Source organism: Centropristis striata, chromosome 2 (genome assembly GCF_030273125.1).
Source record: "Centropristis striata isolate RG_2023a ecotype Rhode Island chromosome 2, C.striata_1.0, whole genome shotgun sequence".
NCBI classification, from domain to species: Eukaryota; Metazoa; Chordata; class Actinopteri; order Perciformes; family Serranidae; genus Centropristis; species Centropristis striata.
Genome location: NC_081518.1, coordinates 12,526,070 through 12,645,814, shown reverse-complemented (window position 1 = coordinate 12,645,814; position 119,745 = coordinate 12,526,070). Strand labels below are relative to the sequence as shown.

Sequence of the window (119,745 nt, the reverse complement as noted above, 5' to 3'; positions counted from 1 at the left end):
TAAAATACAACAATTAAGACTTGAGGAATAAAGTTTAACCTCATCTATTGAGAAAGCTCAATTAAAATGCTTCACTTTAAATATGACATATTGGAGTGGAATAACTAATCAATCATCTTTAAGATACATCTTCGTATTGTTTATCATTGTTTATTATTCCTAAAATATTGTTTGTTTATTGTTATTTTGAATGTCTATTTGTCTATTTTTTAATGAAACAGAAGATATTTATTGTTATTTAAATGCCTGGAAGACCTCAGAAATGAAATTGTCAAATCATGTTTTAGTTGATTTTTGTCTATCTATATATATGAATAACGTTTAAATAGATTTCCCCCTGTGTGCACACTAAAAAGAGTTTGTTAGTATCTTAGAGAAACAACCCCAGGCTGTGTTCAGAGCAAAGTAACATTTTTTCTTTTTATGCACCCAGGGCATGGAATGAGCTGCAAAATCTAATTAGCTTAGAGGTACTCCATTCTTTGAATATTTTATACAAGAAAACCACAGGAAAGCATCAGACTAAGGTCCAGACGGTGTCACGGTCTGAATGACTGTGTGGATCAGCAAACAGAGGTTTTTACAGACATCTTTAGCCTCTTTCTATCCTGCATGCTTCAAAACATCTACAATAATCCTGGTCTGATGCATGTGGGACTCACCTCCCTACCTGCCAAATGTCTGGAGAGACTGGTCATGAAGCACATAAGAAGCATCACAGCAGCTCCTTTCAACCAGTACGAGTTTTCCTATAGGGAGAACAGAAAGACAGAATCGCCATTGTGCTTCATACCATGTTGGAACATCTGAAACATAAGAACACATATACAAGGATGAGTCGGCATGTAGGAGGGAAGTACAACAACTGGCAGTGTGGTGTAACAGTCACAACCTGGCTCTGAACATTAAAAAGACCAGAGACGTGATAATGGACCTTCGTAAGTCAGGACAGAACAACCACTCACCATCATACAAGCAACAAGCAAACCATCCGCAGGAGCTCTTGGTGAATGTCCACCACTGTGCCACTGAGAGTGTGCTGACATACTGTGTGTCAGTGTGGTTCACCAGCTGCATGACAGCGGAGCAGCAAGCTCTACAGGGAGTAAGAAAGATCACTGAAGGGAAAATCACTGAAGCCCCGCTGCCAAACATCTCCACCATGTAGCCCTCTCACTGCCTGTGCCGATCCCACAGCATCACTCAGGACCAATCACACCCAGCTCACCACCTGTTTGACCTTCCGCCCTCAGATAGGAGATACAGGTCCATCCATGCAAGGACTACCAGATGGCTGAATCAGAATCAGAATCAGAATTAGATAACCTTATTTATTATAAGGTGGCAATTCATTTGCAGCTTTCATTCCCAGTCTGAACATCCATACATATAAAAGACAAACAATACATTAAGTAAATAATTAAGTTAAAGGAAATATAGTAAGGGTATGGGATGGTAGGAGGGATAAGTTACAATACCATACATTACAAAAACCTCCATAAAGAACCAGTAGGAGGAACGATTCTAAAATAACAGTCACTTAAAATGCGTAAAGTCTGTGTTCAGAAGCTTAATAGCAGAAGGGAGAAAGACTTACAGTAATGATTTAATGATTTTTCCTCTTTAAGGGCACATTGTAATATGAGCCTGAAGGCATGAACAGTTTTTCCCCCAAGCAGTATTGCTGCTAAACTCCCAAGCTGCTCTTTCATACCCTGACCTCTGGACATATCTGTAATCCACACAAATTCCCTGAGCTCTGAACTCTATCATGTTTGCACTACATGCACAAAGTAATTTTGCACATTACTACACTGTGTTTGTTGCATTAGTCTTGTTTTTGTGTGTGCTGTTGACAGTCCTTTAATATATACATCATTTTAGTAAATAATAATGTTTCATTGTTTTAATACAATGACAATAAAGAAACTTGAACTTAAGCGAAACAAAATAAATATAAAAATACAATAAAAAAATATTTGCTAATAATAAAATAAAAAATAAATAAAGGATAAATAAAAAAATAATTAATCTCAACTGCAGTTTCATTTATTTTCTCTGGACTTCAAAAGTGCATAAAAACATCATTGAAGAAAATAAATCAAAACTGTGTGAGTTATCTGTTTTTACAATGAAACTTTCACTTACTGATGTAGAATTGTAGAAAATATGTACTATTATCCCTGCATCACTGGTCCATAGTTCCGTCCTTCTTCCACTAGAGGGGGCGCTAAGCTTTAACAGATGCAGACTAATACCAAAGTAAAACAATGATGAAAAGTTTAATGACCATGTGGATTTCTTATACAAACTTAATTAACTTAACTTTGAGACATTGTTTACATTATCCCAGAAGTTTTTCAGATTAAAAGCTGCTCTGCACAGTTTCCCTACCCACTTTCTGTTTGTTTTGTAACTCTGCACACTGAAGCTCCTGATCTGTCATCATTTCTCTGACTCCAAGTGAACGCAACAATATCGAAGCTCAGTCCTCATGTGACCCTCTGAAAACCCGAAAGACCTCAGCTTTTTGCCAACTGGATTGAAGCGCCGTATCCGATTCCTTGGAGTAGCATTCCCCTTTAAGCCCGCAGTCCTGCTGAAAGATAGCCCATTGTCTTAAGTCCACCCATCTGTGGGGGTGGCTCTGAGAAAGTTTGCAGGGAAAAGTTTTCAAGCTGTCACTGGCTGTTGGTGGGACACTGATGGAGGACAGAGGGGACAGCTACTCGCAAGCAAACGTTAACACCGACAGACAAACAAGTTAAAAAAGAAAAGAAAAGAGAGAGAATGCAGCAGAGACAGTCCGTGGATGCAGACCATGTTCAAGCCTTACTCTGAGGAGTTTGTTGGGACTGTCACAGTTTAAGTGCATGGTCGCAACAAAGCGAAAATTGCACCCAGCCCAGATGGAAATAATTTGACAATCGACACGGTGTCAGAAAGGCGTTAAATGTTTCTTAAATATAAGCTACCGTCCTGACAAAATGACCCGTTTGGACTGCGGGTTTCGACAAGGAGGCTCTCCCATTCACCTCTTCATCGCTCTCCTCACGCTCCTGGAAAACTGCAAGACATTGGGATTAGCTCCAGAGCCAGGTTAGTGAGCCTGCAAACAAAACTTTTTACTACTTTGGATTCATGATATCGCCACGTCCTCTGGCTGCTTTTGTTGTGCACATTTGCTTCAAAGCGCATCTAATTGAGCCCAGGACCAGGCCAGCAGTGCTCACAGTGAAGGGAAAGGCCAGCTGTGCCTTGTGTTTACAAAGTTTTGGGCTGGCCATAGTAATTAAACCCAAGGTTTTGCAGCTTAGTCTTTCCATTGAATCATCAGAGTAAGTAGGAAAGCTTCATGATCAAAAATACAGACTTGGTGCAGCTGGCACTGACCTCTGACCTCACCAGCGAAGGTCAGGAAGCAGGATTTGTCTTTGTGTATCTACAGGATGCATCATTGCTCTCAAAGCGGAGCTGGTTTCCACTCTACATTGTTAAGTGTATTAGCTGTCAGGCCCAGTTGATATCATCACATCAGAAAATGAATCCTCTCTTGTCCTGGAGGAAACACTTCTCCACCTCTGCTCCTTTCAGGTTTCCCTTTTGGTTCGTTGTTCGGATGTTAAAAGTCCCATCTCTCCTGAGATTACAGGGACAAGCAGAGCAAGGTGGTTCGATGCACTCTGTCTCATCCTGTTTGAATCAGCCGGCCCTCTGGAGAGAGACAAAGTAGTGTTAGGCGGTATTGACAAGGATGTGTCACTGAGCAGAGGCACTTCCAAAACAGTAAAGATTTCAGGTGATAAATGTTGGCACAGCAGTCTCACGGTTTATTTGGAAGACTAAGAACCCAAAATAGAAAGCACAGGGACACAAGCTTCCTTCTGATAACATGTTTGAGGAAGTTTTTTATTTCTTTCTTGGCACATAAATTCATCATTGTAGTAAAACAGTAAAAGTGGGGAGAGGAAACGGTGATCAGTATATCAATCCTTTCATCATTTTCAGGGCTGCAACTAATGTTTGTTTTCGTCATTTATTAATCGTTCTTGATTAATGGATTAATTATTGAGCTTAGGTAATGTCTTTAAATGTTTTTTTCATCCAAACCCAAAGATATTCAGTTCAAGTTCAGTAGCTTAAAGCATCTGTAAGGAACTTCTAACTAGTTATGAAACAGTCTCAATTTAATATCCTTGTCTCTATATGACCTACATAAGCAAACATGACTATCAGTGAGGATATAAGCTATTTTTATGTAGTTATTCTTAACGCCTGAAACTGTGCCATCAGGTTAGATTCCAACAAAATTACGCAGGTTCTCCAGAAACTCGTTTAGTTTAGCGTGGGGCCTCTAACAGCGACCAACCCTCCATGGACAGACCTACATCTGGATTTTTTGCTGCTTTCAACCAGCAGTTCGATCCCCAGTGGGAGGCAGAGAGCTCTGTGACTGGTCGCTTCTTTTAGGCCAAGACAGACCACGGTGTTAGAGGTCCACGCCCTTTTTCTGGACCTGCTGGAGGGAAGGAGGCATGGAGGAATCAGAACCAGGACTGATTGCGGCAGACTGTCAGACCATGCTGCAGCAAAATCAGAGGTTTTCCCAAGGGAGTCTGGTGCTAGTTGGTAAAAAAAAAAAAATTGTGTTGCCCATGTTTGCTGCTATCGTCATCCCACACAGCTTACATAACTAACTTTAATTTCAAGTGCGTAAACAGGAGCCTAATCAGTATTGATAATTTAGGACATTCTGGCAGCCGCTTAAGGACCGCTAATGGTCCCAGACCCCGCAGCGAGAACCACCTTCTCCAAATGGAGTTACTCATTTATAGGCATTTTCTTCAGTGCTTAATAGCTGAATTTCACTTCCCATCCTAATTGCATGTAGATTTGCAGTGAAGGGCACAGCTTCTTAATGTCAAGCTGTGATGAAGTCGCTTAAATTAACAATTAAGAACCTTGTGTGCTCAATGAAACTACTACAGATGGAGAAAATCCTGCATGTGTTATGAAACCTTACGTAGAAAGAATCTAACACATGGAGCTACAGTGCAGAAGGCCAAATAAACAGGTTATTCTCTATCTGGATTCACATTTTTATCGAAATACACAAAATGCAAGACAGCTGTACTGGTTGACTGATGACAGCCATGATTTTTGCAATAAATCAAATAGTTTCTAGGAATATTTTGCTTAGTGAAAGGATAAATTGTCCAAAATATAACAATGTCTACAGTTACAGTTACACATGTTAAGCGTCCTCACAGAAGGTAAAAACTTGAAAACATGGGTGGTGTTATTGCTCTTCATTCAGTGAGACATTCCAAGCAGCTGGCTGCCAAACATGTCTACCTCTGATCATTCTCCGCTGATTTATTCATGGAAATATTTGTGCAGATAAGCCTACGGGAGGCTGAATGAAGAGAGACCTTGCTTTACCTCATCATGAAGCTGTGTGAGTTCATTTATAGCATTCTGCTCATTGCTCTTGAATGACATTAAAAACATGATGTCATTATAAGCGTTAAAGAGGAGGTGTGTGTACCACGACAGATGATCTACATGCAAAGGCAGTGTGTCTGCAAATTATGATGCTGCAAGGGTGTAATTTGTACTGTGAGCTGTACAGAATGACTGAGACGTTAAGAAACAGCTGCTGTCGTGACACCAGTTATTATTGTGATTACTTCTGCTGATGCCGATTGACCACATTTGTTGATGGATGTTTCCTTTTTTATAAGTAAATTAAAACAAAAAATGGGATACGTATACAGAAACAAAACAAACTTCCCTCTGCTCTGTAGGAAACGGATCATTCAGGCTGTCTTTTTATCAACTCTGGATTATGCTGATGTTATCTATAGACATGCTTCTGCCTCCACTCTCACCTCACTAGACTCTGTTTATCACTCTGCACTCCCATTCATCACTGGTGACAGTTACTCCACCCATCATTGCATCCTATACAACAAGGTGGGATGGGCATCTTTATCTGTGAGACGAGACATGCATTGGTTCCTCTTCATTTATAAAGTCTTGATAGGCGGAATCTATCAAGGATAAATGGAAAAAAATAAATGTGTGCATATTAGACATGTTACTGATATTGCCTTAAAGGTATAAAATGTAACTTTTCCACATTAAAATGTCTTAAATCAAGTTGTCCTATGTTGTCATTGTTATCTATCAGACGCTCTCATAGACTTTTGAGCCGTTTTTTTGATAGCATTATTAGGTCTTGGTTGGTTTTATTTTAACAGAGTGAAGGATTTCAATACAGATGTATTAGTCTTAAGTTATCAGAGTTCTGAACAAATCATAGCGGCAGCTTTCTGGCCAACAATGTCGGAGAAACACTGATTTTTAACGTGAAACCGCTATATTGGGGTTTTTCTCAGTTTAAATCACTGAGTCTATTTGTGTCAGAGAGGAGGAAACCTTAGGGGATAATTCAGTTCCTGATTAAAAACCTCCTGAATAATGAACACTGAAGGAATCTTAACCAGGAGAAGCTGACTAATGATGGGAGACGACGAGTGCCATGATCTTTTTGTGCCACACTTCATCACCAAACTCTGTCTTTTATTATTGTTTTGACTGAGAGAACACCAGCGGCAGAAAATTACATACTGTGTGTTTAAAATAGTATAACAATATTTACTGTATTATGATGAACACAGAAAATTATTCTCAATTGCAGCAACAGAAAGTGTGTTTCAAATAAACTGTGTTCCTCACCTCTTTTAAATTCCCTCCTTTTATACTCAACTTGGTGAGATAATTTAGTAGTGTTGCTTATTGTTGCTTTCTTCTAAACATCTGGTCACAATCTTTTAAAAACATCAAAGATTTAAATTCTGTTTTTAGATATGTCAGCCCTTTGACACTTCATTTTCAAGCCACAAGCCTCTCCCCATGTGTGTACTGAAAGTGCATACTAAACACAAACATTGGTTATTCAGCATGAGGAACTAAATTAAAAAGATATGCAGTGTTGAGTCAGACTTAATCTTCACTGAACGATAAGCTGGAGACATTTGACTGAGCAGAGCAGATGGCTTTAATCGTTCTTTTCTTAAGGCAGGTTTTCTTTACCTTTACTCACAAATGGAAGATATTTCCCATTGCGGCTACTTCAAATCACAGGAAATGTAGTGTTATTTTTATCAGTAATTTTATCAAACCTTCTGCACATGAGATTAGAAAATAAAAGATAAGAGTTCCTCTATCAGGTTCTGTATACGCTACAGCCGTATGCATGACATAAAAATGACAGATGAGACACCCATATGGGTTTGTTTAGAGCTTCCCTTGGTTTTGTTTACAGTTTTACAGCCACTTCAATTATGTAATTACCCTCCTCGTTCCCATGATTTATGAACCCATCTTCTCTTACATCTTCTCTTCCCACCGCAGCTTTGACAGAGAGATTTCTGCAGGATCTCCCTCAGTATGAAGTGGTTCACCCCACCAGAGTGGATGCCAGAGGTCACTTCCTGTCCAACTTCCTGTCCCACCATGCTCGCCGTGTACAGCGACGGGAAGCCTCAGAGGGAACGGCGGACGCAGATCGAGTCTTCTACCAGTTGTGGCACGGCGGCCACAGTTTGCACTTTAACCTCACCCTCAACCCTCACCTGCTAGCTCCTGGCTTCCTGACGGAGAGGAGGTATGGTGGGCTAGATGGAGCTCAGATCCATCCTCCTGGATCCTCGCGGTGCCACTTCTTAGGTGAAGTGTGGGATGAGGCCATTGGTAAAGGCAGCGCGGCCCTAAGTACCTGTGATGGACTGGTGAGTAACTCTAAAAAGATGTATACAAATGCATTTCAAGGTAAACGCAGAGGTGTCAGCTGAAGTCAGAGCAAGTGCCTGTTACAAGGAATAAATATTAAAACTGCGAATGGATGTTCAGACCTCAACTGCCAACTTCAGGGTCATTTAGACAGCTACACGCCCTCTGATGGATTTTTTTTTTTTTAAAACAGGTGTGTCTGAAGTCATCTGCTATTCAGACTTGTCTTTTACCGCAGCCAAGATGTGCACAGTTGGACAATTTGTTGAAAACCACACATTTTCCCCCTTGAAGGAATAGTTTGGATTTACTGAAGTGGGGTTGTATGAAGTACTTATCCACAGTCGGTGCACTACCTGCAGTAGATGGTTTACAGCACGCCACCAGTTTAGAGAAGCAGGCACGGGAGCTGAGCAGTGTTCTGCTGATGATGGGCTGCAACAAAACATATGTCAGACACATAAATGAAACATTATAAGTTTAAGTGTACACTATGTCTTTAATATTTTCACCACTCTACCATGCCTTCAGACCACTTTTTGATGGGTAACTGAAGCTTTTCTTTGGGCTTGTCAAAGCCACCAAACTCCATCCTCATTTTACCAAGTGGGACACAGGAGCCGTCAGTCTAATAATGCCTCAATTGCACAATAACACAAACGATAATCAAGGCAGTGGTACACCAGCAAATTTTGTTTTCTGTAAGGTAAAATCGCTGTCTTTGACAAGAAGATAGAACAGCTTCAGCTTCAGAAGATAGAACAGCTTCAGTCCCATCAAAAGTACTGTCTTTTTTTATAAATAAGAACAAATAAGAACATCAAACAGTAACCTGAATCAAAGCTTATCCTTTTAAACACCAAAGTCACACAACAACATAAACAATCTAACAGATAAAGGCAGCGGTTGACAAACAACTCCCATGTCGTGCGAAATAAAATGACTGTTTTTGCCAGTGGAGTCTGGTGGCTTTGACAAGAAGAATGGCTGGAAGTTCCCTGTTGGAAAGGGCTCCCTTACATCAAGGTAAATCAAAGGTAAATACGGTAAATATAGCATGGAACTGATAATCATATGTTTTGATGCTGCTCCCGTCCATTACATTGCTTAGCCTCAGTAATCCTGCCTGCTCTTCCAGCCTGGGGGCGTGCAGACCACCATCTACTGTGACGGTGGATTAATACCCCAACCTAACTTCAATAAATCAGAATTATACCTTTTAACATCATGTTTGCAATGGTGGAGCATATTCTGTAACAACTTTTAAACTTTGCAGTAAACACTTATTTCACTTCAGTATTAAAGTACTCACCATGTAACTGAACAAAGCGACACTCCCTTTAGTGCATTAGTCAGCTCACAGCAGGAATCCAGATATAAGCCACAGTGTGCTTTTTCATATTGAAAGGCTGTTCTTTCAAAATGCAGCCAGCCATTCATGTTGTGCTCGGCCTCTGTGATCGCAGATGTGCGCTCATAAAGGAAAGAATTTTTTAGATGTTTGGGATCATCAGTGCATTCAGAGATTTTTTAAATTGACAACAGACCATTTTTAATCTTTGACACAGGATTCTTGCAATGCTGCAAATTGAAATTGTGAAATTGCTCAATATTAGGTCTGGTACATGACTATGAAATAGATTTCAATGTGGTACAAACACACAGTGACACTCACCAGGTCTCTTTTCTTTTCGTCTGAATTGGCTAATTAATGTGATTATCACAGAGATTGACTAATTCATCTGTTATCATCACAATGAATTATTCACCACAGTCATTCTTAATGAATCAAGTGCATTGTTTTTCATGAAAACAGCAGTTCTGTTCTTTTTATGTTACAATCAAACAGAAATGTGTGCTTTATTAATGAACCTGCTTTAACACCTTTTGTTGCACTGTTTCTTTGGGATAAAAGGAATCTGCTTGTTGTAAAGGGAAGCTGCAGACTGTACTTTGTAAACTGCAATGTGTCTGGTTTTTCACGCAAGACATTTTGTCACAGAAGGAAAAGCTCAGGTGTAAATACAATGATTTCTTCAGATGCTTTATTTTTCAGGGTCTTGGTTTTGTGCATGCTGACTCGCTCTGAGACACCTGAATGTTATAAATAACTGTGAGAATATCTGCTGTTAAAAGGCCCAACTCACAGGGGGCTTGTTTCATGCAAAGGATCTTATAAAATAATTGGACACAGACTTCACAAAAGTGAAGCCAAAGCAAAAGTGCCTTGAACCTGCATTCTTTCTAACGGCCAGCAGGGGGAGACGCCACTGGTTGCCAAAATAAGTCTAATGGTATCAAAGTAAAAATGACCCTACTTCTCACTTGATTTATTACCTCAGTAAACAGTTTCCTAATGTGTTTATGATCTCGATCCCTAGTTGTAAGTCTTCTTCAATACAGCATGATGTTGATTTTGTATATTCTTGTCACATTTAGAGTAAAATGGATGATAAAGCAGGGCATGTTTCAGGACGTGGTTACATTGTGATTGAGAGGTTGCTACCAAGATGACCTGTCAACCATAGAGGCGTAGCAAGGCGTATCCATAACACTGTGAACTTGTTTTTGGTTTAACTCCAATTATGGAAGCTAACACTCACTGTAAGCAGCGGAGCCAGCAGCAAGGTGCAGACAGGTTGAGGGTATAGGCAGGCGTGCATAGTCTCCTCAAGTTCTCAGTCAGATTCATCATGTTGTCTAAATTTAGTCACTTCTGCCTCCAAAAATCTAAATGGCAACAGCCTAAATACCACTCAAGGCTTCAAAGCGCCGTGCCTACATCCGCGCCTGCTTGCCATCCCTTCTCTCTCCCTCTGCCTCCTGACTTTAAATGATCTATTAAAAGTAAAATAATAATCTTAATGAGACTGAGAGGAACATGTCTGGCCATGCATGTAAACTGTAACGTGACTAGTTGTCTGAGGTTTACCACTATGAGGCAATTATAATTTTATCTTCAGACATGGAGTCTTAAGACCCAACCAACGCTGCAATTTATCAGGCTTGAAAGGCCAATTACAACTTTTTCACAAATGCAGTAGTACTCCCCCAAGACCTGTAATCAGTGTAGCTCCCCTTTAAGGCTCCTGATTAAAACGATTCACAGGCTTTTTTTTATCGCAAAGGAAGCAGTCACACACAGCATTAATACTTCACAACATGGATAAAATACATCATCGATGTAGTAATCTGTTACATTTTGATTGTGTAGGCTTATATTTCCTTTTAAAAGCAAATTCTCATTTAGGCAACTCCTTTTTAGGTCTCTGTTTATACTCTGTGTGTTAGACCATATCCAGCTGTAACACCAACCCTGGTGGGAACACCAGACTCACACACTCCACTTGAAATAAACAAGCCTTTAGGAAGTACAGAACACAAGGTACCACTTTAGTCCATTATAATTCTTTGAGGGTAAGTTCTGTTTTATCATTTATCAACACCTTTCTCCACAACAGTAAACAAGACTGTGTTGGTCTCTGCTATGAACCTTGGGGAGTTTCCTTTGTGGAATTGAAAGGCATAGCCGTGTATATACAAGTTATATATCAAAGAGCTTCAGGAAGCAATAGTTTTATATTAGTCCGTGCTGTCTCAACAACATCGTGATCAATCTGCCTTGCAAGATCTGCTGCATCTGAGAGCTTCATTATGTTACATAATATGGAGATTGTTGAGGTAGATACAGTTAATATAATGATATGAAACCAGATAGTGTCTTATATTTCAGATATCGTGTTAAGGCATACGTTCTGTCCATTCCTGTTTTTTTTTTAAATATATATAGCATGGAAACCAGATGAATCTGCAGAGCACATTTGTATTATCTCGGGCAGGTGAGTCTGGTTCAGACAGATTTCCACACAGCCTGGACCTCATCAGGTCAATAAGCGGGTTTGACAGGATGACTGACATCCCACACAACTTGTGAGACTCGAATCTAACTATCAAACTAGGCAGCGCTGATCAAATATGAATCAAAAGTCTGTTTCTAGACGGACCAGGGACCACCCCAACCAGCATGTGGCACTCAGTGGTCACATCAGTATGCCACATGTTTCGTTGCTCTGATTGGTTGGTGTGTTTAGAGGGATCTCGTCTGCACACATTGATAACACAAAATCAAAATTGAACTGCCAGGCTTTTAAGGGTTTTTCCTGTAAAGTGATGTAATTGTCTGAACTTAGCAGACCCCCCAAGCTGTTCTATTGTTTGCCTTTATCCACATTACTGATGATTATTTATTAAAAAAGATCTTATGATGTAAATCTTTTGGGAAAGCATCAGAAGCCAACAAACCATACAATATCATCGAAATATGAGGTAAAAAATATTGTAATATGTGAATTTCCCCACATTACCTATCCCTTATCTGATTAGCTGTCAGTGGCATTGACTGACTGGGAATACTAAAATTAAACAGGTGCAGAGATGCAACCATTCTGCAGTGACTTTTCCGTACATCATTGCACTCTACCACCGCTACCACCTTTGACAGCATCTATGGACCTTTGTTGGTCTGTGAACAGTACAGAATCAATGGTTTTCTCACTCTGAATCCATTTATTTTTTGGTGATCTGTCTGCTGTCACGTTTTTCATCTCCACTGGGACGATTTGTCTCGGCCTCCTGCTGCTTTATCCCCTCTGCTTCAAGGTTATATGTGAACAGATTCTCCTCCATTCTCCAATGTTGTGACAGACTTATGCTTTCACAGTTAGCTTTCATGTGTCTGGTCTTTGTTTGTGAACCTCTCACAAAGTAGTTCAAAAAACAAAAGTATCAAGGACCTCATGTTTTTTCTCACTGCACTATTTTATTACTAAGTACCAAAGCTTCTTCTGAGAAGCTGGAATCACAGCCTAGGTGACACACATTTAGGCTTACAGAGTGCAAACTTTAATGTTCAGTTGAATCATAACATCTTGAATTTGTGTGTGTGTGTGTGTGTGTGTGTGTGTGTGTGTGTGTGTGTGTGTGTGTGTGTGTGTGTGTGTGTGTGTGTGTGTGTGTGTGTGTGTGTGTGTGTGTGTGTGTGTGTGTGTGTGTGTGTGTGTGTGTGTGTGTGTGTGTGTGTGTGTGTGTGTGTGTGTGTGTGTGTGTGTGTGTGTGTGTGTGTGTGTGTGTGTGTGTGTGTGTGTGTGTGTGTATCTCACAGTCATCAACCAATGAGCCTCAACCCCCATCCACACCTACACAAATGTGATTTATTTAATTGTGCACAGACTGGTTTTGCAAGCACAACTGAAGGTGCACACTAGAGCTGTCATATCAATAAATATAAAGTAGAAGAGAATAAGTTAAAACGAATTAAAACTTTTAGTAAACACTTATTTTTACAGTCTATAGCCCCTTTCACTGTGGACCGCAAATGTCCAGCTATATTGCCGGTAGGGATGGGTACTTTTCACATTTGAACCGATACCGTACCGATAACCGGTACCTGGGAATCGGTACCGGTACTCAACAGTACCAATTTATATGGTAATAAATGTTAATTTGTTTAATAATAAAATCTAACTTTTTCAATTCAACATATTTATTTCTCAAAATATAAACTTTAAAAAATATATCAAAACAATATAAAATCCAGGATGAGCAGTGCTTTATTGTTGAGCGAACGTGCATTTTGTAACATGGAGATTGCAGCGTTATCAAAGAATGCAGAGGAGCGCTCTTAGGTTGCACGGAGGAGAAGAAAAAAAAAAGGTTGCAAGTGCACGTGTGATTTGTTGTGATGACGTCGTAGCTGTGCGGCGGCTCACCGCGGCTAGTGGCCGCGGTGAGCAGACAGGACCAGACGAGGAGGTAAATAAAAAATAGTGCGATCGTCAGCACGCTTGTTAATCAAAGACGTTAAATGAAAACAGTTTGAAATCAATGATCAGTTTAAAGTTAACGCCGTTAAGGTACCGAAACATGGTACCGTTTGATTTTACATGAATCGGTACTCTGTAGTACCGACAGAATTCTGTCGGTACCTATAAAAGGGCGTTCATAGTGATCCTGCGAAGGCGTGATATTCTGCCCTGTCATAGTGCAGTCCGATGTTGCGGAAGGAGGTGGGAGGATAGTCAGAGCAGCAGCAGTGCTGCGCAGTAGCACAGTGCTAATAGGCTACACAGTTAGCTCTGTAGCAGTACAGTGTGTATGTGCTGAGGCAGCATGTGTTCACTTAGCAACCTCCGTTTGTTTACAACAATCACCGGACACTCTATGCACAGTTAGTGATGCCGGTTTGTTTACGATCAGCGGTGGACACCACATATACATTTAGCAAGCCGGTTTGTTTACAATAAGCAGCGGGCGCTGTGCCAAGCTAGGTGGATATTTTGCATGGGTAGTGAGTTTTGTGCAGAAAATACCATTGTCCACCGTGATGTTAACGGTAGACATTGCCCAACCCCAAACGTTCACTGTGTATTATGTGTGAGAATCAAATGTGGGGATCTGCTCGTGAAAAAAAAACCTGCTCCACAGTGCTGCTAAAGGTCCAAAACTCCACATGGATCCTCTAATGAAGTGGTCTCTTCGTGTACACACTTTAGATTAGAAGATGAGCGCAAGTCCACACTTTATTTTCATCCAGTTTTGCAGGAGATCAGAAGTTGACAAACAAAAATAAACTCGAAAGGCTTTTTTCTTGGCAATTATTTGTTAATCTTCTGCAGACATTCACTTTCTCAGATTCCCACACACATCAGCAGACACATGGTATCCACATTGGTGATGCTCTGCCAGCAGCCAGCTTCACTCCTGGCTTGTTTTTGGTTCTTTTTGGCTCCAGTCTTATTATAAATAGTGTATTGGACGGACGTCAGGTGAAAGACGTGGCCTTATACGACCAGTCTTCTGTTTGGCCATTAAAGGCTCATTGATTGCTTTGTCTTTATATAAGTGATTATTGTCCCAAAGATTATCCAAAGCCTTTTGTCAATTGCATACTGATGACAGCTGAGGAGAGAGAGGCATGCTGATTCTTTACAATACTGTTTGAGGTGTCTTTGTGTCTTTGTGTGGATGATTTAATGTCCTGCTGCTGTTGGAGGAGTTTTTGAATGAATGACATGTCCCAGATTCTCTATTTGGAAAGTATGAATATTTATTTGACTGGGGTTTGTCTGCATCCCTTTCATGCATGAAGAAATGCAGATCGTTGTTGGAGGAGCTGACTGTTGCATAAGCAGGTGTACCTGACAAAGTAGTGTGTGTGTGTGTGTGTGTGTGTATGTGTGTGTCTGTGTGTCTGTGTGTGTGTGTGTGTGCAATCTACTATCTTTTAATTCGTTTTTAAAAAATGTCACTTTCATTTGAAAAGGAGTCTGTTATCTGAAATTAAAGTAAAGGAGCTTTATTGTATAATGACAAATGATACTTGCATATGTATATATATATAAAATATATACGTGTGTGTGTGTGTGTGTGTGTAGCTTCAGACCTGCTTTCCATAAGTATTCAGATTATAAGTAAATTCCAACTCTATGGATTAAATAAAACTTAATATGAGACTATTATTGTTCCTGTAGTTACACTGTGGCAGGAGCTCAGTGGTTTAAAGTAGAGCAAGACAGATATATCGCTTGGCCGATATTATTAGCCGACATTTACCTACCAGAGAAGTATCACTATGAAGTGGTATCGGCAAATATGTTGTCAGATATGCATTGATATGAAAACTCTTTTGACAGAACATATAATATAAAATATAATGATTGAGTTGGTGTCATCACTACCTAGTTTTTCCAGCAGAGCGTGAAAGTGTTATTTCCTCGTTCACCTGAAGAGGGCTGAGAAGCAAAAGCTAATGGGCAGTAATGTGTGCGACTGTAGTAATATGTAGTCAACAATGTAATACATTGTATGTACCATGTTGTACAACAATGTTAAGTGAAAGTTGATGGTTTAAGAAAACCTTCTAGTACCTTTTTATATATTGCAACATTTGTGCACAATCCACATAGTAAAGGTCTAATTTAATTCCAGCTCATGAATTCTGAATCTGTGAAATTTTCCTCTCTAAAAAGGTATTGGTATCACTCTCAATAATCCCATATGGGTCGGGCCTGTTTTGTAGAACTACAAACAAGCCAAAGTGTTTTCCCCCTGTAGCAGAATGATAACGGATGCAGAACGGAGACAGGTCTGGCTCTGGAAGAGTACACACCCCTGTGGATATTGTGCATTTGGTATGCACTCAGTGCAGCAGCACCTCCCATCACAACCTTCTGTGACCTATTACTGAGGAAGTTAGGAATCCATCAACTGTTACATGGGAAGAACACATCTCTATCACAAAGTGTGTGTCGCTGTTATAAGTTTCATACTGTATACTGTTCAAGCTGCAAAGCAACCAGCTGTAAGTCCAATAAATGTTTTGATGAATATATATTCTTAAGTCTCGAATAAAATATTAAATAGAGAGAGAGAGGGGGAGGTGTACAGCGACAACAACAACAACAGCACTGACGCTGTGATGGTGTTTGTGTCTAATGATAGTAATAGTGTTGCTGCTGAATATAATAGAATCAAAATAACAGCAGTAATGATAATAGAAACATGACTATTAATGATTGTAATATCAGCAGAGAATATAATGTGATAATAATAATAATAATTAATAATAGTGGTAGCATTGGTAGTAATAATAATAATAATATGACTAATATTGCTGATAGTAGTGGGTGTCTAGCAGGACCACCGCATGACCAGATATTATACAATGCACTTCAGCTTTAAAGACGTCAGTCTCCGTAATCGGCCCCCTTCAAACACAATGGCCCTCATTTATCAAACGAGCGTCCGTCAGAAAGTGAGTGTAAAGTGGGCGTAAGATCATTTCTACGCAAGGCTCGGCATTTATCAATTTGGATGTGAGCGGACGGTACGATCAGATCTCACGTCTGCTCTCAGCTCGTGTACGCAAATCTGAGTCAGCGTGAAGTCCATACGTCTGAGTTGGAGAATTGATCTTAGAACATTGTATCGATGCCTGGAGGTGATAAAACTCTTTGGTGTTTTGTTTTTTAATGGTGACTAGGCAAAACATATTTAGACTACATCATTTATCATTAAAACGTGATTAAAAATAAATACACCCTGCGATCGTTAAATTCTTTAATCAGAATACTAGCCAAGGCTATTAAATGTTTTGGTAACGCTTTATATTAAGGTCCTTGTAATAACCATTAATTAACAAGTAATAAGTCCCTTTTAAGTCCTTACAAGATGCTTATTAACATTATTGTGTGTTTATAAGCTTATATAAGTGTTAATAATGACATTACAAACACCCATGACCCACCCATTATGTCTTTGCCATGCCTTTATTAATCTTATTTTGTTTGCTTATTGATATTAAAATATACTTTATTGCTCATCTATTGTAAGTTAACTATAAGTTAACTATGTTTTTGCAACTACCAGATCTAAAGAGAGAACAATGCCTTATTACTTATAATTAATTAATAATAATGATATGAATGATAATTAATGGTTATTAAGGACCTTATTATAAAGCGTTACCAATGTTTTTATATTATTTATTATTTTTATTATTATTATTAGGCTTTATATATCACGATGTATTAATGAATTACTCAAACCTCGCCGGGAGTTTAATGGTCCGCTACTCTGCTGACAGCACCACTGATTTCCTTAGTTTTCACTTTTTATGCTGCCAAACAAAAAAAGTTTGTTGTGTTGCAGCTGTTGGACGTCAGCGTTTCACTTTCTGCCTCTGAGTAATTCCTCTTCTTTTTTCAATTAAAACCTACTTTAAAACGTTGTTTACCTCCTTCAACAAAAAAGCTGTAAAAACGTTCAAGTCTGTGCTCCAAATGTAAAATATTCAGTGAACTTGTTTGAGTATATAACTATAATTACTTTTATTTCATAAACCTCCGTTGCTGTGTATTTCTGTAAAATGTGTATTGTGCTCTTGTTGTTATTTGTAACGGTGCACACTGCTAATAAAGTTGACTTTGGGGGGGGGGACTCCTCTTTTTGGCCGTATTGCGCCCTTTGGTGTCGTAAACTCTGAAGGCGAGTCATCTGAATCGGGTATGTATTAGGGCGTGGTATTTAAATGACGCTCGTTTCAAGCCACCACATTTATCAACAACCGATCATTCTTACGCTGTGATTGGAGAGATACGATGGTTTGATAAATCCCACGTGAACCCTGTCGTAAGACGAAATATACGCTCAGATCTGCGCTTGTTTCTATGCTCCTTTGATAAATGAGGGCCAGTGTGTTCAGAACAACAAATGACCAAATCAAGTGTCCTCAACATTAAAGAAAAGTATTCTCCAGATTTCTGATTATTCATTAGAGAGATTATAAATAACCTCCTGTAGTGGACACAGAGCTGCTCTTTTTGGTCCAAACATGCACGTATAAATTGAATACGGTTCTAATGCAGTTTTTATCCTGTTCTTTATAGTATAAAAGCAAATACCACTGTTATTTACAGAGCAGATTGGCAGATAATGGATAGCAGTCTAAACAAATACTGTATGTAGATTAAAGTGACGTATATCTCCTTGTGTGGTTTGACTATAACAACAGGGAATGTCATGTTTATGAGTATTGAGTTGTCTTGATAAATATTGGTAAAAAAAAGACACGTTAAATTTGATGTCATGCAGATATTAAGGGTGTTGTGATTTCAATTATACATTGAAAATCTCTTGAAATTTGCTTTCCATTTTAATTAAAAATCAAAAAGAAAATCTAAAGCAAAATTTATGAAATTGAACGTTTGACCACAAGGCCTTATTGTGGTTCTTTTTTGGAAAGATCTGGCAGTCTTATCTCACTTAGTACCACATAGCTTATTGTTTAAAAGAAAAATCAGCAGATACTGGCCAACACGTTGATATCCACCGATATAATAATCTGATAAAATAATAGTCTGCTGCTTCCTTGTTTAAACCTCAACGCTGAGTTCCTGGCACAAGGAATAAATATTACATAATTCTAAGCTTTGTATTTCATGCCACATTTGCTGGCGGGCAAACAAAATAAGAGTATGCACAATAATACTGTATGTTAATTTGTCTACAGAAGAGACTGATTATCTGTGTGTGTGTTTGCGCGCGTCATATCAGAATTGGTAATCGGCCAAATGAGTTGTAAAATATCAGCATGTCGAATATTGACAAAAATTCCAATATTGTGCATCCCTATTTTGAAAAAAACTGTCAAATAGAGCGATGTGATTCTGACACATTGGACTGAATGTTCAAAGTCCAGTTTAGTTTATATTTTGCATTAAAAGTTTTAGAGTTGAAGGTGTGTTTCATCTTTCATCCTACAGCCTGTTATGCCGTGCAGCTTCTCTTTCAAGCTGCTTTGTTACTGTATGTGCAAGAGACGGAGCAAAGGTCGTCTTGCTCTGCTTAACTTTCCCCCTGTGGAACTGGAAAGATATTGTTGCAGCAGCTCTCCCTGGTGAGCCTCAGTGGGACTCTGTGACAGCTGGAGGAGTCCTAATAGGAGCAGAAGGTGGACAGGAATTAAATATAGGTCGAGGATGGTCAACAGAAAAAGGAGTGGGGCTACCGGAATTTGGTTTTGGCACTGTGCCGATAGGGTTTATGGTGCAGTAAATTATGTGACATCTGATCTCTCTCCTGCTTCAGTCGCACCCTGGATGTCTACAGCAAATTTACAACCCTGGTTCCCCAAAAGTTGTGCTGTTGTGTAAGACATAAATAAAAAGAGAATGCATTAAATTCAGAATTTAGAGAGAAGAGTTACAAAATATATAAAAGTTTATCAGTTTGAACATAAAACATATTGACTTTCTACAACATGTCCATGTGGCTTGCTCTCCACACGGACTGTTTCCTTGCAGTCAACAAAGCCAACTCACGCGTGGTTGGTCAATACCACGCGGGCTACAATCAGAAACCAGAACACTTCCAATACCAAAAGCTTGTAAAATTGCCTACAGATTCTGCATTCGTATGCAGATATTTAGTCACTTTTAGAGCACATGGTGAAGTCTTGTCTTGTTTTTTTTTCCAAATAACAGTCAGCTCACAACCTAAAATCACAAAAACTTTTGTTTTTTTTCTTAACTGATCATTTTTTCTTAACTGATAATAAAACTGATAATGTTCATTTTCTTTTTATCTTTTCAATTAATCGACTAACTGTTGCAGCTCCGCAGGAAGGTGCCCACATATCTTTTACGTATTTTTTAAACAGCTCAGTATAAAGAGATGAAAAGAACTGACTTCTATCCTTTCTCTTTCTTCAGACAGGACTGTTCAAGTTGTCTGATGAGGAGTTTTTCATTCAGCCTCTAGAGAAGTCGATCGATGAGACCTCTGCACCTCAGGCCCACGCCATCTACAAACGCCACGTGTCCCCTCCCTCCTGGAGTCCAGTCATACAGCCCATCTCAGGGAAACAACCTCTAAACGGTACCTGTGGAATCAAAAGTAAGCCACGTTTCTTTTTTTACTCCCCACATGTGCACACACATGCTCTATATGTTGGCACTTTATTTTTTTATAATTACTGTTATTCTTTCCTAGAAATGACTAAGAGCTTCCAGGCACATAGCACATGCAAGAATTAATCATGAAGAGCAGCCTACATTATGCCGACTCGTTGGCTTTGCCACGTGAATCGGTGAGGAAAAAAAAAAGAACCAAACCCCTTTAAAAAAAACCTTTCTGACATTAATGCAGCAGTGTGTCTGACTAAGTGGTAGATGTACCAGTTTTTTTAAAGGACTTATCACGCTCAGATGGGTAATGATGTGCAGGAAACATTCCCAGAAGGAAGTAGAAGGAAAGCAAATCATCTCAATTACCAGTGATAGATGGATATGTAAATAATTGGACAGTTAGAATGATTGATAAATGAATGATGATAACACCCGTGTGCAAAGAGAACTGTTCACACATTCACACAAAAGTGTTCAGTCTTCACTAAGAACGCAGCATTAAAGTGTCATTATGCAGATGGCCTGTAAGTACAGTGGGTTGTACAGGAGGTTTTGACGTCTGTCGGGTGCATTAAAGGCTGCATGAAGATTTTCCTGCTGGACAAAATGCGGAGCATCAGAAACGCATGTTTGTACCAGAGCTTATTTTCTGCAATGATCCAAAATCCAAGGCAAAAATCCGAATTCTCAATAGACCCTGTGGCGATGCCCACTTCCGAGTCGTTCTTCAAAAATATTTAATTTTCTTTCCTCTCTAATTGGAGAGAAAAACAGCTTTAACAATTCCATTTCTTGTAAATAATGGAAAGCATGTTTATTGTTGAGAAGTAAGCCAAATTCAATCTCAAAAGGTTTTTTTGCCATTTGTGAACAGACCACAGTCCAAACACATAGGAATTTTTGTGCAGGGCTCTCTCGTGGTCAACAAAGAAACTTAAATAAGGAGAATAAATGTAAAATATAAAAATATACAAGGGTATCAGCTCAAAATATATATATTGTATATACAACATTATGGAATAAGGCAGTCTAATAATAAGAAAAATATAAACATATAAAATATGGATGCACTTTACAGAAAGTTTGGTATGTGCAGACTCAGAGTAATATATATATATATATATATATATATATATGAATAAATACACTGGTTCTGGGGTTGGGGGGGTGGAGAGAGATAATAATAGTTGAAAATGACACAGGTACAGTGAGGTGGGGTAGTGCTGTACACATACACATATTCAGTAGTATTGTTTTGCCATCAGTCTGACTGTGGCAGGGACGAAGCTGTTGAAAAAGTGAGTTTTATTTGTGATGATACGGTCTGCTCTGCTGCGTCTCAATATGGACTGTAAAAGTATGTTTTTTTTATTTATCCAAATATGGATACAGGTGCTATTCTACAGTAATTGACTGTTAACAGTCAGGGAAAAAAACAACCTAAAAACATCCTCATTATCGTTAATGGAAAAGAATAACAGCAATTTAACAAGGCACCACATCAACTGAAGCGGCCACAGGCAGGTAGAGGAGGAATAATGAGAAATGGTATTACTGTGTGGATTTATTCATTATTCCATGAGACTTCTGTTCATTTAAACAACAACCACTGTGTTAGCGCAGCATGGTAATAGGAAAAAGAAGAATAAAGGCGCAGAGGCCATGAGCAGGTTTTAGCTTCAAAGAGAAACAGGTATATAAACACATTAAAAGTCTACCTGGTGTGCTACGTCGGCACACACTGTGTCTCAGTAAGTACGGTTTAAATGTCTATTTCTGTCTACCTTCTCCAGATTCCCATCAAAGGTTTGAAGACATTGAGAGACAGCGGGAGCGGTGGGAGCACCGGCAGCAGGGAAGAAGGAGGAGAATTCGTCAGCGCTCAGTCAGCAAAGAGAAGTGGGTGGAAACGCTGGTGGTGGCCGACCCGAAAATGGTGGAGCACCATGGGAGCAAAGCTGTGGAAAGCTACGTCCTCGCTGTCATGAACATTGTAAGTTTGTGACACTGACAATAACTTCAACAACAAGCTGTTACCAATGCACACAAAACATTTTGGGAAATGCAATTATTCAGTTCAGTTCAGTTCAGCTTTTATTTCGAACATGTGCGAGTAACACAACAAAGTAAACTCAAAAACAAATACATCCAATGAGAATAATCAAAACAAAAAAAAATATCAATAGTCAAAACAAAAGCTGTAATGTGAACGCAACATGTCCGAAAAGGAGTAGAATGAAGCATATGCTTATTTAAACCTACCCCTTCTCCACTACTCAATTAACACTTTTTCCCCCCGTAAACATACATATTTAAATAATACACATTTACAAAAAATATTATTCACTTTCCTGCTGAAAGTTATCATGTCTGCACACTAAATATCTGTGGTTTGCAGACACATAATGTTGCAATGCCGTCATTTTATACTATTGATTTGGTTAAAAGGTGATATTATCATTATCAGGCTAATGTTTTTGAGCTACAGAGCTGTGAGGGAATAAATTATACCATCATATCATGATAACACCAGCCCTCATTGATCTGAATAAGTCCTCAAATGATGAACGAAGTTTGATGTTGTAGTAACAGGTAAGGTTACGCAGATTTGATATTTAAACTAAAAACATAAAATGAACACAGACAAGTCATTTGAGTTGTCTTTATGTTTGAAGTCAAGTCACGAGGCTTTCACTTCCAGTTCTCAAGACATTTATTTTCTTTCAAGGCAGGTTGCAAGTCATCAAAACAGTTCCAACACAAGTCCAAGTAACAATGACTCAAGTCCACATCTCCATTTATTCTTGCCTTAAATTCAAGCTTTAAATTCAGTCACATTGAATAAATCAGTTTAAGCAGCCTACATTATTCCAACTCTTGCCACTGATTACACTCTCTGACAGGAACAAAGCTGATGAATGATGACATTTTGTTGAGTCTTTCTCGGCTAATAATCTGCAGAGGTCAGGAGGATAAAAACATTGAAGTTTAGTAGCTCATAAATCAGCTCTTTAGAATTCTGAATGAATAAACTGACCCTGAAATAAAAGTTTAGCATTCTGGAGAAATTAACAAAACTTTTAATTGGCTAAATTTTCTAAGGCATTAAATAGTTCACTGACGTGGGCTTTACTAAATTCACTACTTTTCACTGTTTTCACGTAAGTTCTGTTGTTTTAAAAGACTTATAAGACTTATAAATAATGAGGCTATATTATGCAACATAAAAATGAGGATGAAGGCTGAAATACAATTTCACCAGGTTAATCTCCCTGTACAAAAGTATGATATCCTTTACTTTTTATTTTTTTTATTTTACCTTTATTTAACCAGAAAGTCCCAATGAGATTCACATCTCTTTTACATGAGAGACCTGGCCAAGGTAGCAACCATATAAAATCACAGAAACATTAAAAAGATCAATCACAAAATGTATAAAATCAGCTATACAAACACGAAAACACAACCCCATGCCTCTGTCACCAGATTCTTTAAGATCCTCTTGAAGTTGTGAAGCGATATGTGTGTCTAATTTGAGCTCTTTTTTTGAAGATTATTTCAATGCCCGAGGCAATTTATAGGAAAATGCATTTTTTCCCCAGCTGTGTCAAAACCCTTGGGTACAGTAAAGAGCGTAGCTTGCAGAGATAAGACTAAGAGAAGGCTACAGAGGTAACATCACTTTGTAGATTGAAATATACCAGTGCTGCTGTCTGAGTAAAGATTTCCAACCTATCAAATCATAAGGAATGCAATGATGAGTTCAGGACTGCATCTGTGAGGTGGAGAAGTGGATGGGTCGAACAAACGGCGGTCTTTTACCCAGGAGAGTGGGGTTCACATCCCGTGTGTAAAAAAATAAGTAAATGTTTTTTAACATTTTTTTTCAGTTTTTTTCAGTTTTTTAAGTTACTTTTTTGGCTCACGTTTTATGAATAAGGTTTTTTTTTAAACGTAACTTCCGGTAGTCACGTCACTCTCGTAACTACTTCACCACCGGCATAAACGTACATTTCTAACTCTTTAAACTGTCTTTTATAAAGCCTAACCAAGAAACCTAGGTCAGTGGTTTAGTAGCATAAATTCACAGCAGCCTTCAACTGCAGCCTTCTTTACGACGAACCGTACGTGAATGTATAATGATGCGTGTGCTATTTTTAGAACGCCCCACTGTACCACAAGCTGCTTTTTGACAAATGCTCATATGTGTCGTTATTGGTGGTATTGATAAACGGTCTATTCTGTCATTTAGATTGGAGATCTTGTTGCAAAAAATCTTTCAGATATGTTGAATGCAGACTTGGAGGGTGTTTAAACATCTTCCCAGATGTTTAAGACTCTCTTTCCATTTGTCTCCATCCTCGTGTCAGGCACCACAATGGATGGATTAAACTCTTCTCATCCAGGCAGTCACAGTCAATGTTATCACTGCCTCCTAGTTTTGGGGTTAAGCAAACTGACTACTTGTCTGTGATTGATTAGCACATAAGTAGCTTTTTCCAAAATAAAGTCATGTCTGGTCCCGTCGCAGCTTCTGAAAGCACGACCAGAGGACAGAACATCAGGAAAGGGAATTCACAGACAGAGAAGCCTGCGGATTAACATACAATAATACACGGAGGAAGCGTCTATTATTCCCCACATCCTCTAGCGGTTCTTTTTGTTTTTGAGACCTCTACGCTCCAGCTTTGAACTGTAAATCCCCAAACGATTCAGTTTAGTGAAAACAATCTTGCACAGCATCAAGGGAAACAACCTCTTACCCAAACAATAAGTAATGGCATCATCTTCCTCGGCCACCAGCTGCGCCATTGTCTCATCACAGACGCCGGCTTCAAGCTGTCAACTTCACAAGAGGTTCATATTTTTGTTTTCTGCACCCAGTGGGATGATTTACACACAGCCAGGAGAGTCAATCTCTAATAAAAATGATATAATAACTATAAAAATAGCTCCCAGCTTCCTTTCACATGCTGATCTTATGATTATTTATTGTATTTTCTTTGTGATATTCATCAGAGGAAACAAGTGAGGAAACAAAAAATGGATCACATGGACATAAAGAGAGTTGAAGCAGAAATACAGGAATCACTTTTTACTCTTCATGACTGGGTGTTAGTGTGCAGCTTTTGGCTTGAGAGGAAACATGTAAAATCAACAGCCCATTGTTGCTTTAAATAGCTGCAGCACTATATTTATCCACAAAATAAGCAAGAGACAAACATGATTAAAGATAGACTGAAAGCATATGTGTTAAAGTTAACATTGTTGCAACAATACATCTGCAAATATCTGCAACAACAAGTTTTTCCTCTGTTACACAACTTGCACAGAAGGTTTCAGTGTCGGGACGTTTTGCCCGACAACAAGAAAAAAGAAAGGAGCAGTGTTATGAGTGTTGCTTCTACAACTCTGTATCAGGGACTTTGACTTCAACGGAAGACTCAAAAGCAAAAACTCAGAAGCAGGAAGTATAACAAAAAGTCTTTACTTGAATGAAAAGGCAGAACAAAAAACGCTCTCAAGGAGGCTGCAAAAATACAACATAAAGCGCTCACACAGGAGGTTACTACAAAAGGCTCACTAATACGGAAAACAGAAACGAGACCCAAAACCTGGTTTTCCTGGACGTGGAACATGCATGGTAGACACGACGAACTGACACGAGACAAAGGGAGACAGGGTCTATTTATACATGAGGGAGGGGAGCCCAGGTGAGATGAATCAGGTAACGAGGAGACGATCACAGTGGAGGGAAAACTCACACAAAGGGAGGAAGTGAAGTGCCTGAAACAAGATGGGAACAGGTGAGTACAAAATAAAACAGGAAGTGAACGACAAGACTAGACATGAGTGATTTAACTTGACATGAAAGTGCTCAACAGAATTAACAAACTTTGCGTGACATAACAGTACCCCCCCTTCTAAGGACGGCTCCTGACGTCCCAGGCACCTTAGGCTGGTGTCTGTAAAAGTCATCAATTAAGGTCCGATCCAGCACGAAACTGGATGGGATCCAAGACCTCTCCTCCGGGCCATAACCCTCCCAATCCACCAGGAACTGTCTCCCTCGTCCTCTCCTACGGACAGCCAAAAGCTTTTTGACCGTGTATGTTGGGCCACCATCCACAATCCGGGGGGGTGGTGGGGGCTTGGAGGCGGGAACCAAGGTGCTCTCTGTGAGTGGTTTGACCTTGCTCACATGGAATGTGGGATGTACTTTCAGAGACCTAGGGAGTTTTAATCTCACAGACACAGGATTAACCAAGTTGGATACTGAAAATGGACCAATAAACTTGGGCGCTAGCTTACGTGACATGACACGGAGAGGTAAGTCCTTGGTGGCCAGCCAGACTTTCTGACCTGGCCTGTAGCAGGGAGCAGGGCGTCGCTGCCGATCCGCAACCTTCTTCATCCTCGTGGCGCTTCGCTGCAGGGCCTTGCGAGCTGCAGCCCAGATGCGGTGGCAGCGGCGGACCAAGGCATGGGCAGAGGGGACCGTGATTTCGCTCTCCGACTCTGGAAATAATGGGGGCTGATATCCATATGCACATTGAAAAGGTGAGAGGCCTGTAGCAGAGGTAGGAAGAGTGTTGTGGGCATATTCTACCCACGTGAGGTGCTTACTCCAGGAGGCCTGATTCTGGGAGACTAAGCAGCGGAGACAGGTCTCCAGCTCCTGGTTAAGCCTCTCAGTCTGGCCATTAGACTGAGGATGATAACCAGAAGTGAGACTGACAGAGGCTCCTAGGAGATGGCAGAACTCCTTCCAGAACTTGGAAATAAACTGCGGTCCGCGATCTGAGACGATGTCTCTGGGGAACCCATGGAGCCTGAAAACATGGTTCATCATGATGTCTGCTGTTTCTTTGGCCGAGGGGAGCTTGGGTAGAGCAATGAAGTGAGCCATTTTAGAAAATCTGTCCACCACCGTCAGCACAGTGGTGTTACCTTCAGAGTAGGGGAGACCGGTGACAAAGTCCATGGAGATATCTGACCAGGGGCGTTGCGGGACAGGGAGGGGCTGGAGCAGTCCCATCGGGGCCCTGGAGGAAGACTTGTTTTGTGCACAGACCGGACAAGCCCCCACGTACTCCTTGACTGCCTTTTCCATGGCCGGCCACCAAAACCTCTGCTTAATGAAAAACACTGTTCTCCTTACCCCCGGATGACAGGTGAGCACCGACGTGTGAGCCCAGTGGATTACCTGTGGACGGAGGGACACAGGGACAAACAAACGGTTTCGTGGGCAACCACTAGGTGCTGGGCTCACCTCATTAGCGCGCTTCACCTCTGATTCTATTTGCCAGATAACCCCTCCTACCACATGGTTAAGTGGTAGGATAAGTTCAGGTTCCTTGGCAGCAGGCTCAGGGTCATACAGACGGGACAGGGCATCAGGCTTGGAATTCTGAGAACCCGGTCTGTAGGAAAGCGAGAAGTTAAACCGATTGAAAAAGAGGGACCACCTGGCCTGGCGAGAGTTCAGTCTCTTGGCATTCTTTAGGTATTCAAGATTTTTATGGTCTGTCCATACCAAAAAGGGCTGCTCAGCTCCCTCCAGCCAGTGCCTCCACTCTTCTAATGCCACTTTGACTGCTAGAAGTTCTTTGTTGCCTATATCATAATTCTTCTCCGCTGGAGTCAACTTACGTGAGAAGAAGGCACAAGGGTGGAGTTTGTTGTCCTTGGCCGACTTCTGCGACAGGATGGCTCCAAGGCCGACATTTGAAGCATCCACCTCCACCACAAACTGCCGCTGAGGATCAGGAACCGTGAGTATGGGAGCCGTGGTGAACTTCTCCTTCAGCAGCTGAAAAGCTCGCTCAGCCTGAGGATTCCACACAAATGGAACATTGGAAGAGGTGAGAGCATGCATAGGGGCCGCTATGTTACTGAAACTTCTCACAAACCTCCGGTAAAAATTAGCGAACCCTAGGAACTGTTGCAGTTTTTTGCGGCTGGTTGGTGTGGGCCAATTGACAACGGCACTGACCTTGCTAGGGTCCATCTGGATCTGGTTGGCTGAGACAATGAACCCTAGGAATGAGGTAGTATTTACGTGAAATTCGCACTTCTCAGCTTTCACAAACAAGTTGTTCTCCAGAAGCTTCTGGAGGACCTGTCGGACGTGCTGGACATGAGTCTTCTCATCAGGAGAGAAAATTAAAATGTCATCCAGGTATACAAACACAAACCTGTTTAAATAATCTCTGAGCACATCATTGACAAAAGCTTGGAAAACTGCAGGCGCATTAGTTAAACCAAAAGGCATCACCAGATACTCATAATGTCCATGAGGTGTGTTAAAACCAGTCTTCCATTCATCCCCCTCCCTAATTCGAACCAAATGGTAAGCATTACGGAGATCTAGCTTAGTGAAAATCTTGGTATCCTGTAGGAGTTCAAAAGCAGAGGAGATGAGTGGGAGGGGGTACCTGTTTTTAACTGTGATGTCGTTCAATGGGGCATAATCGATACAGGGCCTGAGAGACCCATCTTTCTTCCCTACAAAGAAGAATCCAGCCCCAGCCGGTGAGGAGGAAGGCCGAATCAATCCAGCCTTCAACGAGGAGTTAATGTAGTCCGTCATGGCCTCTCTCTCAGGACCTGAGAGAGAGTACAGTCTGCCTCTGGGAATGGGAGCCCCAGGGATCAAGTCTATGGCACAGTCATAGGGTCTATGTGGGGGAAGTGATGAGGCCTTAGTCTTGTTGAACGCCTCCTTGAGGTCAAGGTAACATGGCGGTACATTGGTCAAGTCTGGGAAGTCAGAGTCCCTGTCATGCTCCACTAGTTCGGTCTTGGTCTGGATATGATTGATAGCGAGACTGGCGTCGGTCGTGTGGATCTGGTCTCTCTTACCAGTACTGGTCTTTTTGAAACACACTTCGCGGCAATCTAATCCCCACTCCTTGATCCTGCCAGATCTCCAGTCTATATGTGGGTTATGTCTGGTCAGCCATGGGAAGCCTAATACGAGTGGGTGCTGTGCAGAGTTGAATAAATGGAATCTTATGCTCTCCGTGTGTTTATCGTCAAATGTAAGTGTGATGGGTTCTGTGGCATGGGTGACGTTGAATAAGATTTTTCCATCTAGCGCCCTGGCAGTAATGGGTTTAGGCAGGATCTCAGTCTTAATGTCAAGTTTTTGAACCATCCCCCAGTCCAGGAGATCTGCATCTGCCCCCGAGTCAACCAACCCCCCCAGAGTAACAGTCTGGTCACGAATAATTACCTGGACCTCAGTCAGGGTACGAGAAGGGAAGTTGAGGACAGAGGGTCGGCTCGCCAGCGCCCTCCTCCTCACTGGCGAGCCTGTCCTTTTGCCGGACAGGATGACAACTGATGACCTGGATGGCCACAGTAGAAACAGCAGCCCTCCTGTTTACGACGCTGTCGCTCCTCGGGTGTGACCTTGGCCCTGCCCAACTGCATGGGCTCCTCGGGAACGGTAGCGAGCGCTGGTCTCTCTGGAGAAGGTTGCGGCTGGGGCTTAGATGTCCAGGCTGTCCTGGGAACCGGGGCAGACGTGCGCAGTCTTTCTCTGCGTCTCTCTTGAAGACGGTGATCTATGCGAGAGGCCATGGAGATTATTGTGTCCAGATCGGTGGGAAGCTCTAGGGGTGCCAACTGGTCTTTGATAGAGTCTGTGAGTCCGTTCATGAAAGCGTCGATTAACGCAGGTGTGTTCCACCCACTGTCTGCTGCCAAAGTCCGGAACTCGATGGCGTAGTCTGTGACTCGGCGATTGTGCTGTTTGATCTGCATAAGCACCCTGGACGCCTCCCTTGCTGGGGAGGAGTGATCAAAAACCCGGCTCATAGTATTGGTGAACATGGGGAGTGTTTGGCAAACGGTTGAGTCTCTGGACCATTCAGCAGTGGCCCAAGCTGCTGCTCTACCCGTCAAATGGGACATAATAAAAGCAATTTTAGCCTGATCAGAAACAAAGGCAGCCGGGTTGTGTTTAAAATGTAAGTCACATAGCACCAAAAATGGCCTACAGTTTCCTGAGTCTCCAGAAAACTTATCTGGGGCGGCCAGCCGAAGTCCAGAAGGTGGAGACTGGGCCTGGTCCAAAGCAGCAGCGTTTCCAGCAGCAGGTGTGTGTGTCGTGGCAGGTGGGGACTCCGAGGGATCAGCCTTGAGGTGGTTGATGAGAAGATTCAGCTGCGTTGTCAGGAGGGTCACTTGGTTGGTGACCGAGGACTGGAAACCCCCCTGTTGCTCAGTGAGATCCCGGAGACCTTGTTGTATGGTGGACAGGTGTCCCTCGTGCTCATGCAGACGAGCACCCTGGGCTCGCAGGGCTGCCTTCACAGCTTCAGAGTCTGCTGAGTCCATCTCTGGTCAGTTCGTTCTATCAGGGACTTTGACTTCAACGGAAGACTCAAAAGCAAAAACTCAGAAGCAGGAAGTATAACAAAAAGTCTTTACTTGAATGAAAAGGCAGAACAAAAAACGCTCTCAAGGAGGCTGCAAAAATACAACATAAAGCGCTCACACAGGAGGTTACTACAAAAGGCTCACTAATACGGAAAACAGAAACGAGACCCAAAACCTGGTTTTCCTGGACGTGGAACATGCATGGTAGACACGACGAACTGACACGAGACAAAGGGAGACAGGGTCTATTTATACATGAGGGAGGGGAGCCCAGGTGAGATGAATCAGGTAACGAGGAGACGATCACAGTGGAGGGAAAACTCACACAAAGGGAGGAAGTGAAGTGCCTGAAACAAGATGGGAACAGGTGAGTACAAAATAAAACAGGAAGTGAACGACAAGACTAGACATGAGTGATTTAACTTGACATGAAAGTGCTCAACAGAATTAACAAACTTTGCGTGACATAACACTCTGTGTAGTAACTGAACTGTCATCAGACTCAAGTGGGTATTTATAATGCAGTTATTTTTATTGCAGAATAAGATCCTCTTTCTTGCTCCTTTGCATCACTTAATGTTAGGTCTTCACCTGTATATTTCAGTAAATCAAACTTTTAAAATAGTGATGTAATGAATAATGGACTAATAGATTAACCATTTTGATAATCAATAAATCACAAGTTTTCATGCAAAAATTGCATTAATTTATGTTTTTACCCTTTCAAGAGGGTGGACTTCCTGTTTTTCCTCTGTTTTATCATATTGAACTGAATATAATTGATTTTTTAAACTGGCAAAAAAAGACTTTTAAAGACAACACCTTGGGACCATATAAACCGCATGATTGAGTGACACTTACTTACACTAATTAATTACTGCATCATGTTTCGCTTTATCCAAAAAGTAAAATACTTATTTTTTGCATTGAAGACATTTGTTGTGTGTGTAAATGCAAAGCTGGAGCTTCGTGTGTTATGAATCATAATGCATGAATGACTGACTCTGAAAATAATAGCCAAGGGACAGCACGTTTTATGTGTTCAAATGGGGATGTTTAAAACAAAAAGTGTTTCTTGGGCAAGCTTGACTTTATGTGAGTGTGGACAGAGGATAAGTGACAGTAATAAAGGAGGAGAGAGAAGTAAAACACATACTTTGTCTGTTCCTAAAATGGTCAATATTGCATCACATATAGAACAATTTAGTTGTGACACTGGTGGATTGGTTGATTACTTTTTGCTATTGTCTTTTGAATCCAGATTAGTTTGCATTGTGCCGTTTCTGAAGCCTTGGTTAAGGTTTTTTTCAAATTAACTACACACATCAATCAGAAAGATTTGTATTGGGTTTCAAACCCTGTTCAACAATTTGACAACATTTTGCTTCAAACATAGTGACCCTTTTTCTAGTAATTAATTTATGTGGTAAATTAACTTTACCCCCCTCTTATGTTGCGGGTCAAATTGACCCATTACAAAGTAAACAAATAAAATAAAATAATCATTTATAGAATTTTTTCATGAAAACAAAAATAATTTAAAATGTGAAATAAAATAAAAAATCAGTGTCATGCAAAAGCCTTGTATTTTATATGTAGGTCTCTTCTCCAATATACATTAAAAAAAAATTTAACGTGCATTTTTTATGAAAAAAGAGTGAATTGTCCTCATTGAACCATGATCTGTGAGAGGTAAATAACACCATTGCACTAAATATTGATTGAAATGGTTGGTAATGGAGTTATTAATGAAATATAAACAATGTTTATTGAATTTTTTTTTGTTTCTGACACTTTTGGATAATTAAACATTTCCTAGATTATTGCTGTTCCTGAAAAAACGAAAATAACAGGAAGGTTAAAAGCCATTTATCAGTTACTTATCTTTTCAGTTTTTTGCTCTGGCTCTTGCTTTTAGCTTCTTTTACTTTGTGCATCTTGACAGACCATTTATTCTAATCTATTCTATTTTAATATAACAACATTTTGAGAACAAATGCTGTCACAGCTGAATAGAAAATGATCTCACTTACTGCTTCTGTCCTCTGGAGTCAAAGCGAAATGGTGTTTTAAAAAAAATCTTTTTACGATTAACTGATATCTGTAAATTGCAGAAATAAAGTCTATGATAGGCACGTTACCTGGAACATGAAGTGTGTTGCATGTTACCAATCTCACACAGCATCTCCTGCAGAACATAATGAGACCTGTGAGGTTTTGTGTCGCTCTGTGAGGAAGCCTTTGTAGAGCCAGGTGACAATCATGCTCACGGTCTTATGTCTCATCAGCGTGAGTTCCTTTAATCTCAGACCTTCGTTTCACGCTTCTCACTTCTTATTTGTCAGTACGTTGACCTTGATCCTGCCCTGTTCTCCAATAATAAACCCCCTGCTGCCTCCTGCCCTTTAAAAAGCAGCGCTCTGAGTTGTCATATGCCACCTCGCCTCAAGACCACAACTCACTGTCAGAGCTATAGGCTTATTTAAATGCAGTCAGTTTTTACACTCAATTTACACAGTTAATCATTCGGTTTGATTATTGCACCAGACTTAGTGGAAAAGAAACCAATGACTTCAGGGTTTAATGGTAACTTTGGTCCTGACAGTTCTGTGTTTCTCATTTTTTGTCCGTTTTTCCTCTTCCTCCACAAAACGACCGACCCAGAGTCACCGCAGTTCAGTAGCTATAATTAATATATTGCTAGCCCCCATTGATCCAGGCTTTTAGATGTTTAATACTTTGTGAGAACATGTGGAATAAATTGCCCTAAAAGCTCTGATGCTAAGAGGTCTGATTGTTGTTAAAAGCCAGATTGCACTGACTCAACTCTGTTTGCATCTTCCAAGAAAGAGATTCTGCTGAATGTCTCAGGTCAACTTCTAAACTGAAGGATTACAAGAATGAATGAAAGAAAATATCTAATAAGTGTTTGGGTTTTCTGATGCATAAAGGAGAAACAATAAATGCCACACAGAAGTGGTGTACACCATCTGAAAACTGGGGATCTGAAGATTAATTTGAAGCTCAGATCTGTGTGTCAAGTTGTTCTAATCAAAAATCTCTATTAAATATGACTCAATGAGTATCAATTAATCCATTAATTATACCTAGTATGTAAGGGTTTAGGACATTAATGTTTCTGAAGTCAATTTCAACTATGTCCCATTAGTTGTTGCAGCAATTCTTTGGTTCATACTGTTTGTTACACACATTTGCTGCTGAATTAGGCTTTTTTTTCATTCGAGCATAGATAAAAATGGTAAAAAAAACCACAACAGAATATTACATCTAAATTGCTGAGTAACACGCTTATTTTAAAAATAGCTGGGAAATACACATTCTGAAATATGTATCTGAAAGCCCTGGTTATCTAGTTTGTGGTTGTAAAGTTTCATGAGGCTGCGATTATCCTAGAGATCACAGCAGATCATTTCATACAGTGATGTGAAGTTTCAAGAAATGCTCTTCCTATGGAAACTTGAATTCACAAGAGTCTCAGCTTTCCAGTCCTGCCCAATGTATGTAATTCAAAGCCTGTTTAGGGACCCTAGGATGCAGAAATATTAAAATACAGTAGGCAAAAATAGCTAGAGGAAAAAAATTGTTGTGGTTTTTGCCTTAAACTGCATGGGATTAACTTTAAGTAACCATAAAATTAAGCCTGTGAACCCGCAAGCGGGCCAGTGAACCCCAACGCAAAAGGGTTTTAATAATGTCACACTGTATATTTATACAGAGCTTAATATATATCAACAGCCTATGTGCTGTATAAATCTTAATATCCTACCTAATGAATCATGTGACGTCCAAAATGTTGAAGCAATTTTTCCTTTTTCAGGTGGCGGGTCTGTTCCGAGATGCCAGTATTGGAAACGCAATCAACATTGTGGTTGTTCGACTCATCCTACTGGAGCAGGATGAGGTAAAAACATGTTTGTTTATGATGATGAAATGTGCTTCTTTGGAAAAAAAAAAACACAGTTGGGCTGTTGCTTACAATATATTACTGACTGTTTAATAATAATGCATTTCCTGCAACTAGCTTGGTTTAAAACAAGCTTTACCTCGTCTGCTGCGGCCACATTTTGGTCTTCAAAAAATTTGGTCTCTGAAGCATTTCAGTTTAATTCCTTACCCAATATGTTAAAATCCACTACAGTTAAGTATGATAGAGGATTATAGATATATCATTTTTTGTTCCTTGCCACCATCATGACAGTGAGGAAGTTGATCCTGTGGGAGCTGAAGTTTTAACGCTGCTGTGTGTGGGAACAAACAGTTAGAATGAGAGGGTAAGCCTTAGATTTGGGTAAAACAATAAACTGGGGGTTGATCCGAGGATTGGATTTACCAGAAGAATAGAGTCAACAAATAAAGTTAAAAAGAAGATTAAAGCAGGTCACTCTCACCGGCATACTGTCGTTCCCCTTTGAGCTGGTGTTCTCTGTTTAAAAACCAAGGGAAATTAACAACGTGGTTCTAGTTACCAAAAAAGATTATCAAAATTAGATTCTGTATCCGTCCAAGCATCTCCTGTAATTCAGCAAACACATAACTACCAAAGAGCATTCACTGCTCTTCTCACCAAACAATTTATTGAGATTCATTCATTCATTCATTCAACCCTGGTGGAGATCTTTATTATTCTACTCTATATATGTGATGTAATGCTGTTTAGTCTATTGCTCGTTTTTGATACTGAATCCTCTATTGTCTTATCCATTAACTGAGTTAGCAGTTGATTTATTAAATGTATTATTAATTTGTAAAACATGTAAAGTTCATTGTAGTTTGATGAGTGAAATCTAGGTATTTTCATTCGTTTTTTAATGATTTGGACTTCTGTGCCACATCCACTTCAGGGTTTGCGGTTTCATTTAAAACCCTTTATGAAAAACAGCTCTCTGTAGATTAAAAATAATTGTCTGTGGAATGACTTCTGAAAGTGCTGTTTTCATAATCACCTTGATAATGACTTGTACTAAGGTTATCTCTATCTGTTCATGCATTATATGTAAAGCGACTTGTGAGTGTTTCTTAAAGAGCTGTATATCAATCAGTATTATTAATATTCTAGTAGTCTCTGCTTTTACATGAAGAAGGAACGTGAATGTGTCCTCTAATGGTCTATGCAGCAGCAGATAATAAGATATAGATGTGAATGGAGCAAAAAAACAAAACGAATAAAGGTGTAACAAATCAGTACAAATTGACAAAGCAGGCTGAAGAGTGTGTTTATGCGCATCACAAGTTCATCATCATGTGCACAAATTAAAAATACAATGCAGCGACATATTGCATGACGCTATTATCTTTTGTCTGAATGGCTGTTATTACTGGCCATTGAAAGGCTGAGTGGAACACCGAAAGCAGAGATGGTGCAATTTAGCAACACTAAAGGACATATGTGGCAGCTTATATTTTGTCAAGTAGACAAATAGATTGGTAGTATTTGTTTCTTTGGTGCACTAGCTGCTAATTTTCCACGTGTCTATGTTTTTCCCTTCATGTTATTGTGACATGTGGATACCAGGATGACTTAAAGATTACACACCATGCTGACAACAGCTTGAACAGCTTCTGTAAGTGGCAGAAGAAGCTCAACATGAAGGGGGAGGAACACCCGCTGCACCACGATGTAGCAGTTCTTCTCACCAGGTAAATAGAAACTCTGTCTCAACGGCACCACACATAATCAAATTGATGATGAGCAATTGATTTCAGAATCAGAAATACTTTATATTTCCCCGCGGGGGAAATTGCTCTTTGATGATTCAGATGGTGGCAGAGAGATGAATCACAGCTGCAAACATCTGCAACACAAACACTCACAAGTGTGAATCAAAGTTGTTATGTCACCAGCTGTACTGAACACTACCATAATAGAACAATAATAATAATAATAATGGTAATAATAACCAGATCACACATGCCTCAGTAGATGAACTGAAGGAACAATAACAGGGAAAATTAGATAAATTGGTCCAGTGATTAACAAAAACAGTAATCATCCAGGTTTTTCCGTTTTAAACAAGTTTAGAACATCATACATACAGTTAGGCTTGGGCAGTATCTGTTTTTCCACTTTTCAAACAAACACTAGCTCTGGTTTGGATGAACTAAATCCTTAATTCACAGAGTATGATGTAAAATATCCTACTGGCATCATGTTGTCTACCCCCCCGCTGTCTTTCTGACGTGCAGCAGCTACAAACTGATCAGCTGTCCGCTGCAGCAGCTCCGTCGTTCTTCACAGGAGTCCATCAAACTTGCAATATAAAATCGGCCAAAAAGAAACTTGGTCTGTGTTGGCTGGCTCAGCTTTGTCATCAGGATTAAACCCAAACAGGCAGGCACAGTCATTGAGTCCCCTCTGCTGCTGGATAGTATTACGATGTTGTTGCTGTATTTCACATTTGCACAGATTGTTTATTTTCACTTTGAGAACATCCAGCTGATCCACTGTTGCTCCCGTTGGTTTTAGGTGTTTTGTGTGTTTGTTTGAATCCTGGCTGCAAACCACTTTCCACATAAAGGACAATAATGATACTTTTAGGGATGGGCATCTATCTATAACGTTATCAATCAATTAATCGATTAATCACCAATCAATCAATCATTTATATCATAATAATATATATATACACACATACACATGATAACGAACACTTTTATTGTCAAAGGACGAAAAGAGACTTCCTGTTGATCGTAAAACAAACTCAATGTTTTATGTTTTAGCCCCTGAAGAGGCATGAGGTTAGTTTTCACAGTAATCTTGCATATTTAGGTGTTTTTGTGTTTAAATAAGTTTTGGATAAAAGGAAACCTAGTTATTCATGCTAGCAAGATTTGATACAGTTAGATAGATCGATTAAAAATTCAATGTGATCGACCAAATTCTTAACGACCATTAATCGGTCATCGATTTATTATCCCCATCCCTACTTTGAACTTTGCAGTAATACAAGTTTTTTAACCAGTGGGCATACATAAATATAGGTGCATCTCAATACATTAGAATATCATGGAAAAGTCCATTTCCAGTGGTTCAAGTCAAATAGCCCATAAAGCATATAGATGGACATACTTTTCAGAGGCCAACATTTCCATATCAAACATACTTTTAATTATATGATATTCAAATTTATTGGGATGCATCAGTATTATTGTAAATTATTGTCCATTTTCAGTAACGCGTTCCATAGCCTGCTAAACCTTCTACTGAATCAGCCGACATCTGACAAACTCTTTTCTTTTCTTTTAACTAAAGGAAGGACATCTGTGCAGCCATCAACATGCCCTGTGAGACTCTGGGTCTGTCCCATGTGGCGGGGATGTGTCAGGCACATCGCAGTTGCAGCATTAGTGAGGACACTGGGCTCCCGTTGGCCTTCACTGTAGCTCACGAGCTGGGACACAAGTAAGGTTTCACTGCGTGCGCACACACACACACACACACACACACACACACACCTAATTACAGAGATAATCAGTCTCTTCTGTAGTCAAATTAACATACAGTATTATTGTGCATACTCTTATTGTGTTTTCCCGCCAGCAAATGTGGCATAAAATACAAAGCTTAGAATTATGAACAAACCCATTGTAATATTGTTTTTTTATGGTTTCAAATAATCAATGCAAAAACTGAAAAACTCTTGTGAACATTTTGCCATGTTTCCATTCAACTCGCCCACATTTTTTGCTGCAACAAAGCTTTTCAGTTGCTTATCTAAAATAAAACAAAAAATCATTTTTTTTCTGACTTAAATGCTGTATTGGTAGGTTGGATAACCAACAGATCCTGCACAGAGAATAGATGTTACTCCAATTCCAATTTAAATTTATGCGCTCTGTATATTGATCAGTCATTTGTAAACAGCATTGTTTAAAAATGTAAAAAAAGAAAAATACATTTGTTTTTTGCCACTATTGTCTTAACTGCTCTCAGCACTAAACCTGTCGCTACAACTGATTGTATTGTTACGTAAGGAGTTCCACAAGCTGTATTCAGCACATATAGAAGTCAAACAAACAAACAAACCATCGACTGAGGAAATGTACTGAGACAATTATCTTACTCTGCACACGCCTGCTTCCTCCCATCCATTGATCCATCTACCACTTCGACATGCAGTTTGCAGTTAAATTCACATTCTCCTCAGACTTATTCAACTTCACAATCAGTGAAGCAGTGTGTGTCTGATTGCGTCATTCTATTTATTCATGTTGATTATTGTGGTTCTGCTGATCTTCACGTACCTTTAGCCTCCTCTATATGTATGCATGGTTGACACTGAGTCCTGTATATATGTTCAGGGTGTTGTGTTGATGAGCATGAGCAATTCCGAGATAGACAGGAGCCCGTTGTAAATGCCAAGCAGTCCTTCCTATACTGAGAAAAATGGATTCCCTGAAGCTCCAACAGTGAACTATTTTCCATCGTGACCCTATGTTTAAAAAAAAAAACCCTGCAAACTCCTGTAGGAGACAAAAAACATGACAAAGTGCCTCCTAGGCTGCCCTTCCACTGGAGGAAACGCAATGAAATGCCCTCTATGGCAGCCTTAAAATTGATAAGCTTTGTTGCAGTGCCCTTTGTGCTGCCCTGCCTGCCAGAAAAATGTCTGCGTTCTGGTGCACCAGTGCATGCAGCTGTTTAGTTTTCACCCATGCCTCTCAGATAGCTTGACTCGGCCACTGTGTGTCAGAGTATTCTAAAGGCTCATATTCATCCATAAACTCAGATTTTTTTTTTTACAATTAAAGGTGGAGGTTGCAGCAGTAGCCAGATGGCTGCCACCCCTTTAAAACACATGTCAGTTGTTTGAGCTGGACAAAGCGACCAGATCTCAACAGCCCAGTTTACACTTGGTTTTAAAATGCATCTTAGGAGATTGGATCACAAGTGGTCAGCACTAAATACAAGTTTAAATACGGTCCAAGATGCATTGTGATCAGATCCACTTGCAGAGGTGATCTAGAACGTATTTAACCATATATATTTTGTCGTGTAAACGTTCCTAAACGTAGTGTAGTGTAAGCATTTCCCCTATATCTCACGATACTAAAAGAAACGTCTATAAGACAGTTGACAGGACACCTCAAACTGCAAAAAAGCTCAATTATGTCACTTTCTATTGAAGATTTTATGTTTTTAAAACTTTTTACAGGGGAGAAAACAAATGTCAAAGTCTGCATGATCATTGCAATGTAAAGTCTCTGTGCAGAGCGGAAACACGTGGGTGGGGCGAGCGGAGAAAACATTATGCATATTCAGCGGGCTGCATGAAACCAAAAGGCAGAAAACGTTTTGTGATAAGTACACTAGGCGAGCAATTCTCAATGGACTGAATAGGCGCCAACTTTGCTCCCGGTATCCAGTTCTTATAATACATTCATGATCTGCACTTCCTTCAGTCGTCAGCAATACAGTCTCCAAGTGCGATCTGATGGACCGTTGAAGGACAAACACACACTCTTTCCATTTTATTTTGATGCCTCTGAAGGCACCAAACCAGCTGCTTGATTCTCACTGCAGCTGTCATTTTTGTGCGTTCTCCCTTGAAAGAGCATGAACAATTTGTTTACATTTGTTTTCCTTTTGTCTCTGCCATGCACACAATTTTTGTTGTTGTTGAAATGCCTTTGTGACTCCCTAATGTTGCACTCACAGCCAGGCAAATACAAATTAAATATTGTCATCTAAGCATTCACAGATGGATGTAATATATATAATATATAATATAATAATATTTGTTGGTTGTACCTTAAGAAAGTGTTACATGTTGTACCCGCTCATTTTAATTGCCCTCTCTGTTGGATGTGCTTCTATGTCACAGCTTTGGGATTCAGCATGATGGCAACGGTAATGACTGTGAACCCATTGGGAAACGACCTTTCGTCATGTCTCCACAGCTCCTGTACGGCACATCCATGCCCAGGTGGTCACGCTGCAGTCGCCAGTATATCACCCGCTTTCTCGAGTGAGTGATGCACACACAAGCTGTACGACCTCACTGTTGTGTTTATGTTCAAGGTCTCCTGTTCCTGCATTTTTTTTTAACCGCATTCAAACTGTATAATGCTCTCAAGGACCACTGGTAACACATGTACATTATTTGTTTATCACAGCTTTCACACTCTGCCGTCTCTATTCATAGTGGACTTTATGTGCGTATAATAACTTGTCTGGCTTGGGGTCAGGGATAATATCTGACATATTGTACGATCCATGCTGCATTGATTCAACTTTTTTCTACTTTTACTCCAAGCAGCAAACCAATATCAGCCCTCTCCTTTTCTCAAATTGAAAATCTTTGCCGCACTAAGTGGAACTAATTGGATTCAAACATTGTATTACCGTCGAATGTGCACCACAGTTATTATTGTTTGGTATGTTTTTATTAGTTTTCATTTTCATTTTGTTTTTAATTTTCCTTTTCAATTTCATTCTAGTTCGCCTCTTGGGTGAGTTCGGTCATTACAGTTAGTTTAAAAATACTTTGTTTGAGGTTAGTTTTTATTAGATTCAGTGTTTTAATGGCAGGTTTAATTCTTATAATTCAGAATAGGTATTGCTTTGTGAAGGTAACTGACTCAGTCGTGTACAGACAAACAGTGCCTCCTCATGCTTGTTGTGTTGACAGATCTGACTAAATAGACAAAACTAATTATATTTCCTGCATATTTTTATTTTTTATTCATTTTTGTAAGTAGGCCTACACATCATCATTTCGATACATTATTGCTTTTTATTTTTATTTCAGTTAAATTGAATGTTACACCAAGTTCAATTTTTTTGTTTAGTTTTAGTAAACCATAATATGCACTGTGCATTTCTGTGCATGTTATTATGTTGTAAACACTAATTTTGTACCGCATTTTCATTTTAGTTTGTCTTTTTAACATCTGGTCATGTACTATATTAGGTCAAATAAAATAAGATTAGGATTCTACACCCATACCGACACAGTAAGCAGCAATTTGTCCTCTACGTTTAACCTTTCCTTTACACACCCGGGAACACACACCATGCTTGGGAGCAGTGGGCAGCACACCGCGCCCGGGGAGCATGAGACAACATTGTTAAAAATTCATCACCTTCAGTTAAATTGTTACCATATCCTGACCTGAGGGAAGACACATCATTGTATTCAACTCATTTAATTCCTGTGAGACACACACACACTGGTGTTGTGTACACATACACTGCAAAAAAGCCAGTGATTTGAGTGAGTGATTTGAGTTGGTAAAACTTGGAAATATAAATGATTGACATTTAGGGCAATAATGTAAGTTAGCACAACAAATGAAGCCAGTTGTATGCTCAAAACAAGTTTGTGAGTTGTTGTTACTAATATCTTTAAGTTGGGGTTCACAACAAGGGACAATAGTTCTGCTAACTCTTATTTCTTTGTTGTGAAATTCGGTCATTAGCGAAAGCTAGCGGCTAACTGACGCTAGCGGCTAACTGATGCTAGCAGCGCTGCTTGTTACAGCTACAAGAGTAGCCATTAGCGTATCAATGCTAACTCAAAATTGTGGTCGCAACATTAGCTGACATTTCATAGCGGCGTTCGTCACACAATCGTGTTGAGTTGACAAAAATCTGAATTCAGAGTTGAGCAAACTCAAAAACAAAACTTAAAATATTTAGTTTAATTGTCCAACTTGAAATTTTATTGAAGTTTGTTGCCTTGAAATTTTGAGTTCACCCAACTTTTCTTTTTTTGCAGTGTACGGACCCTATAGACAACACAGAGCTGCTGTTAACGACAGAGTTTTAACAGAGTTCAGAGCCACCACAGTTTAAATACATATTTCTGCAGCTGTTTACCTGAACATACTCTACTTGAGCAACACCTTTTTAACCCCTTTTTCCTAACAAATTAAAACTAACCTGCTGAACTATATTGTACCGCCAGAGTTGTACATTTGAGTCCAGTAAGAAGTTGGGGCCTTCAGTCAGTGTAAAAAAACAGTGCTTAGAGTCCGAACTATGACTGATGCCGGTACTGGTTTTAGAGGCGCAAATCCATCAATATCTGATATGGCGGCCAATTTTTTGACCTTGAATGAAAATAGACCTTTTTTATGTGGATTGTGCACCAATTTTTCACCACTCTGCAAAGGCACCTAGAGAGATACTTTCTCAAACGTAAAAATGTATTAAATAATATTTAACATTACTATATATTATACAAACAATGCATTACATTGTGAGCCAATTATATAAGTAATAGCTGAGAAAATATTGAATAAAACTAATTACTATTCAGTGTCAGTCAATAACTGACTATTAAAAATAAAATTATTATTGTTGTCGATAATGTGTGAAGGCATTCAGGAAACAGCTTTAGTCTCTTCTTAAAGATTGAGAACCATTCTGAGCCATTTTGAGCTTTGTTAAAAAAGTTATAAAAGCCATTTTGTCCGTACAATAATTTGACCAACTGCCACTAAAGTGCTACTTTTTGACTTCATAGAGCAGCAGCTTCAAATGTTGTAGATTTTACTTTGTGGCGTTATATTAGACATGGCAACAAAGAGCTTATTATTATGGAAATCCCTTATTTTTGGTTGTTGGGGGGTTTGTTAATTGTCTGTATACTTGTCTATATCTATTTACAAAACTGTGTGTGTGTCTGTGTACTGTGTAAGAAGTTAGACTTGCACTCTGGCTTCAACAGGCTTCAGTGTGTTGAATGTCTGAGATATGTCACCAGAGTTGCCCCAGTTTCTCAGCTCCCAGCATCTGGAATTCATTTAGTGGGTGTTCAGCTACTTGACAGCATTGTAGCTTCTTGACGCCGCTGTGGAGAAAAAAAAGGCCCGGGGGGCGATATTTACACTTGTGGGAGGTTGTTACACAAAGGCCACTGGTTTGTGTGTGTGTGTGTGTGTGTGTGTGTGTGTGTGTGTGTGTGTGTGTGTGTGTGTGTGTGTGTGTGTGTGTGTGTGTGTGTGTGTGTGTGTGTGTGTGTGTGTGTGTGTGTGTGTGTGTGTGTGTGTGTGTGTGTGTGTGTGTGTGTGTGTGTGTGTCTGTCTGGGTGATGGTAATTAAAAAGGAGACAAGAGAGAGTTGTGTCAGCACTTAAATGCACCATTTCCCACAAACACTCATAGTTAAAAATCTGTATCTAAAGGAATTGGCTTTACTGTATTGTATAGGACTATGCTTCCCATGCTTCTTTTCACATTTGTGGTTTTAAGTAAAATATGTTGACAACTATTGGATGAGCGCCTTTAAATCTGGTGCAGTAACTCTTCAGTTCAGTCAGGTGACTTTAGATCTAGCAGCGTGTTTTCCAACTGATCAAATGACTAGAAAACACTCCCATCACCACTGGCTGTTTGGGTTAGCATGCTTACATACTAAACTAAGATGATAAACATGGTCAACATGAATCCTGCTAATCGAAAAAACTTAGAAAACTGTCCCAACTCAAGCTAAAATAAGCCCTTAACCAACAATATTCCAGGCAAAGCTCCTGGACAAGCTGGTGGTACTTTAATATAATTTTTAGGGTCTCATGTACCCTCACAGATCTGTTTCCTGCTTCGTGCTGTTAAAGAACAGCCTCTCACCCTCATTGAGAGCCAGATCAAGTGCTGTTTTATGTGATCGGGACATCTTCTAACAAGAAAGTAGGTGCAAGGCAACAAGCTCTGTGCAGTCGTGGCTTTGGTCATATGTCCTGAAGCAGGTTCCATTAGTTTATTGATGCTAATCCGCCTGCTGGAGTCACATACTGAATGAAAATTTTGACTTTTGAATTGAAATTACAATTAAAGTGTGTCAACTGCTGACAGAAACGTCTGAGACACCAAAGAGTTGACTACAGTTGATTTGTTTGTGTTCCAGAATAACTTTTTATAGGATTATTATGATAAAACATTCAAAAGCCAGTGACTGAGCAAGACGATCATTAAAAAGGAAAAGAGGTCAAACCTTCTTCTCACCCGTCTCTGTCACAGCTGGTGTGTCCCTGCTTTTTGACCTCCACATCCAGCGAGCCACAAAACCGCTTAATCTTCATTAATAATTTTCTCCTGATATTTGTCCTCTCATCTCATGCCTCTAAATGCCAGCATTTTCTCTGTTTTATCTCTTGGACTGACTGCAGGACAAGGCTTCTATTGTATGTGGCTTCATTTGTCCCGCAGGCCTCCACTGCTTGCGCTGTTTCAGAGCTTTGCTCCGTAGGTGTTATTTTATGTGGAATGTGGAGGGTCACACTGAGCGCTGTGGTTGAGATATTATCACATAAATGGGCTACTCATAAACAGAGACACCCTTTAATGTCCAAAGAAGAATTCCTGAAAGGCCACGGAGGCTGGAACTAATTTAAAGTTCATTTAATTCCTGCATAGATGAGCCACAGATAAAAAGAGTCTGAGGACATCTCACACATAAAATTGCATATTTCGTTTTTCATTTTGATTAATTCAGAAACTGGTTAACTGTCATAAGCATTACCAGGACACTGGCTTTGACAAAGGCAGCAGTAGAACCTAATTCGCCCTCTGAACTGTGTTTCAGTCCCGAGGCACTCATGGAGAACATTTTAATTGCTGCTGTTCAATAGTCAGTGTCAGGTCATTTAAATTAATGATTTTCTTGTTGAAGCAACGACAAGTAACTTTTATTTTGTGTTGCTGTTGGCGCCCCCTGTGGACAAAAGCGGCAGCGTTTCTGTGAACATTTGCGCCTTGTGTCGTAAAGATCTTGATCTTGCTGTGGAAACCGCCTGCTTCAACTTCAAGTAATTCTTAAATCTTTTGATTTCTTCCAGGTGCCCTAATTAAAATGCACATAATCACAGGATTGAGTTTTTGTGTTAAATGCCACATATGGAAATAATTTCTCTTAACTTTGATGGATCAAGGAAATGTATGAAAAGGTACTTGCAACTGTGAATGCTAGATAATGAGGAAACATACTGTGAATTAAATTGACATCTTGTTTGCAGCGGCACAGAAAACTGATTTAATCGTAGCTTCTCATAGTTGGTGGTTGGTCATTACTGTGAATAGTAAAAGTTTGGAGTGAGTCAGGAGAAGCACTATCACTTGGTCTTTATTTCTGTTTATTTCACATAAAGCATTAATACAATCCAGTTAATGTGGAGTGAGAGATGTGTCAGGAGAGGTCATGAAGCCAACTTAGGGATAAAAAAAAAAAGGGAAAGCAATAAAAACAGCAACAACAACAACAACAAAGAAACTGAGCATGCATAATTAAAGAAAAAACAAAGCAAACATAATAATGATCATAATTATAATATTTGTAATATTAATGATGATTCTTAAACATACATATATGCATACACACGAATGTATGGAAATTATATGACATCATGAATTAAATGTGATGACGATTCCTTTTAAAGTCCACCATATATAATAGAGCACTGGCCATACTTTGTTTTGTAAAATGGAAGTTGAAAAAGGTCAGCCTGTCTGGAATTGTACGATTGAATTTGGGAAATTTAATGAAAAGAAGTTATGAAACGATGATGGTAAAGAAAAAGGCTGTAACATACAAGGTTGCCCATAAAGTTAGAATAAAATATTTTTTACCTATTTCAGTGAAATGATTGTGACAATGTGATTCATACTTGACAGATAAAGTGTATATATTCTCAAAACTTCAACTTTATGGGCGACCTTGTATATTTAAAATTTTGCTTTTTTTTTTTTTTTTAAATCAAGGTCAAAGCATTAAGAACATTTGCTTCAGCTGCACTCTCTTCCCTCACAAGTGTTCAATGCAGAAAGCCAAAACTCAATCTCAATTTTATCCAGAGACACTTTTTAAAAAACGTTTTAGTATTAAATATAGCATCTAACCATCAACTCGGACAAAGGCATCTTCACTTGGCACATTTAACAATGCAGCTTTATATCCTGTTGGCCATGCAAGATCATGAATGCATCTGAAATTCATGTCACAAAGCTCACATTTATGTAATCACCACAGGGTCATTAAAGCCCCATCAGAGCTCTCATTATGGATCTTTGGGTGGCGGCTTATTCTATAGTGACAACCACAATTAATCAGGAAAGTTTATTCTTTGTTCAAGACGACATTACAATTATTTCACATTAGTGCTGCTGGTATCATTTTGTATTATGCTTTTTATTTAATGTAATTTCCACCAATTAGTTGATTACAAGTATGTATGATGAAAAGTCCTTTTTTATGCCCTCTTTGCCTTTTATAAATCAATTATCAACACAGCCTGTCTGATTGGTCAGATTTGTCAGCCATTATTGACCTATTGCAAGCATATTGGTATCCATCTGTATCCATCAGTGTATATGTACGCACCAGTAATGAAATATGTTTTTGCAGAATATGCAATGCAAAAATATAAGCTTTGAGTGAAATGGTGTCATACAGTAGAAATATATTTTATTTTTAATTATTTTCTTGCTGTTTATTTCCTTTACTACATTCGTCTAATGATTATATTAAGTATTCTTTAATTTATTTACTTTATTTACTTTAAATTATCTGTACAAGAAAGACGTTTTTCTGAGTGTCTTTGCATAGACAAATTGTTGCATATTCCGTGTAATAAAGGTCTATTTCCATTCCAGCTCAAAAGTCCAATAAATCAGCTGCCATATCTGAATTTATTTCCGTCTAAGATTTTTAACCGTCTCAAAATTCCAAAATTGTCAGGCTCTACTCTCCTTATGGATAATTAAATACTGAGTTCTTCTCGATGAATTCTCCTGTCTGCTCCAGGTAGGACAGAGTGGCGTGAATATTTAGTAATCGTGATTGACAGAATTTAATTGGCTATGGTAATAAGGAAGCTGAAATGAGACACTTAACTAAGGGTTGCTGTATTCCATTGATTTTTTCTCTCTCTCGAAGCAGCTCTGCTGCAGCAGTAATAGCTGCATCACTATAGAAAATTATGGCTTCCTAAAGTTTGAAAGTTTGACCTTTAATAAGAGCCAGTGAGTTTTAAGCCAGTGGTCAAAAGAGGACATTATACATAATATATATATAATATTTTGGTTAATTTTTAATCATTTTTTGTTTGTACTAGAGCTGAACATAAATATAGTTATTGGATTGCTGCACTTATTTGGTCTTTAAAAATTGAGGTTTAGAGTTCATTGCTCAGGTGTTAGTTCACTGCAGTTCAAAGACATTATTTTTAATGTCAAACAGGCGACTTATTTAATATTTCTCAGATTGTCAAAGAAGATTGTTGTTGTACTAATTACTGCTCTTTTATCCAAGAAAACCCTGTTGCCTCTGCCTGAAACTTCAAATCCATTACATTCAGGATACAGAATACTTCCTGGTGAAGTCCTGCCTCTCTAGTGTTCAGAATAACTAAGTTTTCATGGTCAAAAGTCAGCTACAGAAAAATCAGAAGCATTTATTTTGATGAAAATGTTGCAGAATGCTTCTGTGTGTGTTTATAACAAACAGACCTTTATGAATTCTGCTCACATGTCTCTTTTTTTCTTTAAAAAAAAATCTTTCCTGCCCCCCTCACAGTCGCGGCTGGGGCTGGTGCCTTGATGATGCGCCAGGGAAGGATAAGCTGTCTCTGAACTCGGTGCTTCCCGGGGTTCTGTACAGCGCTGCCCATCAGTGTCGGCTGCAGTACGGCTCTGGGTCCCTGCTCTGCGATGACATGGACGTAAGACTCTATATCACAACAAATAGATAAAAAGCCTTGGAGAGTTTTGTTTAAAGCATCTGGGTCCTCTATCGTTTCTTTCTCTTCATTCCTTCACTATTCTATTGTGTACTGAACATTTTTATCATCACATGCTCTTTGTTTCCTCTTGTGTTTTGTTGTTTTCTCCTCGTACATTCTCTTCCTGTTGGTCTTGACCTTCTGCTCTTAAAGGTCTCACAACAACATGTTTCTCATTGTGACCACCGTTGTTCCCTGATCCCATTATTTCTTCTGTACAGTGTTTGCTGCTAAAACTTTACCATCTAATTACAGTACCAGATTGTTGAAATCGAAACAAGTCAAGGTCAATGCCACCTCTAAACCTCTGTAAAATAATGAATACACTAGTCCTACTCGAAAACCGTTCTGCTTCACAAATTAAGTAGAGCAGCATATTTGTAAGCTTAGAGGCGAGTATATTCACATTGTTCTCAGCTCAAATCTACTCTCGTATGGATTATAGAAATTGTAGCCATCTATCCATCTATGACGAGACTTTTGTGAGAAAATTTGAGACAATAAAAGTGAGAGGCACAGTATAGGGCTTGAAAATCCCATTCCACAGCGGAAATTACATCCTCCAGCAAACGACATGTTGGTAGGTCAATCTACTGAATGAAATCATTACATTCCTGCTATTTTCATAAACCACAACACACACAAGTGTTTGAAAAAAAGGATATTGTGATGAAGCAATCAGAGTTGTGGAGGGAGTTATTCTTCTATTGAGTTTACAACATTTTCAATATCCTGAAGGAATGCAAGACACAAGTTGTGATTTCCTGCCCAATCCACTGCAGTAGAGGTCACTTCACTGTGAGTCTTTACACACAGCTTCTTCAATCTGCAGTGTCAACGTGTGCTGTATGGATTATTTAATCTATTCTGGGACTGAGGTGACAGCCATGGCCAGAGGCATCATGTTCATATTTCTTTACATTTGGCACAAAGGTCAACTTAGACTCACAGATGAACAAATTAGATTTTTGAGGTCAACAGTCAACTTGGGTTGAGTTCTGGTTTAAACCAAGCCCCCAGGAAGAGACGCTTTGATGCCAATTTGACATAGTTGCAAATTGTTGAAATTACAGCTCCCAGGTGCATCACATTATTCCATTGGGCCCGGAGATACTTTTTCCCATAGACTTACATTGGTAAAGAAAGATTTTTTTTTTGTAACCTGTAATAATGACTTGTATCACAATCAGAATTTGATCCATTCAATACGATAACATTTAGAAAGTCTAGAACTAAACAACTTACAAAACGTTTTTAGTTTTTTGGTGAGATGCCTGAAATAAGGTAGGTTGTTAACACAAGCTTAAAAGATGTTTGCATTTGTTGTAGTATGGCATTTAACACGTTAGTAAATTCCCCCACCTTGTGAATTTTGAAGTTTAATTTGTCCTTAAAAAGGCGATTGCTAACAAGTGGCTAAATGAGAGTACAGTGGTTGTCGGGGACATTAGATGTCATCACACCAGACACGAACGGGAACTGTCTCACACTAGTCCGCCTTAAAGCTTCTAGTCGTGTTTTTCAGTGCAATGCAAAGTCTTGTACATTGTAAATTATTTTAATAAACAATATATTAGACTACGGGATGCATAGTGGCATTCAAGCCATGCGACAGTGAAGAAGTTTGCAATAGCATAACGTTCTTTTTTTTTTACTTCTGTCTGCTTCTTCAAACATCATAAAAGTCGTTTTCCTTTGTGAAGATTATCCTGCTGAACAAAATGCGTCAGCATCAGAAACGTGTGTTTGCGACACAGCCTATTTTCTGCAATGATCCAAAAATCTCATAGGCAAATTTTTAATAAACCCCATGGCCATGCTAACTTCCGGGTTGGCCTTAAAAAAAAGCCATTTTGATTCCTCTCTATAGATGCGGAAGAGCTCTGGAAGATTCGGGTATTTTTTATGCATGCAAACTTATTTTAATTCATGCGCCACTGAGCAACTGTCAGAGGGAATAAGCAGAGCCCTGCCTCCAACACTGTGTCCAGGTTTCTTTATACACCCATGTATCACACATGTTCTGCAGTCGTCAGAGAGACAGATGTGCTCCGATAATAAAGTAACCTTTGAGAATGCAGACACAGTTCAATATGACAATTCATTGTCAGTCATTAACATTATATAAGGTTTGTTTATAAATGACTAACAGAGCCGCTAGTGTCTAATAGACAGTGGGCAATTTATTGCTCAGCCGTCACGAACAAGATCATTAGAGGTGGGAGAGCGGAAGTTGCTTACAGAGCATGATGTGTTTGTACTGGACAGCTATTATTGGATAACATTACTGAATAAAGATTACAGATTTCTTTAGAAAGGAACATTGAGCCATTATGAAGATGAAGGACCCTACTTATATACAGGATAAGCTCAAAAAGAACTAGTTAATATGACGTCTCGTCCGACCTTATTTGAAGGCTAAAATGTTGTTCTGAACAGATGCCCTCAAATGCTGATGGAAAAGCCTAAGAGGAAAAGTAGATGCGATATCCGGTAAACCCCTGAGAGTCATTCATTGTCATGGTGTCGCATGAAATTTGACAGAAATGATTGTGTCAAGAATGAAAAATGAGAAATCCACAATCCAGCATCGAAAAGCTGTTGAGGCGATTTCAGAAGCTGTGAAACTGTCTGACTAGCAGGTCTGAGGGAGCGTACTGGAGCCTTCAGGGCCCCATGTGTTTCAGCCCACTGGTTTTATTTTCTCTACTGTAACTGTGAGCACCTCAGCGTGGCCAGACAGTACTGCCATCCCCTATATAGCACAGGAAACTCCCCTCTCTGCACTCATCAATCCTGGAATTATGACATGAGCCGGATTTAAACTCGCTGCATAAGCAAAACGCTCATCTTAAAATGTTGCCGGTCGTGGTAACATGGCTCACACATGGCATGAGGCAATTATAGAGGCTGGTTTGAGATTTCAGGAGGATTAAAAAGCTGATGATTAACAAGGTTTAAAGAAGTCTCAGCTCACTGCTGAAGAATCTCACAGACCTGGAGTTGTGAAAGTCCAGACAATACGACATTTCTTGACACAGAATTGGCTCCTTTCTGGGAAGTCTTATCTGTGTTTGAGTCAATGCACTGCAAATTTGATTAAATCCTTTTGGCTTTCAAAGCTGTCTGTCTGCCTTAAATGTTTGTAAGACTGCTGTGTATTCTGTCTGTGAGCAGATCTAAATAATTTATGTATACTTAGAGTAACAAGACTGGCAAAAGACTGGACAGGCGGAGACCACACACATGCATTTTCCCCCGGCGATGCAATTCCTCAAAGTAACTAACAACATCTTTTTAACTATAATTTCTTTCAAGATGTGGAGCTTAAACAAGCACCCCCTCAGGATAGAAAAACAATTGTGGGGTGTGAACAGATTTACAACTCCATTCAAGCAAATCCAATCCAGTCTTACAAACTCCCAGTCACATAGTTTAAATGCCTTTTTTTCTAGTTGAAAGGTACTCTGTGGAGTTTTCTTGTATACAAACAGAGTTTTGTTAACATTCAGCGTGTCTCATCAAAGTGAGAGGTGTGTATCCTTGAGGCTTAACCTCTCAGATATCTGCATATGAATGCAGAATGTGTAGGCAAAGGGACAAAAGTTAAGTATCAGAACAGTTTCCATTTGTTGTTGAGTAGTATTTACCAATCATGCTTGAGTGTGCGATGGTTGCATGTGGGTGAACGGTCTATGTGGAGAGCAAAGGGTTGGAAATCACTGGCAGAAATGCAATCCATCTACAATCATCTGACTAGGATTAACAGGTAGGGACGTTATGAAGCAGTCGATAAAATGGTATTTTCAAAAGTTGTAAATCATCACAATCACAAGAGGTTGATAATAAACTCATAAGTGCACACAAAAAATATAATGACAGTTCCAGCATTATGTGGAAAAAAGGCTGCAGACAGACGTGCACAACCAAACACATGATGTAGATAAAAAACTTAATAAATAGGACATGTTAACCCTTTATCAGGCGAAGAACCGTATTTGGTAACTTCAGCGGATATCCAAAATAAAAATATTTCGAGAAAAAAGTTGCAAATTTACTAGATTAAAGTGGCAGATCTACAAGAAAAAAAGTCGCAGATAAGAGATTTAAAGTGGCAAATCTGCGCGAAAAAAGGTCGCAGATTTACGAGATTTAAAGTGGCAAATCTACAAGAAAAAAGTCGCAGATTTAAGAGATTTAAAGTGGCAAATCTACGTGGAAAAAAGTCAGATTTACGAGAAAGAAGTGGGAAAAAAAGCAATTTTTTCTTGCAGATTCACCACTTTAAATCTCTTAAATCTGCGACTTTTTTCTTGTAGATTTGCCACTTTAAATATCGTAAATCTGTGACTTTTTTCGCACAAATTTGCCACTTTAAATCTCTTAAATCTGCAACTTTTTTCTTGTAGATTTGCCACTTTAATCTAGTAAATTTGCAAATTTTTTCTCGACCCCATTTTGATATCCACTGAAGTTACCAAATATAGTTCTTCGCCTGATAAAGGGTTAAAGGTGGATTCCCAATGTCAGATTTTCATCTGAAACAAACGGCATTACATTTTCATGGAGGAGAGCTTTTTCCTCATCAGTCAATTATTAATAATAATAACTTAGATTTATATTGGGCCTTTCAAAAAACAAAAAAAAAAACAAGGATGCTTAACATAGAGTGGGGCTTGTCCGATGGAGGATAGTTCCAGAGTCTGGGGGCTGTAGCACTGAATGGAGAGCAGCCCTGTGTGTGAGGACCGTAGCCTCCGGGATGGGGTGTAGTGGTGGAGGAGATTAGTTAGCTACTGGTGGGCAAAGGAATGGAGGGATTTGTATGTGAGCAGGAGTTTTTTGTAGTCGATGCAAGATTTGATGGGGAGCCAGTGGAGGTGGATGAGGGTGGTCATGTGCTGAGTTCTCGATTGCATGGATCAGTGTCTCTGCGATGGAGTCGGGGAGTGATGGCGAAGGTCGGGAGATATTTTAGAGGTGGAAGAGTACAGTTTGGTGATGGCCGGGTCTGATGTGGGAGTGGAATGAGAGGGTCGGGTCCAGAATGACAGCCAGGTTGCGGACTTCAGTGGAAGGGCAGATGGTGCCCTTCCACTGAAGTCTATTCTACACATTTTTTTCCCCGCATTGTGCTATTGTCTTATTGAAGTGGGTTTTTTTTTTAATCTAATATTGTTACAGAGTAATTAGATAACAGGGTTAGTACGGGTGCTTGAAATCCTTGAAAAGGCTTGAATTTAAATGTTGTATATTCAAGGTTTAAATAGTGCTTGGATTTTGGATAAAGTGCTTGTAAATGCTTGAAATTCTTACTGTATTTCTCTTGCATTCTGACTATATCCATCTATAGACTATAGATAATCACATGTTCAATGTAAAAAATAATGAGTAGCCTATCTGAAATTAAGACCGTTCCTCCTAAAAGTGTAATACCATCGCTGTTAGTATGGTTAAGTGAATCTCCCCCTTTTAGTATGTAAGTACTCATCTAAAACATGCAATTAACAACAGGTGTAAGATACTGGAAAAGTGTACGAACCCTGAGATAAACTAGAATATTATTTTCAACATATAAAGCACAACCTTCAGGAACTGAAAATGCACATCACGATGATAGTTATATCCATAACAATAGGCTGCTGTCTGAACTGAGCTGTTTCTGCTGCAGCTCAAGGAAATATATGTGTATTCTTTGATGTTGTTTGTGCTTTCTGAATGGATGATAATGTTTACTTTGCATTGAATTAGATTCCACTTATCGTTTGCTGCAAAAACCTGTATTCATTATATTGTGCGTTTATCATTTCTCACTATTTTCAACAGAGCTGTTGAGAAACTGACAATGTAATCTGAAAGACATTGTCTGCCTTGCCTACTTTGAACAGAAATCCTAAATATTACATATTTTTATACACATGTTTCTCTCTCCAGTTGTTTACTGTCCAGTGGTGGAGGTTGTAGTTGTGAATTTTGACCTCCTCTTAAATGCTACTGTGGTTATGTTTCACACAGAGCTTAGAACATGCAGTGCAGCCTGTTGACATGAGTCAGTGGTACGTCTGATTGTTTGTGTCCTGGGATAAACGAATTGTTGGAGTTGTTCAATACTATGTCGGTTTGGGGATTTGAGAGGGTTTCTCTATTGATTTGTTCATTTTTGTGTGAGACAGAGGAGGATATCTGGGCAAGTGCTGACAAATCCCCTGACATGCTTGACTCAGCTGGCCATCTGGAGAGCCGGGTAAAAGCACAGACAGGTTTTGAGCTCTGTGGAGGGTATAACGACCAGTCACTGTGACCTTTGCATTGCTTTTGAAGTTTAATCCCAACATTTAAGAATCAAAATTACATTACATGCCTTTCCCAGCCTTTACCCTTACATTATCAGCCGCACAAGTTGGAAATTATTACTAAAGCTAAATATAGCTTCTTACAGATCACTGGTAAGTATTGCATTCTAAAAGTTCAAATCGTTTAACTCTCAAAAATCATCCAAATCTGCAGCATGATGATTTTGATTAAATGCAAACTCATTCATCACAAATGTCAAGCAACAGCAACAAAAATATACTCAGACAATTGCAGCCATCAGCCATGGGACTCCGTTATAAACAGAATATTTGACCTTTTGGTCTTATCAGTCTGCAGCCACACACACAGAGATTTTACCAGTGTGAGAAAGAAACAGCTTCTTATTGGTCTTTTGATTCATTGTTGCAAAATAAGGCCAGATTTTTGTCTGTAGAAGTTTTTCATTCTCAATGAGCTGACGTTGCTTTTCATGGTGGCACTGAGAGTTTGACGCACTGCAACTAAAGAAACACACACAAGTGACAGACAGTTGCATTGAAATGAGTAACACACATGCAGCATAAAAAACCCCAACACAACCAAATACAGAAATGCACAGTATGAAATTGTGTTTTCTGAATTTGCAGCACGTGTTAATGCTGCACATGTTGTCAAATTGATCGAAACTCAAGAAAAAACAAGCAAATTTGAAAACACATTCACCAAATTGTATCCAGGTACAGGGTTCGTTTTTTTGTGTATTTATTTTTGTTGTTTTCATAACAGAAAAATATATATAAATTATATATACAAATTAGAGATAATTGGTGGAGCTACACAGAACAATACATGTTTTGTTTTTTTGACAGAGTTTTTGACATGAGAGAAACAAAACTATGCAAAAGGGTATAACATAAATGGCACAGCAACAGAATAGCACTAATTCAGTTTTTAGACATTAAAGCAAGAAAAAGTTGCCATATTTTAAAAAAGATATCCTCTTTAGCAGATATGATGTACCTGATTTTCTCCAAGTGTAATACATTTCCCAGCTCTCTCAACCACATTTCAAATGTAGGAGCCCTTTCAGATTTCCAATACTGTAGAATTAGCTTTCTGGCTAACAATGTTGAAAGGGAGATAGCCTTAGCTTCATAGCTACTTTTTACACTATCTGGATTAGCCACTCCAAACAACACGGTGAACGGGTCTGGGTTACATGGGTGATTAAGGGCCTTAGTGAAGAACTCAAACAAGGATGACCAGACAGGGTTCGTTTTTAATGAGAAAAACATTTTTTGGTATGGTTTATACTTTCAGACCATTTACAGGAAGTAGTGGCAGGCTGTTGGAAAATCAATGAGGTGCAGTAGCTCATAGGGAGAGGGAGTGGCCAATTTAGACTGATTTCCTACCATCCTGGCCCTGATCTGGCCAGTCCCAACCCTTCATCTCATATGGGTTAGTCTGATATGATGATTGGTGTCCACTGAGATTCACCAGGCTCAAGGCGTCCCACGCTTCATTACTCTGATTGGTTGTAGGTCTATCCAGGCACAGTTCTGTCTGTGCTAGTTGACAGCCCTTGGAAAACAAAAATGAACAGCGGTTCCAGACTTAGCAAATTAGTCCAGCGATGCCCTGCTATTGAACAGCTGCTTTAAAGTGTAAATCTGAGGGCATTGCAATGCAGATTTCACACACACAAAATTCTTTAAAAATCATTACTGTTGTGCTGTACAGCATGATGCACAACTAAAGATAAGAATTCAGTTCATGAAGCCCAAATCTATCATGTCACATTGATTTCACAATTCAACATCATACAGCAATATCTTTCTGGGACATGGGGATTCAATCCTCTGTCCTTGCTCTGTGTGATAACACATGCCATTTCTTCAAACAGTGGGCCTTGTGAGTGAGGGTATGCTTCTTCCATCAATAGACCTCCTTATGTACTGAACCCCAGTGGAAATGCTGAATTCGGGCAATTTAGTCTGATATATTCTGTCAGTAAACCTGTAGAGAGAAGCCTGTATCGACTGATGAGAAAGTGAACACATCTGTACGGTGCAGATCTATAAACTTCATTTATTCAGTGCAGTACTTAATGTATTTGCTGTATATTTGAGTGGGGAAAGGCAGTTATTGCTTTCATACTCAATCTCTGCTTCAGTGCAGAAACTAAATGAAAAGTAAACAACAGCATGTTTAACATACAAACACGTTGTGGTAGTAAGACTGTAATCTCTGCTCCCCTAGAATGTATGCAGCACTCTGTGGTGCACTGTGGGAACGACCTGCCACTCAAAGCTGGACGGGGCTGTGGATGGGACCAGTTGTGGAGAGGACAAGGTAAGGTCTTCCATTTCATCAGAAACATGATTTGTTGTTGACAAGCGACATTTATGACTGATATAATCGGAGTCAACATGTGAAAACGGGGCCTAACACTCTTTTTTGACTCTGTTCATCCCATAAATATGGTTTTTCCAGACTGTTTCATTTTAATTCAATAAAATTGTATTTAAATAGTCCAGAATCACAAATCACATATTTGCCTCAAAGGGCTTTACAGACTGTACAGGGTATGACAACCTCTTTCCTTTGACCGGACAAGATAAACTCCTCAAAAAAACCCTTTAACAGGGAAAAAAAGAAAACCTCAGGGAGAGCAACAGAGGGGTCCCTCTCCAAGGACAAACAGACATGCAATAGATGTTGGTTGTACAGAACGGACCAACATAATAGAACAGATTAAATCGAGTGTGGGAGGATAGAAAGGGAGAGTTAGAGACAGAGAAGAAAATATGAACAATGAAAACAATAATGGCACTATCTACAATGAAGACTGTGACCAATGATGCTAGATGTGGTGCTGGTAGATAAAGTCAAATGATAATGGTAGTTATAGGAATAATAGAAGGAATAGGACAAATGGTAATAACCATAGCAGTAGTGAAAATAAAATGACAGCAGAAGTGTCGAGTGTACCGATCCAACCCTGACCCATGGTGGGGATGGTGGTGGTAGTGGGTGCCTAGCAAGGCCGCAGCAGCAGCTACAGTCAGTGACCCCAGTTGACAGTGTTCTTTAAGTATCACAATGAGTAATACTAAAAGAACGAGATTATGTAATTTGAGTGGTCTAGGTAAAGTACACCAACACACACACTCTGCACCAGTTTCTTTTTTTTCTTTTTCTTTTTTTAAAGCTGCAGAAGGTCTTATGTGTTGGAGTAGATTTTATTTCTGTGGTTTTCGCTTTTATACATATTTGTATGAGACTCCGAGAAGTAAATATTTTGTTGCCAGCAACTGGGTCACGGCTGTTGTTGTGCATGACAGTAAACAACGTGAACTTGCAGCAGATGGTTTTATATCAGCATGTCAGCAGTATGAAGTGAGCAACAACTGTAACACCACAAAGTAGCATGACGCACTTTAAGCTAAATAATGTTGCTTATGCAATAACACACATTCACAGCATCCCACCATATGTATAACAGTAGTTTGTTGTAGTTACTTATACAGTATATGATTCTGGTCCTTAAAGCTATAGAACACATTGCTGCATTCATTTCCTGTTGAGTAAGAACAAGAGCTTCACTGTATGTGTACATTTATTTAATGATGCATTTTATTTTATTTATTTATCAGTGGTGTGTCAGTGGAGAGTGTGTGGCAACTGGATTTCAGCCAGAGAGTGTACATGGAGGCTGGGCATCGTGGGGCGAGTGGTCGGCCTGTTCCAGGACGTGTGGGGCTGGAGTTGAGAGTGCCCAGAGAGACTGTGACAACCCAGTGTAAGTTTTACTTTTCAGACAAAAACTTTTTTAATTAGACAATTTTATTACTTCTGTAATAACCTATATCTTATGAGCGAATAAAAGTAATATCTGATGAACATAACATCACCATGGCTCGACATCTTGGTTGTGGAGCCATGGGTAAAAAGCTATTTAACTATAGTTAGAAGATGAAACTTCTTCACACTGGAAGGTGTAATGTAGTCTCTTTGTACGAATATAAAGAGATGAAGCCATTTTTGGCAGCACATGAACAGATGGTGATTGGCATTTGATGATGAAAGGAGCATCGGGGCAGAAACTTAATTCACACATTTCGTTGTTCTCAAGATAGCAAGTGAGAGACGGTAGAAGCTATTATATAATCTGCAGACGAGAGTCCAAAAATCTGGTCGATGTTATGAGCAAAGAAATCTCAAATAGATTTTACAGAATAAGTGTATGTTTTTGCAAAATAAAAAAGGTTTGATAGACTGGATTTGTTTGCGTATTTGAAATTAGTTTTAATTTGCGGAGTGAAACCAATATTTTTATGCACAGAATTAAAATACTTGTCTAAAATATTGCCTCTTTCCTCCAACATTTAACTTTTTAATAATGTGTGCAAGAGTGTGAATACGGTACATTTAATACTCAAGCGTAAAGTATTCATACATATCACCCTTAACACGAGTGAAATTAAAATGTTTTGGTCCTAAGTGATTTTGCAGCCCAACATAATCTACAGATCTTTGAAAACTGAGCTACATGTCTTTTTAAATTGTTTCTCCTTGTCGCTGTCATTGGGTATTGTCCCTGCAATATCTAAGGGACATTTCAATCAAGTTTCCCATTTTTTAAGTTTAGGTCTTTAATTTTCAAGGCAATTTGAGCTTCTTATAAACTGGCAAAACATAATTTGCCATTCAGCTGGGTATCTTATTTTCCGATCATTTTGAAGACAAATCCTTGGTGAAAAGCTGCTTCTTTACAATTTCTAGTTCTTGAAATGTTCTCCCAAGTTTGGCTCATTTTTCTCACAAAATGTATCTCTACTAGTATATTTCTACGAAAATTAATCATGAGTTGTAAACATTACTTCCGTTTTTTTGCATCTACCATACAAAGCTATTTACTCCATTTGTTGTATGTATTTTGTAGCAGTTCCTCATAAAAGTACTTAATTATGGTTCATAATATCCAATAATCTCTTTGTCCATGAGTTATTGTGTTGTTAGGTGTTTTAAGTAGTTATTATTGCATTTACTTCACCATTTTCTACCATATAAAAAAGTTTTCAACATAAAAAGTTTGTGAGCAGCACTGAAATAATGTCTTTTACTATCCAACAGGCCGAAGCACAGAGGCAAATATTGTTTGGGAGAGAGACAGAGGTACCGGATCTGCAACACCACACCGTGTCCTCAGGACGTGCCCACCTTCAGAGACATACAGTGTGGTCACTTCAACAGCTTACCATACAAGGGCAAGTTCTATAAGTGGGAAGCAGTCATCAACAGAGGTGAGCAGATCCAATGTTACTCATTAATACTTAATGTGATGGTATTTTGGCAAAATTTAAAAAGTTGTACACTGTTCATTGAAATCATAACCCTGTGTCTCTCTCCCCCAGTCAGCCCTTGTGAACTGCACTGCCGTCCACTGAAAGAATTGTTTTCTGATAAGATGAGGGACGCTGTCACTGACGGGACGCCGTGCTACCAAGGCAACAAAAGCAGAGATATGTGCATCAATGGCATCTGTAAGGTATCAACACTGATCCTACTCTTCCACATTTTCTCTGACAAATAGGTTTCTCCTCTTCAGTGTTTCCTCTCTTTCCTCTCTCTCTTTCCTCTCTCATTTCCAAACATTCATTTGATTATTCTGCTCTTGTATTTCTGATTCATTTTGATGCATTGCTGCTCTAATAGTCATGCAGTATAGTTGACCCCCAGTTTGTTTTCCCCAGCAGGCGAGTGTTACACATTTGACATTCTGCATGAAAATGAGCTTGTTGATAGAAAAACATTGTGGCTGTTATCTCTCTGCTCTTGCCTATCACCCCGGGCCAAAATGCCAGTCACTGATACAGACATTGTTTGGATGCTGAGTGGACAGCGATCACAGACTTCGTGGCTCTGATTTCTTGACATTTTGTGACATTTTTGTCAGGAAGCCACTATTCCACCTTACCTGGAAACCATTTAGTGATTGGAAGGGTCACTGTGACATAAAAGGCCAAATCAGTATTTCAGTATTTCTCAGCTGATCATGAATAAAGCAGCATCATGCAGAATTGATCATGTTTGCGATTTAGTGCCCCAGTTTCAGAGTCCAATTTACTTCTATACCGCTGTTGTAAATATGAGCAGCTGTACATTTGCCTTTGTTATGTTAACATTACCTGTGATCAAAAACTAGTTGACAACTTTGCCAGATGTGCAACAATGCAAAACATAGCAGGCCAGCTAATATTACTTGTTAGCCCAAGAGCAAAAAGGCCAACTCAATGTCTGTCTTGCAGGCTTTTATTCTGCCAAGTACAAAAGCCAGTGTGAGATTTACTCTTGTCTCACAGCCTCTTGCTCAGTCACTTTATTCTGTGTCCTCTTGCCTCTGCCATGATCCATCATCCATGATGACCCCAGCAACACTCCCGGCCAACTTTCTCCTCCCTGCCTGTGCCTGAAAACCCTCCTCCCAGCAATCCAAAGCTCCTAATCTTGTGGTGTGAACACTAACACTTCCTTGGTGCTTTGAGTATTCCTAGCAGTACAGCTAGCTGGGCAAGCTGACTGCAGATACAGCTACAAGTATAAAGCTGTCAATCAGGAAACTCTTGAGGCAGAGCAGCCGGAGGACATAAGATAGAAAACCAGAAAACATTTTTTCAAAATAATTATTATCCTGTTTCACTGAAATCAATGACATATCTGGTGGTGTGTTAGTGTTGTAAAGCCACTTCTTTCAGCAGTTTAATCCCACTCACCAAAGTCAAATACAACAGCTGTGGTGCAGTTTTATATTGATTTTAAAGCTGTTATTTTTCTGTAAAGTATAAAAGAAAATGTTTAAGAAAATTATAGTAGCGTAGTTTAAGTCGTCTAGTTTTCATCCTGTCAATCATTTCCCATCATATATTTTGAATTATGGTCCTGTGGAATAATATTAAAAGATTACTGGATTTTGTTCTGGGCTCTTTTTTTGTGGCTTTTACAAACTGATGTATGTATGAACAGATCCTTTGAGGCTTATCGAGTCTTTATGTGGATAATAGATTATAATATTTAGTGCCTCTTATGTAAGTTTGCCTTTGCTGTGTCACTGTCACTGTCTGGCTTATTGTAGATAATGTACTGCGGGGGTTATTTTTTGTGTGTGTGTGTTGCAGAATATAGGCTGTGACTTTGGGATCGACTCCGCTGCTGTAGAGGATCGCTGTGGGGTGTGTAACGGTAACGGATCCACCTGTACGACAGTGAGGAGAACATTTGAGGAAACCGAAGGACTTGGTATGTTTCTAAATAATCGTGGTTTAGCAGTAGACCTCTTTGTGGAAGATATTTTAACTTTTTAAGACAAAATCTTCCTCCAAACGCTCTCCAAAGAGTCATTTGTTTCCTTGGTCTTCTTCTGTATTAATTGACTCTATATCAAGATACCTTGTGTTTGAATTTCAATGACGTAACATTTAATGTCCTTTAGGCTATGTGGACATTGGACTGATCCCAGAGGGAGCCAGGGACATCCGCATTGAGGAGGTGGCTGAAGCTGGGAATTTTTTGGCGCTACGAAGTGACAACCCAAACAAGTATTTTCTGAATGGTGGCTGGACCATACAGTGGAATGGAGAGTACAAGGCAGCCGGGACAGTATTCACCTATGAGAGGACAGGACACCTGGAGAACCTGACGTCTCCTGGGCCCACCATGGAACCACTGTGGATTCAGGTCAGATTAACAATTTCATGTTTTTCAATAGAGCCTGGCAGATTTTATCTGCCTGTTTGATAAAGGTGGTGGAAATACAAACGGTAAATATTCAAAAGAGATTTTAAATTTGATATGTGGTTCCCCGGGAATATTTTTTGCAGAGAGCCTGGTAGTTTTTTCTGTATGTGCTCAATAATTCGTTTTTTTATATTGTCTTGTGTGTTACAGCTTCTGTTCCAGGAGACCAATCCAGGGGTGCGGTACGAGTATACAATCAGTCAAAATGTCTCAGAGGATAACAACATCCCTACGTCAGTTTTCTTCTGGAAATACGGTTCATGGACTGAATGCAGTGTAACCTGTGGAACAGGTAAAAGAAAACCAGGCTGGTTAATCTTTTTCCTTTTTTTATGGCAGCTGAAATACAAACACAGCAGTTCATGTGATAAATTGGTACTATATTTTCCCAGCCTTGAATTTGCTTTGCATTCACAAAGGTTAGAGAGAAAAAAAAAAGGATTTTACATCAAAATGAGATTTCTGAACATCTAAGTAGTTGTCTACGTCAAAAGAGCAAAAAAAGATTATCAACAACAACACGCATGTCCTCACAGACTTCTTCAGCAATGTGATTTAGATTGCATGAATGTAAAACAAATCAAAGGGAGTTTGGTTTTATTCCAAAAAAAAGTTAGACTCGCAAACAGCCGAAGTAAAATAAATCTCATGTATGGATTGATAAATACAGTTTAACCTTGAGAGACGAAACATTACAGGCTTTTAATGCACTGGTCAGTTTAAAGATTTTGAGCTATTTTGCTTCTTAAACATATTTCTTCTTTTGCAACTGGTGCCGTCGCCCCTTCTGGTCAGAAAGAATGCAGGTTTAAGGCGCTTCCACTTTGTTTCACTGTTCAGGCCCATACAGTAGGTTGCCGCTTGGTTGCAATGAGCTGTTGTACAAATGCTACACAGTCTTATTCGCTCAGCTCAAATGTTTCCTACTACTTCCATTTTTGTTTTTTATTTGCAGGTTTAAACCTGCAGTACAAACACTACTGAACAAAAAAAGGTTGTGTCAATTAGGATTAAAGGAGCTTCACATGTCAACAATGTCTCCAAATCTGCATTAGGTTATTTATCAAGTTAAAGCTCCTGTAGGAGTCTTTTATCGCAGTGTTGTGTTTTCTCTGATTTCTCAGAAGAGCTGCTAGTTCAACCTGTTTGATGCACTTTGGAGATCAATAATGTTTACAATTACAGTGTTTGTGACGAATATAGGGTTTGAAAGCTCGTCCCATATGGCTGAACAGTAAACCCTTTGTTTTCTACACAAGTGTTGCAGAAGAAAAAATGAAAGACTGTGAAATAAATCTTCAAAGATCTAAAAAAAATTGTAGTCTGAAAGTTAAGAATGAAAGTTAAGCTTCACACAGCGGACAGGAGTCTTTGATGTTTACTGTACGGCACAGAAACAAAATGCATACATCACTTTGAATATAACCAATTAAATGACATATTTTGCACCTGCTATGTACCTTCAAATTAAAAATGTCATGACTGAAGTGCTTCAAATTACTCTAAACTTTGACATAATGAACACAGTACTACAGTGATATATATATATATATATATATATATATATATATATATATATATATATCCTTTATTTAACCAGGAAAAAAGCCTCATTGAGATAAAAAATCTCATTTTCAAGAGAGACCTGGCCAAGAAAGCAGCATAAATACGTTACAACATTAAACACAGTTTTCACAGACATTAAATACTAATACAGCCATCACAACAACACTGTGAGCATCAGTAGCCAACTTGTATGGAGCCGTCACACTGACCAAGGGAATCGATTACTTTGTCCTTTAAATTGATTTGAATTAGTTGAGTTTGAGTTTGGTTTCGACACATGTATGTGCACAGATATGAGGGGAGCAGCCTAAGAATATATTTGTTGATAAAAGCTAACCTAACATACAAAGATGGCATTTCAGCCGTGCAATACAGAGTACAATAATGTGTGCGATTTTCACAGCCAGTACTGAAATGCAGAGCATAATGATTAACACAATCCAACTTCTTAAGGCTCTGATTAGTAGCATTCATAAAAAGCAGATCAACATAGTCCAGTGGAGGCAAGAATGTTGCAGGAATCAAATATTTCCTTGACTGATAAGAGAAGCAAGATTTGTTTCTGAAAAATAATCTTCATTTTAGCTTTAGTTGTGACACAAGGATTTATCAAAGAAATGTACTTTACTGCCGTGGTCCTCAGACATGTGTTTGTAACTGCTGAAAAGGTGACAAAGGTAGAGAATGCTTATTTCATTAGAATTGTACTATTTGATTTTACATTATAACTTATTTCATCTGTTATTGTTTTCTGATACAGTTGCTGCGTGTGATTCTCAGCAGGATTATTATTAACATGTTTAATTTCTATAATCGCGACAGCTGATATTGCATGTGCAAGTTTACATACTGCTGAAATATTTATTGATACAATGTTTTGGTACCTGTGTCAATAAATATTTCAGGAATCAAGTTTTTCTCATTATTTACAATATTTCAGCTTCCCCTGACGCTCCTGTCACTCATTCCGGTGTACAGAGTTTTTTTTCTAAAGATGAAAAAAAAAAAAAAAACAGGTGAAAAAATAGTGTGAGCTGTTGTGTGAGAGTAATGTTTATTTTTATACTATATTTATACAACTACAGGGATTTGCAAGGACCCACTCCATCCTTATCCCCTAAATCCCAGCTCTACTTTGACACGTAACATCCACTGGAGTGGACAGGCATGAAAGGGTTAATACATGGCCAGTCAATAATGTGTTCTCTCCTCAAACTTGAGAAAATTGCATTGACCCTGAGAGGTTCCTCTGAGAGATTTTACTCTTATTTGGGATCTTTGATTGATTGTGTTGATCGGCTTCCCCATAGTAGGCTGCCACAGTAATGATGCGTCCTGTGCCTGTATGCACTGATGCACTGTGAGTTCCTTTATCAGATCCTTGTGTGTGTCTGTGCATACAAAGTATGTGTGTGCAATGAAGCGATTCCAGATACCACCAGCTCCTTGCATCTTTAACTTATGTGTTTTTCTTCTATTTCCTTGCCTTTCAGTGGTTAATACAGCATAAATTGGCAAGGCTTTGATGTTTCGTTCTCTGCTCACTTAGTTTTTCCATTTGTGCTTCTTTGTGATTGTCAAGGCTAAACACACTAATTGTTGGTGGAAATGGTTTTTATGTGTGTGGGCTGTTTAGTCTTTGTAAGATTAAAAATGTCTTTATGTCTGTTCAGAGCTTTTGAGTTGATTGCAGGTTTGTTTTTTATAATGAGGGAGCAGTGTGGCAGCAGCATTGGCAGTTTGAGAAGTACAACCTGCTAGAATAGCCGTGAGCATCTGTTTCAACACCAGCTTTCACTTTCATCTTTACATACTGCTGAGGATGTAGTGGGGACCCTTTTTTCCTTATGTGAGGAGATTTTCTTATTTCTCAGTTTTGGGGCGCTGCAAGCTTCCTTACAAACATGATTCCCAGTGTTCCTGTAAGTTGCATCAGAAGGGGCCAGCTGAGATTGTTTGGGCATCTGATCAGGATGTCTCTTGGGCACCTCCCATTTGAGTTTTTCCAGGTATGTCCATATGATAAGACCCAGAAGAGATTATGTATCTAAATCTTAAATCTTGAGGGTACCCCAGGATAAGCTAGAAAAAATTACTGGGGAGAGGGATATCTGGAATACCTCTCTATGACCCGTCCTTGGATGTTTTTGTTGACAAAAACATTTGTAATTAAAGTCCATGGTTGTCCGTACGTAGAGGGGTGGATTGATCGATTGAACTCAGGATGTGAAATCAAAAGTCAACATTACTAATTACTAATTTGAACCCAAACCAGGTTCTTTAAAACTTAACCTAACCATGTCGTTTTGTTGCCTAAATCTAACAAAGTTGATTTATCAAACATATTTATTTAACCCAAAACCAAGACCTTTTAATAAACCTAACCATGTAGTTTTGTTCCCTGAAACTAACCAAACTGCGACTGTTTCACAAACAAAACACATTTCATGGTCATTTTAGGAGACTGGGTTGCAGCAACACAGTTTTACCGACATCCAAAACACATGTGACCAAAATATCTTCCACATTGTGAGATCACAGAAGATGTAGCTGCTGAATATAGACAAAAAGGCATGTCACCAACATGTGTTTTCTTGCATTTTTTTCCTGCCTTATTGCTTTTTTTTTTCTTTCTGTCTACATCTGGCTGTCTTGTCTGTCATGAAGTGCATTTGAAGGTGTAAATGAGGTGGGAGTAGAGGTCATTTAGAGGTGAGAGGTGTCCGCTACTCTGACGTGGTGGAAATAGTGAAGAAGAGGGGAATCACAGCAGGAGATGAATCCATCAACTATGAGACAAGTCCTTTCATGCACTGTTATGTCTAGTTATGTCTGAAAACCTGGATGAGACACTTTTCAATGTGGTAGATTTCTGTTCAATCTCTATATAAAAGGAATTGGTTTGTGATGTTGTGTCTAAATTTACTTTAAAGGAACTTTATATTACCACTGGCAGTGCTGTTTAAGTGCTGATTTCATATTTATGTGTAGTATGGGTCCTGCTTTGGCAACATAGAAAATGCATTGTTCTGTATTTCGTTACTTCTGGTTGGTTCTTAGCATCTTAGTCACATACTGTTGGCTTACCAGGTGCCCTCTGGGTACAATACTTGTATGTGTTTGTGTGTGTGCTTAGTTACAAAAGCTTCTCTCTTCTCTCACCAGGTGTTCAGAGGCAGATGGTTCACTGTGTGGAAAAGACTACTGGGATAGTGGAGGAGCAGTTCTGTGACCCTTTAACCCGACCTGACGATAACAGAACCAGCTGTAACAAGGATCCATGTCCAGCCATGTGAGTTTACCCTCCAGTCCAGACATCATTTACAAAATGACACCAGCAGGAATCACCCTCCGAGATAATGACGCTTGTCAGCTTTTAAGAGCACATGAAAGCACATAATCCAAGTCTTAAAACACAAAGTTACTGCTTTAGTCATAGGTTAAGTACTGCAACCCCTATTCCCCAAAAGTTGAGATATTGTCTAAAATGCAAATGAAACCGAGTGTGATAATCCTGAGGATCCTATTTGACATATATTAAATGGAAAACAGAGATAGTATAAACTAGATACACTTTTGTTATTTTGTAAATATACACTCTGAATTTGATGCATTTTATTTTTATTTAGGTTTTACTCAACATGTGTACAATAAAACAAATGCCACAGAAATCACAAATAAGCTACATGCCACATGGAGAGCACAGACTTCTGCCAAGGCCACTGGTCAATTCACTTGCTGTTCATGAAGCTCAGCTTTAAGTTATAATATGGACTAGGAGTGTGACGATACACTCAGCTCCCGAGACGAGACGAGACACGATGGGTTTACGAGAACGAGACAAGACGATTTTTTTAAGAAACTACAATGACACAATATATGACTGGACCAACAGACTTTTATTTAACCAAGTTGCACATGCATTTTGAAATGTTTTATTATAACTCTTTACATGCATGATGTAAGCATGAGCTTTTAATACATTTTAATACTTCTTCTTTCACAAATTGAAACTAAACTAAAATTTATAAAAGCTCAAATAAAATATATAAAATAAAATATTTCTTCGTTTTTTCAAGTGCAAACAATATAAGCCGTGTTTCCTTTAGGGGGAAGAGTGGCCACCGGGAAAGTCTCAGGCTACGCCCTCTCAAATGTCCGCTTACTCTGCGTGTCTCCATTACAAAAAGGCCCCCAGAGGGACTTATGAGACTCCTAAACTGTGCACAATAAAGCAGCATGGCTAATTATGCACAGCATCTCCGCTGATCATAAAGATAGCAATCTTGAACTAGAAAATTTCCTCTGGGGAAATTCTGAAAGGGCCACGTGGGCTACTGCCGGTGTGTGTACACTATGATGAGATTCTTCAGAGATTTCAAACTATGCCCTTTAACCTCAAAATATGTGTGTGTGTGTGTGTGTGTGTGTGTGTGTGTGCGTGTGTGTGTGTGTGCGTGTGTGTGTGTGTGTGTGTGTGTGTGTGTGTGTGTGTGTATGTGTGTGTGTGTGTGTGTGTGTGTGTGTGCGTGTTTGTAATTAAAATCACATAAAGTTACCTGTGTGTGCGTGTATGAAGCATGTATATGCATGTGTGAGGAGTGTGCGCACTTTAGTGCGTGTGTGTGTGTGTATCTGTAACTGTAATCACATCAAAGATCAAAGGCAATCAGATCAAAGCAATCAACAGAATTAACTGCAGCTGTTAATGTTCCGAAAGAGTGACAGCAGAGGTGGACAGACTCGAATTTCTGGCCTCGAACAGAAAGCATTTTTGGCAAAACCATAATACCTATCATTGATCTGACTTCACTTTGAGCGTCCCGAGTTCTTCCTGAACGTCTACATATGATTTTTTTTAAGAAAAATAAAAAAATAGCTTTGTTAGAGCGATCTAAAAAACCTGTTCCATCTTCCTTTTTTTCGAAATCTTCCTGCGTTTTTGGGAGCCAATGAGGCTGTTGGTGGTTTTGGTGGCCCATCTTTGCGTCGTACGCCCAAACTATAACTCTGACAGCTTTACCAGAGGATTGTGAGTGAGAAGACAAATTTTCCTACCTTTCTATGTATAAATTATTTCTGTAGAGTGGAATTTGCGGCCTGGAGCGCAGTTTTCAAATTTATTTTTTGACAGATTTACCTCTCCCTCTACACTCTGAGCGATGACATCACACACTCTGACACGAACATTCCGTGCAATACACACCCATTATAATCTCAGAATTTCTCCCAAAATGATCATGGTCATTGAACAGGGATTGATAAAAAACTATATGACCTATCGAAACGTGGATTAATACACCGATACACAAGACTTGTGTCTACTGTTTAAAGTTTAAATGGAGTCTCTAGGTGAAATTATGCCGGAGAAGTAGACGTTTAAAAATCTCCAATGATTGTTCTTTTTCGGTCATTTTTTGTCGGCCGTCCCATTCATTTCAATGCAAAATTTTGAGCAGTTTATCGCGACTTACGGCGCGAAAAATTTGTATTCTGTAGAGAAAAGTAATAGCACACCGATCCCGATCAAACCGCACGTTTTGATATATAATTTGTCCTGCAACTCTTTAAGTTGTAGGACTAGTAGCAGGACGAAAAGCGTCCGGAAGAGGAATAAGAAGAAATCCACAATATAACAGCTATTGCTGTTTGGGACCAGTGCTCGGTGTGATTGCCCCGAGGCCCTAATTAACTGGCATCACTAACTGTGTCTGCCCGGTGCTTGTTGTAAACAAACAAAGATCCCCAAGTAAACACCTCCTGCAGCAGCAGCACATACACACTGTACTGCTACGGAGCTAACTGTTAGCCTATTAGCAGGACCATGCCGCTTCGATTCCTTCTTACTCTTCTTAACGAGCCGCCGGCCCCTGCGACGTCTGCTTCCCCTCCTACTCCTCCTCTTCTTTTCCTTTTACTGCCCCACAGGTCACAAATAGAAGTTTGGATATCTCAGAAATCTTGCGAGATCTCGTGGCACGAGATCTCGTGGCACGAGATCTCGTCACACCCCTAATATGGACACAACTAGAACCCACTTGCCTGATAATATCGGCCTGTTAAAAGCATATTGGTTACAGCATAATGTTGTCAGATATGTGCCAATATGATTTTTTAAATATATAATGAAGAAAAGTGATACAAAGATTCAAAGATCAAATTATTAAATATCAACAATATTAACATACAACAATGTACATGTGAAAAATAAACTGCAGTGAGACTTTCATGGTGAGTAAAATGTAAATATGTGCAGATATCTGCCAGAAACATGCAAATAACTATAATAATAGGTTTAATTGTAGTACATTGTTGTAGCCCCTTGACTTGCACATCGCTCAGAGAATATATACAGTGGGAAGTTGAGTTTTCAAAAGAACATGAAATAGTTGTTGTGCTTGCAGTTCATCAAAATTGTTTGCGTCCTTGAGTCATGCCTCATGTATCAAAGAAAGCGTAGCTTTCATACTGAAAGATGGCGTACTCCCAAAACTAGAAAAGTATGTACGCAAACTCACCTCCACATGTATCAAACTGTGCTTACGCCAGGTTCAGTGCACCTTTCCTTGATACATCCCAACCAGCTTGGAACTGAGGGCACATGCACGAGCCATCAACCACGCCCCGGCTCCTCCCGAAAATGAATACGCAGATGACATGCAAATGACTATAAATGGCCAGCATGCCCGCTGATTATCGACAAAACAATGGCAGATCAACTTACTGCCACTGCGCGCATGGTGGATGTGGTGATCTCCAGGGTGGAGGCAGGAAAATTAGCTTTTTGGTGCCTCAGCTCTGGGATCAGCAACAAGGTTGTTAACGCAGCCAGATCAGAGACCTGCACCATGGCAGAAGGGTCCCTCAACACACGCTCCTTCTAAACGCCACCGTTATTGAATTTAGTCTGAACCGTTAGAGCTGCCAGTGCATAATGCGTGCCAAAATACTTTTTACGCATCAATTTATAAGCCACACTTAACTTGTTGTCCCAATTAAACATCACATACGGGATCAAATATGTACCACACCTGACTTATTCTGAAAGGTTTTCCCACACACGTTTTTTCTCCAGGGAGAGGGATCTGTGCATCATGGATCGCTGTGCACCTGCAGCGTTAACATCTCCATGTTCAACCAAAGGGGAAACAGTCAGCGATCGGCGCTTTGACACAGTAATTAAGGCAGGTTATCTTTGAAAAATTGGTGCACTCCATAATCAGAATCACAAGACCTTTATTGATCTCCGGAGGGAAATTCGGTATATAGCAGAATATATAGACTTAAGAAAATATACAATCTTAACATCAAAACATATAGACTTCAACATACTATCATTGCACAAGTAAGCAGCAGTACGCAGGTGAAGTCTAAAATATGATAATAGATGAAAAAAAATCATCTATCCCCTCATATTTAGAATGGGTTATCGATGGTGGAAAACGGCATTTTCCCTCCATTTTCCAAGAGCTATGAACTATAAAAATAATGTCAGTTGTGTGTAGTATGAGTTTAGACATGAAACACATTTTAAATAGAGCATAAAAGACAGTAGTTTCTGGCAAACAAAAGTTAGCCCACCGCACATTCTCACGGCACCTCGAAAGGTTGCTGAGCGGTCCGCACATTCTCATGGCAAGTTCACTTTTCATACATGTAGCGTGTGCAGAAAAAACAGCGTACGCAATGTTTTTGTGCGTACGCAGCGTTGATACATGAGGCCCCTGGTGTTTTCAAGTGTTCTTTTTATCGGCTATCGATTGTTGCATTGTACACATGTTTTGTAAGCAACTTCAAGGCAAAGCTCTTGAGGACAAGCTGGACTCTATGGAAACTAAAACAATTTTTTCCCTCTAAGAATCGTCATATTTTCACCACCACTCTTTGATTGTTTTTCTGCTCCCAAAATTGAAGACAAATCATGGTTGTTTTAAAAGCATAACCTCTTTGCATTAAATCAGTTTAGCTATTGAAGACAGGAGAGGTGAAACAACAGGCTGCACACAGCTGGTAGTTTGCTTCACTAGGAATCACCACTCTGCAGACAGTTTTCCTCCCACCTGTTTTATCGCACCACACCGCAGCTTGTCATGGGTAGTATTACTAGGAGGTAGTAGCAGAAGTGACTTTTGGGACTTTCATTCAAATGTATCAACCCCCAGTTATTTAGCACCAAGCTTGGGCCTCCATGCTTTCGGTGCGTGTTAAAATTAATGGTGAAATGACAATATTTGTAATGTCAAAACTTTTTTTAACAAATTGTAGGGCATGCTCAAAGCAACTAAATATGGTGAAACAAATTTAAGAAACATTTGAGAAGCTGGCATCGAATAATTTTTACTTTTTTTTTAAATTTACTGTTTAATCGATTATCCATACATTTGGCGATCAATTTAATAGTTAAGTAGTTAACTAAAAGATCGATCTTTGCAGCTCTCACTCAAGTACACCTACAGGAAACAAAACATGCACACATGCAAGTTGCAGGAGAACAGCAGCAGTAATACTGTGTTTTGATATATTCCTACTGTTAGAAATCATTTCATGGTTAACTATTTTTTGTTTTATGACTATATTCTTTTATAAGTAGTGCTTGATAAACAGTCGCAGTTTATTTTGTAATAAACCAACAACTATACGCCTAGTTAGCATTGTGGAGCCATGAGTTACTAAGTGAATGTCATGCTGCATTGATGAAGACTTGAAGCGAGTGCATGAGACCATAAACTCATTATGAGAATGTTTCCTATGGTTAATAAATCAAGCAAGATATGAGATCATTTTCTCATTGACTTATATGCAATTTGAGCCAGTACAGTCGCCCCCCTGCAATTCTGCATTGACTTCACTTTTCAGAGGTTGCTGATTGAAATTGACATTAAAAACTTTGAGGAATACTATGACATCAACATACACGACCTGGATGGATGAACAAACTTTAAGCAAAAGGACTTTTCCACGTGTCTTTATCAGCCTTTAAAAGTGATACTTTTTTGGCTTTTTGCTTGTTACAATGTAGTTGAAGTAGCTCAAAATGTGAGTCAAGGACTGAAAGTCTGAAAGTAGAGCAATTTGCATTTTTGCTTTATAAGTGTACTATTACTTTGTAAGCTTTTGCATCTGTGTGTCTGTTTGTGTATCTGTGTGTGCAGATGGTGGGTCGGAGAGTGGCAGAAATGCTCAGCGAGCTGTGGGAGCTCGGGCCAGACCAAAAGGACAGTGATCTGCATCCAGGCAGTGAGTGCGGAGGAGCAGAAAGCTCTGCAGTCCAGCGAATGCGAACATATACCCAAACCTGAGTCACTGTCGTCCTGCAACACACACATCCCCTGCCCAGCAGACTGGAGCACCAGCAGCTGGTCAAAAGTGAGTTTGGGTCTGAGTATGAGATTATGTTGGAAAAGAAATAAGAAAAAAGAAAGAAAAAAACGCAATTGCCAGAAATTCATACAGCTTGTTTCACATTTTCTTGTGAAAGATGATTAGTTTGTAATCACAGAGACAGTCATTCATGCTCTTATCTTCTAGTTCTTGTGTCATGCATTTATTCATTTTTCAGGATGTGTGTGACATTTTCTCAAGCTTTTTCAAAAATACAAAAGATTTGACTTGCATACGCACACAGACCCACATCACTGAGTGCTCAGAGGCAGCATATTCAATTTGTTTTAGATCTTCAGGTTCGTGACCAGAGACATAACTACGAAGAGGTCGTGCTGCTGTTTTTAGGTTATATTCCTCTCTTTTTTCGCACAATGACCAAACTTTTTTTCAGAAATAAATTAATTAATTTTAAGATGTTTTCTCAAAAAAAAAAAAAAAAAAAAAACAGGAATTTACACACAAAACACTTTGTGTTTTGTGCAAGTCAGCAAATGTGAACATGCTAATATGGAAAGATAAGATCAGCATCATACCGGACCTGCTTAACACTAGCATTGTACATATTGTCATTGTGAAAATTTTAGCGTGTTTAGTGTTTAGCTTTGAGATTCAACCTCAAAGCTGCTAGTGTGGGTCTTAAAGGGACAGTACACCCAAAAACCAACAGTAGAGCTTTTTCTCTTACCTGTAGTGCTATTCATGTGTTGGAGCTATCGGACATAAAGATACCTGCCATTTCATGATAAGTAGAACTACAGCTAAGAGGAAGAATAGTGTATTGTTTTTATTTTGGCACGTACTGTCTGGACAGCTTGGTTTCAGTGCTGCTGGTTGTGCCCCCAGGAGACCCATTGTGCAGGGTAAATGAAGATTTTTTTTTTTTTCATTCAGCTGGAGGCTTGTCACTATAAACAGTTTGATGGACGATATTGTTCCAGAAATAATTGCTGTAAATGGCAGTATTGTCATTTAAAGACATTTAATTCCCACTGTTATAATGACAATTTAATAGCATAATAACACGTCTCATCATAGTTATTTTCTGCTCATTCAGCTTAGGCTCAACAACCAAATTTTAAAGCGGTCATGAAAAACCCTGCTGTTCTTTCTTTCATTATAACAGCTATCATGTTGTTGAGTTTCTTATGTAAACAAACATCTAAACACAACAGTCAATATTGTACGATATATGGACATGACATCAGTGACTATTGTTGAGCTCAATAAGTCGGTACTGTAACTACTGTAACACTCAGCTGTTATGCCATAATCTCAATTAATTATTTGGCTTACTACAGACATGTCCAAACGATTTCAAAAAGGACCTTGTGGCTGCAGGTTTTTGTTCCAAATCAATTATGAGCACACCTGATTTGACTAATTAACGGTTTGAAGGCTGAGTTGATTAAACGAGACAAGCTTGATGAGCTCCTGCTGCGTTGGAATGAAAGCCAACAGCCACACAGCACTTTATATTCAAGTTCGAACGTGCCTGGCTTACTTGATGTACTTTATGTTAAATCAGATTTTATTTTGTTGAAGAACATTTCATGAATAGAAGTGTCTCCGTGATCTGAACTGTCCTTCTCCCGGACATCAAACCACTATCAATTATATTGTTACTAGAACAGTGAGTGATCAGGAAACAGACGAACATGATGATTATGAGTACAGCTACGAAGAAAAAAGTACATTAGGTTCTGAAGATGAAGAGAGAAGTGTCTCCGTGATCTGATGTGCCCTTTCTTCCGTGCAGTGTTCACTGACTTGTGGAAGCGGAGTTCGTCGCCGTAATGTAACCTGCTCCAGAAACACGGGTGTTGACTGTGACCCTCTGAAGAAGCCCCTCGCTGTCGCCACCTGCCTTATCCAGGAGTGTCCACAAGTGGTGGATAACTTTGGTGGTATCGACTGGTCTGGAAGTGGCTGGTCGAGCAAAGAAGTGCTCAATGAAATAAACTCCATTCCTGAAGTGAAACTTCCTCCCAAACACAGCACCACCAGAGCCCAGCCAAGAAGTAATAATAATAACATAGTGGAGGGAGATTTTCACTATCACAACAACATCGAAAATATTAATCACTCTCCAGAAAAGAGTGTTCAAGTTGATGATTTTTACTATGACTATAATTTCATTAACTTCCATGAGGACTTGTCAGACGACTTTGAGAGCGATGGAAAAGATTCAGAAGATGGATTCAAAGCTCCACAACAGGCCGAACCAACTGGCAGCATGAAAGAAAATGCTTTAATGGAAACTACAAGAGCTCCTTTAGCTATTTCTACTATTTCAGAGGCCACTGCCTACACTTTGTACACAGAAGATCTGCAGAACACAAAGAAGGATGACGACAATGCAGCAACAAGGGAGTCAATACAAACGGATTCTGAAAATGTGGATGATCTCCTTTCTGAGGATTTTCTCCTGCCTGTGACGACAACTCGCTCACCGCTTTTTTCTACAACTCCTAAAGTGACGAATGATGACGATTATGTGTGGTGGAATGAAAAAATAATAAGCACAATGCCCAGTCTGGTTTTCACTTCAGAGGAGCCTCCACAGGTTGTGGAATGCGAGGAATATGGTGAAGGAGCTGAAAAAAACGAGGACATTTTCACTGAGGAGGTCACTCTGACTCCAAGACCTGCTGCTCCAACTCCCGGACATCAAACCACTATCAATTATATTGTTACTAGAACAGTGAGTGCTCAGGAAACAGACGAACATGATGATTATGAGTACAGCTACGAAGAAAAAAGTACATTAGGTTCTGAAGATGAAGAGAGTCCAGAACCTGTCAGCTCTCCCACACCAGAAACTATAATCCAGGTTAAGACTGAACTGGATGAAGGTGCTTCAGAAATACCTCAAACAACCAGTCAATCAACATTATTTCCTGTGGACTTTAATTTTGATACAGTATATGCCACTAGTGAGAGTAATCCATGGGATTCAGACCTCAGTGCAACCTCACTTCCTGCCTCTGAGACATCCACTCCTCTCCCCGATCCCTTTCTGCTACTCTCAGGTAACCAGGAGGCGTCTGAGGACTCCACATCGTTAACTGGAACTGAAATCATACCTCCTACAAACCTGGACGGAACTACCCGGACTCCTCCAGCGCATTTCCTGCCAGCTACAGTGAAACGGACACCGACAAAACCCACCTACAGTGAAAGAACTGGAACAGACTCCTCGTCTCCAGCTCTGTCGTTCGATTCAGCTGATTTTGACTACAATGAAATAGTCGTTCCCCCGATGTTGAGGAGCAGCAGTAACACTGATCCAGATGCAACACATGTGCAGCACATGGAATCACCAACACCTGCTATGCACACTTTGCCAACACATCCTCCGATTCTGTGGCCCTTTCCAACATCAACCCCAACTACAGCCTCCACACAGGTCACTACAGCTGCCTACTGGGTCACCGGAAACTGGAGCACTGTGAGTCTGAGTGAATCCACACATTTCTGGCATCATGCTTTCACTGTGGGACGAAGCACAGCTGTGTCTCATTACTTTAGTCTGCTTTTATCATGCAGACGCAGCGTCTAGTTTTGGTCCCTGCATGCATTTTAATTCTTTAGAGACACCATATGACCCAAAGCTAATGCAGCTAATGTCAATTTATGTAACAGATTTTTATAGCACATTTGACATTCATTTCTCAAACCCCTGCTGAGCTGTATCTACATAACATTAAAAGAATTTGCATTTTTTGCATATTAGGAAAATGCTTAAGGCCTGACCCTCAAAAATCAAGATTTTCACATCATTTGCATTGTTATCAGTTTTTCTTGCCTGCTGGAACGTCACCTACTGAAATCATATGTGGTGTCATGTGTTACTACATTTTTGGGCAGTGCTCCACCAGCTGTGGTCTCGGTGCCATCTGGAGGACTTTGGCTTGCAGTACTGGCTCTGACTCCGACTGTGATCCGGCCAAGAGGCCTGCACCAGCCCAACGATGTTACCTGCGCCCCTGCGCCACATGGAAAGTTGAGGAATGGAGCAAGGTGAGACTATATCTTATTACCAAAAATGAATGTTGCCTCAGTCACTAATATTCTTTTAATTTTTTCCTTAAATGTGTTTTTAAAAACGGTCCTAAGAAAAGTCTACATCGGATTCATAAAGGTTTCCTTAAACCTGTGATCTTATAATTGTGATTCCTGTTGTTCTCGTGAGTTGAAAGGGCCGTGCCGGTTCAGCCTCAATCACAGGAAAACATATATTCAATCCCCATAAAAGAGTATGCCACCACAGGGCCGTGTGTACAGTCACACCCAGAAATTGAAAAAAAAGTTGTTTGGACATACTTGACTTAATTCTGTCAAAAGTCTAAAGAGCTGAAGGGAAGCCTCAGGGCCTTCAAACACTTTAATAATTATTCTCTTCTAATTCTGATTTTCATAGACAGAGAAAAGGTTAGCTGGCTTACTCATTGGTTAGGACTTCCTAACCTGGACAGAAGGCCATGCCTCAGGTGCTTTTGGCAATGTTTTGGCTGTGCTGAAGGCCCAGCTCTGATAGTCAAGGCTCACCACTGGCTGGAGTCCAAACTTAAAAAAAACCCAATAGCTTTGAAGTTAAAGTACTTCTGCAGAAGTGAACCCCAAATAAGCTGTCATAGTTATTGCCATTTGTAGTTGATATAAAATAACACCCCAAAAAAAAGGCTGTTCCCGGTGGCACACCTGGTAGAGCGCGTACCACAGAGGCATTGTCCTCGTAAGCGGGCGGCCCGGGTTCGAATCCGACTTGGAGCCCTTTCCCGCATGTCTTCCCCTCTATCTCCCCCTTCACACTGTCCTATCAATAAAGCCCAAAAATGGCCAAAAAAAAAAAAAAAGAAAGGCTGTCAGATGGTAGCTGCCGCACTGTGTGAATGGGTTTTATCAAGACATTTCTTCCCAAGTGTGCTTGGCAACTGAAGCTCATTGTTTTAATGCAGATTTTTACATAGTTTTATCCAGATTTGTATTTCCTTTCTTTTTTTTTAAATCCTATTGAGTTTGGTGAGATCTAAATTTGTGGTTTTGAGTGAGGATATATTATAATAACTTTGATTATCCTTTAGCTTTTCCTCTATCACCATCAGGTCAACATTTCACTTTGTCCAATACTTTATCTTTTCACTATATACCTGCAAAAAATGGCATTCCCATCAGCCTCAGCTTTCCCATCAGCTGTACTTTGTGTTTTGTGTTTAATGCTAATAAACAATTTTAGCATTATAGCAGGCTACACTAAGTACACTAAAATGATCATTTGATGTTAATTCAGCTCAAAGTGCCACTGTGCTACTGTTCAGCATGGCTGCAGACTCTTAGTGAATATTAAAAATAAATGGATGAGATTCTTTGTATCACGCTGGAAATGACAAATGAGGTAGTCGGACAGAAAGACATGTTTTTAGCACAAAATTTGTCCTTAAGTGATTTTCTAGTTATAAATGTTTACAGTTATTACTCATTCAGGTCAGAGCTTATCTTGTGCAGTAAGCCTTTTCGATGAATGATGAAACCCATTAAAAGCAGAAGCCTGTTGAATGACAGCCATGCCGTATTTTCTCTCCCAGTGCTCCAAGAATTGTGACATCGGCATTAAATTACGAGAGGTTCAGTGTTTTGACCTGCGGGATCAACGACCCCTACGACCTTTCCACTGCAGGGCCATGTCCTCCAGGCCGCACACCCAAATGACCTGTAACCTTCAGCCATGTCTCGACTGGTACACGTCCTCCTGGGGTCAGGTGAGACATGTAAAGCAAAATAATGAGGGAAAGTGGGGGAAAATGCAGCTTTCTAAACAGGATAGAATTGACAATGTAGCATTTGCATGTGTATCTGGCTGTTAAAAACCCTCTCAGTGATTGCAATAAACCTGTGATCCTTTATAAGTCAGTGTGGTGTTAAAGTGTTTGATGGAAAACTATATTTGTATTTTGTGTGTATATTTAAATTAAATGTGCAGGACATATAATTCAGAAAATTTACTTTTATTTTATTTTAAATGGTCAGCAATTTACTGAATATACAGTTATTGTGTTTTTATTTATATTTTATTAATTTTTGTGTGTGTGTTGTTCAGTGCTCTGAGGTGTGTGGGGGAGGGGACCAGCAGCGTATGGTCACATGTCCAGAGGAAGATCGATGTGACGAGGACCTTCAGCCCAGCAACATACAACCGTGTAATAATCAGTCCTGCATTCAGTGGCTTACTGGATCATGGGGAGAGGTACTCACTCATCTCTTACCCTATGTCTAATCCCAACTCTACACTAAACCTAATTATAACCTTAAAACCAAGTCTTGTGTGAGGACATTTCATCAATCAGAGAAAGAGAGAGAGAGAGAGACTCGTTTTTCCGGCCAAAACCTGAGGCTGAATTAGGCTGTTTTGAGGGAAGTGCCTGCTGCATGATACAAAGGGAAGTAAAAGTCAGAAAAATGCAGCATATACAAAATGTTTTACCTTATTAGTTAACTACAAATGTCTGTAAAACATAATGGGACTGTGCATAGGTGCCGAATTGGGTTAAACAGTGTAGATATAAGGTCTGATGGAATCATATTATTTTTTATTATTATTAGTTATATCATTATATTACAATTCTAAATCCATCCCCTAACCTTAACCTAACCTAATGTTAAGCCCAGTCTTTGTCTTAAAATTTCCTTGAGGAAGGCAAGTCCCTGCAAAGTGTCTGTGTAGACAGATTTATGTCCCCACAACTTTAGTAATACATGGCCACACATACACAAACACTCAATGGCTCGAAGCGAGATAATAGCCCAGCATAATGTTTCATTCATAGACCAATTTAATCATGGATGCAATTTCATGCCATTGATTGAAACTTGATATTTTTACTAAAGGGACAAAGGATGAAAATTACATTTTAAATAAGTTGCATACAAATTTATAATTGATTCATAATGTTCATCCCACAATCTTTGATTCAAAACATCTCGACCTGTTCATGGTTGCAGGATAATACAGAAGATTACATAAAAATGTATGTTTTTCTATTGCACCTACTCTTTAACTATGACTCAGTGAAAGAGTATGTGTTGTTCAAAATGAAATGAAATCAAAATCAAATAACTATATTTATCCCGAAGGGAAATTCAGTTCAGTCTGTTAGCTCTGGAAGAAAGAGACAGCCTGATGGCTGTAGGAGCGAAGGATCTTTTGTATCTCTCCGTCCTGCAACAGAGAGAGAGGCCGTCCACTGCGGGTTTTTTTCTCCACAAAGGTTTTGTGTAGTGGATGATCCAGGTGTTGTAAGATGGCCTTGAACATCTTGATTGCATCTCTCCACCACCTCCTCCAGTGTGTCATCCAGAATGCAGCTGCTCGATTGGTCTTCAATCTTCCCAAATTTTCACACACAACACCTCTCCTCCGCTCCCTCCACTGGCTACCAGTGGCTGCGCGGATACGCTTCAAGACTCTAGCTCTGGCGTACTCTGCTGCTAACGGTTCAGGTCCTACTTACATCCAGGACCTTGTCAAACTCTACACCCCTGCCCGTCCTCTCCGCTCTGCATCAGCCAAACAGCTAGCGACTCCCACCTTGCGTGGGTCAACTCGCCTCAAAACCTCTTCCAGACTTTTCTCTGTCTTGGCTCCCAAATGGTGGAACGAGCTCCCCACCGACATCAGGACCTCAGACAGCCTGTACATCTTCCGCCGCAGGCTGAAGACCTATCTCTTCCAACAATACCTCGGTTAAGTCATGGTCACCTAACAGATATATATATATATTAAAAAAAAAAAAAAAAAAAAAAAAAAAATTTCTTCTTCTTTTCTCTTCTTTTCTTCTTTAACATATAGCACTCCTTAGCAATGACAGTTAGCTCTTAAAGTTATGTACTTACTCGATTCCTATGGTCTATGTCTAGTACCATCAGGTTGAATGCACTTATTGTAAGTCGCTTTGGACAAAAGCGTCTGCTAAATGACATGTAATGTAATGTAATGTAATGTCCAACCTGGCTCCAATCACAGAGTCAGCTCTTTTGACTTGTCTATCTGTTATGGATGGATGTGTCACAATGAACCTGAAGAGAGGCCCTCTGAGGTCCTGGACTGGACTGGACTGTTGGTGGGGAAGAAAGGAGAAACCAACCACAAAGACAGGTCTTTTCAATCACTGTTCCATATTGGCAGTAGAGTTTGAAAGTCTTTACTGTGCATACAATCAATCAAAAAAGCATCATGTATAATGGGATTGCCATTGAACACATGTAAAAGCAAGCACAGTATGATGCTTCCAAAAGCAGTTGCAATAAAAATGTCTTCTTACTGCTTGTAATACGTGTAAATATGTCCAAATATTGAGAATGATCCAGTGTCCCTGGATTTGACTGACACCAAGTGGACCAATCAGTCTGTAAACCGGCCACACGTGAAAAGAGTTTGAACTGTTTTTGTGGTTCCTCAGATCCTCTCTGTTATGTTCGGTGCAAGTTTGGTCAACCAAATATGTTTTGATGACCTAAAACAAGATCATTGTTAGGAAATCATGTCATAAAATACATAACGCCAAACAAAACCATTAAATTTGTCATCTACATTTTCCTAAACTTTCTCTGCAGTGTTCGGCTTCCTGTGGTGGCGGAGTGCAGCGTCGACTCATCAAATGTGTGAACACGAAGGCTGAGACAGAAGAAGAAGTGGATCAAGCTCAATGTGGCCAGGAGCTGCGCCCTGAAAGCATCAAGAAGTGTAACTTACAGGAGTGCAAAGGCTCTCCATCTGGTGAGTAAACAAACATGGTGAACACAGTAAACATTAGATGTATTGCGATTCTCTCTTGAAAGATTATGAATCGATGCAGAAAAGTCAATGAATGGTAAAAAAATTGTTTATATGATGGTATTCGTATGTGACACCCCACCCCCAACAGAGCAGATTCTTTATTTTGATGGTATTGAAAAATCACAAGGTCAGCATTAATAAATACCACCATATATACGAACACTGCCAAACAGACTTAAAGGCGAGTTCTTCTCCTCATAGTGTCCAGGCAACCTCCCTCTGCAGATTCAGACATTCAGTGCAAAAATGATATGATTTGAAGTGTTAATTACTTTGTACGTGCCACTGCACTTATTTTCACTGCAGTTGAAGAGAAAACTAAATTAAAGCAGATGGTCATAATGCTTAAGCCCCACTACAGAGAGCCTTCATTTGTGTATTTTACACTAAGCGCTAAGCCTAACCTGCAAAGGCGGTTCTAAGGAGGGGTAAATCGTAAACAAATTGTGAGCTGCTTAGTCAACATTATATCCGCCTAATATTAGCATGCTAGCATTGTCACTGTGAGCTTGTTAGCACAGTAAATATGAAGCTGAAGCAATGCTGTGCCTATGATCAGCCTGATAGAGCTGCTAGCATGGCTGCAGTCTCTCAGCTGGATTGCTGTGGGAGCTGTATCGACTCCGCCTGCAGGCAGCCGTCATTTACTGGCCCAGTTGTGTCATCAAAAAGTGGAAGATGACGCATGTGCTGCATGTAGATGTACTTTAAAGGAGTGGTTCATTTATAGTTTGTTTTTACATGCTGTAAAGAGATTCAATATGCGTGTGCTTTGAATTGAATATACTTTATTCTATGTTGCACCTTGTAGTGTGCAGATCTTTCATAGTGTGTGCTCAGTGTTTGGATTTGACTGCTTCCTCTTGTCAGATTAATTAAATCCTCCGATGTTAGTTTTTACTCTGATTGCAATTTGAGAGAAAAAAAGATCGACCCGCATGTCAAGTGATTGCTGAAAAAGAGAATGTTGACCTTGTCGTAATAATGTGTGGATAACATTTACATTTACATTGATTGTGGCAGTGGTCAGGGCTGTTCACGTCACTGTTTATGGGACTGTTTATGTACATCAATGGAGATATTGAGTGAAATGTCAAGCAAGAGCAATTACAGAGATTTTTACCAGGAATTATGGTTGTGTTTTTTTACAACACCAGCAAAATTGACAAAATGAAGATGCAGAATGTACAAAAACAACATTGCAGCCTCAGTATCTTACTGATTTTCTTTATTCAACCTAAATAGTCGCAAAGGAAGTGGTAAGAAAAATCTGAAAATATGTCTAAAAGATGCCCCTAATGTTTTATGCATACCAAACTGACTGATGGTACCAGCTTTTTTAAACTGTGTGAAGCAGTGCGCTTTGCCATACATCAACAGCATTTATATAACTGGGAATCTACCAGCTCTCCCTCTAATAATGCCACATCACAAGATCAGTGGAAAGACTGACTACAGTTGCATCAAAGGTCTTCTTTGTTAAACAGGCAGTGTAAAAAAAAATCCAACTTAGATAGAGTAGAAGAAGGCATTTGCAATCAAAGCAACTATTCACACCAAGAAAATTATGGGCTGCAAGCCTTCTTTTACTTCTACCACATGAGTCATTGCTTTGACATTTCAATTCTTTGCTTTTCATTTTCTGTCACACTATACTGTAACTTTTACACTTTTACCTTTTGTCAAAGGTTATGTCTGGCTTTTAATGGGCATGTGTCTTTATCTGTAGACGATGACAAGAAAAGGCATTTTTTACACTGAAGGTGTTTTTGTTTAGTTTTTCTCTTCCAGTAGATGCCACAAGGCAGAGGAAAAAGCTGCTTTTTTCTTCTTCAGCTTTTCAGCCTGAATGGTCCTCACAGCTTAATGTTCAACATGAACCTTTGCAGATCTGAGCTTATTTAACTGCATCACCCTTATGAAATACATACAGAGTAAATGACTCATACTCTCCAAAAAATATTGATCACTTTGGCAGCTCATTTTATATTTACAAATAAGATGTTAAGTTTACGGAAATCACAATTTGTTATTCAATTTTCTGATGTTAGCAACAGCAGTTTAATGGTATTTCTGTTTCATATCGAACATGAAATCAGAGGGCTCCCTGTTAGTCTGAATTTTAAAGGCATAGAGGCATAAAAGTGTTAAGTTTTAGGTGTATGGTAACTCCATTTGGGTTAATAGTTTTTTTCTGTGTTGTAAAATGTCTGAAATGAAACAAGTGTACATGTGATTAAGAAGACAAAGAAACAAACAGACTGAATCCAAAAGGCTGAAACAATGACATGCATCAGAATCATAAAATTAAAACTCCCAGACATTAAAATGAAGATGAAATGTGTTTCAGAGAAACTTGTGCAGATTAGTTGTATAAAAATGCCTTTTATTAAAGCATTCAACCCCTCCAAGACGAAAGAAAACTCTGTGCCAGAGAACATCAGATTATTGAAGGAGAAACCAAAATAGATCACATCCCACCCTGTTAGAACTAAGGTGTTAACAGTGTCCCTGTAGTTTTATGAATCAGTTCTAAAGAAAACAAAGAGCCCTATCTAAACACCTGGCACAAAGCAGTGCACAGTGCAAGTGCCTTTACTGTTTTCAGACAAACACAGTTTTTTATTTTCACACCCAGCACCCACATTGTGCCAGGAACTATTTGTGTGCCTCTGTTTATCATTGGTTGTGTCGGTTTTAAAATGAGGTGTGGTCAGGTATATTTTGGTGCATTGCAATCTTGATGCATCAGAAAACAATTCAAATTGAAATAATACATCATCAAAGAGAAGAAATGTGTGCATTTACACACAACAAGAACCCGCAGCACAGCTTCATTGATTATTTCGGAAGCTTAAAGTTTAGTTCTCTTTCCTCTTTGCTGTCTGAATGTCCCACAGTATTGCAGCAGTGACATTACTGCACACATGGAAACACTCACAATGGCTCTAGTCATTTAACCACCCATAAATCAATGCAAAACATAATTTAAAATACAACAGAGCTGACAGGGACTCCTAGAGGGGGAGTGAAGTGTCCATGTGGGTGCGGATCTCAAAATCGGAGAAAATAATTCATTCAGGTGGGTGGCAGGTGGATGCTTCATGCATACTCACAGATTCAGACAAAGCCCAAACCTTTCAGCCCATTCATTTTACACATACAAGGACACACAGCAGCAGGTCTTCTCCTCAGTTAAGTAGGTTTTCAGTATATATGTATTATATGCACTCAAATGGAGTTGTTTATGATAAAGAGTTTTGGGGGATGGATGGTCCCTGCACTTCTCCAGTTTCATGATGCCAGGTGCAGGTACACGTGGCTTTTAGTTTATCGGCTGTTTAATTAATGTTACGCCCACACCATACCATACATGACTAAGAGGCTAAATTTAAACCCCTTTGACCCTTGTGTTTACTTTTGTGTGAGTGATTTGTACACGTGCCCTAAATGACTATGCACCATGCTCTTATAACATACTGATTATATTAAATACACCTGACAGTAGCTCTGTCACAATATTGAGCTCAGTGAAAAGGGATTGAGGTCGTGTCCATATCGTTTAATATCCTATTCCTAAATTTCTCTGCTGGGATGAATAAAGTTTATGTTATCTTATATCGTCAGTTGTGTTTACATGTGTGTTGGTTTATGTAACTATGTCCCCAACTTTTTTTTTAAACATGATGCCCATAAAACAGCAGGGTTTTCCCAGACATTATGAGACTTTGACACAGCTCGTAAGAGTTTTCTCACATCATCTTAAGAGAATAAACAGGACTAAACACACAGAGAGGTGTAAACAACATTCAGATTCAATTTCCGGTCATTTCTCTCCTTGTCTGCTCAAGTACTAATGAAATCTCTGTTTTGCTGCAGTGTGACTAATCCTTCTTCAGAAACATAACTTGAAGAATTATACCATAGTTAGATCTGACCTTGCGTTGTGTATCTCTTCCGTGAGTACTAACTTACCAAGGATTTTTTCTCAAAAGAAAAAAAAGGAAAAGTCATTTCAAAGGCACTTATATTATACTTCATACACCTATAGGGTGAATTGTAGCTTCTCAAAGACTTCTCCTTGATTCAAAGTGGTTTAGATTCTTCCTCAGTTTGGACGAAAGCATTTGTTAAATAAATGTGCTTGGAATGCATTCAAATATGAGCCATTTTGTCTGATACACAGCAGCATTCCTGTTGAATCGCTGAAAGTATCCGCCCACATTAGAGCTCATTTAATTCAGAGACTTTCTGATGCTGCACTTAAGCAAGAGCAATCAGGACTGTAATTTGAAGCAGATTGGAAACTCTTGTTGATCTTGAGATAAGACATGATAGAAATATAAAGTGATGGAGCAGAAGGTCATCGTATCGATTGAATGAGGATGGTACTATACTTTTTCCACTGCACTTTTTGTTCTTTTTTTTTTATCATAAATGTCAGTACTGAAACTCTATACCAGAACCACATTCATTTGAAGGTTTTTCTACATGGACATTGATCAGAAAGGAAGGTTTATTGGATCTGACATGGGCAACATTTCATCTGACATTAATAAAAGTCTGTTCATGTGTTGATATACTGTGCCCTGCTGTGATATATTGACCAGCTCAATATACCAGTGGAATCAATGGCCAAGAATAAAGCTGCTCTCTGTTGTATCTTCATACTTTTATCACAGGCTGTATGGAGGCTGAACACAGAACTTGTAATGTCATATGTGCAGCTGTGTGAGCACAAGACATATTTCCATTTTTTGTGCCTGACAATGCATCTGGGCAGCAGGTTATTAATATCACACTAGGAAGCAGAGGTTGGTTTTCTTACCAGTAGCAGGATAATCGAGGTTGATGTGAGTCCATTCTCCACAGGGACTGTACACGTGCTTTTGGAGGGGAAAATAATGACATATTTAGTGCTCTCTGCCATACAATCTCAACTGCAACAGTGACACTAAACTGCCTGATCCTCCTGAGCCCTGACACCTTAAGAAATGCACACATGTTCGGATTAGTTAATTTCAGTCGCTTTGTGTCCATGTAATGACTGTTTGGCTAATGTCTCAGGGTTGATTAGATTTTCTCAGTTTTGGTTTCCAATCTCTGCCTGTTCACCTCAGGTCTGAAAGTTAAGTTATGGTTAAGTTTTTGGTGGGGTCGGACAGTTTGTTTGAGCCTTGTGCCCACCACCTGCTGTTTAACGTAGTAGAATATGACAATCCAAAACGGTTGTTACATCCATCCATCCATCCATCCATCCATTTTCTTCTGCTTATCCGGGGCCGGGTCGCGGGGGCAGCAGGCTAAGCAGGGCATTCCAGACATCCCTCTCCCCAGCCACAACGTCCAGCTCCTCCTGGGGGACCCCGAGGCGTTCCCAGGCCAGGAGAGAGATATAATCCCTCCACCATGTTCTGGGTCTTCCCCGGGGCCTCCTACTAGTTGGACGTGCCCGGAACACCTCTAACGGGAGGCGCCCGGGAGGCATCCTTACCAGATGCCCAAACCACCTCAGCTGACTCCTTTCGACGCGAAGGAGCAGCGACTCTACTCCGAGCTCCCTCCGGATGTCTGAGCTCCTCACCCTATCTCTAAGGCTGAGCCCAGCCACCCTACGGAGGAAGCTCATTTCAGCCGCTTGTATCCGCGATCTTGCTCTTTCGGTCACTACCCAAAGTTCGTGACCATAGGTGAGGGTTGGAACGTAGATGGACCGGTAAATCGAGAGCTTTGCCTTCCGGCTCAGCTCCTTCTTCACCACGACGGTCCGGTACAACGGCCGCATCACTGCTGACGCTGCACCAAACCGCCTGTCCATCTCACGCTCCGTTCTACCCTCACTCGTGAACAAGACCCCGAGATACTTGAACTCCTTCGCTTGAGGCAATACCTCTCTCCCCACCCAGAATGGGGCAGTCCACCGTTTTCCGGCAGAGAACCATGGCCTCAGACTTGGAGGTGCTGACTCTCATCCCAACCGCTTCGCACTCGGCTGCAAACCGCCCCAACGAGTGCTGGAGGTCCCGGCTTGATGAAGCCAAAAGAACCACATCATCTGCAAAAAGCAGAGATGCAATTCTTAGGTCACCAAACCGAATCCCTTCCTCCCCCCGGCTGCGCCTTGAGATCCTGTCCATGAAAACCACAAACAGAATCGGAGACAAGGGGCAACCCTGGCGGAGGCCAACACCCACTGGGAACGTGTTTGACGTTGTGCCGAGTATGCGGACACAGCTCTCACTTTGGTTATATAGGGACCGGATAACTCGTAGCAACAAGCCCGGTGCCCCATATTCCCGCAGTACCCCCCACAAGACTCCCCGAGGGACACGGTCGTAGGCCTTCTCCAAGTCCACAAAACACATGTAGACTGGATGAGCAAACTCCCATGCCCCCTCCAGAAGTCTCGCAAGGGTAAAGAGCTGGTCCGTTGTTCCACGGCTAGGACGGAAGCCGCATTGTTCCTCCTGAATCCGAGGTTCGACAATCGGCCGGAGCCTCCTTTCCAGCACCCTGGAGTAGACTTTTCTGGGGAGGCTGAGGAGTGTGATTCCACGGTAATTGGAACACACCCTCCGGTCCCCCTTTTTGAAAATGGGAACCACCACCCCAGTCTGCCACTCCACTGGCACTGTCCCAGACCTCCACGCAACACTGAAGAGGCATGTCAACCATGACAGCCCAACAGTGCCCAGAGCCTTCAGCATCTCAGGGCGAATCTCATCCAACCCTGGCGCCTTGCTGCCGGGTAGCTTTTTGACTACCTCGGCGACCTCTGCCAGGGTTACTGGTGAGTCTTCCCCTGAGTCTTCAGACTCTGCCTCCTCTACAGAGGACGTGTTGGCTGGATTAAGGAGTTCCTCAAAGTGTTCTTTCCCCCGTCCGACGACATCCACAGGTCGGGTCAGCAGGTCTCCGCCCCCGCTGAACACAGCTTGGGCCAAGCCCTGCTTTCCCTTTCTGAGACGCCCGACGGTTTTCCAGAACCTCTTTGAGGCCGACCGAAAGTCCTCCTCCATGGCCTCCCCGAATTCCTCCCATACCCGAGTTTTTGCTTCAGCAACTGCCGGTTGGTTGTTACAAAAAAAAAAAAACATGAACCGAAGAAATGGAAGTCATCAATGTGGGGTCACCCATTATTTTGTGGACTATTGTTTTGAAGCCTTAAATTTGGCATTTTGGCCATCGCCATCACAGGACGGAGAGATACAAAAGATCCTTCGCTCCTACAGCCATCAGGCTGGAGATTCTACCAGACTAACTGAATTTCCCCTCTGGGATAAATAAAGTAATTTTGATTTTGATTTTTGATTTTTGATTTTTGATTTTGATTTTGATTGATTGACGTTATCAGTTAACGCTAGCTAGCTAGTTTATATTCACAATGAATAGCTGAATCGTTTGAGTGTCTTTCAGTACAGCCAAACGCTGAACAAGACATTTTGGAACATTCAGCAGCTAAAGAGCCAAGTATTTCACTCCAGAGTTGGTAGGGACCAAAAACAGAGCTAAAAGGAGTATTGAAATTACATTGGCCAGATAGACACACACACACGACTCCCAATAAATTGTAATATTCTTCCATAAATGCCCGATGTGAAATAAGCGACTGTTTCTAAACAAGTTCACCATATCAACTTAAAAGGTGATAATAAGTACATTTGTTTCCGCTGCCCCCAGGTGGCCAAGAAAATCTGTTATTGCAGCTCTGAGTAATACAATTGCATATATTTTAATCACAGGCTATTACAGAGCACAATAAGTTTGTGAAAGACAGTTCAGCAGCAATATTGTTGTATTGTTATTGTGCAGTTACTGGTCAATTTTATGCTTGATGCAGTGTTTAATTTTGTTCAAGTTGGTCATATCCATTCCTCATGTACTGACAGCCATTTACTCTGTTCTTTATTCAGCCCATTTGTTCCCTGGCTTGTTCGTTTATGATATTGTAATTCCTCCCCTGTGACCCTTATGACATAAGATGTGTTTTTGTCGAAAAGCAAATGCAAAGCTACATCCACTTACATGCTGATGCATATGCTGAGGAACTGAAGAAGGTTCCCAATTAACAGTTTTTCTCACCCAGACCAAGGGTTTGGATTCCCAGATCGTGAAATAAATGCATACTGTGGAAGTCCCCTCACCCCCTTTTGTTGTTTACTGCTCTATATAAGGCATGTTGGCGAGTAGGTCAAAGATAGCAAATGGGGGTGTATAGAAAACAGGAAATGTTGTGTATTGAGTTGCAGCTGTGGCCTTTGTACCTCATTGATGTCATGGAGTTTCTCTGATCTGGGAAATTCCGAACTCGAGTTTTGAGAAAAGCTTGACATGAGAGCACTTGATTCAGTAGTACATACATAGTGTATAAGCCATGTTGAAGAGTGTGGCCATGTCAAGCTTGTTGCTGAGTATAGCAATTCAGAGTGCTTCCTTATGAACCCAGAAGTTACCTTCACATCTTACTCAAATGGCTCATTCCCAAGTTGGGAAGTTGTTCTTCCAGTTTCGATGTGTCTGTGAGCTTTAAGTTTAAAATTGAAGTGAAAAACTTGTCAAATATAGGCTGCCATTCATCGACATCAAAAAATCTATAAAATGTGATAATTTAGGTCCTCGAGAATGTGTGTACAATTTGAAAACATGCTTTTACATTGGCTGCCTATAGCTTCTTGTTGGTAAACTTTTATGAATAGAACTATGGATTGCAATTTTCCACATTACTATAACTGTAATGTTTAAGATTTTCTAGACACGTCTTCTTTGTTTTTGTATTGTCGGAATTTGCCCCAAAAAAATCTGCCAAAAAGTGCCAGGACCTCAATTCAATCAATCAATTACTTATGATTTCTCCACATTAAAAAATTAATTAATTTTTTCAGATGTGTGAACAAGATAGAATTTCTGCATTCAAGTTGAGTCATTTCAGATCAATAATAGCACTCAAAACCGGATTAAACCTAAACTAAGCTTTTATTATCCGTTCTAAAACAGTCATCTGCTTTTAGAAGTCACTCTCAGTTTTGGCACTCCATATTTACATACAAAAGCATTTGAGTGATCTAATATAATGTCACACTTCTAATGCAGTCTGTGAAGATCCCGATGAGTAAAGATTAATCTTGATTTGAAGGACTTTTAGCTGAGGGTTTGCAGATCTCAGAGACAGTTGAGAAAGAAACTGTTTTTCTCTGAAAATGAGCAGCTGTTGCTGTTAGTAAGGCATTGAAAAGCACATTACATGGCAATTTGCACAAGGTTTATAGCTGACCTACAATAGTTACATTTTCTGTTAAAGCCATCAGCCGTCGCCTCTGCTTCTGAACTCACCTGAACTGAGATTCCATTGGGAAAGTGTGGGTTGTTTCTTTGCTTTTTTCTTACTTTAACAGTCATTCAGTGCTTGTGGGAACTGAAAGGACAGGTGGTAAAACTAACTTAATTCCCGAAGGACCTTTGATTCTTGCCCACTTGGCTGTTCTCAAATGAGAAGATAAGGAGCTAAATACAAGAACAACATCAGGGTCTGAAACCTTGAGTGTCTGATGAAGTGTGACGATTCAATAACAGCCCACACTCAAATAGCTGTCTGGACTGGTTTTTCAATTCCGTGCTTCTGCTGTAACTGCTGTGATTTAACAGATTGGCAGGAGATAGATAATGTCTGCTCCTGTTGATGGATACAAATCTATGTACAAATGCCTCTTTTTATGGTTATCATTGTAGGTTAGACAGAGAAAACATTTTGTCTTCTTTTATTGTCCATTCAATGTGCATTTATGGGAAAACCCCAGCGAGAATGCTGGTCTCCTGGGTGAAATGGGTTTGTTTGACTTATCCACGGCTCCTCCCATCCATCTGACTAGGATATTCTCATGCTTGATACTACGTTCCCTTACTTCCCACTTTGCTTTCACCCTCTATATCGCCACTTTCCGCCTTGACGTTTTTCATAATTACAACAGTTATCAGTTGCAAAGAGCGGATATCATACTGAGCTGCAGTGAAACACGCTTTTGGAGTTATCAATCTATGTGCATCTTTATCTGTAAGAAAAGTATTGGTATTGTCAGCATATTTATTAAGTGTTTTGTTATCAAATGCAAATTTTCTGAAGAAATAAAAGAGGACCTAGTATAGAACCTTGTAGAACACCTTGTATGATGAGTTATTTCCATTCTAAATGACACATTGGTAACGGTTAAGCAAGTATTAATTTACCAATAACCAAATGAGCTTGAAGCTTATTTGATAATTCATCATGATCTACAATGTCAATGTTTTTGCTTTTTTCTGGCCCGGTACATCTGGGGGTGCCCTGCCTCGCAGTAAATAGTCAATGGAATATTCTTAGAACAGGCTACTGTTTGCAATTTCAACCCATATACATTTTATTTGTAATAATAATAATATTACATTTTATTTATAAGTGCCTTTCTAAACACTCAAGGATACTGTACAATAATGAGAACAATACAAAACAGGGAATGAAAACAAGACACAAGAAATAAAACAAAACAAAGACGATGGGAGTGAGTTCCAGAGTTGGGGAGCATAGCAGCTGGGAATGTGGAGGTGATTAGACAGATAAGGAGGGGTGAGGCTGTGGATGGCCTCGAAGGTGTAGAGGAGGATTTTGTAGTTGATGCGAGCAGCAGAGTTTTGGACCAATTGAAGTTTATGGAGGACCATGTGAGGGAAACCAAAGAGGAGAGAGTTGCAGTAATCAATGCTGGAGGTTACAAGACTATGGACAAGCACGGAAGTGGTGTCGGGGTTGAGGGAAGGGCGGAGATGGTTGATGTTGCGGAGGTGGAATTAAGCAGACCGAAGTGATGTTATTGATGTGAGAGTGGAAAGATAGGGTGCTGTCGAGGATGACACCCAGACTCTTTACCTGAGGGGAGGGGGAAACTGAAGAGCTGTCGATTTGGAGGGAGAAACTGTCAACTTTGGAAAGAGTGGATTTGGTGCCAACAAGTACTGCTATTAACATAATGTGCTGCAGTTTTATCCCTAATTATATACACTGAGTGAAACATTCAAAGTAAAGCTGACTGACTGCATTTACCATTTCAACTTCCAATACTACTTTCTTCTGCTACATTGTTTTTGTCAGGCTGCAACATTACGTACGTCATTGGCTGCCCGTCTTGGATTAAACAGTCCTGATGATCCTCACTTGTTGGTAGCAAGGTTACAATAGTTTTGGATTTTTCATTAGTTTTAGTTTTAATTTTGTTGTCATTTTTTGTTTTTAGATTCAGTTAGTTTTAATTAGTTTTTAGAGTGAGTTTGCTAGTTTTAATTAGTTTTTATTTTTTGGAAAATGCTAAGTTTTAGTTTAGTTTTTATTAGTTTTGGTGTTAGTTTTTGTTGTAATTGGGTATTTGTTGGGTGCGAGATTCAAAATGTCACAATAAATGATGCCTTTATTTCCTTTGTCTTAACCATCTCAGCCCCAATAAGTTTATTAAGAAACCAGATAGATGAAATTGATTTCATATCAACCAAAAAGGTTTACGTATGAAAAAAGTTGACAAAGACGAAAACTAAGGACATTTTCACTATAATTTTAGTTAGTTTTCTAACCACAAAATACAGTTTCAGTTAGTTATCATTTTAAAAAAAATATATTTTTTATTTTTATTTCAGTTAACGAAAATGTTTTTTCAATTCTTGTTGTCGTTATTTCGTTAGTTTTGTTAATTATAATAACCTTGGTTGGTAGATAGCATTGCATTAGCAACAATTAGTACCAGTTCAGTGTAAATACATAATGGTGCTAGGTCAGACCTTCAGTCATTTTCAGCAAAAGAAGCATGAGTTGAGGAGTTCAGAGCCCCCTGGTGGCTGTGGGACACTAAGCAGCTGCTTAGTTTGCTTAAAGGGAGGCCGGATCTGGACCATGGAGGTTTTCACAAAATCCAAACTGATAGTCATATTGAAACTTGTTATCCTGTCAGTATTTGACTATTTGTTGAAAATGTATTTTAAACAACATGCTTTTTTTGCTTCGGAGTGGATTTAATATGGAGTCAGCAGGCAAAGGTTTTTTTAACTGATGCCATAAATGTCCCTAATCCATAGCATTAATACCCTGTGTTTAACAAAGGAGATAGTTTTTCACTCAAACAAACAAACTCAAAATTCTTCTGTGAATTTCCATTTAGTACACATTTTTTAGGAGCCTACATTGCTTATAAATGCATGTCTTCATGTGTAGGGGGAAAGTTTAGCAATAAACTTTATTTACACAGCAATTTTCAAGTTACAAAGTGCTTTACCTGCTTTCACAATGCTATTCATCATGGCAACTGTTTTGGTTGACTTGATATTTTGTTTATCATCTGAGCAGTGTATTGATTCAAAGTGTATTATTTGTACCCACTTGTGTTGTCAGTTATTTTAAATCAATAAACAAAACAACATAATATATATATTTTTCTTCCAGTCAGGCTTATTTGATACACATACATACAAGCTTTGATCAGAAAGAAAGAAATCCTCAGCGGGTCTCTAAAGATGATCTGTGATGAACCAAGGATGGAAACACACGTGCAGAATATGCAGGATTACTGACACCTGTCACTGTTGAACTTACAGGGCAACATCTTATGATGTTAAGAGGCTTACAGCCGTCACATTGTGCCTGTGATTCATCCTGTAATGATGCAAAAGAACAAAGTCTGTATCCAACCTCTCTCTCTCTCTCTCTCTCCCTCCCTCCCTCTCTCTCCCTCCCTCCCAGGAGCAGTTTGCCCTCGAGATCGCCTAACATTTCGTTTTTGTCAGACTCTCCGCTTGCTCGGCCGCTGCCACCTACCCAATGTACGAGCACAGTGCTGCAAAACCTGCAGCCAGCGTGCCCGTTCCAGCAGCACGTCTCGCCGCTGACCTGCAACAAAGTAACCACTCAACAGAAACACTGATGACATAAATCATCATTTAAAGTCAACAATCTGAGCCTCTTTATGTTTTCATCACCACTAAAGACTAATTATGAATTAGTCCCACTCCAAAACTCGGCGTGTTTGTACTGGTGACATTATTATACAGGTCTGAAATTAATTTCCTCTTTCTTAGCAAAACGATGAGAATGTAAATATTTGTTTGCACTTTTTTATTATACAGTTTGACCAGAATGTCACTTTTATAAATCAAGATTTCTTGCGGCGCTGCATAAGAGCTCTCCTATGTAGCCAATTTAATAATGCGTTATTACACATGTAGATAAACCACTCATTCACCATTATGGTTGGTACAGTGCTTTCATTTTATGGACAGCAGCAGAAACTGATTAAAACAAACAGGTATACAATTTGCAATGTGGTTTTTACGCATATGTGGTACAAGCGTTATGAAGCAAGAAATACATGGTGCAAAAATGCTTCATGTGACATTTATAAATGATTGATCATTCGCTAACCTCCTCAGTTACTGTGGCTACACCTGGATTAATGCAGAAAATAAACTCTATGGCAAACAGAAATGAATTAAACTTACATGTAAGTATCATTGTATCAGTAGCAGTATCATCATAAATGCAATTGCCAGAAGTAAAAAAAACTGAAGTTAGGCTACAAACACACACACCTTTGTAGCATGACTTTAACTTCACCACTAAACTATTGTAATACCACTTAGCCACTTGTTAGCGACCGCCGCATGAAAAGATTTACTTAAGTATTTGATGTCAAAGAATAAGACAGTAAGATCTCTTAAGCTTTTGTTAATCAAAAAACATATTTTCAGGCATATAACAAAAAACCCATTAAAAAAAAACATTGACATTGACTGCAAAAAGGGCGACTCATTCCCAGGTTTACAGACTCATTTTCAAACTGGAACGACATAAAAGAGGTTTTAAATACGAACTTGATTGCTACGTACATGATACTGTGCCAGAAGTCTGACACTAGGCTTTATGTTTCAGACAAAAAGTTGTATACAAGTTGAACAATAAGAAACATAATTTTGTATTGCAGTGTTAAGCTAGTTAGGCCTAGTATTATAAGTATGATAAGAAAGAAAAACAACCAAGATCGAAAAAGATTCAACATAGCTTGGATGATTAGCTTGCATACAAGCAGGTTAGATTCATGCTAAGTGTTTGTATTTCCTAACAGTAGCCTCTGTTTTTACTTTTATCTTACAAGAGAATAGGCTTTAGGAATGTTGACTAACTGATGTTTTTGGCAAACATACTGCTCAGATAATAAATCGGGTAATAAGTTAATTTTGTAGCATCACAAAATAATTCAGTTAGCTAACGATATGCTAACTCTTGTCCTTGGAAGTAACACAGTTGCTGTTCAGAGGAGGGGTTTAGCAAACGGTCATTTGGGTTTATTTATGTCCACAGCAGGTTGTAAAAGCATTTTTTTAAGTAGTTGTATTACAAAGTCACAAAGTAAAATGTAAATGTGAAAAGTGGAGCTTAAGGAAATGGGCTACTTGGTGCTATAGAGGCCACAGGCTCCTTATCTACTTGAAAACTGGATAATTTGACGTGTTGTTGTCATAAACAATCAGATTAAAATATTCAAATTAAGCATTTCCAAGTACATGATTCAGAAAATATAAAAAATGGATTAAGTCTTTGCCACATCACATAAGGTTTAGTACAGTGTATCAATTAATTAGTTTAGGTATTTTATACTTTTGCAACTGTGGTTTTTAATCAAGGAACTTGTGTCAGGTGATTGTGTTCTATGTGGTCCTGCATTCACAGTCTCTGTTAGCACTGACAAGTACGGATGTCGCCAGCAATTCAAAGGCTTTTCAGCAGGAATTGAAAAGCAGCTCACATTTATTAATGAAGTCCAGCCCTGTCAGCTGCAGTGCCAGCATATACTGCATAGTCCTTTGTGCTGTGAATGTCTAATGACAAAAAAATCTGCCATAAAGCTTTCCACTATACTATTGAAAATAGGTTTCAAAAAAATCAGTGGGCTATTGTAAAATACTGCAAGCTTACACAAGTTCTCAAGGCTATAGATCATCCCATGAAAAGAGTTATTGAAGCAGTGCTGCAGCTATAATGAAAAATGTCATTGCTGAGAGAGAGAACATTAACCTCTGGTGTTGTGGTTTTGTAAATATAAGGCATTTGATGAAAGTAATCTAATTTGACAAGTTGCAGCTTTTTTTTTTTTTTTTTACTTATGTAATCATTTCGTCAAGCAACTATAAACACAAGCCACACAGGAACTTTACTTTGAATGTGTATTAAAAGTAAATTTTACCTGCCTTGTCTACATACAGTATGTTATGTATTCATGTAAAGGGCTGTTTTTTTTATTCATTTTTTACAAGGGTGCTGGGAAATGTAAATTTAAATCGTGTTCACATGGTGCTTTGTTTATTTTGATGTATCAAAATTGCATTCATTTGAAATGATCAGGATGCAGTTGCTCATACAATAAGCCCCTGCTATTGTTATGCCTCTCAAGCTTTTAATTCTAGTACGAACATGTGGAGTTTACAGGGACACAAGACCAACATTTTAATCCAGTGTTTTAAATATTTCTCTAAGGTCCCAATTATACACAGTGACTCATGTTTTATATTATGCTTGAGACGGTCCGGGTGCTTCTGCAAAAATGCGAGGCACATAGAGCAGAACTGCTAGTTCCCACATACACACCTGTTATTTTATAATTAAGCAGAGACAATTGACACATCGGCCATGCCCAATCACAATAATTAAAATGATTGGCCAATCAGAGGAGGGCTGTCAGGGCAATCAGAACAGGTAAATTATTTTCTGAACAGGCTGATCGATGCATTCCATTATAAATGATTCCCACATTAGAACAGTTGATGTTTGACTGCAGGGAACATGCAAGATTTTAACTTTTTGTTTGTTGGACTGATTGTTTCTGTATGTTTTCTGTTTATAAAGATTCATATTTGTACATTTAATGGTCATGTTGGTTTCCAAGCACAAGAATCAAGACTCTAGCCACGTGGTTAATATAGCTACTCAGCACAAGTAGTAAATCAGCTGGCTAACTACAATCTCTTTAACAAAATCCCACTGTAAACCTTATTTAAATGAACTGTTAATAGGCCTTACAACAATTACCCATGTTGGAGAAAATGTATTAATCAGTGATGTGTCATTACATATGGATATTTATGTACTGTGCTTTATACTACAAAATAAAACCTCTGGGGGAAAAATGCAAATTACAAGTCTCTTATGTAAATGCAATGTTCACAAATGTCAAATGCCTGACATATATATTCACACGGAACTTGAGAAGACAGAACAGCTGAAACTGTCAGAAAGAAAGATATGGATGAGGGCTTTACATACAGTAGTGTGCAAAGAAATAAAACAATCCATCAGAATAAGTGTGTCTTCATTCAAACTCAGCTTTCATCACACAAGTGTAGGAATAAAATGCAGTTTAATACTCGTGTGGAAAGTTGACAGTAATAAGAAACTACTTCATGGAGAAAAAAAAAGTTTAATCTATCCCTCGCAAATGTGCAAAATAGGATTTTTGAGGAGGGTCAGGCTTGAAATGAAAAAATGATATCCCATTTAGGAATAAAATGCCAAAATATGTATTGTGTTAGTCAAGAGTAAAGAGGTTCTGCATTTAATCACTTAAAAAAGTCAAGAATACTTTCTGCCGGTACATCATGTAGATTTAATATATTATGAGATTTAGACACATTTCCAAAAATCAAGTTCTATGTAAAGGCAATGGCTGAAAAATCAATAATCGACAGGTGGGAGCGTCACCATCCGGGTGAACTCTTCATAGTTGATGGTCCCATTTGACTTCACATTTGCCTCTTTGAAGAGTTCATCCACTAGAAGAAGAAGAGAGAGAAAACAGCTTCATAAGTGGAACTGACAAGAAAGAGCGCTGCCAGAAAACTAATTTGGCTGTCACCGTTATTCAGAAGTCAAAGGATTGGAAAGTCCCTCCTGGTCTTTGCCTTTGGGAGTTTTTGACTGTCTGACAAGTCCTTCAAAGTAAAGAGCTGCCACCAATGAGAACCTGTGCGCTGAGCCAGACTGTGTTTGGCATTTCTATCAGCCAAACTGAAATGCTTCACCTTATAACTGGGTTTTTTATAATGTTTCTAATGTGGTGAGTTCAATTATGTCTTAACTACCAGAGAACCAAAATGAATTCTAAACCTTTATGAGTCATACCAGTTTATAAATAATTTCTGTTGTCATCTTGAGATGTATAACACAGCGATGGAATGCAACACATTTACTAAAGGCAGCTTATTTATTCATGTGCTCTGCTTGTTTTTTGATCCCCCTCCCCTAACCGTGCATTGCTTTTGATTTTGCATGAGCTTTCAGTTGTAGGCCAAAGGATCAATAACCGTTTTGTTACCTCATTAGACAATAGATAATGACCTGATGAACAGACATTTATTTAATGAAAGTTTTCAAGATTATTACTTTAAGAACAATTTTGAGGTGTTTTTCTCTTTGCGTAGTGCTTGTATTTTATGCTACTTAATCTATTAGAGAACTGTAGTTACTGGATACTGAAGGGTCCATTTTTCTGCTTTATAAATACTTAATTTTGCTCTATTTGTTATCTCCACTAGGGTTATCTGTCATGCCAGTGCAAACAATGCTGCCATTACTTTTTGTCATCATCACATATATCAGAAAACCAAACGCTGTCATATAATCATGATGCCATTCTGTCTGCAAGACGAAATTACGTTTGAAATGTTTTCTGAATGGAGTTTAGATACCTGGTTGATACCTGCACTCTACTGAGTGCATTCTTCTAGTTACCTATTTTATAAACCTCAATGCAGGATTTTTAAATACAATGTAATATTTTTACACTGTTCAGTTGCTTTTCAAGTAAAAGCTATGAATACTTTGTCCACAAACTGGTGGTTTTACATAAACAATCATATATTTAAGGGCCAGTTTATGCTTCCATTACATTGACACTAGAATGATATATTCTATACATGTATTTCTCATGATTTCAATTCATTTTTAACTGCATAGTAGGGCTTTGACATCTACTTTAGCCTTATTTTTCAAGTCAACAATCTCCTGAATACTCAAACTGGCATATCACTGCATTAACAGTAGGAACTGTCACAATCTGCTTCAATAGTTCAGGAATCCAACAATTTGATGGATGTTTCCTCATGAAGAGGCAGCTGAGCTTCATTTAAATATAAACGCTTTATGTGCACAGCACCCATGCAGAGGCACTGATAGTTCTCTAAATGAAATATTTTGGTCCCTTTGAAGCCAGTTACTGCATGAATGATGGACCTCTGATTTTCAGACTCAAACCCAGACATTTGTCAGAGTATTCGCTTCCCTGCAGGAATCAAACTCATTTTTGATGCTTTGGTTCGACTATCATCACATCATATATGAAATGAAACCTCACTGTTGACATGTCAGAAAATTTAGAATCTACTGGCTGCTAAAAGCCAAAGTGACTAGGATTATCCTAAAGAACAAACACAAACATTTTATGACATTTTATGCCCCATTAGAAGTGTGTGGCAGCGACTATATCTGCAGATATTCTACCCGTTGCTTGTATTTTCTCTTTTCATTGTGTTGTGTTTGGTTTCTGGATGTGGGTCTCTAGCACCTGGCAATGGCTGGACTCTATAACAAGGGTGCAACTAGGTACCAGGCCTTAAGCACACATCCGAGAGGAAGCTACGAAAACTGCAGTCACAGCATCAGAAAAAAGGCAAATATAGTGAGGTAAAAATGCCAAACAGACAAAGCTTGTTGGCGAGGGGGCAAGCACTTCTGGCGTCGTTGAGTCCGAGAGTAGGGATGGAGTACTCGAGTTCTGGACTCTGACTCAAAGCCCGATTTTCTGCGACTCGCACTTTAACGACTCGGACTTGTGCATTCTGCCACACATTGACTCAGACTTGCACATTTCTGTGGATTTTGGAACCACTAGTTGATTTTGGAAGAACTAAATAAACTCTCTGAAATGGTAAGAGTGTGTCATTATGTTTAATGTCGACCTTTTTTATTTGTGTATCAGCTCTTTGAAGGTGCCTGAATGGAGAACTTGAGAACTTGACTCAGACTCAGCCTTGATGACTCGACTCAGCCTCTTCGTTGGTGGCTCGGACTCCGACACTGGGGACTCAAGACTGACTGTAACTTGAGAATTGGTGACCCGACCACAACACTGTTAGGGGCCAACTTCAAATGTTTTTGTTTACAAACTGTAATGTGCCTTTGCAGTAGAATTCCCAAACTGGGAAAAATGAGCATGAACTAAAATACTGAGCAAAGATCGACAGCTGTTCTTGAATTAATCTACATCACCAAAATAATTTCAAATAACAGCAATCGATTCAACTTTAGTCATAGAATTGCAAATTTTAAAGCATATTTTTATGTTTGACTACAGCTTTCCAGTCTGTATTCAGGAGGATACACCTGAAGATACAATCAGGTACACAGCAAAAAAACAAGATAGCAACTTTTAGGAAATTGAGTAAATGTCAGAAGGTAAGACGCATTACAAAAAGTGGTCAGCTTACAGCTACGAATGGGACAAATTGTAGTGGATTTAAGTGAGCAGCTTGCAATTCCCAGGACGATACTGAACTGAAGTCTACAGCCAGACTCGCTGTAGTTAGAGTTACAGTGGATTTTTGTAATTTGGGGGCTTACAGGGCCACAGGAAAATGTAGTGAATGTGACATATGAAAGGTAGACTCATCAGGTGAGGAAGGGGAAAAGGGGTAGAGACAGGCCGGGCTGGAAGCCATGTTTTTGACTGAAATATGTATTGATTTTTGTCATCTCATGGGTACAAGCATCCGTGACAGTCTTCTCGAATACAAATCTCCAACCACTATTTATGAATCCCCATTTTTCCCCCTGGAGTTTGACATTGACTGCAGTCATAAAGTATGAGGACAGTGATATGTTATTCATTGGATTGGCTATCCTCCAACACACTGGATTCAGAATCAGGGATGACTTTACCTTCTTTGTCCGTCAGTTTTTCTCCCAACTTGGTGAGCTTGGCCCGGAGCTCAGATGCCTGGATGTATCCTTTCTTCTGTTTGTCAGTCATCCTCAAAGCCTCCAGGATTTCTGCCTTGGGGTCTTCCTGTTGCATCTGTCTGTGCATCATCGTCAGAAACGTAGAGAAGTCCAGCTCACCTGTCTTTTCTGAATGCATAAATGTAAAGTCTGTGATAAACATTGTGAAAATATTATGCATTGAAATTGATAAATAGTTAAAATTCCAATTAAAGCATGTAGATTATTTCCGATCGAGGGATACAAGGCGTCTTTCTGTATACTGAACACATTTTTGAGCTATAAAAAAAAAAACTGACTTGAAATTTATTTTAAAAAGCAGTAGGTTTCATCAGTGTTAATGCCTCTTGATAGTCATTTTTTCTTTTTTAGATTCATAATTGCCTTTTTAAAAGCCTTATACTCAGTATTTTACAATAACCCATTATTAATAATAATAATAATAATAATGTATATAATGAGGAATTTGGGCTGTCGTGGTATTTGATTTCTTTACAAGATTATCATGGCAAAATAAATTAATGATATTGATATTTTTTAGATTGAAAACATTAAATGATAATTATAATACTATCAGTCTAATTCATCTTAAACTTAGTTTTTTTTTGTTTTGCCTCTTTTTTGGAAATGGATTAAAAATAAAATCAGGTGTAGGGAGATAGTCTAAAACCATAATTATATAACAAAGCAAGAACAGAGAGAAACTGAAATTATTTAAAAAGGGGCTGGATTATTTACATGATTTAATCATAGGTGCATTATTACATGATATCAATATTAAAAATTTGTATTTACATATTTCATATATTTATATCATGGTTATCAACGACAACAGTGTATTACGACCCCCTTGAGAAGAAATAGCTGTGTATTTTACAGAAACACAGCTTAGTGTTTGATCTCACTTCAAACGTGATCTTTTAGTTTAGATTTAAATTCAGTTTCATATTTATTCCCATTATTATCAACCTAAAATCTTCCTCGTTGTCAAAGATTCTGTTCATTTTGAAAAAAGAAATTGGTTTAATGAAATCTTAAGATTAAGTTGTAAAAATGAAACACCAAAGTACGGTTTACATTTATTAGCACTACCTTGTCATTTGAAAGTGCCTTAATCATTTCAAGGGGTAATTGTGCATTACAGTTGTCCAAATGCACCACCCAAAATAACCACATTCATAGACAATTAAAGTTAAAAACAAACTCAAAGTGTTAACGTAAGCCTTGTTTTGACATCTTAAACATCATGATTCTTTAGAACCTTACTGTTGTACTTTACCGATTTTGTGAACTTGCAGATGTCTTTCAATTTCCCCGAATGTGGGGCTTGTACCCAAGCAGCGCATAACTGTGATAAGGTCTTTGGCAAAAATCTTGCCTTTTTGCTTCTTGTCATACAAGGAGAAGCACTCCTTGAACTCTGAGCGGGAAATGGAAAAAGTATTATTTAGTAAGAAACATTTTCAGAAAAGTTTATCCATTATACAATAACAGGTTCATGCAGAAATACAGTACACAGGAATTATTCCACAGGAAGTAAGAAGACTAAAACAAGGTCAGCCTTTGTTCCTTAAGTGCTTGCTTATTTATTTTTCAAGTAGAATTTATTTTTTTTAAATTACAGTACTTGTGGAAAAGATAGACTGGTGAAAAGTATGTTTCAAACATAGATAAATATGAAAACAACATGTAAAACAACATGCAGTACTGTGGGAAACTCTTACCATTGATTTGAGCTGGGGTGAAGAATTTAGCCTTCAAGATGAGAGTAATGTGGGCAGGTTAGTACACAATGAATACTCTTAACAAAAGAAAATACATGAAAACAAGCGTAATAGGCAGAATATTCTGCTCTTACCATTATTGCAGCTGCTATTTCTTTCCAGGAAGAAGTTTCCTGTGGTCTGCGTCACCTGTCCCTCCACCTCTGTTTAAAGTCCACCACCCATAATCCTTGACGTAACTTAATAGCTGTTGCTGTGGAAACACAGATACCAGATCCACCGTGCTGCATTGTCCTTTCGCTTTCCACCCCACCGCTCCGATAAAAGGCAGAATTATTACCAGGCACTATATGATACTACAGTGTCACATGACAAGAGGAAATTGCTACTACCAGGTAAGCTGTTATATATATATACACACACACACACACACACATATATATACACATATATATATACACACACATGTATACATATATATATATATACATAAATATACACATATATATATACATACATATATACACATATATGTATGTATATATATACACAAATATATGTATGTATGTATATATATGTACATATATATATATATGATATCATATGTGATGCGGCCTCATGGGCATCGCCAAGCACCTTCAACAGATTTTAGCTGGTGAATGTTGCCACTCCTCACCCACTGGACGTGGTCCTCCTACCAAGTTCCAAGTACTTTGTTGGTATAACTACTCGACCTGTACATGCACAAGAACGAAGTCATTCAGTGCTCATGCTCGCGGCCATCCAGGATTCATAGAACCATAGTTACATAAGTAAATGTCGCCTGTCAATGGCGTCATATCCCCGTTATATCAGTGTTTTTAAGATTCTTTAAATCTTGGTCTTTTTTAGCTTTTTCTTTTAACTGCCTGAGAATTTTATTAAGTTATTCAAGAAAAACTACTCCCCCAAACCATATGACCAGGTATGTTATATGACGTCTCCAAACTTCAGAAAAATGTAAGTAACAACCACAAAGTACAAGTCAATTTGAACATTTTTATTAGTATAAAAACATATTTAAAATTTAAACAGTGTGGAACCAGTAATTATACATTAATTTATCAGCAACAAAGTGATCCGAAGCAAAGAAACACTATTAAGAACATAGAACATAACTTACATTAACAACAGTGATCAATTTACAATGAGAACATGGAAAGAAAAACAGCAAAGTAACAATCAGTAAAATCGTCTTTCAAAAAAAAAGGTTTTTTCATTTGTTTGTCAACCTGCTCATGCTTCCGTTGCCTTTGAATAATATAAAAGCATTGGAACAATAGACTTATTTTCATTGTGAACACTGCAATGTGTAAAAAAAAAAATGCAATAAAGAACAATGTGTTGTCAAGGAGTGCATGCTGGCAAAAGGGCTCGATGAATAGCTCTTGTATAAATAAATGGTAACATATTTGCATATCTAACGTGTGAAACATTAACTGCCTGAGAGGTCTTCTTTTTTAACTTATAGCTTTGAAACTATTTTCTATTTAGTATTTCATTTTTAAATCACTTTTTTATTCACTTTTCTTTCTGATTTACAAACAGACCCTGTTGTTTACGGACAGTAATACTGCAGAATTTCACCATCAGACTTATCTATGTTGAGCTTGTTGATCTTTTGGCTTTATATTATTATATTTGGCTTTTTTATGTTGTTGTTTTACAAAACTTTAGTTGATTGTTTCGTTTTTATAATCTAAATTGTTGTTTTACTACTTTCTGGCTGTTTGAAATACAAAGTGCAAATGTGTTTTTATTTGTCCATCAGCTTTGGCCTTCAATACCCAGAAGAAGTCCGTCAGATGGAAATGGTTAATTTGTTTTCTACTTTTTCAGTTGATGTACTGTTCAGATATTCACCTTGAGTTTGTTCATTCATAACCTTGTAATTACCAAAGTTGCAAGGGGGCCAAAAGGACTCAAAGAACCAAGGTTGTTCAGGGTAAAAGACAGTGCGTATCAGTGCATATCCTTATCATGTTAAATCTAGTTATTGCAAAACTAACTGGCATACAGTAAACCTGGGGTACGCTTGTATTACTGGTTGGTTTCTGGGTAACAAGGGTTGGGCAATTTGTGTGGAGCAGGCTAAAAAACAGGGGACTGTTGGGACTGTTTTTCTCCTTTTGGTCTCTTTGCAAATCTGTAATCATGCCATGTGAAAACACAGACCAGTGTCAACTGTTCTCACCATCCGACAAAAAATCTAGCAAACTGTATGACAAAGTGGGTTGGCCGGTCCCATTAAGGCTAATTAAGGTAGATAATTATTAAAGAACATGCTCGCTCACCTTTCTGTCTCAGATAATGAGCAAGAGGGTTCATAAAACTAAAACGGGATAAATGTAATACAACCCTTCCCACCCCAAAGACTAATTAAAGAGCTCAGTCATTCCTGCTTACCTGAAGTCTGTCAGTGCTGGACTAATGTAGGATATCTACCATAGTGCCAGATGCCACAAGATCACGTTTTTACAGCTCTGATTGCATGTGCAAATTCAGATCAACATCACAATTCTAACCAAGGTTGTGTATCAATATAGAAAAAAACAGAAGACAAATTCCCTTCTGAATACATGGCTGAGGCTGAAGAACCTTTTGTTTACAGTGATATGGTGCACATCAACAACCTTCATCGGTCGAGTACAGCCATTGACTCTGTTGCAGGAAACCTGCTGAAGAAAAAAAAAAGAGAAATGCCTTTTTCAGCTTATATAAACTGAGTATTTTTTCTTGCAGCACAGAGGTATACATACCTGGACAGCTGTAAATCAGTGGTTTTCCTTGATATGTAAAGTGTAGTAGGACCAAGGTTCTGGCACATAAATGAGTCCGGGGTACTTGTTGCGTAGCACCGGGTCGTTCCACAGATAGCCAACCCAAAGCGCCACCAGAAAAATAGTAACACTGAAACTACAGAATAGGAACAGGCCATTGCTGTCCGGGCTGAAGCCTTTACGCTGTTGATGTATCATCATGACAACCATGGCAAGGAAGGTGAGGAGGAAAAGTTCAGTGATTTGTCCTTCAGTGACGAGGTACCTGGAGTAGAAAGTAAGCACAAGATGTGATATACTCCTAGGGAAACGCTGTGTTTCAAAGGGACAATTCACCCTTAAACCTCAAATTTTTTAACTGTAGCACTATTTATCAATCTAGATTGGTGTGAGTGTTTGGTTATTTCCCATAGAGATATCTGCTTTGTCTCAAATATAATTAGACTGTATTTGAAAAACTTAACAGCAATGTCTTTTTCCACAAATTATGACCTGATTACTCAAGATAATCCACAGGCCTTGTTAGTAGTTTTATGTAAGAGCAATCACATTGCACCAGACGATCTCTGTCCACACTGAATCTGTTACAAAATCGCACTTATACCACATGTAAACAAATCACATACCAATCAGCTGTGAGCTCCAGATCAGACTGGAGACATAATCACTTAAAAGTGATGCGATTAGTTGGGGGTGTAAATAGATATAATATGTAGATATGTGTCAATATATCGATCCAATATAATTGACGCAAAGTAAAAAGCTCAATACATATTAGGGATGTAACGATTACCTGTATGACGATAAACCGCGGTAAAATTCCCGATGATTAGTACTACAGTTTCAAACTTTAATTATTGTTAAAACTGTGATCGATTAACACAACTGATTACTGAAACACTCATGGTGATATTCCTAAATTCCTGGAGAAGTACTGAACAGCACTCGCTCAGAAGCGGGTGCGCATGTACAGTTTGCACTGTCTATCCTGTGAAAACATGGCTGAAGGCACAAGCGCTCAGGCCTGTACAGATATTAAAACTCTGAGTATGTTAACCCTGAAATGAGGGAAACTCCAGTTTCCTGTTCCAGAAAGGGAGGTAACTTTAACTCTGGCTGAATTGCTGCGGTAACTGTCTCGGAGAACCTAACCTGGTCGCGAGTAGGTTTCCTTCGACAAACTGAATTTATCTGTCTCCGCCCTCTTTCATTGACAGACACGCAGTTTAATTTCCTCACTGTTCAGCAGCTGCTGTGGCTTACCATCCACAGTGTCCGCCGCTTATTGTAAACAAACCAGCATGCTAACTGTACACCTGGTGTCCGCCGCTGATCGTTAACAAACCGGCATCGCTAACCGTGCACAGAGTTTCCGGTGCTTGTTGTAAAGTGGAGTTGCATCTAGGTCCATGACATTGCAGACAAGGCAGATATCAGTCTCCAGCAACCAGCAAAGCTGGCAGCAAAACAATATACATTTATATACAATATACAAACAGAATTTGAGGTATTAGGAAAATTATGTATTTTCGATTTTGTCAATATCCACTGAATACTGCTGAAACTTTAGACAAAAAGAAAACTTTCACTTCTCTTATTACAACAGCAGTTGGATTCAAATTGAGGAGCATTGCTTTTTCAAAAAGCGAGGACAGCAGCATTGATTTGAATTTCTGATAAGATAAAAATAGCAGCTTGTTCTGTTCCCTACAAAAAAGGCCATATGGTGCAATTTATTTTGTTGTATCGAGAATACAGCTCAGAAAATCACAAAATTTGTTCCAGTCAGTAAACACAGCAACTTAAATTGTTTTTTTCTCATTTTCTTTTCTGTCATTATGTAAACAACCTTCTACAAACACTTTTACGAACAATATATGACACTCTGTTTACTGTCAATCATCTGATACGAGACTACAATGCTCTTCTTAATGCCACCGTATGGAAGTATGACATATGTCATATTTTTGTATTGCTTTTGATGCCTCCTCAATTTTCACATTTTCCTTCTGTTGCTTTGCACACAAGTCATCACAGAATACAAAGCACTTCAAGGAAGGCATCTTAAAAATGTCATCAGACCAACTAATCAGACTTCACTTATCATATTTTCACATCACTCAGGTCTTTGCAAAGGATGATGCATCGACTAAAAACTTTTCACTTGCACAGAAGGTTTCCAAAAACAAGTGAAGGCGACTGACCAATAGTAGAGGGCACTGGGTCCCAGCAACAGCCAACCAGAGACGGGAATCTTCTTCTGCTCCTTGGCCTTGGTGAAGCAGCCGGTGAAATAGATGAACAGGATGATGAAGAAGGGAATATACCTGGCACAAATTGTGAAGCAAAAACTGAAAAGTGAACTGATTCGGGTGAGATTAAAGTATTAATTGATAATTCCAAACTGTCAAGGCTGACTAAGAAAAGGCGCACTTTTCACTCTAAAGATGATTTAACTCAGTGTCATGAAAGTCTGTTAGATAAAGGCTTGTACTGATATGTTAGAGAATAGTACAATAAATATTGTACCATGGTTTTCGAAAACAGGTTTCAGTTCAGATCACCATATCAGGAAACCTCAAGCACAATTTAAAATCACTACAGTGCTTAAAGTCTTAATTAACCATTGTATTGAAAAATCGAATAAACCAACTACAGCTGAAATAATTAGTCAATGAATGTATTTAATACATCAAATTTAACCAAATGGGATTGATTTCGATTTTTTTTAACTGGACTACATTTGTACCAAAGCCATTGCTTCAGAAGCAATTTGGGGTTTAGTATTTTGCTTATGGATACTTCGTCATGTAGACTTGTAGCCAGGGGTTGCACTACCCACTGTCCAATCAGTGGTTGACCAATCTACCACATGAGCCCCAGCCTCCCGTATAACACGAAGAAACACGTGCTACTGTAGCATTAAGTGTTTTGTCAAGACATGTCATTTTTAATCCAGTCACAGCATTGACACACTTAACACCACATTATCATCTAGTGAAAACTGAGATTCTGTCAGCCCTGAACTATAAATCTAAAGGTCTATGTAGGTAAAAAAAAAAAAAAAGAGAGACAAGGAGGGAAATGCCTCTTCTTCTCATAATGAAACGCCATTCAACCAAAGTTTTTGTCTTTAAATAAACCCAGTGTTCAGACAAACTTTATTCTGCCCCTCTTCTCTTACGTGTTGTTGGATTCATTTTCCAGTCAGCACTCTCAGCCTTACACAGCTGGTGTTAACTGTCACCACAGACATGCTCAGACTACTCATCCTAAAAATCTGTTCTGTATTTATAGATGGAAAACAGCCACAGATTCCAGCCCATTGATAACTGGCTGCAGATCTTTGTGTCTCGGTTGTGTTTAAATTCTTTGGAACTATACTTTAAGTAGTTTTCTTACATCCATGTGTTTTTTAGAGACACAACATCCATTACAACCAGATTTATGATTCAAATTAAAACAAGATAAGGTAAACAAACTTTGGTTTATAGCAAAGCACTTGAGCCAGTATTCCTGTGCTATATATGTACAACACCAATAATATCATAAAAAACATACCACATCAAGTGTCCCAGCTGTTCATCATAAAAATACAGCAGCTCAAAGGAGTCAATCTGTGAAGAAAACACAAAAGGAAATAAAATATTACTACAGGGCATTACAACATTTTTTTAAAGTAATTTTAATGGCACAGCATACTGTATGGCAGAAAGTTATTCTGCATTGATAGGGAAGCGCTCCAGTCTTCCTCCAGTCTGTGTTAAGCAACAGTGCCACCTGCTGTTCTAGTACCACTTACACTTTATTATCGCTCTGCAACATTTCTCAGATCACAATCAAAATTCTCAGAACTTGTTCAACCTCCACATCATGCAGTCACTTTATGCTTTGGAACATTCATGCAAAATTATATATGATTGTCTGCAGTTTCCTACATTATCAACTGCTAATTTCAAGTTTATGTTCATGTATGATATTTGTTCTCCCTCCACCACCATGATCATGACAACAAACAAGGAAACAAAATATGCCAAGACGGCCAAAGACACCTTGTTTTGGTTTTTGTCACCCTTCGAGGTAGAATGTATTGTTTATGCTTCAGCTTACCCACTTTTGAGGTTTAAATGACATTCAAGCACTCCTTAAACCCTCTTGGCTTAGTGCACATTTTCCTGTTTAGTATCTTTTTCTTTAAGTATTTATTTTAAAAATTCTGTGTCGAATCTTTCCACGTCTACAGCATTCTTTCATAATATAAAATAACAGCAACACTTGTTATGTTTGGCTTCCTCTGAGGTAAATCCTCATTTAAAGGCTAATGCACTAATCAACCTTTTGCAACACACAGAGCTTTTAAATCAATGCCCCTTAGTACGTCTTCATACAGTTTTATAATGTAGCATTTAATCAGCAATCATCTATTGGAGGTGATGCACTTGGCTTACTTGTAATTAACTGGACTGACGCATTTCAAATAATTAATTGCTTTTCCACATGCATCAGTGTGTATGACAGCTGAAAGTATTGTGAGTGCACACACTGTGTTCACCTGTAGATAAAGCTCTGCGGATTTGTAAACAAATGCTCTTAAAAACAAGCAAATATGAGAAACAATTGAACATTTGATTTGAATCAACATATCTTCAATTAAACAGCATACCCCAAACACTACATAATCACTTCTGTTCACTTAAGTTTTAATTTGAGTAGACTAAACTCAAAATGATCCCAGTAAAGAAAAACCTTTATCGGTCTGTTTATCACTTGAATTAAAAAAAATAAATGTATTACTCATAGAAAAGAGGCAGAATGCAATGCAAATTATTCATTTAAGCTTTGACTACTTAACTCAAAGAAAGGTATGCTACAAGTCAACTAATGTCTCGTCATCAAGTATTCTGCAAAAGATCAATTAATACAAGATAGATAGACCCTATACATCAGACGATGATGGTGGAAACAAAGACAAAAATGAAGCTGATTAAGCATCAGCAGTGTGGTGACATGGAAAAATTTATTTTTTTGCAGCTGTGTGTTCTTCTCTGTGTGTATCAAAATTAAATAAATAAAACATGAATAATACTGACCCTAAACTAAAAATACATCTAAATGCATCATCATTTTCAACCTGACTTTTCCCATCCATTTTTCTGCTTGTGTGCATGTAAACAGAATCAAGAAGAAGGAAGAAGTCAAACGATACAACAAGACATCAACCTTCAGGGCTTGGGGTAAAAACAAGACTGTGCCACTCTTGACATTAAACGAATGTGCATTATATAAACCTCTACACTGTAGCAGTCATGAGTTGTGATACCCTGCCCCAGATGTGTCATACATACACTGACCTATATTGTCTTATTGACAACCACATCATTGTCAAAAATATAATGCTTTATGAGAATCAAGATGACAAAAAAAGACGTGACAGCAATGACGGAGCAGACAGAAAAATGAGCTGAACTTCTTCACAGCAGGATAAATTCTGTTGGATCAAACATGTGTTTTGTGCGACAAGACGCCCGCCCTCCCTTTTTTTGTGAGTGAACTGTCTCTGAAGAGGCATTGCGAGGAACATAAAAAAATTCCAATTGTATGGTCTACAATAAACTTTATAATAATAATGATAATAAAATAAATACAGCATATTGCTCGATTCTATTAAATTTGTGTCAAAACCATAGACTTGAATTGCGACATCATTTAGAGCACAATGCAAGTTTCAAATCATGGCTTTATACTCCCATATCAAATCATCAAATAATAAATAAAACCAACAGAAAACATCTTTGGGCAATATTTATTTGGCGTGTACTGTTAGTGTTTAGTTCATATCCCATCCACTAACTTTGAGGGTGCATGGTTTATGACCTCTACAGCAGCCTGCCAGCAGGGGGCGATCAATATGTTTTTTCTTCACTTTCGGGTGCTGTGAGCCCATCTATCTTTCTATACTGTCTATGAAAGAAACCAGTAGTTTTTTCACCCACGAGCTAAATGTGGCCAGCAAAAAATCTTAAAAATAAACTAGACTTCGACCATTTCCCCAGGGGTATCCCAGGGTTCCTCTAAAGCTGCACTCGGCTCTACTTAATAAAATAGATACTCACCAGTGAGGCAGGTTTGAGGTCTCTGATGATTGGATTCTCTCTCACTGACAGGTGGAGCTGGTAGCCACTCAGGATGAGCCGATGGTTGATGGAGTCTCCCACCAGGTGGATGCTGGCTCCCATGACGAACGTGATGATGCAGAGGTAGACAGCTGAGCGAGGCAGCGCCTTGGGACTGCGCTCAATCAGCTGAATGGAGCAGACACACACATTAAGTATGTATCTCACTGAAACCTCCGGAAACAAGTAATCCATTCCTACTTATTGATTGTTGTGATTACATCGTTAGGAAGTAATATCAACTTTTTTGTAAGAAAAGCAGGAGACTTCAAGCTTCACTTTAGATATTTCAACCTGTTTTATGCCCATTTTTCAATGCTAAAGACAATGCACGCAATCTTTACTTGATTCCTAATGTGAGGAAAACCAATAGAGTTAGCTAGTCTGACAGCTCAAGGGGAAATGAGTTCACTGCATAATCAATAAGTAATATTCAGCAAAATAAAACACATTGTATGTGTACAATATACTGACAAAAATCCTATAAGTGCTAGGTGTTGAAATCAATCACATACATAAAATACATAGAACAGTAAATGCCATATATAATTGGCACCTACAGTAAGTTATTTAGCTTCCTGCTGTATGTGTGACTTCTGATGTAAGAAGCTGGTTGTGCTGCAAATAAAATCCATATTGCTCATATGAATACCAAAGTGATTATACTGATATGAAATTAAATGAAAAATGTTTTTGTACTCCTTGTCACTTGCAGCATTTTTGACCATGTAGGGGTCCATTATACCTGTCTGCTAATTGGTCTTTGAGGTCCTTTGAAGTCCCAAGTCAAGTCAGGCAAGTCAAGTTTTAGGTTCATCACATTGAGTTTCAAGTCATAATCCGCTTTTCACCAAATATAATGCAATTTTAACAATATTAAGTCTACAAACATCATGAATGTTTTTTAATTTGTATTCATCTTTATTTAGTTCTGGGGAATTAATTATCAACTTGTTGGGAATTAATCAAGTTACTTGATTTAGGAAATGAAGGGAAATTAATCCATGGCAGTTTTTAAATATAACAGGTTTTCATCTTTGGGCATGAAGGAAGGTATTTACTATTTTCAAGTAAAAGGCTTAAATACAAGTGAAGTCACAAGTCATCGGTCTTTAAGTCTATTTTAGGTTCCAAGTCTTTATTAATCCTGACCATATAAGTCTAAAATCATTAAATTTGTGACTTGAGTCTGACTCTACTCTAAGTCGTGTGATACAAGCCCACACCTCTGGTTAGTTAGTGGGCTGGTTTGCATGTTTTGTGAACCTGCTTCTCCAAAACTAAAAGCTATTTCATTAAGAAATGTGTTCAGTCATGTTTGGTCTTTATCAGTCTGATATGGAGACAAACCGATTGCATATTGACATTTTTTGGTTATACTGAAATAGTAACTTTATTATCTTTATTAGTCTCTTTCACAAATCACCAAAGCACTTTATTGTGTTAACACTTACCTTGAGCATTAGAAATGGCGTTATGACGTTGTAGGCCATGTGGAAATAGTCCCCAGCACTGGGCTTGTTCAGGGGAAACCACTCCAAAGGAAGGATAATCTAATACATAAGATACCAATGAACCGAACTCCATGAAATGTGTTGCAACAAACCATTTTAGCATTTTTTGCAATACTAAAATTAAATGAGGTAAACATTGATCTTCCTTACCATGACAATAGGCCTTCCAAAGTCCAGTATCCAATTCTGCAGAGTCAGGCAGAACCATAGGTCAAAGTGGAAGTGCTGCCTTTTTTGCTGTGGTACATATTCCTTCAAACCACCAGGAGTGCTGTCAACATACATTTACAGTGACTGTAAGTCATCGTAGTAAAGCAACATTACAAAAGCAAAGGGCAACACAGAGGCTGAGCGGTCAATAGACATGCTGGAAACCCTGTAGTAAAGTAACTTTTATTATAGTGTTTACTACTGCAGTGCATTAAGGTTAAAACAGATGGTGGCCTTCACTGCATTGTAATTTTCTACTTTATCACTAAGGTATTTTGAATGCTAGTCCACATCCTTCATATAAATGTAACAAAGCACTATGTTTAGCAATAATGTGTATAAAGACTGTATGTAATCAAATGAACCCTTGTAATTAAATCAAACCCTTTCTGTATGTATTTGCACTTAGGTCATATATTTTAGCCGACTATAGTCAATAGGGGGCAATGGAAAAATTGTGCAATATATTGTATAGAGCCCACTATACACTTTTACGTTAAGTTAATTAACTTTATGTTTGCCATTAAACCAACTGTGTTCCTTTCTTTGTGCACCCTATGAATTCATAATCAGATGATGTTTGTCCCTGCTGCTGCTGCTGACCACAACTTATGTTGCTTTCTGTGTAGCTGTGCAATTTTCGGTTACATGCTGAACAGTGAGTCACTATGGTTCAGCATTGGGACAACAAAAGGAGGAATGGGACTAAATGCACAGTGGATCCTTCATCCCTGCCAGTCATGTGAAAGGAACATTGGTCTTTGTAAACACCAGAAAAATAGATATGTGGCCTATTTAATAGAGTTGTCAACCTTCATGTCAGCTGGAAATCATCATTCATGTAGAGGGCCATGAACATGGGTCATGAAATTGCAAAACTAAATAAAGCCACACTTTCGTTGCAAAACTCAAGTGAAAGAACTTTGAAAATAAGACTGCTCTGGCACCAGCAGTTAGGGTAAGGGTTAAGGTTAGGACAGTTAGTTTCATTTGAACATTCTGTTGCAAGTAGAAACCACTGTTGGCAGAGTTTTGCGGTAGGGCCGCCACTTTTATTTGAAATTCAAACATTAGTTTGAATGTAGTTAATATTTTAACTGTAATGAACTGTTCCCATTCAAAATGAGTGAATCAGAAAACCTTTTGGGGATCCCCTTTTAGAATCACAGATAGGCTGCCAATGCCAACACATTTTTTTAAATGATTTTAAGAGGCCAAAGTCAGAGGATCTAGATGTGTTTTTTTTGTTTGTTTGTTTGTTTCCACTTCCAAAAGAGTGTGAAAAGTCTGTGGTGCAGAAGGTTTTCTTTTGTAAAAATTGGATCAACAGGAAGTGGCCATCACAAAATGAAGAGAACTATGCTTTATTTTGCTTCATTTGGATGGCATTAGCAAACCCACAAAGAATATCTCTTTTATAAACGGATTGGATTTATATAGACAATTGAATTGCGAGGCAACAACTTGGCACCATGTTAACTAATGTCATACATTTACACTATGTGTACTACCGGACACCCAGAGTAAATGTATGATTTTGATTTATGATTTGCAGGTTGTAAATAACAAACATGGCAACACTCCAGGAAGTTTCATTATCTTTAATCCTGAGTTCCTGGCAAAAAAAGGTTTATCTCGCCGGAACTGGTGGACATCTATAAGAGGAAGTAAGTAAACGTGACCTGCAGCAGCGTCACACGTATATTTGTCTGTCATTTGCAACTAACTGCAAGTCCAAGTGTTTATGCGGTCAGTGTCTGTCAACTACAGATGGGCAGATGAAGCCTTGTGAAGTGTTAGAAATAATCTGTTATTCTGTCTCTGTTGTCTGTCTCTGTGTGACGAACGTCACTCTCTATGCATGCGTAATTCACTATGTGTGTGTGTCCTCTCTGTGCATGCAAGATGCTTTGATACAATGATCATGTGCTAATATTGTTTTAAAACTATGATTACTCTCGATACATCAAAACTAAATACATTTATTCCATCTGCTTAAACTTAATACGATTATATAATCACAAAAAGATATATTTTATGTTTTATATTTTATATGGACATTGCAAAATCTGTGTCTCCAATAATATCTCTGCAAGTCGTAACAAGGCAGGAGGTTGTGTTCTGAATGTTTTGGTAACAGGTCAGGTCACGGACATGGTGTGCTGAGCAGAAGAGATAACTGTTTTCTCTGCTTGGTGACATGACGTGTCCACAATATTGATTAAAATGGATGAACCAACGGTTCGAGAGGGAAGCACCTTCTGGAGAGTTTTACCGACATTCTCAGTAAACATTGTTAGGCTATAAAACTGGGTTTTAGGGAAATTATAGGGGGTCCAGACCTCATGAACTGATCCACCTTAATCATGTAAATCAGGGACGTGTAGTTTGAAAACAGAGTCTGTAGCTGCACATTTCTTGACGTATTGTAATAAAATTATGTTAAACTGAGAACTTGGACATCTCCTGCTCATCATTCCCCATCAAACGATCTGCGCAGAGAAATAGGTGAGAGGTAACTGTTGGAGTCAGATGATTTAATTTTTAAAGGTTTCCTTAATGCATTTCTCAACAGAAGCTTGTGAGTGATTCGAAGCTTCGAAGCCTCAAAGACAGACCCTACCAGTGACATCTAGTGGTAAGCTGCAGTTATAGTAGCCACAAACTTCCAAATGATTCACACATCTTATTGATTCCAGTTCCAACACAAAAGCAATAATATCAGTCTTAAGCAGCTGTGTCTTCTTTCTGAGAATCATTGTTCTCACATGAAAGTGTTACAACACTTTGAAATGTTAATTTACTAATACCATGTTTAATTGTGTTGTAACAAATAATATGAAAATATTCAGATTCAATAATGTAGAAGTACTTCTGTTTGAACTTGTGCTTGTGTAAATGAGGGAATTCGCGTCTCCTTTTAACGAATGAAGCAGCGCCAAAGATTCAAATCATTCCCCTCACTTCAGGTTCTTCGTTGTGACGTATGAAGCCTCAAACATCACCGGTCACATGATCACAGAGCTTTGATACACGCCTCCACACAGTAGCTGTATCCCAAAGTCAAAGATCCTTCCTTGGTGTTTAGAACCAGTCTGCTTCAATAGAGTGAAACAGGCTTCGGAGCCTCAGTGTCAAACGGCCCATCTCTACTGTCAACTAAAACAAACGTTGAAGTTACCCTCGGAAGTTGAGACGTTTTCGAACGAATCTGCGCCTGTTCGCTTTAATTTGCGCGCTCAACCGTTGATTTTGAATGCAGTCGCGCCGCCTCGAGTATTTGTTTCTGATTAACGTCACATGAAGGTGAACAGAGCGGATACTTAACTTTAACTGGTAGCAAGAGCTAATAAGCATGGCGTTAATAACTCCCACTGTTTCTGATCCGACTCTGCTTTCCAATGTTGACAATAAACGGATAAAAAGATAACGTTAGGTTAATGTGAAGTGCACAGACCTAGTTTGTGTCTCCCTCTGCGAATCGTTGCCTCGACGTTTTCGTGCTGACTGCATTTTCTGTTCAGTGTAGCTATCGTTGGTCTAGTTAACTGTACTCCCTGACCGTCACGGGGTCCAAACAGGCTCCAAACAAAGGAAAGTTAATGTTACTAAACTCCAGTTAACATCTTTCCGTTACATATCATTCTCACTATCACTTCCTAGTTGCCGCTAATCCACCAATCACACTGCAGCAGAGGCGGGTCAAAGAAAAAGAGTTCAGTTAACCCTGAGAATTGATTTGTAGGCAAATTCACCAACTTTGACCTAGACAACAAGAACACATCGTCACCCTGTTAAAATAATCGCCTAACTCGTTTTTTCAAGTTTTGCAAGAAATACAAAAAGTGTAACATATGACATTTATTGATCATTTCACTCAGAAGGGATGTAACAAAGAATGGCTATTGGCATACTAATAACACTGTGTGTAAACTATGTAACTTAGGAGAAATAAATGACTTAAGCAATTTTTTGAACATGCCTTTGTGACTTAAGCAATATATGGTCACACAAGCCTGTCAGAAACATGACATGACAAGTATCATGAGCTTTAATGTTACTTCAAAGTGTCATTATTGTTCATGACACATCCCATGTCATGTTTATGACACGCTCATGTCACTCTTATGGAGACACCTTCAAAATAAAGTGTTACCATATCTTGCTTAAGTCACAAAGGCATGTTCAAAAATTGCCTACGTCACATTTTATTTTGACTTAGGCATAATAAATCCGCCTAAATCACACACTTGACATAGGCCATTATCTTAAAGGGGTAAAATCACATGATCTGATCAACTGAGGATGTAGGCGATTTTACCAAAGGTGGCCGGCGTCATGAGGAGATGATTTAGGCAAAAAAAAAAAATTTTGACAAAAAATTACTTAGGCTATTATTTTAACAGTGTGACGACATATATTAAAAATATTTTATGTTTTGCCATAGTTTTGTGGTATGGGTCTTGAATGGTGCAAAATAATTATTCTTATTAAAATAAGATAAATTAAGATAATTTTTTCAGTGCTTAATTGTATTAGCTAATCAAAATGTATTATTAGGGCCTCGGGGCAATCGCACCGAGCACTGGTCCCATACAGCAATAGCTGTAGGGACCAGTGCCACCACTACTGTTATACTGTGGATTTCTTCTTATTCCTCTTCCGGACGCAATTTCGTCTTTTTGCTATTAAAGAATTACACATTTTAATCCTCTAACCCCCTGTATATCATGTGAAGACCATAGGTGAAGACCCATTTCCCACTAATATCCATGACACTTTTGGGCACTTGGAAGTGTGAAATGTGTTGTGTATAATTAGAAAAATAATATTATTAAAATTAATATTTATCAGAGAAATTTAACTTGTGTTTTTCTTTCCTTTTTTTAAAATAATGTATGGCATTATAACTGTGTTATACTGCACAGAAGACATTTTTGAGTTGTTCCCACTTGCCATGATTTTGCTGATTCCATAGAAGTGCAGAACT

At 39.0% G+C, this 119,745-nt stretch overlaps 3 protein-coding genes across 4 annotated transcripts; 1 reads left to right on the top strand and 2 right to left on the bottom strand.

Moving 5' to 3' along the window:
* Positions 1–2,534: 2,534 nt before the first annotated feature.
* Positions 2,535–96,090, top strand: LOC131984302 (A disintegrin and metalloproteinase with thrombospondin motifs 7). Its single transcript, XM_059349165.1, has 24 exons — positions 2,535–3,099; positions 7,420–7,796; positions 20,067–20,250; positions 22,055–22,254; positions 34,489–34,572; positions 36,184–36,308; positions 37,921–38,070; positions 40,493–40,636; positions 48,181–48,325; positions 56,942–57,034; positions 58,339–58,484; positions 59,819–59,988; positions 60,100–60,233; positions 61,861–61,981; positions 62,175–62,419; positions 62,630–62,771; positions 67,211–67,337; positions 73,198–73,411; positions 75,186–76,877; positions 77,297–77,449; positions 79,015–79,188; positions 79,527–79,673; positions 82,040–82,202; positions 95,014–96,090. Exons 1-24 carry the CDS (start codon positions 2,988–2,990, stop codon positions 95,157–95,159), a joined length of 5,388 nt encoding a protein of 1,795 aa, XP_059205148.1. The 5' UTR covers positions 2,535–2,987; the 3' UTR covers positions 95,160–96,090.
* A 2,428-nt stretch (positions 96,091–98,518) lies between these two features.
* LOC131984292 (calmodulin-like protein 4) lies at positions 98,519–104,047 on the bottom strand. Its single transcript, XM_059349154.1, has 3 exons — positions 103,595–104,047; positions 102,256–102,444; positions 98,519–99,092 (listed from the first exon to the last, which is right to left on the bottom strand). Exons 1-3 carry the CDS (start codon positions 103,659–103,661, stop codon positions 98,995–98,997), a joined length of 354 nt encoding a protein of 117 aa, XP_059205137.1. The 5' UTR covers positions 103,662–104,047; the 3' UTR covers positions 98,519–98,994.
* A 1,016-nt stretch (positions 104,048–105,063) lies between these two features.
* Positions 105,064–118,419, bottom strand: cln6a (CLN6 transmembrane ER protein a). Of its 2 annotated transcripts, none has more exons than XM_059358621.1 (8): positions 118,213–118,419; positions 114,696–114,816; positions 114,486–114,584; positions 112,972–113,160; positions 110,420–110,475; positions 109,063–109,185; positions 106,838–107,123; positions 105,064–106,756 (listed from the first exon to the last, which is right to left on the bottom strand). In XM_059358621.1, the coding sequence occupies exons 1-7, from the start codon at positions 118,266–118,268 to the stop codon at positions 106,853–106,855; spliced, it is 915 nt and encodes a 304-aa protein (XP_059214604.1). In that variant the 5' UTR covers positions 118,269–118,419; the 3' UTR covers positions 105,064–106,756; positions 106,838–106,852. The 2 variants fall into 2 exon arrangements, with proteins under 2 accessions (XP_059214604.1, XP_059214611.1); XM_059358628.1 differs by having other exon boundaries at positions 105,064–106,753.
* Between the last annotated feature and the right edge of the window lie 1,326 nt (positions 118,420–119,745).

Bases quoted from the DNA above. Each gene is read 5' to 3' on its own strand.
- LOC131984302 (XM_059349165.1), top strand. From the start codon at position 2,988: ATGACCCGTTTGGACTGCGGGTTTCGACAAGGAGGCTCTCCCATTCAC. The intron at 60,234-61,860 runs GTATCAACACTG...TGTGTGTTGCAG, and splicing joins GCATCAATGGCATCTGTAAG to AATATAGGCTGTGACTTTGG. The intron at 62,772-67,210 runs GTAAAAGAAAAC...TTCTCTCACCAG, and splicing joins CAGTGTAACCTGTGGAACAG to GTGTTCAGAGGCAGATGGTT.
- LOC131984292 (XM_059349154.1), bottom strand. From the start codon at position 103,661: ATGCGCTGCTTGGGTACAAGCCCCACATTCGGGGAAATTGAAAGACAT. The intron at 102,445-103,594 runs GTAAAGTACAAC...TTATGCATTCAG, and splicing joins TCTGCAAGTTCACAAAATCG to AAAAGACAGGTGAGCTGGAC. The intron at 99,093-102,255 runs GTAAAGTCATCC...TTCTTCTTCTAG, and splicing joins AAAACTGACGGACAAAGAAG to TGGATGAACTCTTCAAAGAG.
- cln6a (XM_059358621.1), bottom strand. From the start codon at position 118,268: ATGCAGTCAGCACGAAAACGTCGAGGCAACGATTCGCAGAGGGAGACA. The intron at 114,817-118,212 runs GTCTGTGCACTT...GTATGTTGACAG, and splicing joins CAGAGGGAGACACAAACTAG to CACTCCTGGTGGTTTGAAGG. The intron at 114,585-114,695 runs GTAAGGAAGATC...CTTATGTATTAG, and splicing joins TTGGAAGGCCTATTGTCATG to ATTATCCTTCCTTTGGAGTG.